The sequence below is a fragment of the Scardinius erythrophthalmus genome (genome assembly GCF_964197995.2).
Source record: "Scardinius erythrophthalmus genome assembly, chromosome: 15".
NCBI classification, from domain to species: domain Eukaryota; kingdom Metazoa; phylum Chordata; class Actinopteri; order Cypriniformes; family Leuciscidae; genus Scardinius; species Scardinius erythrophthalmus.
Genome location: NC_138235.1, coordinates 33,252,413 through 33,396,591, shown reverse-complemented (window position 1 = coordinate 33,396,591; position 144,179 = coordinate 33,252,413). Strand labels below are relative to the sequence as shown.

Here is a 144,179-nt window from a genome sequence, read left to right as displayed (position 1 = left end):
GAACGCAGCACTAAGATCAAGTAAAACTAATATTGAGATACAGCCTTGGTCAGAAGCTAAAAGTAAATCATTTGTGATTTTAACGAGCGCAGTTTCAGTGCTATGATGCGGCCTGAATCCAGACTGAAACTTTTCATAGGTGTCATTTTCTTGTAAGAAAGAGCCCAGTTGAGCGGACACAACTTTTTCTAGTATTTTAGACATAAAAGGTAGATTTGAAATGGGTCTATAATTTACTAGATTATTCGGATCTAATTGTGGTTTCTTAATGAGAGGTTTTATAACTGCCAATTTAAATGTTCTTGGAACATGACCTAAAGATAAAGACGAGTTAATAATATTGAGGAGAGGCTCTTCCACTACAGGTAACACTTCTTTCAATAGTTTAGTTGGTATGGGATCTAATAAACATGTTGTTGTTTTAGAGGAAATGATACATTTATTTAACTCTTTTTGTTCTATAGTTGAAAAGCACTGTAATTGTTCTTGCGGCGTGATAATTGAGGCTGAATTATAAGGCGCGATTGAGGATTGAACGTTTACAATTGTGGTTCTGATGTTTTCTATTTTCTCAGTGAAGAACTTCATGAAATCATTACTACTAAACTGTAATGGAATACTTTGTTCAGGAGACATCTGTTTATTTGTTAGTCTCGCCACGGTGTTAAATAAGAACTTAGGATTGTTATGGTTGTTTTCTATTAGTTTGCGTAGATGCTCAGCCCTGGCCGCTTTTAGGGCCTTTTTATAACGTGACATACTGTCTTTCCATGCGATTCTAAAGACCTCTAAGTTGGTTTGTTTCCATTTACGCTCTAAATTACGGGTTTCTCTCTTTAGAACACGCGTAGTACTGTTGTACCATGGTGCTTTACTTTTCTCTCTGACCTTTTTTAATCTAATGGGCGCAACAATATCCAATGATCCAGAGAGAATGGTGCTCATAGTGCTAGTTAATTCCTCAAGTTCATCTGTTTGTTTGGGTTCACTGAGCAGCTGAGACAGATCCGATAAGCTGTTTGAAAAATTATCTATGGTGGATGGAAGGATTGTTCTGCCTAATCGATAACGCGGCGCAGCATGATATATTACAGGAGTACGTAATATGCAAGTTACCATGTAATGGTCAGTGACATCGTCACTTTGTGGAATGATATCTATATCGGTTGGATCGGTTCCATGTGATATAATTAAATCGAGTGTATGATTAAATCGATGAGTCGGTCCGGTAATGTTTTGCTTGACCCCAAAGGAGTTTAATAAATCAGTAAACGCAGCCCCTAACGCATCATTTTGATTATCTACATGGATATTAAAGTCTCCAACAATTAATGCTTTATCGAAGTTAACTAATAGGTCTGAGAGAAAATCTGCAAACTCTTTTAGGAAATCAGCGTAAGGCCCAGGCGGTCTATATACGGTAGCCAAGGCTAGAGATAATAGGGATGTTTTTCTATCATCTAAGAGCGTAACATTTAGTACAAGTACTTCAAATGAAATAAACTTATAACCCGTTTTCTGAGTAACATTGAGAAAATCTCTATAGATTGTTGCAACACCGCCGCCACGACCATTCAGACGGGGCTCGTGCTTATAGGAGTATCCTGATGGAGTAGACTCATTTAAACCGAAATAATCATTTGGTTTAAGCCAGGTTTCAGTAAGGCAAAGTACATCGAAGCTATTATCTGTGACTATTTCATTTACAATAACTGCCTTAGGTGTGAGTGATCTAATGTTTAAAAGACCTAGCTTTAAAAATTGTTTTTGATTACCAATAGCAACATTTTCTGGTTTAATAACAATTAGATTTTTTCTAGATCCTGCAGTAGATTTATGATTTGATCTCACTAAACGAGGAATAGACACAGTTTCTATGCAATGTTCTACACTATTTATATCAGTTAAATTGGTGCAGCAGAGACTATGATTTGGACTTTTGTTTACTAGTCAAAAGGTATTTAACATTTTGGAGATGTTATCTGACAGAAGATCCGATCCGAATCTGTTTGGGTGTAAGCCATCAGCACGGTAAAGCCTAGGACGCTCCCAAAACAGATTCCAATTATTTACAAAGAGAAGTTTCTGCTCATTGCACCATGACATTAACCATTCATTAAGCGCAAATAATCTACTAAACTTTTCATGACCTAGTCGGTACGTGGGAAGCGGTCCTGACACAATAATCGTTATATCAGGCGATGTGCTGCGTACCGTATCGATCAGATTCCTGAAGTCTTTCTTCAAAACTTCCGTCTGGCGCAGTCTGATGTCGGCCCCTCCCGCGTGCAGGACAACGGTTCCGACGCGCTCGTTCAGAATCTCGGGAACGTGAGCAGCGACTTCGGAAACACGAGCACCAGGAAAGCAGTGACTATGCACCTTACTTTTATTTAACGTAACGTGTACGTGTCGAACGATGGAATCGCCGATGATCACAGCATCGCGTTCTGTTTCGCGAAGAGGGGAGAAGCGGTTTTGTGTGGATATCTCGAAAACCGGGAGGGTCGGAGAGAGTTTTCTTGGTCTAGACCTGACTCGCGACTTCCGCTGCGGAAAAATCCAGGCTTCGTGATGGCATGTTGGAGCCGGAGTGAACGAGACCATGGCTGATCGCGACCTCGACGTTCGGGACCGATGTTGAGGAACGCACGGAGTAGATGAGGTCGGAGTCAGCGGGTTAGTAACATTAATCTCTGATATGTGTACCTCGGCGCGCGATGTTTCGAGAGCCAAACGCCGGTCTATCAGCTCGGCTTTTCTTACTAAAAGGTCGTGGATCTGTTTCTCAACAGCTTCCAGCTCAGACTGCACCGCGTGCAGCTCAAATGTGTCCTCACCTGCACCAAAAGGTAGACTACTTACATTTGATATATTCGCCATTTTAACAGATGGACAGTAAGTTAAGTTAGCAACGACGCTACCAGTGGTGCTATCAATATTAATACTAATTTATGGCTTAAGTCTTGGATATAATCCGTCTTTTCAGTGGTACGGGTGTAGAGTAGACGCACGATAGGTGAAAAATGTTTGTTTGTAACTTAAATGAGTGCGGAGAAGACGCGTTCAGCCGTGATCCACGGACGTAACCTATAAGAGTATCCAGCGTTGGATCACAAGGCTTGAGACGCGTCTGCTCAACAATCCGCGTTATAACTATGAGGTGAGGAAAAGTAGAAAATGTTCGTTGTAAGTGAGTTTAAAGAGAAATCAAGAATTATAAATCAATCGATGGAGCTCCAAAGACAACAACGCGCTCAGACGCGACGCATGCGCATTCGAAAACCGTCTTTTCGAATTGATCACTTTAATAGAATGTGACGTGACTTTTGATTCAAACTAAGCGCTTGTGAATGAATCAGTAAATACATTGACAAAAAAATTGACAGTTTTTGGGTAAAATGTCCTTTTCATACAGTTTTAAACACTTTTTTGTAGCATGAATAACTATATTTTTACATTTCGCCCATACAAAACTCAAAGTGCAATGGCATTGCTATGCAGTTGCTATAGAGATCTGGGTGGTTGCTAGGTGGTTCCTTACTGACCCCAAGATGGAAAAAAAATCCCAATTCTCTATGATATTCTGGTTTCTAGATATTTTGGGTCCGTCCTTCAGTGTAGTATGTATGCAAAGTTTTTACCAATTTGATCATCTGTCCACTGAAAATTAAGCCTCATCACTTAGGGTACGTTTACGCGACAACGATGTGCTAAAAACAGAAACGTTTTTCCTTTACATTTTTCAACGTTGTCAAAACAATCCTCGTTCACACAGATCCACGAAAACAACTAAAAACGCTATATTATTCATGCCAGGCCAGTAGATACGCATGCGCATGACATTACCGTTTTCACAAATTCTCGTTTTTGTAGTTTACACGGAGACGTTAACGGTATCATTTTCCAAAACTTTTTGTTCGCGTTTTCAGGCCCCCAAAACGCTAGCCTGGAAATCCAGACCTAAATCTAAAAGATTAATGGTCTGGCGTCGACTAATGAAAATCGGCCAGCTCGAGGGGCGGCACCAAGCATGCATTTGAAAATCTCACTGCACGCAATTGGATAACACTACGACCAATCACAACAAGTTATCGCTTAGCTACCAGCGGAGCTAACTGATAGATTAGACTCTTACCGTATCCGGTCGGCAAAACAGCAAAAACGCCCTTCTTGCAAAGGAACAATTCAAGTGCCGTCTTCTGTAACCTCTTTTAGATAAAAAGTCTAAATCTTTCATTGTAGCGGCCAAAGCCGTTCCAAACAAATGGTGTTCATCCATAGCCATCTTGCAATGTTTACTAATGACTTCGACGTCACAGCGCTGTCGTCATCTCGCCTCTGGCCCGCCTATATCATAGAGGTGTCAAAATTAATCGTTTCTACGATGCATCGCGATGCAGACGAGGACGATTCGGTTTCGGTTCAGTAATAGACCATAACCGATTATAATGTACTGACGCTTTTCTGACGTCATTTGTTGCGTACGTGCTTTGTCGCGGTAGCATACAATGGCAGAGGGAGGCGAGACGCGAGTGCGAGAAAATAAAAAATGCTCCAACTACTTTAAAGCCGACATCTGGGCACATTTCGGCTTTTATGAACAACCTGGTAAGCACGACCTGCAGAACACACGCGCTGTGTGCACTCATGTCACGCACAAATAGAATATGCAGGAGGTAATACCACTAACTTGATAAACCACGTTAGCCGTTTTCACCCCGAGCTGTTAACGCCTGGCAGAGTCTGACTGCTTTAGAGTAAGCGGATGAGCTCCAACGTCACCCGAATCCGCAGCCAAAAACAAATCATCCACCCGCCCAATAATTTTCTCTTATTTAAGTAGCCTATACGCACCCGATGGTCAAATTAAAATTATTCTGTGTTACGCGTGATTATAAATGGATGATCGTCACCTTCAACAGCGGATTCGGCGACGGTTGATGCGCGCATCTTTAATGGTAACATACACTGATTAATGAGCGCTGCTTTTAAATGAACATTTCTTTAAAACAATATTTATTTGACAGATTTCCTTTTCTTAATGGCATAAACAAGCTTTACTCCATAGACTGTAAAAAAAGCTTTACTCCCTTGAAACTTGAACTGGAATGTCACTGTTTCTGTCACTGCGACTTCCCGAACAGGCGAGCACACGCACACACATGCGCGCACACATCACTTTTGAAGTAAAATTTTAAATTGAGGATGCGGTGCATCCCGATGCATCGTGATATCGAATTGAACTGAATCGATGACATGATAATCGTAATCGAACCGAACCGTGAGACCACTGTCGGTTCACACCCCTACTATATCAGATAACCTGATGTGATTGGTGCAGCTCAGATAGAGGGGCATATTTAATGAGCATCATTACTCAACACCAGAGTAACTCGCTGAGCAAATTCAACTTGTGCTCTCGCGAGAACTCTGGATTACCAAGGTACCAAAACGCTGTTGTCGTGTAAATAAACGGCCAAAACGCATTAAAAAGTTTTACGTTTTTAGTTGAAAATGATTAATTTTCCCTTAATTAACATGCAAATGGCAAAGAAGATTCAAACAGACGACACAAACACGAATTAAGCTATAATTTAGTGATGACCTCTTGCATTTAGTAACTTTTAGAAAACCTGACTACCACTGGACAAACCAAATGTAGCAAAGAGAAACACAATCTGGTAAATAAATACCACTTGACACTTCAGATAATAAGATTAGTCTAAGTAGAAGGATTTGCCAGTGTTTGGGTCAAAGAATTAGTGGATGCAAGAGTAACCAACTTAAAACACAGTCTTATACTGTGATGCAATGAACATTTTCAGGAAGCATATCAAGCTAAGAGCCTTAAAGGGCAGTCGGTTGACATCATGCATCCAAAATGAGGGAGGAAAAACACACCAGGTAGAACCATGTTAAGATAAAATGACTAATCAAACTTGAGTGAGCCAGAAGCTCCTTCTCAGACAAGCCTTAAATACCAGATGCTTGGAGATTAAACCCATGTATTTCAGGGAGGCTTGAGTGGTCTGGTACACTGAGGGTAACTTGCAGTCCCCGCTGAGCTAAGAAGCCTCTGGCGTACAGCACACTTTAGTTTGGGTTTCTATAAATAACCATTCAGACTGGAAGGCTAATCTTTTCGAGATTGCAGAGGTCAATATAATCAAGCAGGAAAATGTTTGGAAACAGCAAATAACGTCTATGCATGTCAGTTTATTGAAAGTAGTAGTATAGAATGGCCAAACCATCCAAAAACTCAAATAAAGTTCAAATAAAGTCCAATAAAAGCAACAAAACATCTCTAAATTAATGTTTTTTTTATTCTATTGGACTTTTCGCTATGTCAAGCAATACTATTAAGCTATTACTTTTAGGGTTAGGAATCTGACTTATTATTTTGGTGGATGATAAAATTGTTGAAAAAAGCCCTACAGATTTAGGCAACATTGAAGGAGTAAGCGGAGCCAGGATCTAGGGACCAGGATATCTGAAATATTTTGGCCAAGACCAGTAAGCCACAATGAACCTTTCTATCAGAAATGCAAAGAGGCCACCTAACTTGTCTGATTCACAACCAATTAAACATTAAAATTCCCAAATATGCAAATGATCTAAAATGATTATTATAATAAACTCAACTGGTAATTTAAATGATGTAAACAGATAAGGGATTTGCTGTAACTCCACCGGACGAATACATCATACACAAACACACACAGGACCAGTTGTAATTGCTTAACATTTCGGCACACAAACCCCAATCAATACTTACTAAACTATGATCAGAGAGTGCATATGCTACATTAGTCGCATATATAATATGTCATTTCTTAAATCATTAAAGTTTAATGTCAGACCATGACTGTTGGCTGACTTGTTTATGGGATTTGAAGCATCAACATCAATCATTTGTTCAACTTAAAAAGTTATGCCGAAACATGAATATGCAAGAGCGCCAAGACAGACCAATCGAAGTCATTCATCTGTCAAGTCATAAAGAGCTAACATTTTTCTTGAAATTTCAAAAACAGTTTGTGTTTACATTTCATAAAAGTCAGAGGAGAACACAAACTTACTGAGACGCAGCCGGATGCCAAGCCAACTTCTGGGAGGCGATTTGTGAAGACCTGGATGCATAATCCACTTGTTGGGTACCATGATGTGTGCCTTTACTCTACGTCCTTTGTGTTGAGGTAGAAGTCCACACTGAAACAGCTGGTGGGGGGGGGGGGTTCACCAGCGGTCACATACGACTCCTGCCATGATGATTGGAGAATGAACACAACTTTTACTGCCAGGGGCATAGATCCCAGATGGGACACATCACCCAAATTTGGGTAAGCATCTAGGCTAATTGTCAATATTACGACCAGATTTGTGAAGTGAAGTTGAAATACCCCTGGCAGTATTTATCTCTTTAATCAAACTAGGTTAACCTGAAGATATATACAATACAATTAATGTTAATTAATACTTTGTATGGAAATTAGCAACAGTTTGCAGTTCATGCTGTTGCATCTGATCGCACAGCAAAGTAAAATATAAATATATATACTGTATACAAATATAAATATATAATTCTAGTTTGGGTCTCTCTGGATATATTCAATTATTCAGAAAGACATTAAATATATGAGCATACAATTTGTGAATTAAATGTAATGCTGATATTTTTTTGTCTGGTTTAAAGTTAAAAATGTTAACATAGTGTGACTGTCCAGAAATTGTAAAGTCTACAATTAAAAAAAGTCTGAAATACTGACTAAAACAAATGTTGTTTTATATTAAGTAAAGATTAAGTTGTCAATCATATTTTAAAAGGTGTTAAAAAGTATACTTTCATATAAGAGTACTTTTAACAACGCTTTTAACACGTGTTACAACATTTCAGTCATTAAATCTTTTGTAGAAAATTGTATAAAATGGTTTTAAAATGTTTGAAATTCACATCTACATTTAATTGAAACCAACATAAATTATATTTCTAAAAACTTGACAAATGTTTTGAACTAGATTTTAAAAAGTAGTTTCTCTTTTTCATAAATCCTTGTGACTGGTCCACAATATATGCACTGCATGCACATAATAAATGCAGACCCAGGTTTGCATACAGGCCAGATTTGGCTGCATCTCCTTTGATCTCCAGTATTATGTTGCATTGTAATTTCAATGGCTCGGTAAGCGTGCACGCTGTTTACTTATGCATCTCAGCGATTAATACATGGACTACTACATGATTAATTCACCAATAAGATACAGTGATCGCATTCGATTCAGTGGATTATTGACTCACTCTTCACTAACCTGTTGCATTGTGAAGCTTCATGATCGACCCTCAGAGAGAAAATAAGCTCGTCCATTCAGCAGCAGCAGGACTTCAAATTCACTCCAATGTCGCTTTCATTCCCACAGAAAGGTGTCGAGTCTACCTCACCAGCTCTGTCTTGAGTATATCCATGCTTGGTGAGACAGGACTGGTGATTATCCGCGTGAAAGTTTCTCGCTGCTTTGTCTGGGGCTGTTCCCTCTACTCTGTTTCTGCCATGGAAAGCGTTTCCCATTCATTCAAATCACCTTTAGTCAAGAGATGTCTGCAGTGCCTGGATCCCGCCGCTAGAGGCGCCAAAGAGAGATAGTTCATTTCACCTCAATGGATTTGTCTGGCTCTTATTCGTTTTTTACTCACTTTTTAGTTTCTTACTGAAATATTCTATGTCCCGATGTGAACCTGGATATACTATTTTGACATATTGTTTACAAAATGATGACTTTTTGTGGATGTTGGAATCAAGGTTCAGTGTATGTTTATAAATTCATCTGCACTCTTGTCTGAAAACTTGTGAATATTTGGCTCCACCTGCTGGTCATCATCAGAATCAGAATGAGCTTTATTTGCCAAGTATAATACACACACACACACACACACACACACACACACACACACACACACACACACACACAAGGAATTGGTCTTTGTGACAAGTTACACTTTGTGCTCCTTTGTGACAGGAGCTTCCATTGCAGAAGAAAGTACAGACATAGTGCAGACATACATACGAATTACACAGTAGACATGAAATATAACAATAATATAAGAAACAAATTTTTTAATAATTTAATATATACAGTATACATATAGAGACATATATATAGTTGTTTTAATGAATGTACAAATATGTTATTTACAGGTCAACAGTTTATGATGTAATTTACAGATGTACAATTTTAGATGTTATGTACAAATTATACAGTAATGGTAGACCATATAGAGTTATGAGAGTTTAATTGGTCAGGCTGAATATAGCCGGGGGGGGGGGGGGGGTTCTTTTGGCTGGCTGGTCTGATTTTTTTTGTTGTTTGTTTAGCTTTCTTAGCCCTTTTTCTCACTCTGGAGGTGTAAAGATCTTGGAGAATGGGGAGCCAATATCCATATAAAACCAATAATCTTCTCAGCCGTCCTGTCTGTCTGTTGTAGTCTCCTGATGTCTGATTTAGTGGCTGAACCAAAACAGACAGTTATAGATGAGCACAGGACAGATTCGATGATGGCCGAGTAGAACTGTTTCAGCAGCTTCAGTTCCTGAGAGATGGTGGTGCCCAGGAACCTGAATGACTCCCCTGCTGCCACAGCGCTGTCTGTGATGCTGAGTGGGAATAATGCTGGGTTTTTTAGACCACTATCATCTCCACTGTTTTAAGTGTGTTCAGCTCCAGCTTGTTATTGCCACACTAGACAGCCAGCTGTTCAACCTCCAGTCTGTAAGCAGACTCATCACCATTTTGGATGGGGTGATGATTGTTGTGTCATCTGCATATTTCAGGAGCTTGACAGAGGGGTCTTTTGAAGTGCAGTCATTTGTTTCACAGGAGAAGAACAGTATAGGGAGAGGACACAACCCTGAGGAGCGCCAGTGATGATCGTGAGAGTCCTGGATGGGAGTTTTCAGTCTCAAAGACCCTGTCTGTCAGGAAGCTGATGATCCACTGAGAGATTGGGATTGGCACGGAGAACTGGTCAGTTTGTCTGAGAAGATAAGGCATGATGGTATTGAAGGCCGAACTGAAGTCCACAAATAAGATTCTTTCGTGAGTCCCAGGTCTATTGAGGTGTTGTAGGATATAATGAAGTCAGAACTGTTTGCTCTGTATGAAACTGCAGGGGTCCTGTAAGGGTCCAGCGATGTCCTTCAGGTATCCCAGTCCAAACGACTTCATGACCACAGACGAGAGAGCGACAGGTCTGTTTTCATACAGAGAAACACAAGTTTCATTTGTTCAAGGCTTTGTATTTATTAATGAAATGTTGTTGTTTTTTTACATTAAATACGCAACATACTCAGTGTCTTAGTATTATTTGTAACAACATGAACATTAAGGAAATAATACGATCAAATACAGTCAAATGGGAAACACTTTACAACATGTTACACATTATTAATATATATTTAAAATAATAAAAAAGTTGTAGTATCGTTGAAGTAACAAACTACAGTGTTTGTATCCATTAACATTAATCTTTGCATACTCTGTGTTATTAAGTATTATTTGTAAGTAACAACATGTACGTGAAAAAAAATTCTATCAGTCAGTCAAGTGGGAAACACTTAATTACAACATTACACATTTTTTAATATTTTTTTTTAAATAAAAACGATGTAGTTGTACTAGGCTATATCCTTTGTATGCATTCATTACCATTAGGCTGAGTTTGATCAATAAAATGTTGTTTTGAAATGTTGCTCATTGTAGGCTACATCATGACATCTTAGGCGATGCATATTGTATGAACCGAAACGTGACTTTAAAAAAAAAGTATTTCAGTTAAATATTTTTTACTTAGATCCGATCAAAATCAATGTGAAAACAGCTTATATTTAACTAAATAAAATTACGTGTTATGGGTAGCGCAACTCTGACTGTTTAAGCCCCGCCCCTCACTTCCGGTCCTGAAACTGCTGGTGCTGCGGGCCTGCAACTGGATATATCGCAGCTTTTGACAGAGTGCTCCACTTCGCCCTCTGGTGGTCAATAAAAATTCTTACACCAACTGTGTAAATGAATTCCATCCATTTTCCAAAGTGCTTGTCCTATGTAGGGTTGTGGTGAGGCTGGAGTCTTTCCCAGCATCTCAGGTCAAAAACACACTGGACAGATGGACGGGCCATGACAGGGATGACACACACACACACACACACACACACACACACACACATTTACACTCACACCTACGGGCAAACTTCCATTCTCTAATTCACCTGTCCTGTATGTCTTTGGATTGAGAGGTAAACTGGAGCACAGAGTAAACCAACACTGAGAAAACATACGAACTGCACAGAAAGGCCTCCTGACACAGCTGGCACTCCAATACTTGGATTATACATGTTCTGATGTTTGCTTGTTTGTTTGTTTGTTTGTTTGTTTGTTTGTTTGTTTGTTTGTTTGCGTAATTATTGCTTCATGAATTTGTTTAGTTTTTTATTTCTAAGTTTTATTTTTTGCAAGTAAATTACTATGTAAAGATACAGAAAAAATATTGCTGCATTTCTCATTCATTCTTTTTGCTGTAATACAGTCCGTAAAATGAAAATATGTGATTCTTATCCTGTAATGAAATACTGATTTATGTTGAAAATCATTCAAACTTCAAAGATCAAAGTTTATCATTTATGAAATGCTCCCTGTTGTATGTTTTTTTTTAGGTTAGTGTGTTATGAATGACACGTGTTTTCTGAATGAGAATTTTTGCCAGAGTTATGGTGAAACAAGCTTGTTTTTAGGTATGAGTGTTTTGTTGGTCTTAGTGAGTTTTGAAAATGTGTCCTGGATAATGAACACTGATTGTTAGCAATAAAAAAAAACCCTGTAATTTCATTGTAAATATTCTGCTAAGATTTTATATTTCAATATTATTCCTACAGAAATGCACAGAGTTTGCAATTGTTCTGATTTGAATGTGCTTTTATCATTTTTGAAAGCAGTGTGTTAACATTCGAAAAATGTGCTGCAAATATAATGTGATATGTTCTTTTATTAATTGTCAGGGTCTGTTTTGTTTGTTCCATGAATGGCTCAGCTAAACAGGCCAATAAGAGACTATTAATTACCTTTATTCATTTTGATTTTACCGTCTAATTAAAACATCTATCAGAGATCAGGTAAAACCTACAGACACTAGTTCATTGGTTCTTCTCGGTGACTGATAAGATCATCACCCCCAGCGGTGAACCATTGAAATTTTTAAGTGTTTCGAAACGTTTCAAAACAGTTATGACATAATGAAGCCTCGTTTACTGAAATCACGTGACTCTGGCAGTTTGATACACGCTCCGAACCATTGATTCGTAACAAAAGAGATTGTAGATTGACTGACTTTTTTTCTTCAATATGTTGGCGCCCAGCAACCCAGATCTGCGACCTGGAAGGTCACAACGTGCCTAAATTCAGGGTCCGAGTGTCAGCTGCACAATCGATAGGGATATGCTTCAGTCTGTATATGTGTGGAAAATTACTATGTTTATCTATTTCTTAGCCAATCAGAATCATTCAACCTGAAGCAAGGACATATAGCTTAGATTTTGGTGAAGGGTAGGCCTATAACTGCTGTGATCTTTGTAACTGTAAGCGGGGCGGCCTACAAACTTTTTGTGAGTCTTGAAGCTGACTTCTGCTGATGAAACTACAAACTATCTTCAGTAAAAATTTCTTTAATTTATTATAATTCTGACTCTTGTCTTAAATTGACTGCACTTCTGACTCCGGGTCTTAATTAGTCATATCTGGTCCTTGGGTCTTTAACTGTAGATCCCTAAAACCGTGAATTTTCTTAATTTAATAAAATTATGGTTTAAACCATGCATCTTGTAAGCCTGTCTAAATCGGTCCAATGGCGGCATCCGATAGAACGGATGTCTCTGCGCGTTACTGTCTTTCCGCGTGGCAAAGTAATTTAATTCCATTTAAGCTTTTATCTGACTCCATTTTATCACAACCTCGAATTTTGGTTAGATTGCCAATTGGTTATTGGTCAATTATATAATCGTTTAGCAGCACATTTGATTATTCTTTTCAAGTCTTTATATTTTACCCGTTCATATTAGGAAGCTATGTCGCTCAGAGTTCCTTCCGCCTTCTGTTTAACGCAGGTCTCACGATCGCAAGCTCATCAGTTTTAGTCACCAAACAGAGGTAATTGCTATATACCTGAGATTGGTCGCATTCAGGCTTACACAATCAAAGATACTTTGGTATAGGCCCCATGATTGCATACACTTGAATTTAACGTAACGTTTACTTCAGGCAGAGGTATGGCCATTACTACAGATATAAGTCGACCAATATTACTTCTCTATAATAGCTTTGGATTGGCCATGCCGTGGTTTCCCACGTTCACTTATCTAAAGTAACATTAAATTAAAACAGAGGTAAGACACCCAAATTTAGGTTGGTCAAGCAGCATTTTTGCTGTTCTAAACGGTAATTCACTTCTTGTCTTTGCGAACCACGTACACTTGAATTAGTGCCAAATATTAGTCGTCACTAATCTGACGCCAAACTTGCGGTAACATACAAATCCGTTTAATCGCCTTAGGAAATAAAATCAAATGTAACAATTTATTATGTCAGGTAAATGTCATGCCAATTTCATAATCAGTTCAATGATAATAAATACAAAACATCAAATACTCTGGAAAAAAAAAGAGAAACCTGACAGACATTAAAAAAATACATGACATGAGTGTCTTACATACACTCTGCATCACAGGCTAATTTCAGTTACAAAATTTCCCTGAGCCTCTCGCTGCATTTCTTTACGTACTCAGACTCAGACAGACACATGTTTCCATGTGAGGCCATTTGCCTGGAAGACACACCCTCCTCTGTGCAAGTTATCTCTAAACTCTTAAAAACTTTATTACCTTTTGTTTTACTTATTTGGGAATGAGACATTTGTACCAGTCACACTGAGACATTTCAAATGATACCAAACATGTATAATACTGTATGATAATTATTCACATTAAACCATAGATTTTTGGATGAATATCTGGTGATCTCACCCAAATTTAAGACAACTAAACTAAGATAAGACAGAGGTACAGTACATGTCATGTTATCAGTAATGAAGCACAGAGAACATCTATTGCTCCATATCTTGACTCTTTATTTCTAAAAACCAGTAATCAGGTCAAGAATGTTATTAAATTAGCAATGTTACTAAAGCATATTGTCACCTCAGAAACATCTCCAAAGTACACGATATTCTCTCCCTTTCTGACAATGAGAAACTTTTTCATGCATTTGTTACATCTAGTCTTGAACATTGTTCAGAGTTCAGAATGCTGCTGCACAAATAGTAACTCGATCTAAAATGAAAAATCACTTTACTCCAACACTCAGATCCCTTCACTGGCTAATTTGTTGAATAAACTAGATGTACCGCATCGCGGTACAAAATATGACCGCCGCTCAGGCCTGCATTGGCTTTCCACAAAAATAAATGACGTGGAGTAATTTGGCTGTATTGCGTGTTTATGTATATACCTAAAAAAAGTAATAGTATGTGCATGTCTGTTTGTGTGTGTATGTGTGTGTGTTTGTGTATGTGTGTGTCTGTGTGTGTGTGTGTGTGTGTCTGTGCGTGTATGTATGTGTGCGTACATGTGTGCGCGTGTGTGTTTGTGTGTGTGTGTCTGTGCATGTGGATTTGTATGTGTGTGTATGGGTGTGTGTCTGTGCGTGTGGATGTCAGTGTGTGTGCATGCTTGCGTTTGTTTGTATTCCTGCATGTGTGTGTGTGACAGTATCATCCTAAACCAGCAACCCTTCGCTCAACAGCACCATCTACAGGCCGATGAGTGTATACAGTCACTAAATGTGCATACAAATGAATTTATTTTATACCCCCCCATGGATGAAATTCTACAAAACTTAGCAGAGGATACCCCCAGAGGATGTCAAGTTAATCATACACATGAAATATGGTGCAGTTCTGAACATCTCCACTGAAGATAGGGGCGATTAAAGCAGAATAATATTGCATTTTCATTTTTTTATGGGAAGGGCGCAAATCACAAATGAGTGATTATGGGCTAGGTTGATATGGGCCCTTAAGAGCAACATACCATAAAAATTTCTTCATCCTCGGTGCCACGGTTCAGGTAGTTATTTAGGAAAAACTGCATTTTTTGGGGGTTTGGGGGGGCTCAGCGTGGGGGGGGAGTGGCCCCCGGGGACCAAACGAAATTTTTCTTTAGAAGTCTAGTGGGGCTACATGCCCACCAAATTTCATGTTCCCCGGTGCTTCGGTGTCCCTGGTATCGTTGACGAAAAATTTACGGGGGCCCCAGCGCGGGGGGGGAAGTGGCCCCCTGGGGACCAAACGAAATTTTTCCGTAAAAGTCTAGTAGACCAACATACCATAAAAATTTCTTCATCCTCGGTGCCACGGTTCAGGTAGTTATTTAGGAAAAACTGCATTTTGGGGGGTTTGGGGGGGGCCCAGCGCGCGGGGGGGGGGGGGGGGGGGGGATGGGGGGGAGTGGCCCCCGGGGACCAAACGAAATTTTTCCTTAGAAGTCTAGTGGGGCTACATGCCCACCAAATTTCATGTTCCCTGGTGCTTCGGTGTCCCTGGTATCGTTGACGAAAAATTCAGTAAGGTGAAAAAAAACTACATTTTATTAAATAAATACAAACAAAAAATGCTAAAAAACTTTTCTACAGATACTAACTCTATAAAAACACAGCAAACACGACTCAAAATTTAATCATTCTGTCAAAACGTTATCACTAGTTTTCTATCCAGCATGAACATATAGTCAATCATAGCACAATGACTTTCAAAATACTAACAGTTGATGGCATTACGAAAACTGCATTACTTGTCATGTATCAGTTCTACCTGCAGACATTATGAAATCCATTGTTTTTTTTTGTTTTTTTTTAATCATTCAGTTTTCTTTTACTGTAAGCGGAAGTCAGAATTGTGAGATAAAAGTAACAATTACAGTATCTTTTTTATTTTTTATTCCATGGCAGAATAAGCTTCCATAGGTTCCATGTAAGGTGGAAAAACATAAAGATGCACAATCCAGCACACATTCTTCCTCCTCTTACATTCCTCTTCTTCTCCCTTGTCCTGATCCAACTACTCCTTTCCGTCCTTCATCTATTTATCTTCTTCACACACATTATTTTTTCTCACTCTGCTTCTCTGAGTTGTTCGGCATCCACACTGAAAACCAATTCAAAGAGTCCCTATTTTACTGTGTCCAAGTAATGGAAAGAACTTCAACACCTGACAATGCCTCAGACTGAGACTGAATCCAGCTATTTCTCAATATTTCAGTGATCTGTTATCTAAAAATGCTTATCTGTTGTTTCAATATTTGAAATATATTTCTTGAGTACTATTGAGCTGCTGATGTTGCAGAAGTAGAGGCTTTTTAAGGTTTGGAACGTTAGGTCTTAATTTCTGACATGCTGTGTTTAAGCATTTGTAAATAAGACCAGAAAGATCCATGATTTTGCTATGGGGTAATCTGGAAAAGAAAATTTAAGCATTTTAAAAACATGTTAATTCATTTCATATTGTGTGAAAACAACATGAATTGTGTTAATGGTATGGTCACAACAGACAGATGTTGTGCTAATTGTGTTTAGAGTTTTTAAAATGTGACTAAAGATTGTAAAAGTATGACAAAAGTATTTAAGCAATTGAAAAAAAAAACTGTATAAAAAACAATAAAAGGAAACATGGTCACAGACATGATACCTTTTTGCCCCTTCAGACTGGAACAAACCATTTAAAGCCACACTAGGGCTGTTTCTCAATTCCAAGAACGCAGAGAACGGACTTGTGTTCTCGTGGAGACCGGTCTTGCCAAGCTTCCTTGGAAGAACGAACTCGGAACCGGCCGCAATGACTTCTGGGACACCAGGCGAGTACTAGCTCAAGTCTGCATTCGATGCATCCTCGGTATCAAGAACACATCCGGGTTCTTTCATCCGTCCTCTGTACTTGCGTTCTTGAGAATTGGGTCTGAACTTCGACGGTTATGATGACGTAAAACGAGAACACAAGGACGCAAGATCGCTGAAGAACGCATATTGAGAAACATATAGGTAGGAATTCCGTTTTGGTCAAACAACGACCCCTAGAGTCGCTGTGGACTACTTGTATTTAACGTTACTGTCGTAAATACCACTCACGCAGAGCAGTCTCTTCACTCACGGCCTGATCCCCTCCCCCCTGTATTGATACTTTGCACGTGACGTCAGTTGTACTGGCTGGCGGGCAAGAAGTCATTCTCTAGCAACAAAAACCAGTAAACTAATCAAGGATCTTGCCAGGACGTTGCCAGTTTTAATATACAAAATTTGGTGTTTTGAGGTGTACACGACATTTTGTCTATCAAGTAATGCTGTGGACGGTAAAACGTGTGACAGACAGTTACACAAGTTCGATTGGGGAATAAACACAACGCGTTTCAAATCGTCGGACATCGAGCTATAGCCTCCGAAGATGTCTAAGTTACTAATTCATCAACAAGAACGCCAGGTGCTTTTTAGCTCACACCAACGAGTGAAAGCTTCTCCGAGTGATATACAATATAAGCATACTTACAAGTCCAACAGCATGTGAGGACGTGTTGGGGGAAGTGAGGTAGCCTATGCCGTAAAGCAGTCGAATTTTGTAGTTCTTTTGGTGCGCGGGTGTTACTACCCGAACCCCGAAGTTTAAAAGTACGATTAAAAACTATACAGACCCCGTCAGGCTATGGCAGACATGTCATTCAACCTATTGTAAGTCGATGTACCATCACAAGAGTCTTGGAAATATATTATGAGGGTTGAAAAGTTACCTAGTGCTGCTTTAAAAGGTGAGAGGTGTAAGATCATTAAACCAGTCTTAAATACAATCAAATGTCAAATCTAACAAATGTTTGATCTTTTTGAATTACAACCACTGCCATGTCGGTCAGGGATGATAAATTAGGCCTGAAAATATATTTGACACATGACAACCTGTCAATCATGAGTGACATGGGGGGCATAAATCAATTCAAAGGGTACACAACGTTTATGTTAGTACTACTTGCATATAGTTCCAGTTTGGATCTAGCCTATTATGAAGACTTCAGATGCCCAACACCTATGAAGAGACTGTACCAACTCCTGCGACGAGTGTGATGACTCAAACTCTGAATCAACATGCACCAATGTTATATTTCTAAATGTCATAATCATTTGTTAACAAACAAGTATCCATTACTTCAGTGAGCTCATTGTTTCTGCATAAAATTATTTTATTGTATAAATTAATACATTTTTAGCTAACTGTGACTTTTTTGGATATGTACATTTCTGAAATGCTTAACTTAGTTAACTTAACTTCGATCACAAATTGTAAAGTGGACTCATGCACTTTCTGTAAAGCTGCTTTGAAATGATGTGTATTGTGAAAAGCAGTATACAAATAAACGTGAATTAAATTGAATTTAATATTATTTTTCTTTTTTGTAAGGGAAGGTGGGAAATCTAACCTAATGGAGTCATGAGTTTGTTTTTGTTAAACTAATGGAGATAAGTGTGTTTTATTCTTGTAAGAACAAAAAGAAACTGAATGTTGTTAATTATTGATCAGTCGCCTTGCTTTATACGGCTGTGGGTTGTGTACTGCACTTTATCTGTCAGCTTTCCTTCCTAAATGAAAGAGTTCACTAAGGAGGCCATAAGTAGATTTGATTTCATGATGAAAGTGTTGCATCTTTTAATAGTTTTGTTTCTGGTGTCTAATATAACATCAGAAGACTTGAGTTGTTCAGATGTGCTCTGGGTGACTGTGGGTCTGTTTGCGACAATACCTCCTGTGTTAATCTTTGTGTTTGAACTGGATCCTTTATTGCATTTTGATTCTAAACGTGAGTAAAATCTCAAACTAATTTATTGTATTTATGCAACTATTCAGTGATAGTCATATTTTTTAATTGCTTACCTGTATGTAACCTACTCTTAAATTTTATTACTATATCTCATATGCTATTTTCATTATATTACAGAAGAGAAATACATGTGTGCATTCACACACACACAAAAACAAAACAAACAAAAAAACATACAGGATGTACACACATAATAGAAATAAGATAATAAAATGAAATACAACATAAAGGAAATAGTGAACAAATGTGTTTTAAGATAATTTTTTAAAGCGCAAAGGAAGATTGCTCATAGGTTGTCAGGAAATATTTTCCGCTTGGGCCCAAAATGACTAAAGACCGACTAACCTATTAGTTAGGTTATGTTTTTGTTTTTGAAAAAACCAACAAAGTTACCATTGGATGTTCTGAGCGATCTTTCTGGAGTACAGAATAATTTATACAACAAATTAGCCAGTGAAGGGATCTGAGTGTTGGAGTAATGTGATTTCTCATTTTAGATCGAGTTACTATTTGTGCAGCAGCATTCTGAACTCTGAACAATGTTCAAGACTAGATGTAACAAATGCATGAAAACATTTCTCATTATCAGAAAGGGAGAGAATATCATGTACTTTGGAGATGTTTCTGAGGTGACAATATGCTTTTTTAGTAACATTGATAATATGTTTTTTTATTTATTTTTTTAAGTTGAGGTCACTGTCGAAAGCATGATTCCTAAGTTCTTGACCTGATTACTGGCTTTTAGAAATTAACAGTCAAGATATGGAGCAATAGATGTTCTCTGTCCTTCATTACTGATAACATGTACTGTACCTCTGTCTTATCTTTGTTTAGCTGTATAAAGTTCTGTGACATCCACAATTTTATGTCCCCTATCGATACGGTTCACTCCTACTGCGTTGCTAGACGCATTGGTAAAACTCCTTTTTCTCCGATTTACTGAAGCTTATAGAATCTAGAAACCCTCTCTATATAATGCAGAAACTAGGAACTTAGATTAATCTCCTTCATCGACGAACATCTTCTCCTCATTGAACTCCGAGACTGAAAAAGCCTTTTGCCGTCGAAGAGCCTTGCAGCGTATCAGGCTTACTCAGCGTGCCGACGACCTACCAGCTGACTGATCGGCGCTCTGCAAGCAAGCGGATTGACATGCTATAAGCAAGCTGATTTAGCGATCTCCCCCTGCAGCTATCCAGCGATTCTAAAAGCGCAAATACGAGCACTTTCTTTTCAGAGAGCATGTGGCTTTGTTGCAAATATCATGCCAGTGAGCCCTGGAGTGGACCCCAGATGGTTCACATGATCTAGAGCATCTTCCGGAAGGCAGAGGTCGACCTCTTTGCCTAAGAAGACAACACTCACTGCCCAATATATTTCTCAAAGATAGGGACGCGCTGGCCCACAAATGGCCCAGACTTCTCCTATACGCTGCTCCCTCAGGTCATCAGACGGATCAGGGAAACACAGTCCTTCTGGTGGCTTTCTTCTGGAGAAACCAGTCATGGTTCCCAGAGTAAACGCAGCTGCTTTCAGCAGCCCTGTGGCCAATTCTCCTGTGGAAGGACTTCCTTTCCCAAGTGAAGGGAATGATCTGGCACCCCCAACCAGAGTTGTGGGCCCTTCACTTCTGGTCCCTTGATGGGAGCCTGTGGACCTCTCCACGAGGGTCCTAAACACCATTTCTGAGGCTAGAGCCACGTCCACTAAATGCCTCTACTCCCTTAAGTGGTCTATCTTCTCCAGCTGGTGCACAGCCCGGAGTGAACATTTCACTGGTACTGTCTTTCCTTCAGGAGCTGCTGGACAAGGGTCGAACACCGTCCACGCTCAAGGTCTATGTGGCAGCCATAGCAGCATTCCAGGCTCCTGTGGCTGGAGAGTCCGTAGGCAGGAACAACCTGGTTGTTCCCTTTCTGAAGGGGTCTAGAAGGCTAAAACCGCCTCGCCCCCTGTCTATGGTCCTCAGGGCCCTCAAGGACCCTACCGTCAAACCGCTCCAGTCGGCCAAACTGCGGCCCCTTTCACTAAAGATCACCCTCCTTCTAGCTTAGCATCAGTCAAGCGAGTGGGTGACTCTCTGTGAGTGCTTCTTGCCTTGAATTTTGGCCTAACGACTGCAAAGCCTTCCTCAAACCAAGACAAGGCTATGTACCTAAAGTGCTCTCTATGCCATAAAACAAAATCTATCCATGATTAAATTACACAATAACACAATACAACGATGTAGCTAATGAATTAAAGGGGTGGTTAAATATGATTTCACTTTTCTGACTTTAGTTAGTGTGTAATGTATAGCTGTTTGAGCATAAACAACATTTGCAAAGTTTCAACGCTCAAAGTTCAAAGGGAATGGAGATATTTTCTTTTACAGAAATCGCTTTTTAAGGATTACAACAAACGACTGATAGGGACTACACAAACTCCCGGGTTAGTTTATATAAACCCTACCCCCGGGAACACCGAACAAAGGGGGTGAGTCCATGAGAAGAGGAAGAGTTGTTGTAGCTGTCGCATCCGTCTTTTCATATTTATTGCAATACAGTGCGTAACACAAATGCAATAGCATGTCACTCTATAGGCATCATACAACAGTTGCCAGATGAGCGATTTTATAGATTATCATGACAGAATATGCAAATCAAAGACTTGAAGATAGTTAACTTCACATCAGCTACATAAATTCATCAACTAACCATTCAGAAACGTCTATTCTACATGTTGTCCATTCTTCTTGAGTCTCTCCATCATACTCTGGTTTAACTATAAAAGGCAGAACAGTTTCTGACATTTTAGTGAGTGTCTGTCTGAGGTAATCAGAGCTACCTGCCCATAGACAAAAGAAATATATTTGAAATATATTTTCAGAGTATATATTTTTGTTATATTTCAGAATATATTTCAATGTATTTTTTTCTGTATGGGTCCCCAAAAGTGTCACAAATATATGTGGCATATATTCCAAATACATTGAAATATATTCTGAAATATAACAAAAATATATGATGTTAAGTGTGAAATATATTTATTGGGCCAATTTCAAATATTTGCATATATTCTAAAATATACTCTGAAAATATATTTCAAATATATTTCTTTTGTGTATGGGTGCTAAGGACAAGAGCTGTTGTTGCTCCGCCCTCTGTGCCGGGAGCAGCAGCTCATTTGCATGTAAAGGGACACACACAAAACGATGCATTTTTGCTCACATTTATTTTTATTTTTTTTAAATATAATAGAAGAGAAAGTGTTAGTATTACTGGATCAAGTGCTGCCAAAAAAGATGCGTTTTCAGACGTTTCTTGAAAATAGCTACGGACTCTGCAGCACTGGTTGAGTTAGGCAGATCACCAGCAGGAAACAGTCAAGGTAAAGGTCCGAGGAAGAGATTTTGTGCCTCTTTGAGATGGCACCACAAGACGACGTTCACTTGTAGAGCGCAAGTTTCTGGATGGCACATAAGTCTGAAGTAATGAGTTTAGGTAAAAGGGAGCAGAGCCAGTGGTTGTTCTGTAGGCAAACGTCAGTGACTTGAATTTGATGTGAGCGGCAACTGGCAACCAGTGCAATTTTGTGAGGAGAGGAGTGACATGTGCTCTCTTCGGCTCGTTAAAGACCACACTAGCTGCAGCATTTTGGGTCAGTTGCAGAAGGAAAGGGAGGGCCTGATCCTCCTAATGTTGTACAAGGCAAATCTGCAGGACTGGGCAGTTATAGCAATGTGGTCTGTGAAGTTCAATTGATCATCAATTACAACTCCAAGGTTCCTGGCTGACTTTGATGGACTTATGGATGACGAGCCTAGCTGAATGGTGAAGTTGTGATGAAGTGTTGGGTTGGCCGGGACCACAACCAGCTCTGTCTTCTCAAGGTTTAGTTGAAGGTGGTGGTCCTTCATCCAGCCAGAAATGTCTGTCAGGCTGGCTGAGATGCGAGCAGCTACCGTCGGATCATCAGGCTGGAATGAGAGGTAGAGTGAGAGGTAGAGTTGTGTGTCTTCAGCATAGCAGTAAGAGGAAAAGACATGTTTCTGAATCACAGATCCTAGTGATGTCATGATGGAGAAGATAAGTGGTCCAAGCACTGAGCCCTGAGACACCCCAGTAGCTAGAAGTTGGGTCTTAGACACCTCACCCCTCCACGACACCCTAAAGGACCTACCTGAGAGGTAAGACTTGAACCATTGGAGTGCGGTTCCCAAGATGCCCTTCATCTTTATGATTGACAGGAGGATCTGGTGGTTAACTGTGTCAAAGGCAGCAGACAGATCCAGCAGGATGAGAACTGAGGATTTGGAAGCTGCTCTTGCCAGTCTCAGAGCTTCAATTACTGAGAGCAGGGCAGTCTCAGTTGAGTGTCTGCTTTTGAAACCAGATTGATTGTTGTCCAGGAGGTTGTTCTGTGTAAGAAAGGAAGAGATCTGGTTGAAAACAACTTGTTCAAGTGTTTTGAATGGAAGAAGGGAAGAAGGGATACTGGTCTGTAATTTTCCAGATGTGCTGGATTTAGAGTGGGTTTCTTAAGCAGTGGGGTTACCCGAGCCTGCTTAAATGCTGTAGGAAAGGTACCAGTGTGAAGAGAGGTGTTGATGATGTGCGTGAGTGCGGGTACAACTGAGGAAGAAATGGCTTGGAGTAGATTAGTGGGAATAGGATCAAGCGGACAGGTAGTAGGTGTCATGATCAATGAGGCGGAAGCAAGAATACAAGTAAACTCTTTTATTAAGAAGTTGAACAGTTCGAGGATCTCTGGAAGGCTGGTGACGCAGGGACTAGATGGTCAGCAATCCGGTAGACGAAGTGACGTGATGATGAAGTAGGTGAATGGTGAAGTATCCAGACAACGAACGTAAGCCAGGTGAACACGGAACAGGAACAAGAGCACGAAACTGAAACGCTGACTGGAACAGGACCAAACACACACGGAGGACATCAAACAACAATCTGACAAAGAGAGAAGAGTGCAATGAGTATTTAAAGGTGAGGGAATAGGCTGCAGCTGGTGATGAGATTGAGATCAGCTGGATCGCTGATCAGTCTGGAATGAGCGGAACGCCCACTCGCACACACCCACACAAACATAACAACAACTACACGAGACAAGAAGAAAACAGTGAATTCATGAACCGTGACAGTAGGGCGATTGAAAAGGAGGAGTTTGGAGACTTCTGCCTCTGAAAGCAGAGAGAAGGAGGGGAGAATGTGTGTGTTAGCTGGTAAGATGTGTGTGTCTGATTTTGTGGATTGGTAAATTGGCCGCTGATGGTGGTAGTTTTATTTATGAAGAATGTGGCAAAATCGTCAGCTGTTAGGGTTGATGGAGGAGGAGGAGGAGGGTTGAGAAGAGAGGAGAAGGTTTTGAAAAGCATGCGAGAGTCTAAAGAATTGTTAATTTTGTTGTGATAGTAAGTCATTTTAGCAGTAGAGATATTAGCAGAGAAGGAAGAGAGGAGGGATTGTATAGGATCTTTAGGATCAGTAGGATCTTTCGATTTGCGGCACTTCCTCTCTGCACCCCTGAGTTTAGAACGATGTTCGCGGAGAACATCAGATAACCAGGGGGCAGAGGGTGTGGCGCGGGCTGGCCTGGAGGAAAGGGGGCAGAAGTTGTCCAAGAAGGATGTTAAAGTGGAGAAAAGAGTATCAGTTGCACTGTTAATTATCTAGTGTTGAGAGCTGATCAGGTGGAGGAAGTGTGGATGAGACCAAAGAGGATAGGCGAGAGGGTGAGAGTGAGCGTAGGTTTCGCCGAAAGGTGACCTGAGGAGGAGTGTGTGTTGTGTTTTGAGGCAGGCTGAGGTTGAGAGTGAGGAGGAAGTGATCTGAGGTGTGCAGTGGAGTGACCAGTGTATGGTCAGTGGAGCAGTAGCACGTGTAAATAAGGTCCTATAAGGTATATAAGGTATATATATATAATAAGGTAAATAAGGATTTGTGAGTAGCTGCAGTTTCTCCTAATTAGATTTTAATTAGCGCGTCCACCATGTTAAAATACTCTGCTTTTAAAACAATACAGGTTTGGTCACTGGTGTTTCACAAGCAGGTAAGTTATATTTGTTGTACTGTGTAACCCGATCTTAAATAAAGATTTAAAATCAAACATATGTGTAATGTGGTTATTTATAACAATGAATGAACAATGTTAGCGGCTAATGTTACACATTGTACATGTCCACTACACATAACAAGCAAATACCCTAATATATCTTAAACACATTATACACAATACATTCAAACATTCACAAACATTGCACAAGTCCGAGTATGCATGATATCAGTGTTAGTAAACAGACCGTGTTAATGCTGCGACAATACATGTGTGTTAGATATGTACGTGCATACAGTTCATTCATGATCACGGGGTTGCGCCGTGACAGGTCACATAGCAAAGACTTTTTCACTGGATAGTGGATGTGATTGTGCTAGCTTATGCTTCGAAGGGCCTACAGTGCCCCATCGGAGTTAAAGCACACTACACCAGAGGCATGGCCTCTTCCTGAGCATGGTCCAGCGGAGTCCATTGGCGACATCTGTGCAGCAGCTGGCTGGTCCTCGCCGTCCACCTTCGCCAGATTTTATAACTTGGACGTCCTTGCTCTGTAAGCACGGGTCCTATCTCTGTAGCTGGGCTTTGACCTATACATGATGCTCAATGTGCTAGAACCCTTCCTTGTGGCACAAACATACAGTATGAGTCTCTTAGTATTGGACGGTTACCTTGCCCTACCTAGCCTTGGTGCTTTCTGGGCCCTTATTCAAGCGTTTGGGGCCAAGGCCTTATAACGATTGTCGTTCCGCAGTTATAAGCATGGGGATATGGGACTGGGTTCCCAATACGTCTTGCGACGCAGTATGAGTGAACCGTATCAATAGGAAACGTATTTGGTTGCGATAGTAACCTCGGTTTCCTGAGATAGCAGGAACGAGTAACTTGCCATGCTGCCATGCTACAGGACTTGGCGTTCGTCACTTCAATCGAATTGACCTGAGTTCCCATGGCAGAATGCTCGCATTATACATAGAGGGGTAGCCCTGCCTATATTGGCGGGCTTTAACGCAATAGGTTTGTGATAGCTTCACTGCTCTGCCATTGGTTCGCTAAACTCCTCGGCACAACCATTGGCTCATGCAGTTACACTGAGTGATTCTATAAACTTCAGTAAATCTGAGAAAAGTTCTGCAGTACTCGTTCCCGTTGTCTAAGGGAACCGAGTATGATCTCTATGCAGTCCAGCAGGGTGGAAATTGAATTGTGGGCATCTAGTGCAAGTGAAAGATAGAGTTGCATGTCATCTGCATACTGGTGAAAATAAATATTGTACTGATTGATTACACCAGCTAAAGGAAGCATGTATAGGTTGGCTTAGTTTTTTCTGTGGCTCTAGGCAGGGTTTTTTGGGCCGATTCAGTATGTAGAATCGACGTCGGGCTGTCGGTGAGAAAGAGCTCTGATTGGCTGTTTAGCATTGTGAACAAATCGAAAGTGATGAAAGCGAGCAAAGAATTCAAGACAGTACAGACGTAATCTTATCAGAGCATTCGAATGCACAAATATTTTCATAATAAAATGACCTGACTGGAAAGAAGAAAGTGACCAGAGTGACTGATAGCCTATTCAAAATGGTAAGCAATTGCTGCTTTGTTTACGGTTTGTATTTGTGCAGTCCTAGTTTCGGTTTCCCTTTTTGAATCATGAAAATAGGATATTGATATCTGCTGATATAGACAGATATTTACTTACACGCAGACGCAGAACGCACATGCTACAGTAGTTGACACTCAACTTTAGTCCTTTTGGTGTGTTCAAGCACAGTTTTTTGTACTATATATTATTTCTCCTCATTGTAATTGTCTTGTCACATTTACATCTTTCAGGTTTGGAGGCAGATTTAAGAAAATCTCTATATGGGCAGCACATTGTGTCTGATGTTGTATTAAAAGCTGTATCGTCATTTATGACTGACGGAAACCCAAACAAACCGTTGGTCCTCTCTTTCCATGGGACTACAGGAGTTGGAAAAAACCATGTTGCAAAAATTATCGCAAGAAGCATTTACAAAAAAGGGGACCAGTGCGAGCATGTACACACATTTATATCTGAGCATCATTTCCCACACAGAGAACGTTCACACATCTACAGTGTAAGTGAATAATACATATTTCATGTTAAATAATCCATATTTAGTTAGTTAGCGAATAGGTAGCCTATAGCTGTTGCAAGTGTTTTGTCAACAGATTTTTGTGCCAGAGCAGGTCAGTTTGGCGAGCAAGGCCACAATACTTCCCTGTGGAGTCGAGCATTACCATGGCGTGATCAAGCTAGTTGAAGCAGAAGCTTTGTGAACATCATATCTCAGTTATGAAAGCTCAATAACATACCATAACTTCCACTGCAAAACGTTATTTTATTAATCAGTATTTTTGTCTTAAGTTCTAGAAAATACATTAATGGGATTGGTTTTTAGAAATTATATCTTGAATTTTTACTTGAAGGTTTACTTGTCTTATCCCAAATGGCTTTACCTTGTTCTAAAGCATAAATCTAATGTTTTACAGAACAAATCAAACTTATGGGTGAACTATTCCTTTAAGCAGTTTTGTATTCAAAATAAACAAAAGACAAATGTTTTACTATTAGCATAGTTAGTTCTTTCCACCTGGCCATTTCACATTTTGTCATTTTGAGCGGGGCCAAAGTAATTCAGGAGAGTGAACTCATTTTACTGATTCTTTGAAACAACAACAGTTTCACCCAAAACCATACTGTATGTTACTATATGTTACTATACTAAAAAAACATCAATCGTATTCTTAAAAAATGATGCAAATAAAAAAATGGCATGTTCTTAAATCCATTTGCATTTTCTGTATATTCAGGAAAATCTAAAGAAATTGATTCTTGATGAAGTATATCGGTTTCCTCGCTCCATGTTCATATTTGATGAAATGGATAAGATGCATCCTCGGCTGATCAACACCTTAAAACCTTTTCTGGACTACAATGCCCGTGTAGACGGAGTGTCATTCCACAATGCAATCTTCATTTTTCTCAGGTAAAAAAATAATTGTCAGATTCAAGCTGAGTGGTAATTATACCTCTCTTCCAAAAGATCGACCCAACTAATGAGAAACTGTTTATAGTAATGCAGGCGGGAATGTGATTGTCGACATGGCGCTGGATTTCTGGAGAGAAGGCAAAAAACGGGAAGAGATCAGGATGAACAGCAATGAACTGGAGACTAAAATCTCTCTGAAAAGCTTCAATGATGAGGGTATTGAAAGAGCATTGAAATTTATTTTCCAATATATATTTTAATATATATATTTTTTTTTAAATCAAAAATGACTAAAGTAAATTTTAAAGTATATTTACAAAAATGTTTTTGATAAGTTTTATGTCAAAGGTAAATAAAAAAGCATTATATTCCTTATATTTCTTATATTATTAAATTTGATTTCCATTAAACCTGCACATATGTATATGCATATGGTTACATTCCTCTATTACATATATGACATTTTATTTACCTCTACATTTTACAGGTGGATTTCAGCACTCCAGTCTCATAGGGCATCATCTGGTTGATCACTTCATTCCTTTCCTACCTCTGGAGAAGAAGCATGTGCGCAAGTGTGTCCTGGCTGAGATGGCACATCTGAAAATACCCCGATCTTATGATCTGGCAGACAGAGTGATCAGAGACATGCCTTTCTTCCCCAAAGAAGAGAGAATCTTTGCTGTTAAAGGCTGCAAGTCTGTCAGACAGAAGTTGGTGCTGTATGTTGATGAATAGATGAAAGACTTTAGCAGCACCTTTGTTTTTTATTAATGTTGCTGTTTCAGGTGGACGATTACGCAAACTTTGTTGTATTATTTTAACGTTATCACTGTGAAGCTGCTTTGATACAATCTGTATTGTAAAAAGCGCTATATAAATAAAGGTGACTTGACTGTTTCTTTAATGCACATACTGTAGTTGAAAAGCAATGAGGTATTGACTTTTCACCATAGTTTTTGCTTATTTCAGTGTTGATGATGTTGTGCCTTGTTAGTCAGAAGTATTTAATACTCTGCTTTTCAGTGTAACACTGTGAATTAAACATTTTCAGCTATTTGATTGTGTCCAGTCTATTTAGCTTTCGGGTCAACATTCTTTGGTCTGGACAGATAGACTAGTAAGTAAGTAAAGCTTTATTTATATAGCACCTTTTAAAAACAGTGTTTACAAAGTGCTTTACAGAAGAAAACACGTGTGCATTAAAAAAAATAATAATAATTTGTACACATAATAAAAAGAAATACAATAATAAAGTAAAAAATAAAATCAACAAATAAGTCTTGAGATATTTTTTAGTCGATTTCAATTCTAAATGATGTAGGCAGCCAGTGAAGGGATCTGAGTGTTGGAGTAATGTGATTTCTCATTTTAGAGCGAACTCATTGTGTTTAATAGAACTCTTTGGTAACCCAGAAAAAAACGCTATTGCAATAGCCAAGACTAGATGTAACAAATGCATGAACAAGTTTCTCATTGTTAGAAGGGGAGAGAATATCACATACTTTGGAGATGTTTCTGAGGTGACAATCAAGTTCTTGACCTGATTACTGGCTTTTAGTAATAAAGAGACAATAGGCTATATGAAGCAATAAATATTCTCCATGCATCATTACCGATAACAACCTCTGTCTTATCTTTGTTTAGCTGTAGAAAGGTCTGTGACATCCACAATTTTATGATCTCTATGCAGTCCAGCAGGGTGTAAACTGAATTGTGGGTATCTGGTGCAAGTAAAAGGTAGAGTTGCATGTTATCTGCATACTGGTGAAAGGAAATATTGTACTGATTATAGGTTAAATAACAGAGGACCCAAAATTTAACCTTGAGGAACACCACAAGACATGACGTAACACCTGGAGGTACCCAGGGTAAAGTAATATTCCCTGCTGCTTAAGGAGGATCTGAACCAGTCTAAGACAGGCCCTGATAGACCAACTAATTTCTGTAGTCATTCAACCATTTTCAGGCCACATGTAACACATGTATGCATGGTTTCATATTGTTTAAATATTGCATTTTAAGTCTGGCATATGAAAACATATTAATACATTTAACTAATTAATACCCAGATAGCAAGGTGACACTGGTACAATGTCAGGGTTTTTTCCTGGTTCTTCGGTTGTGGCAGACCAACATGGCACACAGAACAACGAACATACAAACATACAATGAATATGCTCTCACCTAAAGGATTATTAGGAACACCATACTAATACTGTGTTTGACCCCCTTTCGCCTTCAGAACTGCCTTAATTCTACGTGGCATTGATTCAACAAGGTGCTGAAAGCATTCTTTAGAAATGTTGGCCCATATTGATAGGATAGCATCTTGCAGTTGATGGAGATTTGTGGGATGCACATCCAGGGCACGAAGCTCCCGTTCCACCACATACCAAAGATGCTCTATTGGGTTGAGATCTGGTGACTGTGGGGGCCATTTTAGTACAGTGAACTCATTGTCATGTTCAAGAAACCAATTTGAAATGATTCAAGCTTTGTGACATGGTGCATTATCCTGCTGGAAGTAGCCATCAAGGATGGGTACATGGTGGTCATAAAGGGATGGACATGGTCAGAAACAATGCTCAGGTAGGCTGTGGCATTTATAACGATGCCCAATTGGCACTAAGGGGCCCAAAGTGTGCCAAGAAAACATCCCCCACACCAAGGCATGATGGATCCATGTTCTCATTCTGTTTACGCCAAATTCTGACTCTACCATCTGAATGTCTCAACAGAAATCGAGACTCATCAGACCAGGCAACATTTTTCCAGTCTTCAACTGTCCAATTCTGGTGAGCTCGTGCAAATTGTAGCCTCTTTTTCCTATTTGTAGTGGAGATGAGTGGTACCCCGTGGGGTCTTCTGCTGTTGTAGCCCATCCGCCTCAAGGTTGTGCGTGTTGTGGCTTCACAAATGCTTTGCTGCATACCTCGGTTGTAACGAGTGGTTATTTCAGTCAAAGTTGCTCTTCTATCAGCTTGAATCAGTCGGCCCATTCTCCTCTGACCTCTAGCATCAACAAGGCATTTTCGCCCACAGGACTGCCGCATACTGGATGTTTTTACCTTTTCACACCATTCTTTGTAAACCCTAGAAATGGTTGTGCGTGAAAATCCCAGTAACTGAGCAGATTGTGAAATACTCAGACCGGCCCGTCTGGCACCAACAACCATGCCACGCTCAAAATTGCTTAAATCACCTTTCTTTCCCATTCTGACATTCAGTTTGGAGTTCAGGAGATTGTCTTGACCAGGACCACACCCCTAAATGCATTGAAGTAACTGCCATGTGATTGGTTGATTAGATAATTGCATTAATGAGAAATTGAACAGGTGTTCCTAATAATCCTTTAGGTGAGTGTATATATTTTAAATATATATTTTTTAAAAATAGCAAAAGAAAAAAAGAGTTTTAAAGTATATGAATAAACTGCGAGCCCAGTACTGATAAATCCATAATAAATGCAAAGACACAGTTTGAAATATTAACTTATCCTATTTATTCATTTATTCATGAAATAAAAAAATCAGGACCAATCATAAAACAAAGTGCTTAGAACTGTTATATATTTTTAAAAAATCTGTAAATTTTATATATTTTAAAATAAATCTGTAAATTTATAGTTAAAAAAGTCAGTGAGTGACTGATTTGAAAAGTTAGCAATAAACAAAGTTTCAAAAATAAAGTTGTACGTTTGAAGGAGTAGCCTATTTCTGTGGCAAAAATACTCCTTCCGGTTTGTCACAAGTTTCGGAAAGTTTTTTTCTTATACGGGTCCTAAGGGCATTTCTCCTGGAATAGCGCGCGCGCACCCGTAGACCAGAGCGAGAGAGCGAAAGCAGTATGCTCATCAAAGAGCTGTGCTTGGCTTTAGGGAAGTATTTGCCGGATTTGCAGATCGTCTAATGCTTAAGGATGGAGCAGTCCCAACGATAAAGGTTCACGGTCGTGCGTTGGAACTGCAGGCGGTGAGTAAAACTGCTTCAAATGTCTGTGTGTTGTTAGCTATCGGCGCGTAAGCACAGCAAGTAAACAGTGAACAGCGCTCGTGATTCTTTAGCTCCGCCCACACAGCACGCCTCCAGCCGCTCGTTTTTTCCGGAAAGACTCGGTACAGCCTATCTTTCTTTTATAAATATAATAAAACTAAAGACTTTTTGGAGATATGAAGGATGCAGTACTACTTTAAAGGTACTCAAGATTAACATGAGATTGACTGAAACTGAGTGTTTCACCCCCCCCCCCTTAATCATATGTATTTACTCGTTAATTCATCTGACTCCATAATTGAAAGGTTTTAATAATATCTGTGCCTCACTAAAAGTGAGCAAATGTTTGACTATTCCTTTTAACCATTAAATGAACAATGTCAAAATCAGTTGGAATAATCACATTGTAGTAATTTAATATTTCAGATATCAGAGATCAATTCCACAATCAATTAAAATATCTAGAACATGGTTATATATTGGTTACACCAAATAGTCTTACCCAGTTTGACCTGAGAGAGAGAGAGAGAGAGAGAGAGAGAGAGAGAGAGAGAGAGAGAGAGAGAGAGAGAGAGAGAGAGAGAGAGAGAGAGAGAGAGAGAGAGAGAGAGAGAGAGAGGGACAGAGAGAGGGAGAGGGAGAGAGAAAGACCACCTACTCCATGCGTACCCAGCCAAGAAGCCCAGAGAGCCGGAGCACACCTTCCTTTATCCCCTTGACCAGGTGACATGGGGGATGGGGGAGACCACCCTCAAAATGGCTTCTTATTCAACAAAAGGGGGGTGACATTATCTGGACCAGTTTTCTCTAAACTTCTATAAACCTTACTTCCTTTTATTTGATCTATCTGGATATGAGATATATATACCACTCACTTTGAGACATTTGAAATGACACCAAAAACATAACAGTGAAGGATAAACATTCACATTAAACCATGTTCTTGTGTGAGTTCTTCATTGTTTCTGAGAGGAAGTGAACCTCACTTCCTGTATGGGGGAGATAGAATATTAATTAGCTAGCAGGGCCCTTTGACTCAGACCCCAACCAGTATTTTCAGTCTTACAACGCAATATAAGTCTACAGGTGTGGGAGGGTGGTCGCCCTGGAGGCTAACGATGGGTGGCTTAGGCAAGAGAGGAAGCCTCAGGGCGGTACCTGTACTCAAATTAAAGGCGCAGTATGCCATCTCCCAGAATTGTTGTTGAACATTGTTGATATTTGAAATCAACCCAAACAAACCCACCCCTCTCTTCATTGTTCTGCCTCCAAAACTCACAAACACTTTACAGCCCACACCTAACCACCTCAATCTGAGCTGGACTCGACCCCAATCTAACAAGGACATTAAACACAGCATTCACTAGCGTCACTAGCTGGCCTCCATTACACACACAATGCAAGAGTGGATGTCTATTTATCATAGCAGAAGTGAAGTAAAATATTGCTTCATGAAAAATAACGCAAAGATGATGAACGAACGACAAAGAAGCACAAGAAATTAACATAACAGTACACAATAGTAAATACAAGCAAGAGTTGGTTGTTAGTCACCAGCAGCAGACAAACAATGACACTCAAAACTGTCCTGTAACTATGGCTAACATTACAAAAACAGCATTTCTTGGTTCTGTGAAACCGCAAAACCAATGTTACTCACGTATGGAGCAGAATCAATGTCTCGGCATCCATTTTCAGGCCTTCCCTCTTAAGTCTCTCCAGGGCTAAAAAAGCTTTTCTAATTTTAACGCGGGTCCTAAAGCTATTGCTTACTGCACCTTAAAGGTTCCTGGTGGCCCTTCTTCACAAATCATGAGATCTAGCAGTTTTATTAATAGAATTTAAAATATTTCAAAACATGCATTTCATTCAGATAAAATGTATGCAATATGTCACCTTTAACCTGCGGCAGCAGTTTAAAAGTAGCCCAATTACGCAACTTGCTCTATTGGTTCACGTATGTGCATTACACAGAGTTACACTAGTTTGCTGTTGTGGAGACATGACCAGAGCAACAGGTAGAAGACACACCTCACAGAAAATATGAAAGATTTATTGTCTCCAAAACGTTGCTTGCATTTTACAGACAAAAACAACAAAACAAAAAGAACATAAAAGAGGTGCACTCGCTCTGACCCAACGGTAGTGATGTTATTCGTATTCACAGAGTCACATGATCGAGGACAAATGAAGCCTCACTCTCTGTCACGTGCGCGATTCGCTTTGCATGTCGGAATGTTCGAACCGCAACATTTTTAAATACCCAGTTATACAAGTAATATGAAGAATATTATTTCAGGATTATTTCAGTAGAAATATATACAGTATATTACAATCTAACAATGTATAATTGGTTTTAATGAATGTAAAGTTATTACAAGTGTGTTATGATGTAATTTACAGATGTACAATTTTAGATGTTATGGTAGGCAATGTACAGTAAAGAGAGTTTAATTGTTCAGGCTGAATATAGCCTGCAGGAAAAGCTGTTCTAGTGGCTGGCTGTTCTGTAGCGCCGGCCAGAGGGCAACAGTTCAGAGAGAGTGGGCTGGGTGTGAGGGGTCCAAAGTGATTTTCTTAGCCCTTTTTCTCACTCTGGAGGAGTAAAGATCTTGGAGGGTAGGCAGGGGGGAACCAATAATCTTCTCAGCCGTCCTGTCTGTCTGTTGTAGTCTCCTGATGTCTGATTTAGTGGCTGAACCAAAACAGACAGTTATAGATGAGCACAGGACAGATTCGATGATGGCCGAGTAGAACTGTTTCAGCAGCTTCAGTTCCTGAGAGATGGTGGTGCCCAGGAACCTGAATGACTCCCCTGCTGCCACAGCGCTGTCTGTGATGCTGAGTGGGAATAATGCTGGGTTTAGTCCACTATCATCTCCACTGTTTTGAGCGTGTTCAGCTCCAGCTTGTTATTGCCACACTAGACAGCCAGCTGTTCAACCTCCAGTCTGTAAGCAGACTCATCGCCATTTTGGATGGGGTGATGATTGTTGTGTCATCTGCATATTTCAGGAGCTTGACAGAGGGGTCTTTTGAAGTGCAGTCATTTGTTTCACAGGAGAAGAACAGTATAGGGAGAGGACACAACCCTGAGGAGCGCCAGTGATGATCGTGAGAGTCCTGGATGGGAGTTTTCAGTCTCAAAGACCCTGTCTGTCAGGAAGCTGATGATCCACTGAGAGATTGGGATTGGCACGGAGAACTGGTCAGTTTGTCTGAGAAGATAAGGCATGATGGTATTGAAGGCCGAACTGAAGTCCACAAATAAGATTCTTTCGTGAGTCCCAGGTCTACTGAGATGTTGTAGGATATAATGCATCATCCACAGACAATTTATTTTTATTATGAGCTGTTTGAATACGTTTTAAACCTATTGTTTTATAAATATTTTTTAAATATCCTATTTGTTTTCATACAGAGAAACACAAGTTTCACTTGTTCAAGGCTTTGTATTTATTAATGACATTTTTTTTATTTGACATTAAATATGTCACATACTCAGTCTTACACATTTATTAAAATATCAAAATCCATATGAAAACAGCTTGTATTTAACAATAGAAAATGACTTGTTATGGGTAGCGCAACTCTGACTGTTTAAAGTCCGCGTGAAATCAAAATTGACCCTATTTACTTTGTTAGCGCATATTACTAGTCTTGTGGTGAACAATTAATCCGTACAAGTAAATAAAAAAGATTTTTTTTTTTTTTTATCTTTAATCAAAATCTGAAAAGTTACTTCCGGTCTGGAATGGAGTCTTTTTCTGATGACGTAGGTTTGACGGCTTGGGTTGAAAACGCTTAAGCACTCCCCTCAAACCGCTAGTCTGCTATGAGCGAGAGATGGAGAGGAGGAGCGCTAGAGTTAAACCCTGCCCTCTGTTCAATATTCCGTTTCACTTGGAAATACGTCATAACACTGGATTAAAGTCGTTTGCAACTTCCGGTTCACGGGGACTTTAAGCCCCGCCCCTCACTTCCGGTTCTGTGGCTGCGTCCTGCAACTGGATATATGAGATATATCCCAGCTTTTGACAGAGTGCTCCACTTCGCCCTCTGGTGGTCAATAACAATTCTTACACCAACTGTGTCAATGAAATCCATCCATTTTACAAAGTGCTTGTCCTATGTAGGGTTGTGGTGAAGCTGGAGTCTTTCCCAGCGTCTCGGGTCAAAAACACACTGGACAGATGGATGGGCCATGACAGGGATGACACACACACACCTATGTGTAAACTTCCATTCTCTAATTCACCTGTCATATATGTCTTTGGATTGTGAGGTAAACTGGAACACAGAGTAAACCAACACGGAGAAAACATACAAACTGCACAGAAAGGCCTCCTGACACAGCTGGCACTCCAATAGGCCTACTACACAACAGAGATTTGACTAGCCTAGAACAGTCAAAAATCTAACTTTTTTTGGTATAAAAAAATTAAACAAGCAAGAACAGCCAGGGTAAGAAAAAGTAACGCAAAAGTAACAACACATGACTTTTAATAAAAAGTAAATCAAGTAACGAACCAGTTACTTTTTTAAGGGAGTGATGCAATATTGTAAAACATTACTTTTAAAAGTAACTTTCTACAACACTGATGCAAGTACTTTATTTTTGGAATTCAATTTTTGGAGCATCTAATAAGTTACTTCATATGACATGTTTACAAAATAATGTGTATTTAACAGTGTATTTACCCCAGATATTTATAAATTCATCTGCACTCTCATCTGAATACTTGAATATTTGTCTCCACCTGCTGGGCATCATGTGTACATTCAAATGACAGTTCTAGCTCCACACGTGTAGGTCCATTTGGATGACTGTTTGTTTAAGCTGGTAGTGTACTGTATGTATACTGGTGAATTGTAATGAAAAAAATGTTCATTTGAATTCCTATTGCAGCCCGTGGCAGCTACCTGACGTTGATGGTTTGGAAGGAACTTGTGACATAAACCAACGTTTAAACATGGGTAAATCATGAATAAATGTTGAGAAAATTGTATATAACACACAAAGAACAATTGGATATTTTACATTGTAAACAGCATAATTCTCAACTATATCTGGTCTCTAATTCAATAATTTTGAACGAGATAGCTTTTAATCTAAGGTGGGAAATCCAACCTAATGGAGATCAGTGTATTTTTATTTTAATTGTTATAGGCCAGTTGCCTTGCATGATAATAATGTGGGCGTGCACTATACACTTTTTCATCTGGCAGGTTTCCTTCCAAAACTAAAGGCGGCATAAGTAGAATTGCTTTCAAGATGAAAGTGTTGCATCTTTTAATAGTTTTGTTTCTGGTGTCTGATATAACATCGGCAGCCTTTAGTTGTTTAGATGTGCTCTGGGTGACTGTGGGTCTGCTTGTGACATTACCTGTGTTAAACTTTGTGTTTGAACTGGACCCTTTATTGCCCTTTGATCCTAAAGGTGAGCAAAATCTCAAACTAATGTATCGTGTTGATGCGACTTTTCAGTAATAGTCGTATTTTTAATTGCTTACCTGTAGGTAACCTACTCCTAAATTGTATTATGATATCTCAAATGCTATTTCCATAACATATTGAGTTCAAAAGTATTTGGGAGGGGAAGGGGGGATATTTATATTGCACATTTTAAAAACAGTGTTTACAGAGTGCTTTGAAGAAGAGAAATACATGTGTGCATTCACAGAAAAGAGAAAAAGAAAAACATAGATGAATAATAGAAATACGTTGAGCATAGCATTTGTGATTGTGAGGTGTGTGTTTGTCGTGATTGTGAGCATAGCATTTGTGATTGTGAGGTGTGTGTTTGTCGTGATTGTGAGCATAGCATTTGTGATTGTGAGGTGTGTGTTAGTCGTGATTGTGAGCATAGCGTTTGTGATTGTGAGGTGTGTGTTAGTCGTGATTGTGAGCATAGCGTTTGTGATTGTGAGGTGTGTGTTAGTCGTGATTGTGAGCCAGGGCTGCCAACTTTTGAGTTTAGCTTGGAGTGTGGGGGGGTATGTAAAAACATATATTGCATTACAATAAGTGTAATTGTGATTGTCAAAACATTTGGTCACTAAATAGAATTTTATGAAGTTTAGTGACAACATGTTACAATGTTTGTATTATTGCTTGACAAAAATTTCAAGATTTCAATTCCATTCTTGTGATTTGATTCCGATTTTGATTCAATATTGACTATTTGGATACATGTTTATTTTAAATTTTATTTAAAAAAAATCTCACCTAATGCTGTAAACATAGATGGCCCAATCTGGTATTATTAAAGGTTAAAAATAACAAATTAAATTAAATATAATGTGCACTATAATATAGTATGTAATATATAATATGTAATATGTAATATAGTGCTCAGCTATTTTTTCTATTCAATCAGGCCCGGCGCCACGAGGGGGCAAAAGGGGGCATTGCCCCCTTAGATCTGATTTGTGCCCCCTCAGTTTCATTTTTGTATTCATGGTTACAAATGAAATGTTTAACCTTTTGAGCGGTACAGTCCCATATATGGGATGTTTTATTTCAGTGCCCCTGAGAGTACGGTCCCACATATGGGATTTAGAATGTTCAGTGACGACATAACTGCCAGATTCAAACTGTGCTTTCGCGCGTTGGCTGGCGCTGAGCCAGAGTCGGACGTCATATATCACAACTATGCAGTGTTTTCAACCTCACAATGTTTATTTTAGGTTTCAGAAATTTAAATACACATTAAGCACTAGTAAAACAATACATTTGGAGTTTGTAAAATACACACTGATGTCTGTGGAAGCAGCAATAACAATCTATTCAAATATAATTTGCCGACGTGTGTTATTCATATCAGACAAACACAGTGGAAGTAACTATAAAGTAGTTTACTCTATTCTTCTATTCCACTTTCTTGCATGTATTTCGGGAGAAATTGATGACTCACAGGATTCTCTGAACTGCGGTGCAAAGAAACAGCCATCTCACGTTATAGATCAAGATCAAGATAATTTATAAAGGTTTTTAAATGACCAAACACACTCACAAACACATTTTTGAGAATTGGAATATCAGATAGTTGATGACATGGTAAGCAAGTTTGTGAATATTTTGAATAAACAAGGGAAAAGGAAATAAAAGCGATACATCCGCGGTGTGTCACGTGACAAATATGACGCGTTGCCATGGAAACATTAAGGGGGAACGTTCTAAATTCTAAAATAACAGTCGCCTTGAAAAAACTCACCAGGGGCGTCACTAGGCCCTTTTTAGGGGGGCTTCAGCCCCCCTAAACTTCTGCCCAGCCCCCCTAAAAAATATTTAATTAATACATTTTTGATCGCTTCAGTCCCCTTTAAAAAAACTCATTTGAAACGGCGGCAAGCTGCGTCAAGTTTCGGCTCCTCCCCTTATCTGGGTCTGCTTGGATTTAGCGCATTTTTCAATCTGCAGGGGCGCCGAGCAGAGCGAACATCAGAGAGTACAAGGTGTGTCGTGAGTGCATTTATTGATAGATTGCTATGATATTACATCTGCATCGGTGCAGTTCTTTGTCATAAATGCATTGCAGTTTACATAATGTAATGTTACTGGAGCATTGGGAGCAACACAGGACGGTTCGGTTTCTCATACCAATACGATTCGCTGCGTTCACCTTCAGCCCTTATCACAGTGTGATAGTTGTTTTTTTATTCCTACAAAAATGAAGCAATTAACACCCATGAAAACATACTTTAGAAAACGATCATGATTTATTTTAATTTACTTTTTAAACTTTAAAACATATTATTTTGTATTTCGGCATTACATTATGCAGCCATGCACAGAAATGATTAAAGACACACATCATTGTCTGAAAGCACTAGATGGCCCAGAGAGAGAAACATCATGTGGAGTTATTTTGTTTTGTATTAATAAATATAGTTTTGTATTAAGTAATAATGAATCAGGATAATTGTATCATGATACATATATTAGAGTAAGAGTAGAGTAAAGGGATTTGTGATTTTCTTTTAAGTACTTGATTTATAGAAGTGGCAAATTGATAATTCATGTTGTTATTTTTAATAAATATAAATAAATATAGAACAGATTAATCATATTGCCAATAGACAATTACATTAATACACATTTAGCTGGTTATAGTTAAATGATTTGAAATTAAATCGATTTTCACGGGGTGACTTGATGAATAACCAACCGTATTGTTGATTTATAAAGGCTAAAAAGCTTAAAAAATAAAATAATTTATATTTCATTGTAGATGGACTTAGTTACCTAGCTTTCCTGGTAGCTTTGTCTGAGAAAATGATTCATAAATCAACCTATCAGTTGACCCTATGTTTACTTTCTTCACTGACAGACAAAAATGAAAAGCCTAAATCAGTCAAAGCTCAGCTTTAGGAGGGCAAAAAGACAGAGCAAGAGAAAAACAAAGAGAAAAAGAGTGTGATGCTGATGAGGTGAGAAAAAACAGCTGCCCACACATGGTTTTAAAGCTATTGTCATCCAATTTTTTTGGCCTTCAAAACATCTTAAAATGCACATATGTAGATCAGAGAAATCAAAATTTTCTCGGGGGAGCATGCCCCCGAACCCCCCTAAATACCAAAACCGTGCCATATGCATGTTACTGAATGAATGAATGAAACTACTTAAAGGTCCCATGACATGCTATTTTTTGTAGGCTTTAATATAGGCCTTAGTGGTCCCTAGTACTGTATCTGAAATCTCTTTTCAAAAATTCAGTCTCAGTGCAGAATTATAGCCACTATAAGCCAGTCCCAGAATGAGCTTCCTTCAGACAGGCCGTTTCGGTGTCTGTAGCTTTAAATACTAATAAGGAGGAGAAAGGCGGCGCAAGGTGGAGGGTGGGTGTGGCCTTGACCATCTGCGGCAACGGTAGACCATGCATGTTTACATTGGATATATTGCAATGGCACGGAGACACGCAGTCGTTCAAGCATTTCAGTTTGACCCAGAATCTGATCCGGATGGAGAAGCAACAACTCAGCGGTTCCAGCAGGACATTTCCGAATGGTTAGTTTAAAATATTATGTCTGGATACGGTACTTTATTCGGATGGTTTACAGTTATTATCATGTAGCTAACGCTAACCTACTGTTGCCTTTTCATGAGAGATCTGTAACATCTGTAATTTATCTTATTACAATTACATCATCAAGCTCTGCGATCTTGAAATGCGGATATCGCGCGCGCCGTATAACCAACAGGAAAACGGTTATCCAAATAACAAAGAAGTGTACAACACTCGCGTTACAGTGTGTGTATTCACACACATAAACTGCATGGCTGCATAGCTAATGTGACAGCCACATTCTACGTGTAACAGTCTAGGCAAACATAAACAGTAAAGCAACACACTTATATATCATTAGTTGACTTACTGTTCCGAGGTGTGTAGCTGAGCCAAAGAGAGTGATCCAGACTTTAGTTTCAGACGTTCAGCAAGCCCAGCTCTGTATTAACCCTTCGGTGTTCATTTGTACATCCAATTATTGAGCAAGTGTTATGCTTCGCTCGCTCAAAAGCCATGATATCTCTCGTGGACAAACTAAAATCGCGCGCGCGTGTTCCTACTTCCTTCCTAGCTCATTTTCTCATGGGCGAGAAATATTCTCTGGGCGGGCAAAGCAGAGACAGGGGAGGTAACATTCCTCCTTATAACGTCACAAGGAGGAGATTCAAGATCAGCGCGATTGAGCTTCCATTTTCTCAAAGGCAGAGAAAGATAGCAAAAGCTCGATTTACACCGATTGAAATTTCTAGAAACTTGGGGACCATATACAGGCTAGGGGAACTCATATTAATGTTAAAAAACCTCAGAAAGTGAAAATTTCATGTCATGGGACCTTTAATAATGAGCATTAGACCATAAACTAACTTTTTTTTTTTTTTTTTTTTTTACATCATACCCTCATTGGGGGCTGAGCCCCCCTAAAATGAAAATCCTAGAATCGCCCCTGAAACTCACTATGGGGAGTCAGTTAGAATATTAAAATTAAGCGTGAAAGGGTTAATATATGCATAATAAATGACGCTGGCTTATCTTTTTTTTCTAAGCAAGTTATCAGTGTGTATTGTTTATTGATGGTATAAAGTTAAGCTCCCTTAACAATTTCACATGCCCCCTCAGTCATTTCATTCTGCAGCCGGGCCTGTATTCAATTAACATGCTATGGTCATTAAATGGCTTTCGTGAGGTAAAATGTAACGTTATGTGACATAATTGTTCTCCTGTTGTTATATTGACCTCTTTCCGTGGTTGAAAAACACTATTGGTTGATATTACAGTAGGCCTATGTATACTTTCGGTAAGTTGTACTGCATCTTTAAAAAAAAAAGTAACAGATGATCGGTTCACGTGCACTTGAACTGAGGCGCTCAGCGATCTATCACGTCACATTTACAATCGAGCCAAAGGTATTTTTGTCTGAATTTCGTAATAAAATTGTCGGAATCTAAGAGGAAGAGCTGAGAATTAGTTTAATATTAAAAGTACCACTTTGCTCTGCAATTTTTCTGTGCGTGAGAAAATGGATGTGTGGCGTGAGAGCGTGTGAAAAGTGTCAACTCTGGCAGCCCTGGTGAGCATAGCGTTTGTGATTGGTGTGTGTTAGTCATGATTGTGAGCAGCGCAGGCGTGGAGTCACTGACCAGGTTTGAGCAGATCGCAGGTTTACAGAGGAGTGCTTTAGTAGGCTAATGACAAGCTGTGCCAACATGCTTAGACCGGAGTAGGCTTGTGTGAAGATATGCAGGTACAAAACGCTAATTCTCCTTTCCCTGACTCACTGGAGCGCGTCAAGAAGCAACAGGACACAATACTGCCCGTTTACTGCCTTCTGTCCAGATTATCTGTCTCTGGAACAACCACTTCCTAGGTTCACTATTCTCACACTTTGTATTTGCTGTTCTCTTTATTAGTTCACGCCTCTTTTATGACGTTAATGAAAACGAAAGTAAACTTCCATGTTAGCGGCTCTCCTGCAGTTTCACTCACCTTAATTCATCATTTCCCCTCCTACTTTCTTCAGAAACGAAACGGGAAAACTGAAAGAGACCAGAGTGATTAGTTTCCACAATGAAAGCACAGCATTTTTTTATTATATTTCTGGTATCTAATATAAAATTAGCGTCATGTTATCTGGGTCTGCTTAACATGTTTTCTAAACAGGATGGTTTGCTGACTTTTGACCCTAAATGTGAGTAAAACAGAAAAATAACGTAGGACTATTGCATGTAATTTTCTGATTAAGATGTTTTGTTGATTGTTTTTCAAAAGATACGGTGATTCCTAATGTCACAAACTTAATTTCGCAACTTTAATAACTTCCCAGCAATGTAAAAAAAAAAACGTTTTTTGTGTGTGGCATGTGTTGTATTTTTATATTTCTTAAGAATTAAGTTTCTGAAATTCAGCTTTTTTTTTTAAATGTTAACATTACTCTCATATACTACCAAGTCTAGTTTTTCATGAGAAATTTGTCCACTTAAGACCAACATAGTCTGAACTGGACTATAAGTTAGTACAGTTTTAGTCCCCCATTATAAGTTATGGTATACATTATAGTATACATTTTTAGTAGGACATAAATTATCATTGCAAACTACAAAAACATTTTTGACCACACATCTTTACATCTTTCAGGTTTGGACGCAGATTTAAATAAATCTCTCTTTGGGCAGCACATGGTGTCTGATGTTGTATTAAAAGCTGTATCGTCATTTATGACTGACAGCAAACCAAACAAACCGCTGGTTCTGTCTTTCCATGGGACTTCAGGAGTTGGAAAAAATCATGTTGCTAAAATCATCGCAAGAAATGTGTATGAAAAAGGAGAAAACAGTAAACATGTTCACACATTTACATCTCAGCATCATTTCCCACACAAAGTAAAGTCAGACCTCTATAGCGTAAGTAATAATGTATATTCCAATAAGATCAGTTTAATTCAACAGGTAGGCCTTGTGACTAAGATAAATCTTAACTGTGGTAGGCTATTTGTAGCATTTAACTAATCATCTTAACTGGGATTTGTATGTTTTGTATATCCAGGCACAGCTAAAGCAGTGGATTCATGGAAATGTATCAAGTTTTCCCCGTTCAATGTTCATATTTGATGAAATGGACAAGATGAATCCTCAGTTGATTGAAACCTTAAAACCTTTTCTAGACTACAATGCCCGTGTTGACGGAGTGTCATTTCACAATGCAATTTTCATTTTTCTCAGGTAAAAACTGTAACTGTTAGATTCAAGCAGAGTTAAAAACCTCTACTCTACCAAAACTCTCCCAACTAATGAGAAGCTGTGTTTATTAGTAATGCAGGTGGGAGTTTGATTGTCGACATGGCGCTGGATTTCTGGAGAGAAGGCAAAAAACGGGAAGAGATCAGGATGAACAGCAAAGAACTTGAGACTAAAATTGCTCAAAGCATCTTCAATGAAGAGGGTATTGAAAGAGCATTGAAATATATTTTCTGATCTATATATTTATGTATAAATATTATAATTTTTTTACATTTGATTTCTCTGGTTACATTCTTGTATGTATTACATATGTAAAATTTGTTCCTCTATATTTTACAGGTGGGTTTAAGCACTCCAGTCTCATAGATCATCATCTGGTTGATCACTATATTCCTTTCCTACCTCTGGAGAAGAAACATGTGCGCAAGTGTGTCCTGGCCGAGATTTCCCATCTAAAAATACGCAGATTTCATGATATGGCATTTGGAGTGGTGAGAGAAATGCCCTTCTTCCCCAAAGAAGAGAGAGTCTTTGCTGTTAAAGGCTGCAAGTCTGTCAGACAGAAACTGGCCATTTATACTGATGAATAGATGAAAGCAGCACTTTCTTTTCACAATTGTAGGTCAGAGCAAATATGGGCAGAACTCTTTACTGCCCTATACTACTTCAAAAAGCCTTTTAAATGTACATGTGAATTAAATGTTGCACAATGGCTTTCATCATCACAGTATTCTAATGCCTATCTAGTGCAAGGGATTTCATCAATATGCTGATTGAGGACTGTTGGGACACTCCAGGCACAGGATGGTTCTGTCGGGAGAGGCAGTGTCATTTTCACCTCAATGACACGTCTGTACCATTTGCTTCACAGGACATATCGGCTTTCAACTACATACTGTTTATTTACTAGTGTGTTCTAATATGCAACTAGTATAATGTTCTAATATGTAAATATGTTTGGTCTCATCTGACAGCTTATAAACTGAAATTAATGGTGGTGAACTTAATAGAGATATTAAAGTATCCTAATGTACTATTGGTTAAACATGCATTGAAGAGAATGTCAATGTTCATCTCGTTTATAATGAACAACGCGTTATGGTTATTGTGTTATTACAAAATGTGTACGCAGGTGTTAAAGTTAACATGGTAATACTACACTAAGCTTACTTTTGTAGATGGTTTATAACGGTGTCTCTAACTGATTAAGAAGTAATGTCAAAAAAACTGTTATAACTGCATGAAGATGAATGGTCACACAAAAATCGTAGGTGTCCTTCAACTACTGCTAGAAACATTCCTGCCATGACCTCATGTCAGTGCTTCAGCCCTGACAGTTGTACCTAATACTGCATAGATAACATTACGCATCACTGACAAAGCCTACATTTACCGAAAAAATTTTTTTCATGACTATTAGCTGTAACTAATACTGTAATCAATCTGTCAATGAACTAACGTATTCATCAGTAAACACATAGCGTTCGTACCTCACCCTGCCAGTACACACAAAGTGACATTACGTTAACCAACCATTCAAAACGTCCTGTTCGAGCCTTAAAGGTGGTATCAGTGATTTCAGGCCCAAAAATATCTATATTTTTTTCCTAACGATCCGCTAGCTGCCTGCCCCATTAGCATGCTGTCAAAAAAACACGTCTCTGTAGGCAGCCTAGGCTCTGAGATCTGCACACAAAAACAAATGGTTTAGCCAAACAATCAAAACCAAAACAAATAGTGTTCCAACCAATCACCGACAGGGGGAGGGTGTTGTGAGGTTTTGCGCTCGTGCACGGCTGCACGCAAAGTCAGAGCTGAAGAAAAATCTGGCTCAAAACCTCACAACACCCTCCCCCTGTCGGTGATTGGTTGGAACACTATTTGTTTTGGTTTTGATTGTTTGGCTAAACCATTTGTTTTTGTGTGCAGATCTCGGAGCCTAGGCTGCCTACAGAGACGCGTTTTTTGACGGCATGCTTATGGGCCGGGCAGTTAGCGGATCGTTAGGAAAGATTAGATGAATGTGATAAAAATATTTCTGGGCCTGAAATCACTGATACCACCTTTAATTGTCGAACTTCTTAAGGGCCGTCATTTTGTTCCGGGTCCGACTCCGGTGCAAATTGATACGGTTGCACAGTGTCCTCAGAGGCTCCCGCTGCCATTCTTCAAAATATATATGGCGTTGTCAAGGCAACACTCCATGTGTGTTGTGTCAGGTCAAAACGCCCACAGAACAGAGGGGCGGGGTGAGCAAAGCTCATTATCATTTAAAGACACATGCACTTAAACGGCGTGCTGAAAACAGAGCTGTTTTTGACCAGGTAAAATGAGTGTTTTCTTACAATACTAATGATAATTTTTAATTAAAGTATATTACAAACTTTTAATTTAGACCCTAAAGAATCATATTAGCTTGTACAAAAATGGCATTAAATGACCCCTTTAAACATGTAACTTAATAAATAACTTTGCTTGCTTTAAGAATGTTGAGAATCTTTCCTTTTATCACTGATAACTTTCATAAACGTTCAGGTTAAATCCTACGTTTTCCTATCAGTTCTAAGAAAGACCTTTACCTTTAAAGAATAAGAGGTTAAAGAATAACAACAACTTTAATGGAGTCAGACAAATATTTGAATTACACATGTCATCCTTCAACTGCCTTTTGGACTGTCAATGAATTCCATCCATTTTCCAAAGTGCTTGTCCTATGTAGGGTTGTGGTGAGGCTGGAGTCTTTCCCAGCGTCTCGGGTCAAAAACACACTGGACAGATGGACGGGCCATGACAGGGATGACACACACACACACACACACACACACACACACACACACACACACACACATTTACACTTACACATTCGGGCAAACTTCCATTCTCTAATTCACCTGTCCTGTATGTCTTTGGATTGTGAGGTAAACTGGAGCACAGAGTAAACCAACACGGAGAAAACATACGAACTGCACAGAAAGGCCTCCTGACACAGCTGGCACTCCAATACACACTGGATTATACATGTTCTGATGTTTGCTTGTTTGTTTGCGCAATTATTGCTTTGGGAATGTGTTTTGTTTTTTATTTCTAATTTTTATATTTGCAGGTAAATTACTATATAAATATATAGAAAATAAAAAATGCTGCATTTCTTATTCATTCTTTGCGCTGCAATACAGTCTGTGAAAGGAAAATATGTTATTCTTATCCAATAATGAAATACTGATTTTAGTTGAGAATCATTCAAACTTCAAAGATCAAAGTTTATCATTTATGAAATGCTCCCGGTTGTATGTTTTTTTAGGTCAGTGTGTTATGAATGACACGTGTTTTCTGAATGAGAATTGTTGCCAGTGTTATGGTGAAACAAGCTTGTTTTGAGGTATGAAGTGTTTTGTTGGTCTTAGTGAGTTTTGGAAGTGAGATTAACTGTTTGGCCAAGATTCACGTTGGTAATGCAGACGGAAGAGTTTTGAAAATGTGGCTTGAGTAATGAACACTGATTGTTAGCAATAAAAAAACCTGTAATTTCATTGTAAATATTCAGCTAAGATTTTATATTTCAATATAATTCCTCCAGAAATGCACAGAGTTTGCAATCTGAATGTGCTTTTATCAATTTTGAAAGCAGTGTGTTAGCATTCGTGATAGCAAAAATTTAAATATAGTGTGAGGTATGAATTAAATTCAATTAACATTTATTTGTATAGCGCTTTTCACAACACATATCGTTTCAAAACAGCTTTTCAGAAAATACATGTCAACATTACAATTACAACATGCATCAATTGCATGTAATGAATGAATGTAATTACATTATTACAACATGAATGACAAAAGTGTTCATGGATTTTGAAAAATGTGGTCATTGAATGCATTTTGTGTGAAAAATTGTTCAGACTTCTGTTTCACTGAATGTGTGAAGAGTTTTGAACATGTGGCTTCAGTATTGACCGATGCTTGTAACCAATTAAAAAAAAAAAAAAAAAAAAAACTGTAACACATTATTAGCTAACTGCGTGATTTTAATTTCTGAAATTAATTACAGCCACCTCTGATAACAGAGCACTCTAAATTGTAATCTAGAGACATGCATTTTCTGTAAAGCTGCTTTGAAATATGTATTGTTTACCAGGAAGCCGAATGTTTACTGAAGGAGTAGCCTATATAGTTTGACTCTTCTTAATTCGTCAGTTCCCCTCCGAGTTCCTTTACAAAAATGAAACCAAGACTGAAAGAGTCCTGAGTGATTAGCTTCCACAATGTTAGCGCAAAATCTTTTAATCGTTTTATTTGTGTTGTCTAATATAACATTAGCGTCAGGTTTCCTGGATGTGCTTGCGGCTGTCGGCTCTTACCTGGTTAACGTGTATTTGGAACGGGACGGTTTGCTCCCTTTTGACACTAAACGTGAGTATACCCGGAACATAACAGGCCTATAGAAGAGTTAAGTTTACGCTTCAGATGTTTTGTTGTTTATTTCCAAAATATATGCTACGGTGATTTCGAATGTCACAAACTTAATTTTGCAAACTTTAATAACTTTCCAGCAATGTGTAGGCTAAAGTTTTTTGGGGGTCTTGAAAGAGTATGATATTTTTTTTATCCCGCGTAATAGCCTACATGTGGTATTTTTTTATTTTTTTATTTTTTTTTGTGCATGGTTAAAATGTTATAGTCCAGCCATTTTATTAAAAAAGGTTGAACAAATTGCAACAGAAGCAAACTCAACTGATTTTGTATCCTCAATATGTCCTGAGTAAAAAAAATAAATAAAAAAAAGCCCAGAGGAATCCCATTAGGGGAAAGTTTCGAAAGCCTATTCATTCTTTTTCTTACGTGAATAGGATACAAATTTTAACCTTTAGATATCACCATGAAAATTACTGAGTTGATTATTTACATCAAGACAAACAAAAAATGTATTACAAGTTTTTTGAAATTGTTTCTACGAGGTGGCTTATTCGTACGAATTCATACGACCTGGCTCGTACGAATTAGTACGTTTTTTGCAAAATCGTACATATTTTACGAATTGGCCAATTCGTGTGAATTCATACGAATGACCTACCCCTGACCCCACCCCTAAACCTACCCATCACGTGGGTTTAGACAAATCGTACAAATTCGTACGAGCTAGGTCGTATGAATTAGTACGAATTAGCCAACCTTTTATCATTCGTACGAATTCGTACGAATTGGTCGTGAGATAGCGTTGGCTAAATGTCTTGTTGAATCTTGTTGACACATAACAGTAAAATACTTAATGTTAAGGTCTGAATGGAACTCATTTAGGCTACCCATGAGCATTAATACATAGAGGCAGGAAGAAGTACTTTAGAAACCAGCCTTTAAATTGGGTTTGGGGCTGGGTCCGTGGGACTGTTTCGGGGACGAGTCTGTGGGAAGAACAGGAGACAATGGTAAGGAGAATGCAGAATACAAAAGGTAGGTAAAATAAAAAGTGAATCCCCAGAAACAGTCCCATGGACCCAGCCCCAAACCCCATCTCTACAATAATAATTAATAAAGGCTGGTTTCTAAAGTACTTCTTCCTGCCTCTATGTATTAATGCTCATGGGTAGCCTAAATGGGTTCCATTCAGACCTTAACATTAAGTATTTTACTGTTATGTGTCAACAAGATATTTTCACCTGGCTAGACCCAATGTTTAGATCTGTTGTGGTATTTATGCAAATTAGCACATACGTAATTAGATTATGCACCGTTTGTCCATGTTAACAAACAATTAAAAAAAACTTGTAATACATTTTTTGTTTGTCTTGATGTACGTAATCAGCTCAGTAATTTTCATGGTGATATCTAAAGGTTAAAATTTTTACTCTATTCACGTAAGAAAAAGAATGAATAGGCTATATTTGGGTCTTTTTAATGGGATTCTTCGGGGCTTTTTTTTCCTTACTCAGGACATATTGAGGATACAAAATCAGTTGAGTTTGCTTCTGTTGCAATTTGTTCAAGGTTGACCCCCATTTTGGCTTAAAATGACTGGACTATTGGTAGAATGTTACCACGTCCCCCTTGCCACATGTTAGGGACCTCATACGTTTACCTGGTAGCCTACGTCTTAAATTTGTATGATGTTTCAGTGCTTTTTGAACGAAAGGGAGAGATATGTAAATTAGTCTATTTGAGACTCAAGTGTTCTGTTTTTATATTTCTTAAGAATTCACTTTCTGAAATTCAGCATTTATTATTCTAAATGTTATAACATTACTTTCATTTACTAGTTCTTCCATGAGAAATTTGCAACATTATTGCAGGTGTGGTACTGTGTAACAAAATGCAACCCTGTAAAAATGTTTTGTGCTTGCTCAGTTATTTATAGTTATAATAAGCCTATAAATTATAAGCTAAATTATAAATTTTTAGTATAAATTATCATTGCAAACTACAAACTAACAATATTTTTGACCACACATCTTTACATCTTTCAGGTTTGGACGCAGATTTAAATAAATCTCTCTTTGGGCAGCACATCGTGTCTGATGTTGTATTAAAAGCTGTATCGTCATTTATGACTGACAGAAACCCAAACAAACCGCTGGTTCTGTCTTTCCATGGGACTTCAGGAGTTGGGAAAAATCATGTTGCTAAAATCATCGCAAGAAACATTTACAAAAAAGGGGAAACCAGCAAACATGTTCATGTGTTTGTATCTGAGCTCCATTTCCCACACAGAGAACATTCACACATCTACAGTGTAGGTAAAAAATACATATTTCATGTTACATAATCCATAGTTAGTTAGCGAATAGCCTAGCTGTTGCAAGTGTTTTGTCAACAGATTTCTGTGCCAGAGCAGGTCAATTTGGTGAGCAAGGCCACAATACTTCCCTGTGGAGTCGTGCATTACCACACTAAAAAAAAAAATGCTGGGTGGTTTCAACTCATATTTGGCTCAAATATTTGGGTTTCAAATTTAATTAAAAAATGTGTCTATATTTGATCCAAACATGGGTGCATGGTTAGATCAAGATATAGTTGAAGCTGAAGCTGCGTGCACATCATGTCATTAACATTAAAGCTCAATAACATACCATAACTTCCACTGCAAAATATTATTTTATTAATCAGTATTTTTGTCTTAAGTTCTAGCAAGATACATTAATGAGATTGTTTTTAGGAATTATATCTTGAATTAGGTTTATTTGTCTAATTCCAAATTGCTTTACCTTATTTTAAGCATAAATCTAATGTTTTACAGTGCAAAGTACAACTTATGAGTGAACTATTCCTTTAAGCAGTTTTGTATCTAAAATAAACAAAAGACAAAAAAAATTACTTTTAACATATTTAGTTCTGTTCAGCCATGTTTGACATTTTGTCATTATGAGTGTGGCCAAATTAATTTAGAAGAGTGAGCTCCTTTTACTGATCCTTCAATTATCCTCCTGGGACCCAGGAATAGACTTTTGTCCACTGTAGTGGACATTATATTTTAGTGAATTTCTCTGACACCATGCATGTCACATGTCACAGTGCACATTCAGGACTTTTCAGAGATATCAGATGTTTATAGATACCAACTTATCCTTGGTCTTTAAAAATGCCTGACATTAATTTAGTGATCAAATGTACCACTCTTATGGAAATATGATAATATATTGTAATTATAATTTAAATCGGACTACTTTTCAATTTGTATTTCATAAACCAACATCTCAGGAAAACGATATGGGGTTTAAAATCAAAAAATGACTTTCTGTTACAGAAAAGGAGGTTGATTTCATTCATGTCCACTGTAGAGGACATCAGGACTTAAAGGAGAACTCCGGTCAATTTTAACATTGAGCTCATTTTTTGTACATTTGGAGTGCTGTCAGTACAGAGAACAACGACAAAAATCGGTGTTGCCTACACCGTGTTATCCTCTTTTTAAAATTTGCACCCTGTTGACTTCAATGGGGCAAGTTTTAAACCTGCTTTTAGCCTCTTAACATCCTTGATGTGTCATTACAAGTGCACAGCTAATGTGAGTGATTCCTTCAGAGTGATCACGGTGAATCTGACTGCAGTAGATGTGAAAGATATGAATAAAAATGATGTTTATTCAGCCAGCGCTCATACCTGTATTTTCTTCCTGTTTTCGGTCGAAGTCCAAAGTAATCGATTGTCGAGTTCACGCGCGTGATCATAGGTAACTAAACCTATGCGTGTGAACTCGACAATCGATTACTATGGACTTCGACTGAAAACAGGATGTAAATACAGGTATGTGCGCTGGATGAATATCTTTTATTAAAGATTAATATTAATATCTTTCACATCTACTGCAGTCAGATTCACCCGTGTTCACTGAAGGAATCACTCACATTAGCTGTGCACTTGTAATGACACATCAAGGATGTTAAGAGGCTAAAAGCAGGTTTAAAACTTGCCCCATTGAAGTCAACAGGGTGCAAATTTTAAAAAGAGGATAACACGGTGTAGGCAACACCGATTTTTGTCGTTGTTCTCTGTATTGACAGCACTCCAAATGTACAAAAAAATTTGCTCAATGTTAAAATTGACCGGAGTTCTCCTTTAAATCCTGTTTATCAGGCATTTTGGGAGACACAAGTGAATATGGAAATAAATTATACATCAATATTCCTATGAAATATTATATATTAAAATGTTGCTAATTATATGTTTATATGAGATTATAGTTGAAATACGCGATGCCTGAACCACATTTGTGTGGCTATAATGTTTAAGATTTCTTTAAATGAAAACAAAAAGAGGCAGTAAGTGTTACTATACTAAAAACATAGTAAATCATATTCTTTAAAAAATATACAAAAATTGCATGTTCTTAAAAGCATTTGCATTTGTATATTCTGTATATCCTTATAACCCTCATCTGTATATTCAGGAAAAAATAAAGAAATTGATTCTTCATGAAGTATATTGGTTTCCCCGCTCCATGTTCATATTTGATGAAATGGATAAGATGCATCCACAGCTGATTGACACCTTAAAACCTTTTCTGGACTACAATGCCCGTGTAGACAGAGTGTCGTTTCACAATGCAATCTTCATCTTTCTCAGGTAAAAAATGAAATTGTTTGATTCAAGTTGAGTGCTAATTAAATACCTCTACTCTCCCAAAAGATCGACCCAACTAATGAGAAGCTGTGTTTGTAGTAATGCAGGTGGGAATGTGATTGTCGAGACGGCGCTGGATTTCTGGAAAGAAGGCAAAAAACGGGAAGAGATCAGGATGAACAGCAATGACCTGGAGACTAAAATCTCTCAAAACATCTTAAATGATAAGAACAGTGTGTATTGAAAGAATATTGAAATATATTTTCCAATGTACATTTAAAAAAATGGCAAAAGTATATTTTAAAGTATATTTATATAAAAGTTTTATATGGAAATGGTAAATAAAAAAAAGTTAATTAAATTCATTAATTTTTGTAATTATTGCATTTGATTTCCCTTAAACCTGCACATATATTGTTACATTCTTGTATTACATAAATGAAATTTGTTTCTCTTTTTTACAGGTGGATTTCAGCACTCCAGTCTCATAGATCATCATCTGGTTGATCACTTCATTCCTTTCCTACCTCTGGAGCTGAAGCATGTGCGTCAGTGCGTCATGGCTGAGATGGTCCATCTGAACATGACTGAAGACATTGATCTGGCAGATAAAGTGGCTAGAGACATGCCCTTCTTTCCTGAAAAAGAGAAAATCTTTTCAGTTAAAGGCTGCAAGTCTGTTAGACAGAAACTGTTTCTCTATTCTGATGAATAGATAAAATAATTTTGCAATTTCTTTAATGCACATAGTTGAACATCAATGAGGTGTTACTGACATCAATGAGGTACTGACTTTAGGTTTTGCTCATTAATATCCCAGTTTTGGTGATGATGTGCATTGCATAGTGTAAGAAAAAATGATGTGGACGCCGAAGATCTCAAAAATGAAGTTTATTACAGCATAGCAGGTGTACACAAAGCACCTTGGGTTCACCGGCGTCAGAATGAACCCAGAACATCCTAATCTTAAACCTTTTATCCTGTTACAGTTTACCACTCTTAAAGTAAATAAAGTTGCTCTTGTTGTAACTTTTGTGGTTTGTATGTTAATGAAGTTGAGACACCCCATTGTGTCCCACACCAATTCCCATTCTACAATTGTTGATGACCATATGCTCAGGATGTAATCAACCCAAATGGTGAATAAACAATATCACTTCACTTCCTTCATCTCTATGATAATTAAAGGGCACCTGTTATGCAAAATTCACTTTTACATGATGTTTGAACATAATTGTGTGTTGGCAGTGTGTGTACACAACCACCCTATAATGATAAAAATCCACCCAGTGTTTTTTTTTTAAATCTCCATAAATCATAAGCACTGTCTCAGAACCAGCTGTTCTCAGATTCGGGGCAATGTGACGTCACTTTGCACAGGCCCCTCCCATGACCACTGATGGGCAGTAACGCGCTAGAAGTAACGCGTCACTGTAATCCGATTACTTTTTTCAAGTAACGAGTAAAGTAAGAGATTACAATTGCAAAAACAGTAATTAGATTACTGTTACTTCCCCGTAAGCAGGCTGCGTTACTGCGTTATACTGCGAGACTGTCTCGCGACGTGAGCCGTGACTCGTGAGTGACAATGACATGAGCGTCGCGAAGTCAGTGGTAAACACTATGGCAAGCGATCACGTTCAAAAGTCTTTAAACGAAACGTGTGAATTTTGACACGTCAACACGCACCGTTTGTCCGTGTTCAGACGTCATGTTTATTCAAGAACGATAATGGTAAACTGGTATGCACGTGCAAAAGTCAGACGTTATATTTGTTCATGAGGGATAATGCATTGGTGCGATGTGAGTGATGGCAGTCAGTCTTATGTCATGATTTGTCATGCCTTTTTAAGTTGTTCGTTTAACATTCTTTCCCAAGGTAGAAAAGTCAACAGCTTAAACGATGGCTCTTAGAATGGGTCTTTTATTTTAGCAAACTGCCAAAAAACCTTTTCAGACTGTCTGCAGCTGAACCAAGAAAAGCTTAAGATTGCATGGAGCTGATAAGCATGAATGGCAGAAGAAAAAGACTGCAATTAAAAAAACAAAACAAGAGAAAATTATTTGAATGCAAGCAATAAAAAACTACACACACCAGCTGTGGAATAAAAGAAAAGAAATGCATGATCAACTAGATTAAGGCAAACTCCTGTCTTAATGTAAACCCTGTCCACCACCCCCGAAGGTTTCACACTTCTCGCGTGTGTTTGGTTGTGAAACGTAGTTTGCGGACCAGACAGAAGTTGTCAGCGATTTTTTCTTTTGTAAAGTCATGTGAAACCTCCTGTCACCGATCCATCGTGCAGAGTGTGAACACATAAGCAACTGAATGTTACCCCAGATAGTCGTGCAGTGTGAAAAGAACAGAGACCCGACTACTTTGAAAATCATGCAGTGTGTCACAAATCGTGCAGGGAGGGTGCCACCACGAGGAATAGGCAAGGGGACTTTTCTTGAGGTATTTGAGTCTAGATCTCAACACCACGATGGACATGTTCCCGCAGTGAGAACATGTCTCATCCATGAACGCAGCCTCAGAGTGCTTAATGCCCAGGCACGTAAGGCAATGACTGTGACCATCAGTTGACGCCAAGAAACGACGGCATCCAGAAACATCACTAGATTCCTTTCCTACCCCTGGAGCAGAAGCATGTGCGCAAGTGTGTCCTGGCTGAGATTGCCCATCTAAAAATACACCAATTTCATGATATGGTATTTGGAGTGGTGAGAGAAATGACTTCTTTCCCAAAAAAGAGAGAGTCTTTGCTGTTAAAGGCTGCAAGTCAGTCAGACAGAAACTGGTCATCTATACTGATAAATAGATGAAAGCGGCACTTTTTTCACAATCATCAGCTTTGTGATTGCATCAGCATGACAACGCATTTCTATAATGGCTCCAGACTAACTTTTCCACTGGTTGCACTGGTGCTACCAACTTTCTCAGTTGGTCGCACCAGCACGTGATTTGGTCACACCTTTTTTTTTTCTTTTTTTGCTACAACGTGGTATTAATCAATGAATGCTGATGAATATGTCTAAATCTGCGTACCCTAGTTTTGCACTGATGTAAAAAGACTAACAGTCACACGAGACCTCATGCTGGCAAAATATTTAATCTTTTAACTGAAAACCATTTTAAAAAAAACGAGGAAAAAACACCACATATGTTTTTAATGTTTCATTATATTTTATTAGTGCTGTCGATTGATTAAAAAATGTACTAATTAATCACAATTTTTTTATTAATCACACCGAACATTAAAGTTTTTACTATATATTTTTATATTGTAATAATTTCACATTTAATCTCCAAATTAATGTAGAAACAACATAAAGACAGTATATTTTATAAATATTTGATCTAATAGGTAGGAAATATATCTTTAATGGACATATCATGAGAATCACATTCAGGTCGACAAACAAAACCTCCTTGAGAGTCATATTCATAATCAGAGAGAGAATAATTTTCGTCAGATACATCATTCATTGCACTACCGTCATTGCTGAGACACAACTCTCTCTTTCTTGTACCCAAGCAAACAGGCTCCTCATACCTACTTGAACTAGGCCCTGCAATCACAATGGCCCTCATTTATCAATCTTGCGTAGAAACGGGCGTATATATTGGCGTAAGATTATGCTTACACTCCTCTCATCGCCTGATTTATGAAGCTGTGCGTACCTTTGAAATTCTGGTGTACGCAATACCTGCCCTTGATAAATGCCGCGGCTGAAAACGATCGTCATTAGAATAACACGCCCCTATATATTCAAGTCTCCGCTTCCCCCACGCCCTCATTTTACGCCATGGACACACGGAAGACGGCAAAGAAGAGAAACTTCTTTGAGAAAGAGAAAGCGAAACCAGGGAAGTGGAAAGAAACAAAATTGATTTCTAGATTTTTATTATTAATGACGCTTATTGTTATTTGGAAGAAGAATGTCGTTATTATTATTTGTATTATTATTATTATTTAAAAGAAGAAGAATGGCATTTTTATGTCTGAATGTCTGAATTATTTTTTTGGTCATTGAAAGCCTTTCATTACTAAACCCAGTCCGTGCATACCTGCCGGGCCTAACCCTGGCCTAACCATCGTTTCAAAGAATAGTACAACGGCGAGCGCGTCGAGTATAAACGCCTCGTCCGTTTGGGGAGGTGCGCGCGCAGTCTGCGGAGCCAGGCTAAAGTATAAACAAAACGTCAGGTAAAGCGCACAGGCTCGCAACTTAAGGAATACATATGCCTACAATTCAAATGTTTTGGTAAAGTCACACAAACTTGACTTGACAAATTAAACATTGAAGTCCATGTTGCACAAAAATAAACACTTAAGTTTATAATTACTATGTTGCTGTTTTTTTACAGTGGGTCATAATATATTATATCTTTTAGTTTGTCAGTGCGTTTTGTGGTGTTAGGAATTGTTTTTTTGCGCATTCCCGCACTCAAAACGTGCGTACACCACCTCCTGAGCTGGCGTAGGATTTGAGCGTGCCGTACGCCAACGTCCATATTGATAAATCTCAAAGTCAACGTGGTTTTGGGTGTACGCCAGGTGTACGCTGGAAATTTGGTGTACGCACTTTTGATAAATGAGGGCCAATATCTTGCTGCTCATCTGCATTGATGTTTTGTACAGTATTGGGAGTATTTTCATTTAGCTAACGTTCATTCACATTGGTATCTGTATTAATAACAACATGCTCATGTACTTTCATAGCGGATGGCGCCGAACCAGAATCGCTTGCTTCAGATGAACTTGCTTGTTCCTCTTGAGCAGTGTCACATGTCCCTCTCCTGAGACACTAGGCCTATCCTCTGGTGCACGATCTCTTTGTGGGCATGCAAACTTTTCGTGACCTAAATCGGCACATTCGAAGCACCTTAAGCCACCAGTTGTTGCATACACCATATCAATTCTCACTTCGTGTCGTACTCAGAATGAAACATCCAGCGTGTTCTCGGGGGAGTCTAGAAACATAAACACCTGTCTTCTGAAAGATTTGAAGTGCTTCAGAGACGGGTGTTTACAGCCAAGAGTAATTGTTTTGAAACCACTGGCAAATTTGCCAAAACCGTATAATTTTTGGTAAATTTATTTGATCGAACATCGAATAAAGCAGTGAAGTAGTAATTAGGTGCCATGTTTGTTACAGCAGCATCTTTGAGATCTTGAATAGATTAATCAGCATCAGTTATTACTCTTCCACCTACGCATGACGTCATTTAAGAGCAGCTTTCTGAACCGATATGAGAGCAACAGAGCTAGCAGGAGAAGCCCAAAAGGGAAAAACTCCCGTCAGACTCCTCTACACGATCGATCCTGCCCTACCAGCTCAGCAGCCGCGGGACCCTAACCGGTGAGGTGCAGACACTCGACTCTCATTTCTCAAGAGAGAGTCATCTAACAGTCTTACATGCCCATACAAACAAAGCGGCTCCTAAAGAGAAAAAAGCTGAAAGACAACAGCTCAGGCAGACCTTAAATGCACAATTCTCAAATCAATTCTTAATCAAATAAAAACAAAGAAATTGATAGGTTACAGGGGAAGATACATAAAAAGTCACAGGACTACGCTTTTTGTTTTGAGCCATCACAACAGTTTTCAATAAAAATGTTAGCAATCATCCATGGTGAGAGAAATAGTCCAAATAGGGTGCCAATATCTGATGAAATAGCCTACTGTAAGTCTAGAAGAATGTAATATTCATGTCAAACCTTTCAACCTTTCAACCTTTCACAAGGTTATGCCATTTTTTTTATTGAAGTTGGAGTTTTCTCATTGATCAAGAACATCAGTCTCTTATGATATTTATTCAAAATACTACCAGCAGGAAGACCTAGAATAAATGAACAAGGATCAACATCTACTGTACTGTATATTCATCCCAGAATATTGCCAATGTGGTCTGCAATTTTCTTTCAAAACAACTGAATTCTGTGACAAGACCAGATACAATTATTATTACCAACTGATGTTTTGCATTTTGAGCAGTATGTGGAAATTTTAATTTCTGATATAAGGAGTGACATGGCCAGAGGAAAACTGTTTGAACTGGAGAATATTTTCTGTGTCTCCTGGGAAGGTTAAACTCAATGTATAAATTAAAAATGTTTGTCTTTTAGCAATATTTTCTCAATTTCAGTAGAGTGGTATTTTGCCAATAAAGTTCCTTAGCTGTAAATACCTGAAGAATGTCTTGACAGATACAATTTTGCAGACAACTGTTCAAAAGACAAAGGGGGGGGGAACACTCAAATATATCTTTTAGCCGGACACTAAAGAATCAGTTCCAGGAGACTTTATTTTATTATTACATTTACCTTCCTCATTGTGATCATGTGTTCTGCTGCCTGGAAATAAGTAAATAATTTACTTATTTCCAGGCAGCAGAACACATGATCACAATGAGGAAGGTTTGGTATAACTCCCTGTGATGATGGTGTACGTGATTAGATCCAGCTTACGGTAAACTGAAGAGCTGAATCACACAATGAACACAGAAGTGAATGCACAGCATGAAAAACAAAGTGATTTTCATACACAATGTGAACACAATTAGCCTATAATTTAAGAGGCTCACCCGAGCTGCTGAGTTTTTAGCCATTTTCAAGAAATTGCTGAATACAGATCTGTACTGTGCAGGACTAACTGGGACTGGCCACAGCACTTGTATATTGCTGCCCTGTTGTTGGTTTGAATGCTTCTATTGCTCTTGTCATTTGTAAGTTGATTTGGATAAAAGCATCTGCTAATGTAATAAATGTAAATAGCCTAATGTAGGAAATGAAAGAGCTCATAAAGTAAAATAGGTATATTATTATTATCACCCAGTTCAATGTAAGAAGCACGTAAAGAATTTCTGTAGTGGTCATGGTTTACAGGAGCGAGTCGATGTCAACATACTGAAAACTGGAAAAACAAGAATAGCGCGTTTTCTTCTGTAAATTAGATTTGTAAGGTGTATGCCATTGCAGCGTGTAGCCTATGTAAAAGACTATAAAAAGGTTCAAATGAAATAGATGTTTGCTGAAGGCGTGCAATTTACGTCTCTTAATCTGTCAGTTCTCCCTCCGAGATAGCCTACTTTCTAAAAACCGAAACCGAAACCGTAAACTTAGACGGAAAGAGATCTGGATGATTCGCTTTCACAATGAAAGCGCGCCTTTTGTTAGTTGTATTGCTTGTGTCTAATATTACATTGTCTTCGGGTTTTCTGGATGTGATCGCGGCTGCTGCATCTTATGTCGTTTACACATTTTTTAAACCGGACGGTTTGCTGCCTTTTGACCCTAAAGGTGAGTAGGCTAAAACAAAATAATGACGTAGGCTATTATTTGATATATGATTCAAACAGCGTTAAATGTTTCCTTTGTTGGATGTGTCGAATAACTTCCATTCCCAACAAGCACAACTATTGTAATTTGTTTTTCGTGAAAGGGTTGTGGTAGTGGTACAGTTCTTTTCCTATACACTGTAAAAAAAAACTGTAAATTTACAGGAAACGGTCTGTATTTTTTAACAGAATTTTGTCGTTTTGTCATTATACAGTGAATACCTGTTATTTTACAGATATTTGTTGTAATTTAAAGGTCCACTATTAAATTTACAGGTAATTGCTTTTATTTTGGTTTTACATTAATTTTACGTTTTTAAAAGGAAATTCTCTGTAATTTTATAGGGTTATGTGTAATTTTACATAAAAAATTAAGTAATATTTTACAGATTATTTCTGTGGAATTAGAAAACAAAGAAAATAAGGTATAACTGCAGAAATCAGCAGTCACTAAACATGTTTTCCTTAAAGATTATTAAGCATGTGGGGGTTAAAGTGAGTTTTAAGATTTGTACACACATTAGGCAAGCCTATTTAATTATTTATAGTCTTTTAATTTTGTCTTGCAAATAGATGTTCATTTTGATCATCATTTGTAGGCTATTTGCCCGAAAATTTCATTTAGGCCTATATTTTATGTCTTTTATGAATCGTTTTTCCAAATCTGCGTGGCTTTGTGTGCGTTTGTATGTATGTGTGTGTGTGTGTGTGTGTGTGTGTGTGTGCCCGCGCGCGCGCGCAGATTCAAATTATCCGCCATTACGTTTCGTTGCTGCTAGTCCCGCCCACAACAGTTAGCTACAGATCTGTCTCTGTCGTCGATCTGTGTCAAGGGCAAGCGGGAGATTTGAAGTTTCAGTCTACGCTCGTGAAGTAGTCGTGGATTGTGATCACAGTGGTTCAAAGCTATAATCGTATTCGACAGAAGCAACCACCCGTGAGCAGGAGCGCTGAACACATATTAGTTGTTTGTAGTCTGTCAGTCAGTCCAGAAATAATGCGCCCTTTTTCAGTGAGCCTGGTTCGTCGTCACAGCGGACCTCATCCCGACCGATCAACGGCTGAGGTAAGAGTCTCATACTACATGTGTGTACGATATTTTATATTACATTTGTGTTAAGTGGTTAGACAGTTTCCATGCTAACGTTAGCATTCTTAAATGATGTTCAGTTATAACTGGGTCAGGGCAAAACACTGAAAATGCAGCATGCGTTTTTAATTATCGATCTGTGTTAAGAAAGATCAGTTGAACCCAACCCACATCTCTACTTATTAACTTAAAGACCTAAAACAATCTTTAGTAGACTTGTTATTCATATTAAAGTCCATAATTGTGTATAAAATCTTCGTTATGATAGTCAGTAACATTAAATCAATAAATGGCGGGATATTTTGAAACACTGTCTGGAAGCTGAAAACTTTTCTCTTAAAAAAATACTTTATTTTATTATAATAAAATTGTAGTAAACACGTTTTTAGCTGATTTTTTACCATTGTAATAGCCACAGTTTTACTAAAAATAGGCCTACCGTGTTTCTTTTGTTTATTTCGTAATAGTTAACATGACTAACTTTATTAAGACCGTTAAGAAATCAAAATACTGTAACTTAAGGTACTTGTTGATGATACAGGAAAGCCTAGAACAGGAATATCAGAATATGAATACAACATGATGAACCCCTAGGACCTAGGTGTGCAGCTAGGTCACAGTAAATCATATTCATTTAACTTTACTTTCTATAAATGTAACTTAGCTAAAATCACATGGCAGCTCAAAATATTACTGTTAGCCTTTCCAGCTCAGCTTCAAGATCATAGTCATTTGAGTTTTTGCATTGTCCCAATGGAACATATTCTGACATGTGTAAATCTAATACTGAGTTTTAAAATAACTTTATTTGTGTGTGTGTGTGTGTGTGTGTGTGTGTGTGTGTGTGTGTGTGTGTGTGTGTGTGATTTCAGGTCACGTGGAAAGCAGATGATCATGGCAAACAAGGTATGGGAAGAATTCATTAAAACATAAAAATCATAACGGTTCTGATTCCATATGTTCATAACAGTCTTCTGATTCCATATGATTGCACTAAAAGTATGCACAAGGTTTGGATTTGCTACAGCAAGATTACGATTGTGTTAGATTCCACCCATCTTTCTTTATTTTTTTATTATTTTTTTAACTACCCACTAAGCAAAATTATGTCCGAAAGACTTCTTTTCAATGTCTTTGTTACAAAAATCAGACGTTGAAATGCCGTCCACTGAGGAGCCAGAATGAAAGTTATGACGTCTTTTTTTGACGTGTTCTGCACGTCCGATATAGACGTTCATCGAACCTTCGTACAAGGTTAAAACTAGTTCAGATGTGGCCATTGTGGACATATTTCAACATCATTTATGGTCTAATTACTTTGTTATGTCTAATTAGACATAATTACTTTGACTATTGCTGTCAGATGATCTTAGTGAGAATTAACAGAGGTTTAGATGTTGATATTAGTTTAATTTGAAGTGTCACCATTGTGGCGATCCGTGTTTGCTTTAGTTGGGCTCTTGGTCCCCGTTCCTTTTATTTGAGCTTTTCTTTGGCTGCTGTAACAGTGTGTTTGTGTAACACAATTGTTGTGGCAGGGAAAGCCTAGAAAAAGTATGAGGTGTTATCAGTTCAATGTTGATGATGACATAATTATCACAAAATGAGCCTTTAATATTGTGTTTAAAGTTTTGTGTTTATATTTGCCGTTAATAACCACCAACCTTTTGGAACTGCATTATTGGTGAAGGTGTATTTATTTGAAGGTGTGTAAAAAGCATGTGCACATTATGTTTTGAGCAAGAGTATCATACAGTCACACACAGACATCAAGATTTTGGATATGAATCACAACAACGGTGACAACCAAAAAAAGCTTGGGAATTAAGGATGAGTTTTGTACTATGAAAGCTACCCATCATGCATTGCAGCATGAAGCTTTTTTTTAATTGTCACCATTGTTGGAAATCATATGCACAATCTTGATGTCTGTGTGTGACTGTATGATACTCTTGCTCAAAACATCATGTGCACATGCTTTTTATACACCTTCAAATAAATACACCTTCACCAATAATGCAGTTCCACAAGGTTGTTGGTTATTAATGGCAAATATAAACACAAAACTTTAAACACAATATTAAAGGCCCATTTTTGTGATAATTATGTCATCATCAACATTGAACTGATAACACCTCAAACTTTTTCTAGGCTTTCTCTGCCACAACAATTGTGTTACACAAACACACTGTTACAGCAGCCAAAGAAAAGTTAAAGTAAAAGGAACGGGGACCAAGAGCCCAACTAAAGCAAACACGGATCGCCACAATGGTGACACTTCAAATTAAACGAATATCAACATCTAAACCTCTGTTAATTCTCACTAAGATCATCTGACAGCAATAGTCAAAGTAATTATGTCTAAATGAGACCATAAATGATGTTGAAATATGTCCACAATGGCCACATTTTAACTAGTTTTAACCTTGTACGAAGGTTCGATGAACGTCTATATCGGACGTGCAGAACACGTCAAAAAAAGACTTCATAACTTTCATTCTGGCTCCTCAGTGGACGGCATTTCAACCTTTGATTTTTGTAACAAAGACATTGAAAAGACGTCTTTCGGACATCATTTTGCTTAGTGGGGCTCTGTCATTTAGAAACATGACTTTTCCTATCACTACTATCTTAATGACACATATCTTTTAATCCAGCTAGATGATCTGACGGTTGCTGCTCGCATCTCAGCCTACCTGATGGAAAATTCTTGCTGGATGAATGACCTTCACCTTTAAATCAGCCTTGCCAAGACAGAACTGCTTATGGTTCAGCTTTCAGCCAAAACATACTTGCTGTGATCCTGCTGATTTGCCTTATCATTAGGAGGATCAGGCCCTTCCTATCGGAGCTACACAACTCTCTTGTTCTATCCAGACTGGGCTATTGTAATGCTCTCCTGGCAGCTCTTCCAGTGTCAGTCAAACCTCTCCAACTGATCCAGATGCTGCAGCAAGAGTTGTCTTTAAAGGTAGCCCTATGCCTAAACTCACTACTTTAGATCTGTGTGTCTCCAGAAGCATGTGCTCTGCAAGTGAACGGCGCCTTGTGGTGCCATCATCCCAAAGAGACACAAAACCACTTTCACTGACATTTACCTGGACTGTTTCCTGGTGGTGGAATGACCGGCGCAACGCAACACATTTTCAAGAAACTGCTAAAGATCCATCTTTTTCATAAACACTTCACCCAATAATACTTAATCTTTGTTACAAAAAAAAAAAAAAAAAACACCTTTCTATGTGTACTGTACTAGACTTACTGGGACTTGTCACTGCACTTGTTGCTTTTTATTATCTTTAATTATTATCTTAATTGGTTAGTCACTTTGGATAAAATGTAATTGTAAATGTTAAAATAAGTTATACTGTAAAGGTATACGGTAATTGCTTTTTATTGTGGATATTTTTACATGTTCTAAATTATATACTAAGCTTCTATTTCCTATCAATCACTTATCTTGATGTTTAGTGTTTGTTCAATTACTAATACTTTAAATATGCAGGTAATTTGTACTCATACATTTAGTTAATTTAAAAGAAATTGACTGTACATTTGCTATTATTAAGAACGTAATTAGAGATGTTGTGAAATTGGATCTGTACAAATAAAAAATAAAACTGTAAATTTACAAACATTTGTATTTGAATTTATGTACTTGTGTGCATTTTTTATACATAATTTCATTGTTATTTTACACATAAAAACTATATTAAAAGAAAATTACTGTAGATAGACAGCATTATTATATAATATAATTTTATAAAACCTTAAATTTACAGTATTTAATTGTTTTAAAGGTGTATATGACTTTTTAAAACATTAAAAATCCCAGTAATTACATAAGATTTAATGTAATATTAAAGATATAATCTGTTATTTAATTATGGAAAATTACTGTATTTTAACGTGATTGTTTTTTGCCGTTATTTTACGGTAATTTTCTGGCGCCCCAGCTGCCGGAATAATACCGTTTTTTTACAGGTTTTTTTTTTACAGTGTAGGCTACTTTGTCTGACGTTTTTGATAACACATTACCATGCCATTACATTCAACCTGGTGCCATAACGTTGTCAAATAGTTTTTATCTCATACATTTTCATTCAAAGTAGGCTAAGTGTTTCCCAATAAAAACAGCATTAATGAAAAGGAGAGGGATAGAAATTAAATGAGACTCCAGTGTTGTTTCTTTATAAAAATATCCCTTTGTGAATTACAATAGCCTACTTTTTTTTTATTTTGAATGTTTTTATAAAACCAGGATTTTTTGACCAGGAAACCTGTATGAGCTTGTTTGACTTTTCTTCAGCCTGCTACAGTCTGCTTAAAAACGGTTTTATTTTTCTATAGTACTTTTTTTAAACGTATTTTGGGTGTGATTTCATTGTACTGAGACAAAAATGCAACTTTTTATTTATTTATTTATTTATTTTTATTTTTTTGCTTTCTGTTTTATTTGTAGTTCATTTTCAAAAGGGAACTTGCACTGCATCTTGAGACACTAGTCTGGGGAACACCTCAACGTGACTGGTATCAAGTAAAGAAAATCAGTTAAATAAAATGTCTGAGAAGTGTTTCAAGCAGTGTGCCGACCCATGTCCGAGATTTCTAACACATGACTTGGGCATTCATTGTCTAGGCGAAGAGCACGCACACTCAGTTCTTGAGGGAGCTGTTTGCGTGCACTGCGAGCGTTTTCCTTTAAGGATGCTCCACTTTAGTCTGTCTATCTTCTCGAGGGAAGAGGGACAAGCATCTGTGCCCGGCGGCTCGAGTCCCTCTCATGCTGAGGTGGAGAGAAGACTGTTGTGGGGATCACAGATGGAGCTAGCTGAAGAGTTTGAGAGAGGAGTTAATCTCTCACGTGCTTCGGCTGCTGATGAGAGCGCTCTGTTGGACGAGGATACGTCCAATGCATCCTCTGGTTCAGCGGACAGTACTCTACATTTACATTTACATTTATTCATTTAGCTGACGCTTTTATCCAAAGCGACTTACAATTGCTATACATGTCAGAGGTCGCACGCCTCTGGAGCAACTAGGGGTTAAGTGTCTTGCTCAGGGTGTCTCACAGTGGATTCGAACCCGGGTCTCTCACACCAAAGGCATGTGTCTTATCCACTGCGCCATCACCACCCTACTGGCACCATGCCAGGAAGAGCAGCAGATGGTTGTTGAGGGCAAAGAAGACTAGTCGTCCTGTATGATGAGCTGTCGGGGGTTATGGAGTGCCCTTCAGACAGGCTCAAACTGTCATGGGAGCGTGCTAGGGAAGAGACCACTCGTTGCAGGTTAGACGAGTTAGGTTTCTTCTGGCCATAACCCTCCAGCTCCTGTGAGCCTTCCTTTCCATCCCGACCTCCACACTGAGATCAAGGCATGGAAGAACCCGCATCCACCGACATAGGCATGCAAACTATGCAAATGTTGAGGGGGTGTGTGAGAATGGATACGCGGTGATGCCCCCGATCGCCGAGATGTTCGCGAACTGTCTCACAGATGGGAGGGCATTGACTCTAAAAGCTCCGGCCCTGCCTACAAAGCCGCTTAAGAACACTTCGCCCTTGAACAGCAGGGCGTAAGCAGCAGCAGGTCAGGCTGCACACAATGGCAGTGCTTCAAGCCAGGCAGTGCTTCTTACCAAGCTGACTTGCTAAAAGACAAAGATCATAGATCATAGATCTCTGTCCCCTGATGCGGTATCCAAACTGCGCCGAACCACGGACCTAGCTCTCCACGCCACCAAGCAGACCGCCGCCGCGGTTGGTAGATCGATGGCGAGATGGTGGCAACAGAGAGACACCTGTGGGTGAACTTGATGGACATCAGGGAGAAAGAGAAGGGCTTTCTCCTGCTCGGCGGCATTTAAATAACATACTCCGCGCCAATCTGAGTCTGCACCCATGCAGCCAGGGGGCCCTGGCCCGTCTCAGTTTGAGAACCGACAGGGCTGGAGGGTTAGCGTCACCTCCCGGACCACTCCTCCTCCGAGGAGCAGGTCACAGAGAAGGCGTGACCTCTAAAAAAAAGAAGCAGGATTTGAGGGATGTGATGTGCATTTCCTCTTGGTAGTGAGTGCATCCTTTCAGGCTGTAAGGGCCTGAACCCTCATGGACATTAAGGCCTCCGCTCTTTGAAATTACAAGTTGAGCTTTGCAGGTCGCTTCACCACTGTAAAAAAATGTAAAACTATAGCGACCTCAGCTCCCTATAGAAAGAAATAAGGGTTTTATGTTTGATCTTGTTTTGGGATATTTTATAAACTGCACTTGGGTTCTGCAACTTGCCTCCAGTACTCCATGACATGTTCTCTAGGCGCCCCTTATATACTTCCTGGTCAAACTAGTATGATGTAATAGTCTGCCGCTAGCCAATACGATTGCCATGATTAGACAGTTGCTTCAGATACCAGTCAAAGCGTTCCCCAGTAGCGTCTCAGGACGCAGTGTCTCGTTCCCTGTTCTCAGGGAACAAAGGTTACAGTCGCAACCCGAGACATTATAGCACAGATGATCATTACAAGCTACAAACAGTCTTTGACTTCACATATCTTCACATCTTTCAGGTTTGGAAAAAGATATAAGAGACTCTCTCTTTGGGCAGCACATTGCGTCTGATGTTATACTAAAAGCTGTAACATCATTTATGACTGACAGCAAACCAAACAAACCACTGGTTCTGTCTTTCCATGGGACTACAGGAGTTGGAAAAAACCATGTTGCTAAAATCATCGCAAGAAACATTTATGAACAAGGGGAAAACAGCAAACATGTTCACACATATATATCTGAGCATCATTTCCCACACAAAGAAAAGTCAGACTTGTACAGTGTAAGTAAAAATGGTGGTACTTTTAGCCTTGGCCTCTAGCAAGATTGGCCTCTAGCTTTAAGATGTAAGATGGCCCACAAGACTCTCAGACTCTTAGAAGATTTGGGTCATTTACAGAGCAATTATTTCTTTCAATTTATATAGTAATGAAGTTGCATTTCATTTCTATTAAAGGAATAATCACCCAAAAATTAAAATTAGCTAAAAATGTATTCTCCCCCAGGCCATCCCAGATGTAGATGATTTAGTTTTTTCATTGGAACAGATATTGAGAAATTTATAATTACATCACTTGCTCACCAATGGATCCTCTGCAGTGAACGGGTGCTGTCAGAATGAGAGTTCAAACAGCTGATATAAACATTACAATAATCCACAAGTAATCAACATGATTACAGTCCATCAATTGACATCTTGTGAAGCGAAAAGCTGCGTGTTTATAATAAACAAATCCATAATTAAGATGTTTTAACTTTAAACTGTTGCTTCTGGCCAAAATACGAGTCCATTATCCATTATACTGCTTCCTGCAGTGACAAAAGTAACATCCCCTGTTGTCCTCCTTTGGATTGTAAACAGCACTTGGTCTGTGCATATTTTCTGATTCAGATGAGATTTCTTTTCACTTTTTCACAGAAAGCTATATTATAGATAGAGGACTCAAAATGTTTAGCCGGAAGCAATGGTTTGAAGTTAAAAACATCTTAATGATTAATTTGTTTATTATAAACACATAGATTTTGGCTTTATAAGACATAAAATTGATGGACTGGAGTGTGTGGATTATTGTGATGTTTTTATCAGCTGTTAACTTTCATCTCTGCCATTCACTGCAGAGGATCCATTGGTAAAAAGTGATGCAATGCCAAATTTCTCCAAATCTATTCCGATGAAGAAACAAACTCACTGGATGGCCTAAAGGTACAGTATAGTCAATTGTAAGCTCAATTTCATTTTTGGGTGAACTATTCCTTTAAACTGACAGCATTTTAGCCCATTTTTTAAACATAGTGAAAAAAAATTAAATAAAACTAGGCCTATAATATGAAAGTAAAAATAATGCACATTTTGTGAGAGTGTTATGCATATCAGAAGTAATTTCTCTAACTGGGATTTGCATGTTCTGTTTATTCAGGCACAGCTAAAGCAGTGGATTTCTAAAAGTGTATCAAATTTTCCCCGCTCCATGTTCATATTTGATGAAATGGACAAAATGCAGCCAAAGTTGATTGACGTCATAAAACCTTTTCTGAACTCCAATGTCCGTGTAGACGGAGTGTCATTCCACAATGCAATCTTCATTTTCCTTAGGTAAAGCTCTCAAATCAGTGGGCTGTTTTTGGGTTTTATACAAATGCAGTTGTAGGCAACATATTAGCTATATAAAATTCAAACAGAGTGGTAATTAAATACCCATACCTTCTCAAAAGATTGGCATAACTGATGAGAAACTGTGTTTATTCTTAGTAATGCAGGTGGGAATGCCATTGCTGAAGTGGTTCTGGATTCCTGGAGAGAAGGCATATGTCGGGAAGAGCTATGGATGAACAGCAAGGAAATGGAGACTAAAATCTTTCGAAACATTTTCAATGATAAAAACTGTATGTATTGAAGGTTCATTGAAGTATTCAGTCAAAATATATATACATATATTTCAAAAGCTTATGTAGATTTTAAAATATATTCACATTTTCAAGTTTTAGCTACTTATATTTCCTAATATATTATTTGGTGATATTTATGCATTTTCTAAATATATTTATTTTGTCCCTGATTAATGTGTTTTTCGATTGTTGCTTCCATGATTGCATTTGCTTTTACCCAAACCTCAATATGTGGTTGCATTTACTCCCCACAATTAACTTTTTTACATTTTCAATGTGCATGTCTACAGGTGGATTTCTGCACTCTATCATAAATCAGAATCTGGTTGATCACTTCATTCCTTTCCTACCTCTAATGTTGAAGCATGTGCGTCAGTGCATCATGGCTGAGATGGTCCATCTGAACATGGCCCAAGACTTTAATCTGGCAGATAAAGTGGCCAGAGACATGCCCTTCTTTCCTGAAAGAGAGAAAATCTTTTCAGTTAAAGGCTGCAGGTCTGTCAGACAGAAGTTGGTGCTGTATAGATGAACAATTTTAGCAGCACTGGTTGTCCAATTTATTGTCTTAACTTTTAAACACACAGTTGAACAGCAATGAAGTATGATCTTTCCTTTGTTTTAGTCTTGGTGAGTTACATTGCTATCTAGAGTATTGAAATCTATATTCAAATGTTTATTTCCTTGTGTCAGTGTGATTGACGTATGCCGACCTGAGAATAATTTTTCCTGATAATATTTTTGACAATCAAGTTATGTGTGTTTTCAAGACATTGCATCAAGACATAGCGTCTTGTTTCTCATCAAAGGGAACCTGAGACGTTGGCTTTCGAAGTGGAACAACAACACTGTGGAACTACAGGAACCACAGCTCTCGACCTGTTGTTAGAAGCATAGTTTCTTGTGAAATGACATGTGGACTTACGTAGATCATGTTCTTGAGCACAATAAGCAAGCTAACATTCAGTACATTCTATATCTTTCATTGTATTCAAATATAAATTGTATATTTTAGTGTCTCAACAATCAGCGCTGTTTTTGAAGAGTGCGTAAAGTGCGCAAGGGAACAATGGTATGATGTATGAGGGAACCCGCAATGAATCAAACGTCAAATGAAGCAAAATAATAAAATAGCAAAAAAACAGTGAAGTAGTAATTAGGTGCCATGTTTGTTATAGCAGCATCTCGGAGATCTTGAATAGATTAATCAGGATCAGTTATTACTGTTCCACCTGCGTATGACATCTTTCAAGAGCAGCTTTCTGAACTGATATGAGAGCAACAGAGCTAGCAGGAGAGGCCCAAAAGGGAAAAACTCCCGTCAGACTCGATCGATCCTGCCCTGCCGCCTCAGCAGCCACGGGACACTCGAGTCGACTCTCATCTCTCTGCCCATATCCAATTAAATACGTTTAGAAGAATGTAATGTAGCCTATGTACAGTACATGTCAAAAAATCTATTTAGATGAGTTCTTTCACAAGTTTATGCGATTTATTTTGATTGAAGGGGTTTTCTCATTGATCCAGAACATCAAAATGTTCTTTCTTACCGCAAAAGTTAAAATACTGAAAAATCTCTTATGATATTTATTCAAAATACCAGCGGCCAGGCCTAGAATAAATGAACAAGGATCAACATCTACTGCAGATTCATCCCAGAATATTGCCAATGTGGTCTGCAATTTTCTTCCAAAACAACTGAATTCTGTGTGACAAGACCAGATACAATAAATATTATTACCAACTGATGTTTTTCATTTTTAGGGGGAAAGTTTTGGGTCAATTTTATTTCTCATATTAGGGTGACATGTAGCTGATGTACTATTTTTGTTGCGAATCATCAGAGTCAGTCAGGTCCATTTTGCAACAAGTTTTATTTAAGAGAATGGTCGACAGGCAAAGGTCAGGCACAGGCAAGGTCAATAGGGCAGAGCAGGCACAAACGTAGTGGAAAACAGGCAAGGGTAGCCTACAGAGGCTGGCAGCAAGCGAGACAGAATCCAGATACAAGGCAGTGGGTCAAATGAGCAGGCAACGTGAAGATCAGTACAGAATGGGTCAAACACAGGGAGGCAAAATGCGGGAGAAACGCTCAGAATTGCTCACAGCAGTAAAACAAGACTTCGCACTGGTTGCAATGCGAGTGTGGTGCTGGTAGGGAACGAGATGCAGACGAGCGTGCGTGCGTGTGTGATCAGTGATTGCAGGTGGAAGCGGTATCAGTCCAGGAATGCTGTATCATGGGAATTGGAGTTCGTATCGGAAAGTCAGTATTCGGGCGAGGGCGCCCTCTGGCGGCCAGAGAGGGAGGTCATGGAGTCTGTGATCATAGTGACAATTTTGAATTGAATAGCATGTGCTCTGTTACACACTGATATTCTCTAGCATGATCCCAGACTCAATCCCACTGGAGATATTTACTGAAAAATAATTTCCCCACATCCGTCGAAGATTTTCTGTCTCCTTGGAAGGTCAAACTCAATGTAACATACATTTTTGTCTTGTCTTTTAGCAATATTTCGGTATTTTTACCTGTGTTGAAAATTTTAAGATTTATCAGTATACAAAGTGGTCTTTTTGGCAATAAAGTTACTTAGCTGTAAATACCTGAAGAAATTATGTTTTGACAGATCAATTTTTGCAGACAATTGTTCGAAAGACAGAAGTGGGGAATACTCAATTATATTTTTCTGCCTCACACTTCCTAAAGAATTCAAGAGGTTAAACCCAGAGTCATCAGTTCCAGGAGTCTTTATTTTATAATTACATTTATTTATTTGCAGGCAGCAGAACACATGATCACAATGAGGAAGGTTTGTTTTGTGATTAGATCCAACTACATAGTAAACTCATGAAGAGTTTAATCACATAATGAATACAGAAGTGAATACAGAAGTGAAATGAAAAACAAAGCAATGTTTCATACACATGTATTTCATAGCTATATATAATATATAAAATATACAATATAATTTAAGAGGCTCAACCCGAGCTGCTGAGTCTAGCCATTTTCAAGAAATTGATAATTCTGAATAGGCATCTTTTTAGGCAACACTTGACCCATTAATACTAACACTTACTATTCTATATCTATTTAAAAATAATAATGAATAAATTGCCATGTGTTCAGTGCTGGACTAACTGGTCACAGCACTTGTAGTAGGCCTATTGCTGCCCTGTTGTTGGTTACTTTGAATGCTTCTATTGCTCTTCTGATTTGTAAGTTGATTTGCATAAAAGCATCTGCTAAATGTAATAAATGTAAACGTACCCTAATGTAAATGTAAGAGCTCATAAAGTGAAATAGGCCTATTATTATTATTATTATTATCATCACCCAGTTCAATGTAAGAAGCGTAAATAATTTATGTGGTGGTCATGGTTACAGCGAGTGATGTCAACAACATACTGAAAACTGGAAAAACAAGAATAGCGCGTTTTCTTCCTCGTGGTCTGTAAATTAGATTTGTAAGGCGTATGCCATTGCAGCGTGTAGCCTATGTAAAAGACTATAAAAAGGTTCAAATGAAATAGATGTTTGCTGAAGGCGTGCAATTTACGTCTCTAATCCGTCAGTTCTCCCTCCGAGTTAGGCTACTTTCTAAAAAACGAAACCGTAAACTTAGACGGAAAGAGATCTGGATGATTCGCTTTCACAATGAAAGCGCGCCTTTTGTTAGTTTTATTGCTGGTGTCTAATATTACATTGTCTTCGGGTTTTCTGGATGTGTTCGCGGCTGCTGTGTCTTATGTCGTTAACACATTTATTGAACGGGACGGTTTGCTGCCTTTTGACCCTAAAGGTGAGTAGCCTAAATAAACTGCAAAATAATGTAGATATCGTATTTTTTGACGATATATGGTTCAAACTGCGTTAAATATTTCCTTTGTTGAATGTGTCGGATAACTTCCATTCCCTAAAAGCACAAAAATATTACGTTGTAAGCCTAATTTGTTTTTGTTGTAGTTCTTTTCCTATGTAGACTAGCCTTTGCATGTCGGGTTTAAACGTAATTCTTTATTCCTAAACTTTGGTTATGATGTTGTTGATAACACATTACCATGTCTGTCATTACATTCAACCTGGTGCCACATTATGAAGGACTAAAAATGACAGAACGAAAAATAAATAAATAAATAAAAGTAGAAATAAATAAATAAATAAATGCAGAAATAATAGCCTAGTAAAAATAAATACATTTTGGTAATATAAATGGCTATTTCTGTATTTTTACATGTATTTATTTATTTATGCATTTCTATATGTATTTATTTACGTATTTATACATTTATGTATTTATTTATTTATATATGTATTTATTTATACATTTATTTATTCCTACATTTATTTATTTCTGTATTTCCACATTTATTTATTTCTGTATTTCCACATTTATTTATTTCTGTATTTCCACATTTATTTTTCCCTGCGCATGTATGCTAATTGACCAATTGCTAACCACGCCCCCTCCACTCACTCAGTCAACATTCGGTAACGGGCGCTATGGCAGCTGTCACAGTAGGAGACATTTCACAGGAGGCAATTGATGATTTTTTGGAGACAGAAAGATTATATATCATCTCGATGTCACCAAAAGGGCCTTAAGTACATCGGAGGGTTATATTAATAATTTTATTGTTGAGAAGGTCGATCAGCTTCAGCTCCAGATCAAAGATTTACATTTCACAGTGTAAACGTTACTATAGTTTGATGCTATTTCGCTTCAAACGCTCGCTTTATACGCGCGTCCTATTCGCTTTGGATTCAAAATGTTCAAGCGTCGAACTAGACGCGGATACGCGCGAATTTGACGCTCTATTCGCGTTTGGTGGGAGCGCAGAATAATGAACAGGCTGCGATGTCAAGATTTCATTGCTGGAATGTGTGTGTGTGTGTGTGTGTGTGTGTGTGTGTCAGAGAGCGGGCGCCGGGGCGCGATGAACAGTGGAAACATAAAAACATACTCCATTTTGTTCATACAGGACATAATTAAAACTGCAAAGTGTTAAGCCTACTTATATTTGTGTAAAACACAACATTGTGCTTTTGTCAAACTGTAAACTCTTGTCAAACTGTAACCTACAACTGTCACCCAACCAAAATCACACACACACGCTGTTTTAAAGCCAAAATGACAAGAAAAAAACATAAAAACGAATGAAAACCAAACTGATAACCGCAACGCATTGCAATGGACGAGGAAGCAGAGAACGTCCAAGTGTATTGGGTTAGCTATGCGTACTGTGATTGGCTCATCGCGTTTGGGGGCGTGGCTTAGCCATTGGTCAATTAGCATACATGCGCAGGGAAAAATAAATGTAGAAATGTGGAAATACAGAAATAAATAAATGTAGAAATGTGGAAATACAGAAATAAATAAATGTAGGAATAAATAAATGTATAAATAAATACATATATAGATAAATAAATAAATAAATATATAAATACATAAATATATAAATAAATGTATAAATACATAAATAAATACATATAGAAATGCATAAATAAATAAATAAATACATGTAAAAATACAGAAATAGCCATTGATATTACCAAAATGTATTTATTTTTACTATTATTTCTGCATTTATTTATTTATTTCTACTTTTATTTATTTATTTATTTATTTTTCGTTCTGTCATTTTTAGTCCTTCATACCACATAACGTTGTCAAATAGTTTTTACCACATACATTTTCTTTCCAAGTAAAGCGTTACCAATAAAAATAACATTAATGAAAGAAAGGGAGAGGGATATAGGCTACCTAAATTAAATGACCCTTCATTATGTTTCTTCATAAAAATTCCCTTTCTGAATTACAACATTTTTTTTTTATTCTAAATGTTAGGCTATTATAAAATGAATACACAATTTTTATACCATTTTAGAAGTAGTTATAAGATAATTTCTCATGTGGTAGAAATTACAGAAAACGTGTTATGTCAGATTTTTTTGGTGTGCTGCTCTGGTTTTTCGAGAGAAATTTGACCAGGAAACGTCTCGGTTACTGCCTAACCTCGGTTCCCTGAGATAACGAGAACTACGAGTATGCGTCTGCTAAACGCTATGGGGAAACTCCTCTTTCTCCGATTTCTGATGCCTTTTATATGATTTTATTCAATAGCCTAAAGGCGGGCATACACTGTGCGATGTCTGTGCGATTTCAGTAAGGAACCTACTCACACTGAACGAGTAGATCGCATGCGATGTAAAGCCAAAGCTCTGGATTTATGTGCTCACACTGTACGGTCCGAACGTCGAGCTGCGACTTGATTGAACTTTAAACTTTTATCCAAGTTAGTACTTCTATGATAATTTTAACTATTACATCACAGAAATAATGATACTATGAGGTTGAAAAGACTGTTTGTGAAGGTGTTTCATGACAACTCTCTCCGGGTCAGCGGCAGTGCCAACACAGCTTTGAATGTTACGATATGATTTTGTCAAAGTTTAATAGACAGACGAATTAAAAGATTGGGTGGGTGTTTGAATCGAGATCACAGTCTTTTAAAGATGAATCGTGCAGCTCTATTTTCTTATCTCTTTTCAGTGCTTTCAGTCTCACGTCTCTTCCACACATCCACTTGGGATATTATGTCACTCAACACTCATAGATAACGACACATTTCATCCTTTGTTGGAACGAAAGTGGCTAACTTCTGTCAACCTCATCTACAAGCAAGGACAAAAATAAAGCAACTGAATTTGAATTAATATCGATTCTGGAATAAAAAAATCAATTTGAGAAAAAATCGTGATAGCTAGGTGAATCGATTGTTTCTCCCAGCCATATAACTTATTGGCGGAGCAGTGGGAACTGCATGAATCTATGGCGATGCGTTGTGTCTGCGTGAGCCAATCGGGGAGCATCCCGCCGAACCAAGGTGAAAACCCATCAGAAGGGGCGAGGCATCTGACTATAAGAGCAGCTGGTCTCGCCATTAGGTTAAAGGAACACGCTCTTTTTGGGACTTTAGCTTATTCACAGTATCCCCCAGAGTTAGATAAGTCCATACATACCTTTTTCATTTCTGTGCGTTCTGTAAGTGTTATTTGACGCACCCACCGCTAGCCTAGCTTAGCACAAAGACTGGATGTAAATGGATAAGGTAGCATACTAATCCCAATAAGTGACAAAATAATGCAAACATTTTCCTATTTACATGTTGTGAACTGTATAGTCACAGCGTGTACAAATAACAAGGCTATATGAGACAGAGACCATTTTTAATCGTATAAATACTGGGAACTATATTCTCACTAGGCGTAGGAGCACAGCTACTTGGGCGGAGTGATTAGCGCAGCACACGAGACGCCCTGTTGATGGTTCCGTAAACAAAACAAACGTGACTAACTAGCTAGTAGCAAACGTGACTCGTGATCATGGCTGACTTTGAGGAATTGTCAGAGGAATTTTACTGGGTATCAAACCAAGATCCAGAACCATATAGTTTGAGCTAGAATACACAGACGAGGAGTTACAAACTTTGGAAGCTGTAAGACAAGATACAGCGAACACCCATGATTGTAAACTATAAATTTACTATCTAGTAATTGCTGACTCTATTACTCCAACTCTGAGCGAACTCTCTGCTCCTCACAACAGGGCGTCTTGTGTGCTGCGCTAATCACTCCGCCCAAGTAGCCACTCCGCCCAAGTAGCTGTGCTCCTACGCCTAGTGAGAATATAGTTCCCAGTATTTATACGATTAAAAATGGTCTCTGTCATATAGCCTTGTTATTTGTACACGCTGTGACTATACAGATCACAACATGTAAATAGGAAAATGTTTGCATTATTTTGTCACTTATTGGGATTAGTATGCTACCTTATCCATTTACATCCAGTCTTTGTGCTAAGCTAGGCTAGCGGTGGGTGCGTCAAATAACACTTACAGAACGCACAGAAATGAAAAAGGTATGTATGGACTTATCTAACTCTGGGGGATACTGTGAATAAGCTAAAGTCCCAAAAAGTCGGAGTGTTCCTTTAATTCGACTGAAGCGATGAACACCAAGTTGTGTATTGCCATAGCACGGCTGTCTACGCAATACTCATTCCTGTTATCTCAGGGAACCAAGGTTACTTTAGTAACCGAGACGTACCCTTTCAAAACATTTACTCATATTGCATCTGCTAGACGCTATGGGGAACTAATCCAATCACGCCGTGCTATGTTTAAGCAGAACAACATCTTCTAAGGCCCTAGCCTAAGGCGCTTGGATGAGGGACTTGTGGGCAACAGGGCTAAGAGAGGGCAGAATTACGCCTGACCAGAAAAGGGCTTGGACTGTAGTCGGAGCCTCCAGAGAGGTAATAGTGGATTAAGCTCACTCAGAGATCAACTCCAACTAGACAGAGAGGATTCGTGCCTGCAGTGCAGGGACTTCAAAGTTGTAAAATCTGGTGTAGGTGGACTGCGAGGACCACCCGGCCGCCGCACAGATGTCACCAATAGATACACCACTGGACCACACCCACGGAGAGGCCATGCCAGATGGGGCATTGAAGGCCCATAGAAGTGTAAGCCAATGCGATGGCGTCCACTATCCAGCGGGACAATCTCTGCTTTGTGACCGGAAGCCCTTTGGAGCGGCCACCGAAGCATACGAAGAGCTGCTCTGACTGCCTAAACTGGGCAGAGCGTTCTGTATAAACTCTTAAGGCCCGGACAGGGCAGGGTAAGTGTAATTGTCGAGAGGCAGAGGTTGAGGTTGAGCCTCCTTGCCCTTTTCAAGAAGCGAACAACCAGGTTGCTTCTACCCAGCGACTGGCCGGCCACATAGAATGCTGCTATGGCCACCACATAGACTTTGAGCGTTGAGGGGGTGCGACCCACATCCATTAGCACCTGTTGGAAGGAAAGAATTTGCGGTACTTCACATGAATAGGGTCTTGGTTCCAGACTGAACACCAGTAGGGGAAAACAGACCACTTAAGGGCATAGAAGCGTGGACGGGGCTCTAGCCTCAGAGATAGTATTCAGGAATTTCGCTAGGAGGTCCATAAGTCTCCGTTGAGGGGCCATACCTGGAGGGCCCACAGCTCGGTTGGGGATGCCAGATTGTCCTGTTTGCCTGGGAAAGGTCTTTCCTCAGGGGAATTGGCCATGGGGCTGCTGCTAGATGCTGAATCAATTCGAGTTCCTCGATTGGAACAAGGTTCCAGTAATCGAAAAGGATCGAGCAAGGTTGAGTCTGCCAGAGAAGGCCACCAGAGGGATGGCGCGTCTGTCCTCGCTGATTCGTTTGATGACCTGAGGGAGTAGCGCGACCCTCGTGTAAATGGGGAGGCTGGGCCATTCGTGGGCCAGCGCATCCCTGCTCTTTTTAAAGAATATTGGGGTTGCCCTCTGCCTTGCCAAAGATACTCCAAATCGTTTGAACCATCTGGGGATGGAGGGTCTATTCCCCTGGGAACACGTTGTCCCGGGACAGCATGTCTGCTCCCTGGATCTGTCAGCCCGACACATGCACCGCTCTCAGCGAGCGCAGGCGTCTGGCTAGCTTGTACAGAGGCCTCGACCTGAGTCCACCTTGGTAGTTTATGTAGGACATCACCGCCATATTGACCGACCGGACTAAGACAATGGTGCGCTGTCATTTTCATGCAGTTGATATGCAGACGTTTTTCCATGCCCGACCAGGAGCTAGAAGTCAGTCTGCCCTCGCACAGAGCTCCCCAACCCGTATTGAAAGCATCTGTTGTAATCACCTTCCTCCTCAAGACCAACCTCATGCTCACTCCAGACCGGTCTCGGCTGGGTTCTATCCAAGGGACCAGGGCTCTGACACAGCCGTGGTCCACCTTGACACAAAGGCAAGCTGATCGCCAAGCGTGAGTAGGGGCCTGTAGTTTCAGCCAGTAATGCAGGGGCGCAATGTGCAGCAAGCCCAGCAGAAGTACTGATGACTCAGGGGCCATTAGGCCTAGCATCCGCTGAAAGGTTCAGAGAGGGGAAAAGGCCCCAACTCTGAACAATATTGTGTGCCGCTGGATGGTCTGAGTGTAGCTGCCTGGTTTAAGAAAGGTTGAACTCGTTTACTGATGATTCCCACACACTTTATTTGAATGTCCGTCATCACAGATTCGATCACCGTTGGACACCATGACTCGTTGAGAATCAACGTAAAAGCTTGTACAAAAGAAAACAAAATACCAAAATGAATAAACCTTGAAATAAACATACATCAAAACCAAATAAGATTAAAGACTTAAATATACATAAACAACAAAGCAACAACCAACAATTAATCTTGATACAAAGAAAATAAATCAAAACAAAATAACAGGAAGTCTACAACCGTACCTTGTTCTCCATTTAAACCAGGAGCTAAATCCTTTTAAACTCCTTGCAAACCGTAAACCTTTGACACCACAACCATGTACGTTTGGGTCTCGTTCCATACTGAAATGTTTGGACATAAAATGTTTTGGACATAATCCGCATATGCGCATTATATCCGCTCACGCGGGCGAACGTCAAAATAAAAGACCTCTGTTACCATAACACAAATGAAACCCAATATAAAAAAAAATAGATACCATACAAAAATAAATAATAAATCAATTTAAGGACTATATTATTTACATTTCAAAACAGACAATATAACAGTCATTAACACTGAGCGTCCTCGGTTGCTAGCCCTGCCTACATCTTGGCTGAGTCAAGAACTGCCCCCAGGAAAGAGAATCCCTGGCTGTAAGACAGTGAGCTCTTGGCTTGGTTGATCATGAATCCCTGGCATTCCAAAGGGCTGAGGAGCACAGATCTGTATGAATTAAATTCTGCCTCTGACTGGGCTAAGACAAGCCAGTCGTCGAGGTAATTCAGGATGCGCATCCCCTTCTGTCTCAGGGGGGAGAGTGCTGCATCCATATACTTTGTGAAAGTGCGTGGTGAATAACCTCAGTTGATTGTCCCCAAAATTCAGCTCAACACTCCCATGCCCAAGTCAAGTGGCAATAGCTTAAGTATTACAGGCTGCGTCTCGCACTGAGGTGGAAGAACAGCAGATTAAATGGGTAGCGTTTGGCTGAGCGGAGGTGTGGCTTGTAGCTCTGCTTCGGAGCCTGGGTAGCTGCTGAACAGTGGAACGCAGGCGCAGTGAGGAGATTTTTGCTCTCACAGGGGGAGCGTCTATCTTGTTTGAAATATTAAAGGCTGCGTCTCGCGCTGAGGTGGGAGAACAGCACCTGTTACAGTATTGAAATGAGTAGCGTTTAACCGGCCGGAGATGTGCCTTGCGGCTCCGCTTCGTTGTCTTGGTTGCTGCTGAGCCACGGAACGCAAGCGCAGTGAGGCAAAACTCGGCAAGCAGCACTGGGGAATCCTCTCACTGTTATGGCTGTGCAGCAGCACTGAGTTATTGAATAAAAGGCTTCAGTAATCGGAGAAAAGGGAGTTTTCCCCATAGCAGATGCAATATGAGTAAACGTTTCGAAAGGGAACCTGCATGAGCTGGTTTGACTTTTCTTCAGCTGGCTACAGCAGCTTAATTTGCTATTGTATTTTGTACTGAGACAAAAATGCTTCTTTCTTTTGAAATGCTTTTTTGCTTTCCGTGTTATTTTTTAGTTATCTGTTTATAGCACAAATGATAATTGCAAGCTACAAACAATCTTTGACTTAACATTTCTGCACATCTTTCAGGTTTGGAGAAAGATTTAAGAGACTCTCTCTTTGGGCAGCACATTGCGTCTGATGTTGTACTAAAATCTGTAACATCATTTATGACTGACAGCAAACCAAACAAACCGCTGGTTCTCTCTTTCCATGGGACTACAGGAGTTGGAAAAAATCATGTTGCTAAAATCATCGCAAGAAACATATATGAAAAAGGGGAAAACAGCAAACATGTTCACATGTATATATCTGAGCATCATTTCCCACACAAAGAAAAGTCAGACTTGTACAGCGTAAGTAAATAAATGGTAGTCCTTTTAGCCTTGGCCTAAGACTCTAGCAATCACATTTACAATAAATGATTGCTTCTATATGGTCAGGCTCTGTCTACCTTTAAGATGTAAGATGACCCACAAGACTCTCAGACTCAGAGTTGGCCAGATAGTTGTGGATTTGGGTCATTTACAGTTTCAGTATTTTCATTTTAAACAGTAATGAAATTGTGTTTCTGTTTAACGGACACCATTTTTCGCCCAGTATTCATTACTACACTGACAATTTAGTAAATTGTATAATTAAAATTATAATATGAAAGTAAAAATAATGTACATATTTGTAAAATGGTCGTGGGAATATTGCACATATCAGAAGTAATTTCTCTACTGGGATTTGCATTTTCTTATTATTCAGGCACAGCTAAAGGAGTGGATTTCTAAAAGTGTATCAAGTTTTCCCCGCTCCATGTTCATATTTGATGAAATGGACAAGATGCAGCCAAAGCTGATTGACACCATAAAGGCCTTTCTGGACTACAATGCCCGTGTAGACGGAGTGTCATTCCACAATGCACTCTTCATTTTTCTCAGGTAAAGCTCTCAAATCATGGGTTTGTTTTTAAGATTTCCACAAATGCAGCTGTAGCCAACATATTAGTGGCAGTTAAATAGCTGTACTCTCCCAAAACATTGCCCTAATAAGCTGTTTTTATTCTTAGTAATGCAGGTGGGAATGTGATTGCTGAAGTGGCTCTGGATTCCTGGAGAGAAGGCAAAGATCGAGAAGAGCTATGGATGAACAGCAAGGAAATGGAGACTAAAATCTTTCGAAACATTTTTAATGATAAAAACAGTATGTATTGAAAGATCATTTAAGTATTCTGCAAAATATTTATATTTTCAATGTATTTCAAATGAAGAAATTTTTTGAAAAGTGAAAATAATTGAAGGGTATTTAATACTTCGCTGTCTTCGCAGTGATCGGATGGGCTGGCAAATTGACGCTTGCAGCTCATATTGTAAGCCCAAAGTATATAGAATATGCGTACATCCAAATACGTATAACCTTTTAAAATACAATCCATATAAATGTATAAAACAATATAATTGTGGCTCCCTTCCTGGACCTTCGAGGACACCTTTACTGATCAGCAGGTTCAACATGGTTAGAGTTAAGGATGGGATGGGCTTAGGGACTTGGACAAGTAAGGTTCCAATAAGGCAGAATCCATTTATGATTTTAATAAATATAATCATACTGAATTAGGGATGCATGCACCAATACCAATACTTTCATTTTTAGTAGGGTACAACGGTTCTAAATATGCACCGGGGTAAAAGGCGCTTTTTATTTTATTTTGTGCTACTGCTAACCCTTTGGCACAAAAACTTGCAGCAGCCTTTTCCAAAACATCTGCTTTTCAAGATGCACGTGGAAATTTGGCTGATCCTTGACGCAATCGTGGGCAACAGCGCAGAGTGGATTCTGTGCTTATTTGATTTAATATTTGATGTTTTTTTTAATGTTGTAGATTTAAGTAGCAAACGAGTATCGCTAAAATTATTGAATATATTTTGTTAATGGTTTTCAAAGTTGTTCAAGCTAATTAAAGCAACAGTTTTTCAATAACGGAAGATTATGTAAAAGTATGGTAATGGGGTAAAAGGCACAATACGACTTTTCCAATTGTTGATTTTCTTTGCTAGTGCCATATCCGACCAAGCTACAAAGTTTTAAGCGATGTCTGTGAAAAAGGGATGTGATCGACAAGCCCACGCGTCTGTGCCGCTGCGCGCTTAATCCAGTCTCTTATCAGCTCACGCACAACAACTATAGCGTGAATATTTAATTTGTTGAATATTTAATAAGATACATTTACTCCCATTTACATTTAGGTTGCATTTAGACATCAAATAACTCCTTTCATTTTAATGTGTATGTCTACAGGTGGATTTCAGCACTCCAGTCTCATAGATCATCATCTGGTTGATCACTATATTCCTTTCCTACCTCTGGAGCTGAAGCATGTGCGTCAGTGCATCATGGCTGAGATGGTCCATCTGAACATGACTGAAGACATTGATCTGGCAGAGAAAGTGGCCAGAGACATGCCCTTCTTTCCTGAAAAAGAGAAAATATTTTCTGTTAAAGGCTGCAAGTCTGTCAGACAGAAGTTGGTCCTACAAATGGATGAATAGATTAAAGACTTTAGCAGCACTTGTTCCAATTAACTTTTAAACATACAGTTGTACTGCAATGAAGTATGACCTTACATCTCTGTTTAATTCAACTAATTAATATTTCTGTGACAAGTGACATTGCTATCTGGACTGGAGTCTGAATTGGAGTCTCTGTATTAAAATGTTAAAGACCTATGTCCAGTCTGTTTAGTCGGGTTTGAAAGAAACGTGTTTACCTTTGCATCTGATACCATCAGTGTGTTTTTGTAATGGCATGGTAATACCACGTTAAATGTCTGAGAGAGAGAGAGAGAGAGAGAGAGAGAGAGAGAGAGAGAGAGAGAGAGAGAGAGAGAGTGTGTGAGTATGTGCCGCTATGAATCTCTGCTAATATTAATGCGCATGTGTCATGGTTTATGAACGCGTCACTCAGATGGATGGATGGATGAACTTCTCTCACCATTCGTAGTGGTACTGTATATTCATAATCCATTCATGTTTTAATAGTCTTCTCTCGTTTTGATGTCATATTCGTGATAAATGCATGAGCTAGCTAACAGGCTAGCTGGATAATGCACATTCGTCAGAGGTCGTTCTAACGGCATGTCCTTTTATTATCGCCCTCACACCGCGTTTAATTGGTTATTTTCTTCTACCTTTTATTGCGCTTTAGGTCGCGTTTTTATGTAACGTTAATGGTCTAAACGTGACTATAGCATGTGTCACTGACATGACATCCATTAGAAACTTCTGTATATTGCATGAAAGCTTACAGTATTTGAAATGGACACCTTTTATTTTAATACGCATGTTATTTTGTATGTTTATTTGGGATGTGACAGACGAAGGCAGTTCGTCAATGAAGACTGAAATTAAATGAAAAACAGACCAATAATCATGAATATATTTTTTATTCATAGATCTATTCAGTTTTATACTAATATTATTTATACTATTAAAATATTGATTAATACCGAGTAATAGCTTTCAGTTGTATATTTTCAGGTTGGCCTATTTTAGGTTTAGTAATTCTGTTTATTTCATTAATTTTTAAGTTTCTATTTAACTTTTATTTTAGTTGTAGTAATTTCAGTACTTCTATTTAAACTTGTTTTTTTTCAGTCATTTGTCAATTAAGGCAACATTTTAAATTTACGTTTTTCATAATTTTATATTATTTTTAGCTTTATTTCAAATACCAAAAATGATTGCTCTAGTTTTAGTTAACAATAACAATGCAATGGATATATTTAATTCCTTCATTATTGTAGGCCTACACATTTATTTATAAATTTACCCTTCACATTTTGTTGTAGACTATTTATTCAAATTCACAAATAAATATTTAATGTTTAGATGTTTATCTATTTGCCCCTCATTTGTTGTTGTTTATTAGAAATATTTTATTTGTGCAATTGTCTTTATTTTACATTTTATAATTAAATACCTATTTACTTTATAATATTTCATACTTCAGTATTATAATAACCTTCATAATGTCATTATTGTGATAGTCTCTGGGCAGCAGAACACATGGTCATGATGAGGATGGTGGTGGTATTGCTCTCTGTCATGATGGTCTATGTGCTCCTGATGGACGCTGTGGTGGAAAGCACTGCAGAATTTGATCCATATAAGGTTCTTGGAGTCACCAGAAGCGCAAGCCAAGCGGAAATCAAGAAAGTGTACAAACGCCTGGCCAAAGAATGGTGAGAGTGCTATTTTTTGTAGATTGTAATACTTATACAGTAATTTAATAATGTCTAAATAAGAATGGTACAACATGGTCCTCTTCATTTCTACTGTCAGGCATCCTGATAAAAACAAAAATCCTGAAGCAGAAGACATGTTCATCAAGATAACAAAGTCTTATGAGGTACTGCAGCTTATATAGACTCCGAACAGATTACATGTTGTCAGAAGTAAGGCTGACGTTAACTTCATGTTACTCCATAGATCTTAACAAATGAGGAGAAGAGAGCCAGCTACAATCGCTATGGACAAACAGACAACACTCATCCGTATGGTCGCGGCCATTACGGTTTCCACCACTTTCATGACAACTTCTACTTTGACGAGTCTTTCTTCCACTTTCCCTTCAACAATAAGGGTGGCCGGGACTTTGCTGACAGCAAGTACACGTTGCATTTCAACCAGTATGTCAATGAAATTGTGCCTGACAGCTTCAGGAGGCCTTACTTGATCAAGATTACCTCAGACTGGTGCTTTAGCTGCATCCATATCGAGCCAATCTGGAAAGAAACAGTGCAGGAATTGGAAACTCTGGGTGAGAGGTTGTCAATTTTCTAGAAATGAGTTACTAGAGTTAAAATGAGTTTAAGTTGACTTCCTTCAAGTACTTTTTTTCCTCATTTCTAGGGATTGGAATCGGTGTGGTCGATGTTGGTTACGAACGGCGTTTATCAAATCACCTGGGCGCACATCAGACTCCGTCCATTCTAGGTGTTGTCAATGGAAAAGTGTCTTTCTTTCATTACGCTGTTGTTAAGGGCCACCTGATGCAGTTCGTAGAGGATTTGCTGCCACAGAGACTAGTCGAAAAGGTTAGTGAACACCCTTATTCACTCCCAATGTCTGCATCTTCTTCTGGTCTTAAACATCTCCTTCATGGATGTCTGTAGGTCACAGACAAGAACAACCAAGAGTTTCTGAAGAGCTGGCATGAGCTGAACAAGCCACACGTTCTCCTGTTTGACCAAGTGCCTTCGGTTCCTCTGCTTTATAAGGTAAAGTTGATTAGTAACCTCGAGAATTGCCAATACTCCTTCCAGTACCCCAATGACTGATCGTTTCCATTATTTTTCAATAGCTAACAGCGTTTGCCTATAAGGATTACGTGCAGTTTGGATATGTGGATCAAGGTCTTTCTGAGACTGCTGACCTGCTCAGAAAATTCAATATTAACACTTACGCTCCAACCATGCTTGTCTTCAAAGAGGATGGGGAGAAGCCTGCAGACATTATACAGGTAGACCTGTTCCTTTAACTTCTGTAGGTCATATTGATTGAATGAAGTTTGTTACTGGCATAAATCAACACATATAGTTGATGGATTCACCTGTTTATGTTGAGATTAAGTTGTGCTATTTGGAACATTCTTTAGTTTATTTTGTATCAAACTATTTTTATTTGAAAGGTCCTGGGTTGGGTTGCACCAGCCATTCGGAAGTTCTCACTGAAATTGGAGCAAGTCCACACTAGAGGCTTAGTAACTACTAGCTAGTTTGTAACTTACTTTATTAGACTGCACCATTTGTTCTTAGGTAGTGGGTCGTAAGCTCTCCGTAAAGTAACGCATAGTCGCATTATATGATGTTTACCCTCAATAATCCAATAGCAGCCTTCAAATACATTGTTATAATTGTTCCTACATGATTGTTTAAGAAATGAGAAGCTACACACTCCATCAATTAGGGTTAGAAGAACTGTTGCCAAACATATAACATGCCAGAAACAAAACAATCACTGCAATAATGATCCAATCATAGACTCTTAAAGGAGAACTCCGGTCAATTTTAACATTGAGCTCATTTTTTTGTAAATTTGGAGTGCTGTCAATACAGAGAACAACGACAAAAATCGGTGTTGCCTACACCGTGTTATCCTCTTTTTAAAATTTGCACCCTGTTGACTTAAATGGGGCAAGTTTTAAACCTGCTTTTAGCCTCTTAACATCCTTGATGTGACATTGCAAGTGCCCAGCTAATGTGAGTGATTCCTTCAGAGTGAACACGAGTGGATCTGACTGCAGTAGATGTGAAAGATATTAATAAAAATGATGTTATTTCAGCCAGCGCACATACCTGTATTTACATCCTGTTTTTGGTCAAAGTCCATAGTAATCGATTGTCGAGTTCACGCGCATAGGTTTAGTTACCTATGATCACGCGCGTGAACTCGACAATCAATTACTATGGACTTTGACCAAAAACAGGATGTAAATACAGGTATGTGCGCTGGCTGAAATAACATCATTTTTATTAATATCTTTCACATCTACTGCAGTCAGATTCACCCGTGATCACTCTGAAGGAATCACTCACATTGGCTGTGCACTTGTAATGACACATCAAGGATGTTAAGAGGCTAAAAGCAGGTTTAGTACTTGTTAATGTTAAAATTGACCGGAGTTCTCCTTTAAGCGTTTGCCTATTTAAATCCAAACAGCGACTTTTTTTGGCCGGGCAGTGTATTTAGTTTATACGTCGAGTTGCGTTTCAACTAAGTTTAAAGGTGCAACGCAAATATATTTAGTAGTGCGTAAGTTGTAACTTAGTGCCCCTTCATGTCAAAACTAGCCTACTGGTGCAACCGGCCCTGGATCCTGGTCCTAGAAGGTTGTTGGCCCTCAATCAACATCCTTGTTAGCCCTGAAACAACATTCACAAACTAATTAGGTTAGGGCTTCAGCAACATCTTGCTTCCCTCTGATTTTAGAGATTCTTAATGGTTAATATTAGGTTTATATGCATACTTTGTTCCAGGACCAACAAACGATGCCTTGCTTGGAAAAATGGTGGTCATATGAGATGTTTGAGAAGACATAAATGTGTTTACCTCTGACTTTCAGTTGACTATCTTCTCCCTCAGGCTAAAGGGATGAAGAAGCAGATAATAGATGAGTTCATCTCCAACAACAGGTTCCTAATGGCCCCTCGTCTGGTAAACCAGAAGCTATTTGATGAGCTTTGCCCAGTTAAACAGTTCCATCGACGCAGGAAGTAAGATGGCTGTGTAAAAATCAGTATTTAATCTGGTGCAACATGTCTTTTCCAAAGGTCTGCGATGTGTTTTCCACAGATATTGCGTTCTACTCATCACTGGTGAGGAAGAGTCCTTCGCCACAGGAAATGAAGCGTTCCTTTCACTAGCCTCTACGAACACTAATGATGTATTGCGGTTTGCTTACGTCTACCAGCGACGGCAGCAGCCTCTATGTGATGTTCTTCTACAGAACAAAGACGGCACACCACCACAGGTAGACCCTATCTTCTCCATGCAGTTTAAGGGGCTTTCACACTGGAGGAACGTTTTTATAGTTCCTATAACTATTGGAGGAAGTACCCGATTTTTGGCAGGAACTGGGGATGATTTTAGTTATAAGGGGGTGGTGTGGCGCAATGTATAAGACACATGCCTTTGGTGTGAGAGACCCGGGTTCGAATCCACTGTGAGGTACCAATGTGTCCCTGAGCAAGACACTTAACCCCTAGTTGCTCCAGAGGCGTGCGACCTCTGACATATATAGCAATTGTAAGTCGCTTTGGATAAAAGCGTCAGCTAAATGAATAAATGTAAATGTAAGTTATAGGAACTGCTTTTGGGGGAACTAAACTTCTATACTTCAGAGTAGGGTCTAAATCAGCTTATTTATACACTGTTTACTTTCTTTGTTTAACAGTTCTATCTAATAACATATTAGATAGGACTGTTAAACTGATCATAAACTAATGAAGACGGAGAATGGTAGCGCTGTGTGCTCAGGGTCTGGCTAGCCTGTTCTCTTCGCCATCAAAATAAAAGTCTGCCGCGCCGTCACAATTAAAGTCCCGCACAACAACATGATTTTACATGATTGATAAAGTTTCACCTGTTTCCATTCAGATTAAGTTGTGTTATTTGGAGCAATAGTTTGGTTAATTTTGTATGTACTGTAATCAATTTTATGTTTTTGATACTTTTCACAAAACTTTTATGGCCCCCTGAATATTTTGTTGCATGAATATCTGAACATGCACATATCAAAATAAATGCTTCATGCATTCTTTTTTTTATCAACACTTGAATGAGGGTAAGTTTCATAAAAAAAAGCAACATTTTGAACAAAAGGCTGAGAAAATCGTGTTTTTTTACAAAGACTACAATGTGCATAAGCAATGCTTTGATCGCTTGTTCCTGCGCCTTTTTGTCTGTGTTTTGAGCCGTAGATTCAGGACTCTTTCAGAAGAAGTGTAATAGCGCCCCCTACCGTATAACAGGGAAAACACGGAAAGCTGGAAAATTCCGTCTATGGCAGTGAAAGAGTTAATTTTGTAATAAAGTTCAGAACTATTTTACACTGAAATCTTTACATTTTACATAGAAAGTTTTCATTGATATGATTAATTAAAATGACAAATCGGTTAATTGGTTATTGGTTTTCCAATCAAAGTCATCAATATTGGCAAAATCCACAATTGTCCACTGACCACAGAAGTCAGCAGCTTAGATTGTGTGTGTGTTAAGCAGGTGGTGATTCTGGAGAGGCGTAATGAAGCTGGTAAGATCCTGTATAAGCCAATCTTGGGAGGATGGAACGGCAGTAAGGAAGACAAACACAAGCTCCTGGAGGAACTCGAAAGACTGCAGAAGGATCCCTCCATCCTCAACTATGACGCCATTCTGCCAGAGCTCAACAATGAGTTTGCCTCGGTGAGTCTCTCAGGGTTTGCTTTTCATGGAGCGTCTTTAATTGAGAAATTAGCACTGACCTACATGCATGTGTCAGTAGAGATCCACGTCCAAATAGTGTTATCAGTCAAGTGTCCTACAATAGTTTAACTTTTGGACATTTATTTATTTTCAGATGTTTTTAATAAGATGGATTTACACGGCATATGACTACTTGTCTGAAATTATTGATGATCTTCTTCACAATAACTGGTAAGAGAATAAAACACCTTTGACCCTTCGCTAAGCTCCTCCCTCTTTGGTTACGATTACTAACTCAGATAAACTTTACGAAATATCCCTTAGTGGCAGATGCCAACTCATCTTTCAGTAATATTTGAATATTTAATGTTCTATATCAAAGTTAATTTTCTTTCTTTTGCAGGCGTGAGATGATGCCCCTTATGTCTTTATTATTCTCTGCACTTTTTATTTTATTTGGGACAGTAGTTATTCAAGCTTTTAGGTGAGATTTATTGCTTTCTTAATTTTGATGTGTCTTGGGAAATGCAGAGACATTCAACATCGCTGTTTCCATTTTCAGTGACTCAAGTGAGGAAAAACAGCCCAAAGCAAAATCAAATGAGACTGCTAAGACAGAGAACGGTTCACCAAACTCCTCCAACACATCCAGGTTCTCTCGTATATCTTGTTTGAATAAATCATTCCACAGAACTTAATCTATTTTAATAATGCAACATTTCTAAGTATCATATTTTTTATTGGATGACAATAAAGATTTTATTATCAATATTGTTCAATTTTGGATATTTAATTATAATTAAGCTCATTTCCCTTATTTTTACATTTACATTATATAATTTATTCATATGTATATGATTATAACCGTACATTGTAACCTTTAGCAGATTTGAAAATTAATATCCATTTCTTACTGTACTCTATAATGTTGTGATGCTTAAAATCACTTAAAACAATATATTTGTCACTTTGTCACTTATCTAAATGACTAAAAAAAGATAGTAAAAGAAATATAAAATTTGAATATCAGCCAATACAGCAATATAGCATTTAAAACAATTGATTTTTATTTTTGTAGTCATTACATTTTCCCTGAATAAAATTTGCATACTAAAATAAGTATAGAATTTTAATAACAGCCATAACACAAACATAATTATCAACTTATAGTCCAGAATTTTTATATAGATGATTTCCTACTTTACTTGATCATATCACTTCTCATTTTATTTTTCACTTTACTTTTTTTCCAGCAGTCGTCCACCAAAGAAGAACTTCGTGGAGGTGACAGAGTTAACCGACATCACATACACCAGTAACCTGGTGAAGTTGAGGCCGGGTCACATCAATGTAGTTCTGGTACTTACTGATGCCACGAAGAACATCCTGCTCAGCAAGTTTGCCAAGGAAGTTTATTCATTCACAGGGTGAGCCCTCAATACAGTGCTATGCATAAGTTTAGACACCCATGCTAAAGTTGACTAAAAAGAGGAATAAAAAATCATCTTTTGGAAATTGAACTTAATGCCCTAATAAAATTTTTTTGGAAAAATCCAACCTTTAAGGACACCAATTTTCTTTGTGAATGAATAATGTATCGTAAATAAATAAATGTTCTTCCTTAAAATACAGGGTGCATAAGTTTGGACACCCCTATGTTAAATTCCCATAGAGGCAGGCAGATTTTTATTTTTAAAGGCCAGTTACTTCATGGATCCAGGATACTATGCATCCTGATAAAGTTCCCTGGAGTTCATGGAGTACTTTCCATAAGATCATCTCTCAATGCAAATCAAACCAGCTATTAGGCTAACTGAAACAAAACCATGCCAGTCTCTAGGTATGGTGAAGGCTATGTGATGATGTGGGGCTATTTTAATTCCAAAGGCCAAGGGAACTTTATCAGGATGCATAGTATCCTGGATCCATGAAGTAACTGGCCTTTAAAAATGAAAATCTCATAGGGGTGTCCAGACTTATGCACCCTGTATTTTAAGGAAGAACATTTATTTATTTACGATACATTATTCATTCACAAAGAAAATTGGTGTCCTTAAAGGTTGGATTTTTCCTAATTTTTTTAATTAAGGCATTAAGTTCAATTTCCAAAAGATGATTTTTATTCCTCTTTTTAGTCAACTTTAGCATGGGTGTCTAAACTTATGCATAGCACTGTACATGCCATACTTTTGCAGTTACATTGTCTAAAAAAAGAACCGCTTATACTATGGTTACCACACCTCAAAACATTGTTCAGATGATGTATTTCAAGACATTTGTCAGGTTTTTGTCCTTAAAACGCTGTGTGTTTAGGGCAAATTTCTTCTCATTCTACGCTCCCGTTGTTAATTACAAAACGTCCTTTTAGAGCTAGTAATGGAGGCTTGAGCCATTGATAGCAGAGACTAATGCAGTTATTAGAGAGAGAGAGAGAGAGAGAGAGAGAGAGAGAGAGAGAGAGAGAGATTAAGTGAATGTGAATTACCTGAGTCTGCGTCTCTCAACAGTCTTTGGCAGCAGCGTCTCTACTACTATCGAAACTGTAAGTTTATCTGCTTCAAGAACAGCGCCGTAATTATGACCTCTCTAGTAAGTGTCAAATAGCTTTTAAGTAGCTAAACTATTTTACTGATGAAATCTTGATGAAACTGACAACACGTTTCTGTGCGAGTGTGTGTGAGTATATGCTTTCCTTTCAATACATAATAAATGTAAATAATGTGTCGTTTTTATTCTATTGTTTACTATATTTATTCGCTTATTAAAGCATGATCGGTTTAAGAATGTACATTTAAACGCTCTCAATGTTTCCTTTTCCTCGCAGGAGTTTGACGCTACACTTCTCCTTCCTGAATGTGGATAAACACGGTGAATGGATGACTGCTGTGCTGGAGTACGCTCAGGACGCCGTGCAGATCGACACGGACGAGGACGAGGTGTCCGGCCGCAAAGCAGATTACACGGGGTACGTTCTAGCCCTCAATGGCCATAAGAAATACCTGTGTCTTTTCAAGCCAGTCTACACAGGTGAAGACTTGGATAGCAAGCCGGAAGAGGAAGGAGGAGGATCCCGATCCAGGAAGGGCATCACACGCTCCAGATCCACAACTCTTCAGATCCACCACAAACTGGATCGACTCGGGCTCTGGATGGAGCGACTGATGGAAGGGACTCTGCCCCGGTACTACGTCCCAGCCTGGCCCGGTCTGGATAAGATCACTGTCAATAAATAAAGCCTCATGGAAGCTAGCATGCTTTTGCTAGAGCTAATAACCCAGCTGCACCAAAGGCCTCAGCGAAACCAGACTTGATGCTGCTCAGAGCGCAGATGATCGTGAGACGATTATACGTAAGAGTTTGCAGAAGTTACATTAGTTTAGCAGTGTGGAGGAACGGAAGTACTTGAATCGACACGGATGCTGTTTCTGATTTATTGGACATATTTACTTTAGCTGCTCTAATGGAGGGCTTTACGGTCAGTTTGGGTCTTCTGTATTTATTTCAAAGGTTGTTGGTTGAGAGCCAAAATATTGATACAGCTATCCTAGCTTTCAATTTGTGACATTTCATTTCCACAAGCAACACTGCAACATGCTGCTAGTTTAAAATAGCTAACAAAAAGTAGCATAACAAACATGAACACTGTAGACTTTTTAGTCATAACTGTTTACTCATGACAATGCTGTGAATTTTTATGTTTTACAATTTTAAGAGACACTTTCCCTTTTAATTTAACCCCTTTAATCAAGAAAGTAACATTTTGCTTACATTTTACTGTAAGATTATTCTATACATTAAAGGGATAGTTCACTTTGAAATAAAATTTTGGTATGTTTTAGCTTACCTCAAAGGCATCCAAGATGTAGGTGTCTTTTTTTCCGCAGTAGTTTCAATTTTGATATTTTTTGGTCAAACCGTTCTTGTCTGTCAGTCGTATAATGCAGGTCTATGGTCACTGTCTCAAAGAGCATGCACAGAGTCCAAATTAAAACAATTCCCCATCGTCCAAATTAAACAATTCCCCATCGTAAGTACACATTGATGGCCTAAGACACGAAACGAGCGGTTTGTGAGAAAACGAACAGTATTTATATCGTTCTTAGCTCTTATACACAGCCACATCCAAGTGATCTGAGGGCGCGCGCTTCCTGCTGTGTGACGTGTGCGCAGACTGGTGCTATATACACTAAATCTCGCCTTAAAGACATTCGTTCCAATGAACTGCCGTAGCCAAGGCGACATCTAGTGTACTGTATATATATCTATGTACCAGTCTGCGCACACGTCACACAGCAGGAAGCGCCCGCGCCCTCAGATCACTTGGACGTGGCTGTGTTACAAGAGGTATAAACGATATAAATACTGTTCGTTTTCTCACACAAAAACCGCTCGTTTCGTGTCTTAGGCCATCATTGTGTACTTACGATGGGGAATTGTTTAATTTGGACGATGGGGAATTGTTTTAATTTGGACTCTCTTTGAGACAGTGACCATAGACCTGCATTATATGACTGAAAGACAAGAACGGTTTGACCTAAAAATTTCAAAATTGAAACTACTGCGGAAAAAAAGACACCTACATCTTGGATGCCCTTGAGGTAAGCTAAAACATACCAAAATTTTATTTCAAAGTGAACTATCCCTTTAACTTTAGTTAATGCAATAAATGAAATAACAAACAAACAAATACTTAAACAGCATTTATTAATCATGGATAATGTACATTTTTACAGCACATATATGAACATTTTTATCATGTGAAAATAGTGATTCATTATTATTATTATTATTATTATCTTGATGCCTAATCCATCAACTAAGTAACTAATTGCATTAACTAATGTTAACCTTCCAAGTGTTAACATTTTTTTTTTTACTTGCAATTCCTTACCAAAGATTAATTTTAGGGCAAAATAAAATTAAAATAAAATACTTGGGTGACTTCGAGAGATTTCATTTCTATTTGTTAGAATTCAAATTGGCCAAAAGTGCCATTTTAAACATTTTAAATAATTTGAACATTACAAAAAATATAGCTTTTACAAATTTTAGTCTTTTATTTTGTTTACATAAACATTCAACAAATGAAATACTGTACTGTAAGTACTGCAGCTCTTTGTCAAATGCCGATACTTGTGCTAGAAACTTTAACACAAACTGGCACGACTTTACAGCAATACCTGTAAAATATGAGCTGTGTTTCAGTCACAAGGTGTAAATAGTTACATAATTATATTTAATGTCTATGTAAAGATGTCATATGGGTTTGTGTCTTGAGAAGTTACCAGATGGATAGTGTAGGTAAAGCTCTTTATTGACCTTTACCAGTCACATTCAGCTATATAGTGCAGCTAACAAATGAGCAGGTAAAAATTAAAATGACTTGTGTTCTTTCATTAAAGATGTGCTGTGGCATGCAAAAAATATTCTCAACAGTACGTAGAGAAGAAATAATAATACACTTGATCGGAAGAATTTTGTACTATGCATTTCATGTTAGCTGTGGAAGGCCGTTTTAGTGGTAATGTATTTGTTTGATTATCTATCACATATGCACAGAAAGTTGTGGGTGCGTTAAATCCACTCCTGTATGAAGTCTTCCATTACTGACGCAATCTGAGTGAGAAGTAATATTACTTTATGTCATATGGTGTTCAATGAACATTCATTATACTTTATAATTAATAATGCGGTATTGGTGCCATTGTACTATATTAGCATTTTATTATATATGTTTTGCGATGCACTGGTAAATATCTTAAATTTAAGATAGTCAGCATTAAATCATGCCAAATTTTCATGGCTTACTGTATTAACTCTGTATGACTAAATGTATTTCATGTCTGTGGTGTAAAATATTGACACTGTATCATGTTATTATATAATCTGTTTTATTTATTAATCTATTAAAAATGGGTTTAAAACTATATCAAATAAACATGAAATGTTTTATTTCCATAATTTTTGTGAAAAGAAATCATTTAATTTCACCCCACAATTCATAAACATCAAGGGTTATTGTTATCATAAATTGTGATGGTACGACATTGTTTTGCTACTTCAAATAAAGGTATTTGTTGCTGAAAATAATTTGAATGCCCATTTTGTACATAAATCATACATTTTATGACAATGTGCAATTACCTGGGACATTTCACGAACATCTTAGAAAAATAAAGCAATCAATAGTATTTGACTTTCGGAAGGACACACAGCATCTCAAAAAGGAGGTTAGCACCAGTCAAAGCAGTGTTTCCTATGAAAAACAGACCAAACAGAATGAGAAATGAAAACGTTCTGCATTAATGAAATGAACTTCATCTTAAATGACTTATTTACCCAATGTAATACAGTACCTGTGGTGTCGTAAGGTGGAGAAACCTCAACCAAATCACAACCGACAAGATTAAGACCTCGACAACCTCGGATGATTTCCAGACCCTGAAAGCAAAATTTCAAAAGACATTCTTCTTCAAGCAAACCTACTGTTAATATGTGCAAAGTCTAAGAGCTGCTCAAACCTGAGTGTGGGATCTTGGCTACATCCCAATCACACATTACCAGTACTGACTGAATAGTGTGTCAGATTAGGGTTAGTATGTCCCAGTATGTTAAAAAATTGTGCTTAAAAGATTGCGGTATGCACTGTAGGATTTACTGGACCGGTGGATATTCAAAATATGTATCCATACATAAATATAAAAGTGTCCAGATCCATCCTAGATACTTGTTTGTCACAGATTATATATTTCTAGTGTACATTCTTTAGTCATATTTATATGCATACTTGTAAATGTATGATTGTCATCAAGTGAACCCAAAGACCTTCTTTAGCTGGTCTGGGGAGTTTGATTAGTTGCAGATCTCCAGGAGCAGGATTGAGCATCTCTGATGGACATACCTGAATGGGTGTGAGACCCGCAATCTCGGGCGTTCCTGTCCCGGGAGCGTATGCAGGGTCCAGACTGTCTATGTCAAAGCTGAGATAGACAGGTCCGGTTCCCATCTGTGAGCGAACCTCCTCCATGAGAGGGACAAGAGATTTGTGCCAGCACTCCACAGCCTCGACTACGCGGAAACCCTGGAAAGAGCAAAAAAGTCAATTAAAATACATTTAAATTTATATATAAATATGTATATATACGTATATGTATCTTTCTAGATCAAGGGGTTTAAAAAATAATATGCTTAATTAAAAAAATATTTTAATATAATAGTTAATTAATACATTAAATAAATAATAATAATTAATATAACATTATATATATATATATATATATACACACACACAATTAAATATTCATACAATTTTATATATATATATATATAAATTAAGTTAATTAATCAATTAAATAAATAAGTAAATACATTAAATATTATAGATATAAATAATAATATAATAAAAAATAAATAATAAATGAATTAATTGAATATTATATATATATAATATATATTAATATAATAATAATAATAAATCAGTTCATTTAATATTATATAAAATACGAGTAATATTATATATAATATATAAAATAATAATATTATATATATATATATATATGATAATGAATTAACTAATACAATAATAGTAACTAATAATAATAAATCAATTAATTTAAATATATGAGTATATTATTATAATATAAAATAATACTATTACAATATGCCCATATATATATATATATATATATATATATATATATATTATATTATATTATATTATATTATATATATATTTAGTGTATGTATATAAAAGCCTGATACCTGTGCTCGGCTCCACTCATAATTATCTGGAGAATAACTCGGCCCTCTAAGCCCGATCTGGACGACCCTCTTGCAGTCCAGGAGACCCTCATCCACACAGCGCCTGAAAGGGGTCCCGTGGCCAATCTTTTCACCCAGAATCATGTCACTAGTGTCCGCATGGGCATCCACATGTATTAGGCCCACTGGACCATGCCTGAACAGCAGAAACAGCAATATTTCAGACTAAATGTAAGCAAGTAATGTAAACTCTGAGGGAGGCCTGCTGAGTGTGCACCAACCTCTCAGCAACTGCCTGAAGAATCGGGTATGCAATTGTGTGATCACCTCCTGGAAATACAAGACAAGTTGAAAAGGGGAAGTAACACACATATTTAGAGTAGATTCAACACTGATCTGAGTATTCCTGCATATTGAAACTGTTCTCTCACCCAGTGTAAGTGGGATGCACCCTGTGGCCACAATTTTACGGTATCCCTCACGTATTCTTTTGCATGTGTCCTTCAGGTCATAAAGATTGACGTTAATGTCACCGATGTCTGCCACTCTAAGTGATTCGTACGGGGCCGCTCTTGTCCAGCCGTTGAATGGCCTTAACATAGAAGATTCTGCCCTGATGTGCCTCGGACCAAATCTGTAGAGTAAAAGAGACTCATTTTTGTTCACTGGATATTAGGTTTATATGGAAAATAAATAATGAACATTCCCTCCACGTCACAAATGATGTATTATGTTTAATGGCATTCTGTGGTGAAAAGGCAATTTAATTTTTTTTTTTTTTTTATAAAATAACTCACTAATTTCATAGCTAGCATTTTATGTATCATACATACTTTTAAATGATATTTTCACACGTTCTGCATTATTTTACAGCTTGATTGGAAATATTATCTTTATAAATTACATATATGTGTGTGTGTGCATGTCTGTGTAAATATACTGTGTATACATACAGTATGTACAAGTAGGCTATATAATATACACACACACACACAAATGTTTGTTTTTAAATAGATCAGTGGTGCTTGCTTGCCTTATGATCATTTACAATTATACAACCCAAAAACGGTCATATAAGCTGCTGGGACCAAGATGGGTCTTGTGCATGTTGCCCACTTTGGTCCCACCAAGTATCAAGTGCAATCATGAAATTTATCTGGGCAATTAACATGGGGCCATTATGGAACCCGCGGACAATCCTACATGGGGCCCATTTTTCAGCCCATTTCGTACCCATATGTATGGAATGATTTTCCGGACATTTTTCAAAAGGAATTGCAAATTGTATTTGCAATTGCGTTTTCAAATTGTGCACGCATAAAATGTGACATAATCCAAACGCAAATGCAAATCGCGCATTACCGTTTGCATTTTCGTTTAAGCGAACGCACAGTGACTGCCAAATTTAAAATGGAAATGCAAAGTCCGTTTGCAACTGTGTTTCCCATATCTTACGAGTCTTGACCCTGTCATATTTAAATTAGGGCTGTCAAAGTTAGCGCGTTAATAACGTGTTAACGCAAAATCATATTAACGGCACTAATTTTTTTAACGCGCGATTAACGCAGCGCGTATTTTCTGTTTGACCCGTGACCCAACCCCTAGTTGGAGAAATGAAGATATACAGTGTTGCTAACTTAGCGACATTGCAGACCCCTTTAGCGATTTTTTTCCCTTCAACAAAGCGCCCAAACCTTATTTCGTTTCTGAGAATCTCCCGGTACCGCCGGTACTGCTCTCCCAGCACGCGCGCGCGCCTCTCTCTCTCTCTCTCTCGCTCTCTCTCTCGCGCTCTCTCTCTCTCTCTCTCTCTCTCTCCCTCTCTCTCTCTCTCTCTCTCTCTCTCTCTCTCTCTCTCTCTCTCTCTCTCTCTCTCTCTCTGCGTCTCGCGCGGAGGAGCAGCTCTTTAATTCACAGATATTATGTTGCTTCTCTAATTTTACAAGTAGGCCTATAGCCGAAATCAGAGCACAGATATTGTCTTTATCTTATGTGTATTTGATTTCACCAGACGACGGCTCGATTATCAGAATTTTTGTGCAGATTAACTTAACATCTTAGAAGGGAGAGCTGGTTATGTCTTAATGGGTCGCGTTTCAGTCACCTTTTCAAATCCATTCCGTTGACAACAGAAACAGTAAAATATACCAATGAAAACATTTTTATTGAGAATTTAGCTTCATCAAAATGGGCACAGAGAGAGACAAACTAATATGTAGCCTACATTTAGCATTTTCAGAAGAGCTGCCCTGTCATGCAAAAATCTAAACATGTTTGTGTTAGTAAATTGCTCAGGGCAAAGAAAGAGAAGTAATGGTAACCTGGCATTTTTTTTTGTTCTTTCTACATGTCTAATAGAAATGAACAAGTTCTTTGAAAAACATCTATGACCTTTGAAACATGTCTCCTCCTTATGCTCTATATTGACTATGGTTTCAATAATAAACATACATTTGCATAAAGCATCTATTTATCCATGCCCACGTTGATTAGAGTATTACAAACTTGAAAAGTATTAATTTAAGGTACATTTAACAAATAAAAAACGTGCGATTAAATGCGATTAATCGCGAGTTAACTCATGACAATCATGCGATTAATCGCGATTAAAAATTTTAATCGATTGACAGCCCTAATTTAAATAGCAATTTCAATTACCACGTCTGCTTTTTCACTTTCTCAGCGTCGCGTATGTAGCCAGCCAAAACTCAAATGAAATCGCAATTCCCTTAGTATTTCCATTTCCGATGCCTTACACGCAAACCTGTCAATCAGCGTCAAGGGTGGGATTATGCTATGGCGCGTGTTCGTGTTGGGACGTGACGTCACTCACAGTCGACGGTTAAGAGGTGATGCCCTGAACAGACAGACGCCGATTTATTTTAAACAATGGAGGTAGTTGGTGAAATTGTGGAGGACCTTATGATGCTCGCGCAGCAAGTTGATGACAGTACATCCTCTACAGATGTCCTCTTACTCAGAAGCCATTTCATTTTGGATAAGTTAAATGTTTTCGTGGCCTTGACCAACAGCAACATCAGTAATGTTGTCTTCGCCAACCTCAGTGAAGTAGCTAATAATAGGCTTTTTGTGAAGGACAGGACAACTAAAGAACCTGGACGTCCTTTACTGGACATACCACAAGAGATGAGTGTCGGTGCTAGGTCTCACCCCTTCAAATAAGTTCTCAATTTGCGAAATTCAATAAAAATGCTGTCTGTTGCAGTTAAACCTGTGTGTGTGTGTGTGTGTGTGTGTGTGTGTGTGTGTGTGTGTGTGTGTGTGTGTGTGTGTGTGTGTGTCACTAGCGGCGCAGGATTTTGATTGTAGGTGGGCCTCCAGAAAACTGGATGGGCCAGTTAAAATAAGCCAAGAACAAAAACGGGTTCCCCTTCATCTCCGTTTCAGTGCTTTTCTGCGGCACCGAGGACAGCGACTAACTATACCTGAATTTAATGCGTAGTTAGCATAGGTTTAAAAAAAAAAACTGTTTTTTTTTTGCTGCTTTTTTAAGACAATTACAGTTTAATATAATTTATTGTTTAATAAAATTATAGGCCTATTATTTTTTTAGTTTATTAACAGCAACAACAGCTGTAAAGATGAAGTTGACGATCGTCATCTCCATATAGTGAACGCGCCTAGAGAGAAATGCACATCATGGATTACATAATCAGAGAGTAGCCTTTTTCTTTTCATTTTAAATTGTTAAAAATACATTTTGGGCTTTCTTAAGATATATTTCATGTCTGTGAGACATACATTGAGTTTCGTTAAGTTAGGATGAGATGCGCTCCTGTTCACGAGCAATGCAATGACCGCGCGGGCGCCTCAATGATTTTATTGTCTGCTATATTTCCTTTTTAATTTATTAAATCCAGGCAATAAAAAAATTATTGGTTGATAAAAAAAATATTAAAATTAAGATACAATTTATACAAAACGAAATTCACTTAAAAAGGCTTTCTACAAAACAAAAAGTGGTCAAAATCATGTCTGACCCACATCTCTCGATATATTGCGCATCCTATCTTACTCGTGCGGTTCACTTTTCATAATCAACATAGATGAAAAAAAAACATTATAATATTTTAACAAATATGAAACTAAATGAGCTTATTTAATGGCTACAACATGTATAGTATACAGACTCTCTATTTGTACAAATTGCTGCACATTCATTTTATTCTGAATTTTGCACGCATAAGTTGAAAGGCATTTGTTTGCATGCATAGTAAAACATATCTGCAACATTTATCAAGTTCACTGATAATTATGTCACTAATTATTATTATCACTAATTATTATTATTATCACTTAATGAATAATGTAACAAGGACAAAGCATGTAAACTGCGTTGTTTAGAATTGAATGGATCGCAAATAGATCCGAATGAAGAAACGTACAAAACCATAGTAGAAATGGATGGGCCCGGACCTAAAATGTAGCGCCGCGGCTGGTGTATGTGTGTGTGTGTGTGTGAGAGAGAGAGAGAATGTTTGTTCCACTTTACATTTATGGTGTAGTCTATTTGTTTAGATTTATGTGGGATTTAATCATTTTAAATTAATCTCAACTGTGAAATGGACAAAAACAAAATTATACATAGGCTACTTTCAGACCAATTAAATCAAACCCAGGTTTTTTTGTGTGTTTAGACAAATAATGTAACAAAAGTCACAAAATTCCATGACACTGAGATAAGGGAGATATGTTTTTTTGAATGGGGGGAAAATATCAAATGAGATCCAAACAGAACCCAAAGACAACATGAGGGTTTAAGAAATATTCATTTTAAACTAAACCAAAACCAAATCTTTATCTCAGTGTCATGGAATTTTGTGACTTTTGTTACATTACCTACATCTGTAGAGGATGTAGCCTACTGTCATCAACTTGCTGCGCGAGCATCATAAGGTCCTCCACAATTTCACCAACTACCTCCATTGTTTAAAATAAATCGGCGTCTGTCTGTTCAGGGCATCACCTCTTAACCGTCGACTGTGAGTGACGTCACGTCCCAACACGAACACGCCCCATAGCATAATCCCACCCTTGACGCTGATTGACAGGTTTCTGTGTAAGGCATCGGAAATGGAAATACTAAGGGAATTGCGATTTCATTTGAGTTTTGGCCGGCTACATACGCGACGCTGAGAAAGTGAAAAAGCAGACTTGGTAATTGAAATTGCTATTTAAATATGACAGGGTCAAGACTTGTTAGATATGGGGAACACAGTTGCAAATGGACTTTGTATTTCCATTTTAAATTTGGCAGTCACTGTGCGTTCGCTTAAACGAAAATGCAAACGGTAATGCGCGATTTGCATTTGCGTTTGGATTATGTCACATTTTATGCGTCCACAATTTGAAAACGCAATTGCAAATACAATTTGCAATTCCTTTTGAATAATGTCCGGAATATCATTCCATACATATGAGCCCCACATACAAATGTTGGCTGGGATAGAGACAGAGCGTATTTAGGCCACGCCCACGCCAATATATTAAACTGACATTTGGATATTTGACTCACCAGTGACCGAATGTTTAACTTACTGCAGACGCAGTGTATTTTTAGTGCATACTGAGTGTCAGGATCCCCCAGTTTACCCATTCGTTCCAGCCTGTATCCACTTTTATGTCCTCAAACGCTTGTTTTTTGGGGTCGACAGTTTATGAAAACTTATTTCTGGGTTTCTTAGCTTGTTTGCTGTACACCTTGTCACATAGCAGCTTTTAGGCATTATTCTGTCTTTTGTTAGAAGCAAGAAATGACAAGGAGGCAGCCTCTCGCAATGCAAAGTCAATGGAGACCGTTGGACTGTTTTCCCCCTGGGTGGGCGTGGTCTTCAGATTATGACGCGTTGCGCTCTGTCTCTATGGATTTTAGCGACACTCATGAATATGGATTAATGTACAGTACCTTGCACCGGGACGGTTGGATGTTCCGGTGTCGATAGGAACCCCGACAAACGCCGCGTCCAGCCCGTCCGCTGTTTCCTGAAACGGTAGTTTGCACATAGTCGCGATCCCGCTGACTCTCGCCACAAACTCCGCGCTCGGTGGGACATTGAAACCTTTCCCGGACATTCGACGTGTGCAAGACACACTGCTCTGATTCCCGTCAACGTTTCCCCATTTAACGACTCTCTGAGAAGCACACGTTTTAAAAACTTGAGAGCCACCAAAGATTACTCGAGTTTTAGTAGCAATTTTGATTGAAGAAAACATGTTTAGCGTCGCATATGAAACGAACTCGTGCAGAAATTGGCGAAAAATGCCATGCAACAACTCAGCTGTGCAAACAACTGAGTTTAGTAGACCGTTTGAAGGTTAAGGTTTTGCAAATATGTAAATGAAGAGTTGTATCTGTCAGTATTAGCTCAGGGAATTCAGATTGAACTTTAGCCTCTGGTGTGATAGGGGGCTGGGTCTCTCTCTCTCTCTCTGTGTGTGTTGTCGCAATTAAATACTGCCATACTATTCCTTCCTACTAGGAATGCAGTATGTAGTAGCCTTTGCATACTTAATTCCCAGGAGGACTGGAGCAGTATGCCCATGCTTCTTGGGAAATGCCGTTGCCATTTTATCCAAAAGTAATGCAAATATTACAATGATAATATAATGCAGTGTATGTACACATGCTTTTAAAAACTCATCAAATATAACCAATAAATCACCAAACTGTTTTATTACCACATTGCAAAAGACAAGAGTACATATTTCCATACTATTCAAACTCTTCTTTTTGGCTTCTTTCCAGGATATACATTATAAAGTCAGCAAGTCACTCTACTTACTTTTAATGCACAATGCCTGGTCTTATTGTACAATTTATCTGAACATGTTATTTAAAAGACTGTCATAGTGAACTTATCAAAGCATAAAACACTTGCCTTTCCTTTTCAAATCATATCACTAATCCCAAACATTTTTTCAAGCTCTCCAATCAACTCCATTCTGGTAAACAACACCAAAGTTTCGTGACACAACCAGTCATCAAGGAAAATTCACATTGAATATCCTGTCAGAAATGCATCAACTTTTTAAATGTATTCTGCATTTATTTGCCTGATTTCTCATAAGCAATATCCTGAATGGTGTGATACACTGTGTATAATAATGCATTATTAATTATGCATGAGTTTGTACCTGGTTTGAGTCAGTGTGGTTATTATGCTGATATGTTTATTCTAAAGTGTTCTAAACTGCATAAAGTATTCTTCTATATAGCGAAAAGTGCAAATGCATAAATTGTCATAATTTCAAAATGTCAGTGATAGACATAAAAGTTAAAGTGCTTTCACAGTCTACAGAAAGAAATTAAAGGAACAGCTTGGATAAATGATCACTCACTTTGTAATCAGCTGTGCTTGTTTCTACAGTAAACACACACACACTATAGTTCAGGGTAGTGCATGAGGGGAGATTGCCACTGCTCTTGTCCATTCATGAGGAAGCTGACAGCGGTGCGGACGTCCTCCAGGTCTATGTTGGCGAGGAAGGATCTCTGGAGTTCAGTTTCCACAGAGCTTCCGCTGGGTCCACGACTCTTCAGGAGAACCACAGCAGACTGACACAGCAGCCAGTCCATCATCTTATCCATTCTGGCCCGATCCAAACTGGCCAAGACACGCTTTCCCCACAGGCTGATGTGAAGAACGTTAGCGGCCACACGTGCACTGGGGCGCTGGAAACGAGTGAAGAAAATATAAATATTACTTAAATGTGGAACAGAAATCAGGTAATGAACAGGTTCTAGGTCAGAGTTCTTAGTCAAGTCTGAAGTGATGATGAGTTTCTATGGGTACATCCAGGGGCGTAGCAACCGGGGGGGACGGGGGGGACACGTCCCCCTCACTTTTAGAAACCGGTGATTCTGTCCCCCGCATTTTTTTTTTTTCGGACAAATGCCCTGATTAAAACAATTTTTAATATAAAAATAAAAAATAACCAGGCAATCACCGAAAACGTGTGTGGATGGATGGATGGATGCGTGTGGAGGAATGGATGATTCTGTTTTATTTCATTTGATGTAAGTGGCGATTGATAGCCTATAGTTGATAATAATACAGGCCTAATGTGCGCTGTCGAGGCTCGTGAAGTTATAACATTTTAGAAACAATATAGCCTAGTTAAGAAACAATATATAGCTAGGCTACACACGACCAGCTGTTTTCCTGAATGCCATCAAGATTGAAACCGTGACTGGTTTCATAACAGTTCAATAAACAAACAGTTAAAATTAACTTACAATAATTTTACTTGATGTACTCAAAAATGTACTCACTTACATTTTAGTCGCAATGACTGTTTTTGCTCTGTTTCATCAGCGAAAATAGTCCCAAACAAAGATCACAGCAGAACGCGCATCTCACAGCAACACTCGTTGCATTACTGAATGATTCAGCGTTTTGAACAAATCGGTTGAGTCAAAGATTCAATTACCCATTCATAAACTGCCTCATTCTGAATAAATCAGCCGTTTGAACGAATCGTTTGAATGAATGACTCAATGACTCGCTCATTAAGACGGTCGCCTGCCGCCTCCTACTGGCGGTTTAGTTTCATAAAGTATCATTCTTTTCAACAATCCTTATTTGTATATTCAAAAATATTTAAAATAATCTAATTTAATACAGTTATATTTTTTCAATGTAAATTATTTAATTTGATTGGTAATTGAATATATTGATCAAATTTAAGAATTTAAAATGAAAGATGGAGCATAAAATTAGGGGGAAAATGCCTTTATAAAAGGTACAAAAAAAATTGTGTTTTCAAACAGTGATGTAATGAAACATTGACAATTTAAGTTTGAAGGGAGTAAAGCCTCTGTTTAGGCTATAAGGAAATGTAATTTTGCCAAAAGAAGAACTTTTATTTTAAATAAATGTTCATTTTAAATCAGCCTACTTCAGTGTGATATGTTACCATAATTTGAATAATTTGATACCAGAATTTGAATAATTGTAATGTGATGATCAGATGCAGATATCTAAATCAGAGAATATCATCGGGCGGTTTGCGGGTGGATTATTTATTTTTAACAGTGGATTCGGGTGACTCAAAGTGCACCAGATTAATGAATTTATCTTTAAAATGTACAAAATTTTCTTCCGGGGGGGCATGCCCCCGGACCCCCCTAGAGGTACCAAGCTCCACCAACAAAAATAATGTGGGAAACATATTAGGGTATATGATGATCTACAAAAAAATACACATTTAATTATCTTATTATTAAACATTATTAGGATTTTACCACCTCCGCCTCGTTTTGAGCCAGGAAAATGAACATCACCTTTGGGTCACGTCCTATGGTCACATACAGCTTTTGTCCCCCCCACTTTTATAATGGCTGCTACGCCCCTGGGTACATCTCAAACTACCATTTTATTACCGATATTGATACAGTCAAATAACTGATACGCAGAAATTATTTTAATTATGCTTTATTTGTGCTTTTTGAAACCAAAAACTACATGATCATAATATTATAACAATAAAAAATTACTATTTATAGTTATAATAATAAAATATTTTATATCAATTTAAAAAATGTGTCTTTTGAAAAGGTTAAAAACTTTCAAAACACAGGTCATATTTCAAAATAATATTGCTTAAATTAATTATACACTGGTCAAAATTATATTTGCTTAAAATTAACATTTAGGACCATTAAGTTTTTCTCCAATGAACATGAACCCCTCTGAAATCATCTGTATGTGTGTGTGTGTGTGTGTGTGTGTGTGTGTGTGTGTGTGTGTGTGTGTGTGTGTGTGTGTGTGTGTGTGTGTGTGTGTGTGTGTATATATATATATATATATATTTTTTTTTTTTTTTTTTTTTTGCCATGTTTTGTAAAACTTAAAAAAAAAGATTATTAAAAAGCAGATATTTTTCTTTGGCCATTATATGTGGTACTGTTTAGTGGTGAGGGTTATACCTTGCGAGTGTTTCTGTGGAGCAGGAGCTTCACTACTAGCTGAACATCAGCAGGAACAGCAGCAGGAAGTGGAGGGAGTTGTCTTTCCTGATAACTGCGGCTCTCCAGCCCCTGTGAGCCGTAGAAGGGGTTTGGCTGACCGAAGAGCTCATAGGCAATCGCCCCTACGGCCCACACATCTGCTTTACTGTAATCAATCGTCACCCCTGGACCTGGGACTGCTGTGGCCACCTAGAAGATCAAGTAAAGTTAGCATAATTACATATCATGTATTTTTGATCAAATAAATGCAGCCCTGGTCTAACATCTTAGCTGACACGTCATGTTTCAAGAGTAATTCCTGAAGATTCTCACCTCAGGTGCCATCAGACAGGAGTTTCCCCCTCTGTTGATCCACCAGCTGTTGAAGGGCAGTTTGAGGCCAAAATCCTCAGCCAGACAGCATCCAAAGTCAGTGATCACCAGTCTGGGACACCCGGCTTTACAATAAATAAAAACACGTAACAGCATGATTGAAGCATTTACCTAACGCTGGCACAATACTGTAAGTCTACACTGGAGACTCTTACTGCTGTCATATTCCAGGAGCACGTTGTCTGATTTGAGGTCTCTGTGAGCGATGCCCTGTCTGCACAGGTGGTCCACCCCTTCCAGCAGCTGCAGCAACATGAGAGAGGCCTGCATCTGGTCTGGCTCACACACCTTCAGGTACTGCCGCAGGGTGTATGGGTAACTACAGCACAGGCGCATCAAGAGATTTATCAGATAAAACAATGACAACAACCACCATTCATCAGAAAATGAGTCTAAAAGGCCTGCAAAAACTTTTTTTTTATATTTATATATATATAAATAAATATCATATATAAATATAATATAAATAAATAACATTTGAAAATACATAAATATTATAAATAATAATAATATAAAATATAATAATTATTTCATGTATTTATTATTTTATAATAAATTCTATAATAAATAAATATAATAATTATGATAAATTTATTTGTATGTATTTATTTAGATGTGTTATTTTTATAATAAATATAATTATTACTGCTATCTTTCATTATTATTTCATTTATAATTTTTATAAATATTTTATGAAAATAAATATAACTATTAATAATTGTATTCATCATTATTATTATCAGTTATAATGTTTTATTACTTATTTTACTTATTTTCATAATAATTGTATAATATTTACATATAATTATTACTACTATTCTTATTGGTTATTTCTTGTTTTATTTATTATAATTTTCATAATAATATTTTTTTATTAATTATTATTAATGATAACTGTTTTATTATTTGTATTCTATTTATTTACCACAATTTCATAATAAATATATTTTTATAATAAATAAATGAAATCATATTTATTGCTATTCTAATTCATTATTATTACTTTTTATTTTTATTTTATCAGCAGAGTGCTTCCTCACTTCTTCATGACCAGGAACAATGTTCGATTCCTGCCCAAACCCAGTGGATTGAGTCGGGCAGGCAGGACATCAGGGTACTCCTCCTGAGCTCCAGGCAGCAGCGGGACCTCCCCGGTGAAGGCCCGGTACACTGTGATCACGTTGGGATGAGCGGTCAGCCGTTTAGGCACTGTTCCAAAGTGCCTGTAAAAATAGCAAAGCCACTGGCAATGATTCAGTGTATTTTAAGGCCATGTTGTACTGCTAAAGTTCACATACAAACTCACCCATCCAAAGCAATCTCTTCTTGCTCTTTGGATAAAGCACGTGGACATGCAGGAACCAACTCCATAGACATAGAGCGAAGGATGGCGTCACTTGATGAACTAGCCTACAGGACAGTATCAAATGTTCAGTCTGCCATTAGAAAAACCTGTTGATGTATTCTGGAATACTCTATATGTATTTTACACAAAATGCAAAAGAATTTCTCCTTTCCAAAACAGAATTAATAATGCTAAAATGCTGTAACTTCTCACCCCAATGTTCCACATCATTTTCATAGCTAAAGGAAAGCTGGGTGTTGCAGGGAACGGCCCTGATTTCTCATTGCCAGTATCCTTCTGGTTCAGGTCCACCAGTGAACACTTCTCTCTCTCCGCAGGGATCGCGAACGGAGCCGCTGCCTCATACACGGCTGCACTGCAACCTTTCCCGATCTGTTTCCCAGTGACATAGTCCTCCAACTTGTACCCTGAGGTAAAGGGCTTCAGCGGGCTCTGGAAGTTCTTCTTAGTGAACACGGCCTACATTGTGAGAAAAAATTGTAAATAAAAATGTAGGCTAATTGCAGTTGAAACACACTTGCAATGTTTTTGTAGCAGGATCATTTTTCCAGATTAAAAATAAAATAAAAATAGAATGGATAAGTTGTATTCCCTAAGAAATGCATGCACTTGCAGACGAATTATAATTATAATGGATTACAGATGTAATTGATGTAAAATATGTCATTTGCATATATTTATAATACTCTCTGCATACCATTTGCATATGTACTTGTGGTTAAACCTATTTAATTACTTAACTGACTAGGTTAAATTAAATTTAGAAGTACATTTACAATTATATCCATTTATCCAAAGCGACTTACAAAAGAGGAACAAATGCAATTCATCAAAGAGCAAACATTTTTTGTAATTTACAAAGCCAGGTTTATTAGACAGCTAGATTAGGAAGCAAGCTAGAAGAGAATCATTTTTTTTGTTTCTGTGTGTTTGCCAGAAGTAACTAGTAATCTGACGCAATAAATAATTGTATCAATAATGGCATGTAAAAACCTGAAATTACTATGGTAGTTTTTAGTACTTTTCTAAGTAGTTTATGACAACCAATGACCAGTTTAGTTTAATAACTTGTCATTTCCTTTTCTATTTTACCAATTGCATTTAATTATGTGTAACAAGGAATATGAAATGTAATATTATATTAACCCTCTGGAACAGTTCGATCATTTTTTCGGTCATCTATTGGAAACTTTCAGTAAATTTCACACAGTTTTAGAGTAAAACGTACTCAAGTTCACTTTTTAAAACTTTTTTCACCTCAGCAATAATCTGCCAAGTGACATATTTAAAAGGGGACCAAACTTCAGGCTGTGCTCCAAAGCGTCTGCATTCAAAGATTTTTTTTTTTTTTTTTTCAGTTCATGCATTCCCTGGGAATCAAACCCATAACCATGTTCTACTGTTTGAGCAACAGGAATGCTCAATATCATCATCATCATCATCATCATTTGATGTTCAACTGTAGTCATTGTTGTGTTCTTCTGGGATGCTGTGGTCACCTGTATCTTCTGACACACAGCAACGCTTGTCCTGTCCTCCTCCAACTGCTGTTCAATCAGGGTTAACCCCACCCCAAAAGCCAGGAAAACAGCCCTGTTCCTGGGTGAGCCAACCCCAATCACTCTCCTAACAGCGCCGGACTGGAGCTGGGCGGCCAGCCCGCTGAGAGACAGGCGGAAGAAGCGGTACCGGCCAGGCAAGAAGGTCTGCGGCTGAACGGTGCGGGTCGGCCGGGACACACGCAGTCGCTCACCGCGGAACTTCGCTGCCACACGGCCGGCTGGTTTGAAGAGACCCAGCTGGAAAACTGACCTCGCCAGCTCCAACCCCCGACCGAGAGCATGTTTCACTGACATTTTGAGCCAAATAAACAACTAAATTTCGCGTTGACAGAAACAACAATTAGGCCCCCTTTACTTCTCCCTGCATTATTTCTCAAGGACGGTGTTTATGTATTGCTGATTGGTCGGCGACCAATTTTCAAAATAAAAGTCATAAGGCACGTATTTCACAATAAAAGTCCAGGTGGCATGTATTTAAAATAAAAGTACAAATAATCTTGACGCAGCGAGTCAATTATTTACCACACAACTATTTATTATTAGTTTACACATTTACTTTATGTTTTCATTGCGAAATAATAGAACCATACATCTATTCAATACATTACAAATATATCTATCCTACACATTTGCTTTGTAACATGGCATCATAATTTCAGCTTTGTTTCTTAACCCCTTCCTCATCACCCCCAATTTTGGCAAGTGCTGCATACATGAAATGCCCAAAATAAAAAGGTTACTGCTCATAAGTAATTCTGAATAGAAACATAACACACATACATTTAGAAAGCCAACCCTTGAGAGTTTATAGTTCAAGACTCAAAATTAACCAGACTGTTATTAATATTGAGATATATAAGCTCAAACATATTTTGAACTAAAATAATCTGGGATCACCAGTGATCCCTGCCAGGTAAGGGGTTTTAAAGTCCTCAGTCTAATGGTTTTGCTCTCAGGTCTTCAGGGCCAAATGAACATGGCAGGAGCTCCTCCAGTGTCATCAGTTTGTAAGATCCATCAGATTTTGCAAGATAAACGTCCCACTGTGTGCCAAACTGCAAAAAACAAATCCAGTCTGTTAACTGACAGTGTTAATGAAAGGTGAAAAATTATTTGTGCATTACTCTATTGCAATATTCTAATGCAATTAGGGAGTGTTTTTTGTTCTAAGCCACACCAAAATTACACAATTTCTTTTATTTCTAAATGTGCAGTTTGTCATTGTTGACTCAAGTTTCGGTCATGTTCTGACTGATGACTTGCTTTTGCATGCCACAGAGAAACTACAAGTTTTTATGTCTTTGTCAATTCTAATAATAATAATTACAATGACAATTATCAATGATTTTATTTTCTAACACTTTTTTTTAATTGTGTCCCTGTTACACGTTACATGTACACTGTAAAATAATAATAATAATAATAATAATATGAACAATAAGTTGACAACAATGTTTTTACATTGCAATAACTCATCAAAATAAGCTAAATCAATTTTTTTCAACTTTTTAAAAGTTAAACAAGACATTTAAGTCAGTTTAATGTAATTAAAGTTGAAATTACTTAAACACACAAGTTGATTGAACTTAAAATTTATGCTACTTTTTTTAGCGTAGTTACTGTAGTAATAACTATAAATTATGCATCATTACATGCAACTAAACCCCTAAACCATACCCCAATAAGTACATGTATTTTATTATTACGCAGTACTTTAATGCATAATTACACTGTAACAGACACCACTGTAATCTTTAATTTTTAGAAGAACTAACCTCTCTCATGACCTGTCTGCATCCTCCACATGGAGAAATAAACCGGTCTTCAAGGTCACTGCACAAAACACAATGTACACCAGCAATATAACTCAACAGTATGTACGAATACTTCAGCCAATACATATATCTCAAAATACCTGGCAATTGCGATGGCTTTGAAGGTGGTATGTCCCTCAGACACAGCTTTAGAGATAGCAGTTCTCTCAGCACACAATCCAGCAGGGTAACATGCGTTCTCTACATTACAACCTGTTAACAGAACATCACCATATACTGATGAACCATGAAAAAACAGAGATGTAATCTTGATTTATATACATACATATGTCTCATATTGCCTGTCTGGTTTCCTTTTGGAGCATCCATTAACCATTATCCATTGGAGCAAATTAACTAACTGTAATATTTTAATACATTAACAAATTTTTTTATGTTATGTATGTATTTGTAAAGATTTTAAATGGTATACATGTATTTGTAGCTTTCAATATACAACACTTATCTTTTAGAAGTGTATAAGAGTGTCCCACCTGTGAACACGCTTCCATTGCTTGTTAAGACAGCTGCTCCAACCCTGAACTTGCTGTAGGGACAGTACGCCAGATTTCTGGCTTCCAGAGATTTCTGAACAAGCTCTTGTAGGCTCTGGCTATTCATACCTCTGCTGACTGGAGACTCTGTTTCAAAAGACAGGCACTGCATGGCTTCAAGTCACAAGTTAATGTGTTTGTGAATGTGTATGTGTGTGTGTGTGTGTGTGTGTGTGTGTGTGTGTGTGTGTGTGTGTGTGTGTGTGTGTGTGTGTGTGTGTGTGTGTGTGTGCGTGCGTGCGTGCGTGCGTGCGTGCGTGCGTGCGTGTGTGTGTGTGTGTGTGTTTGAGAGAGAGAGAGACAGAGAGAGAGAGAGAGAGAGAGAGAGAGAGAGAGAGAGAGACTGTTAAAGGAGGAAATTAGTGATGCAATGACTCTTTGTGAGGAGTAATTCTGAGAACATTGTCTGTGGACATTGAACATTGCAAAATTCCCATTTACTTTAGTCATATATACATTCTGCCCTGTGGGGATATAGGCAGTGTGGTGGATTTTTAATAGATAAAATAGAAAACTGTATATCAAACTAATCATGTCTCTAACATCTAACCTTACTTCCTTTTTCAGGCCTAACATGATAACACTTTGAAACACCATGTACTAAAACGTTCTGTCCTGTTTTTGAATGTTGTATGTTGTGTTGCCATACCCCTTTTACTTTGGTTGTGTGAGTGTAAAAAGAACACATTTGGGAACTGAAACTAGACAGATGACTAAATTTGAACCTTGTGATTAACAACGAAGTAATCATTAAAACAAAGTTGGCTTTACCTAGTCACAGAAGGGTTTGCATATGAAGAACCAATCAAATTCATATCATTTTGCCATACCTCCCTATTCTATAAAAACTGTTGTATTCATGTTAGCTGGTGGGATTCTCAATGGAATTTGTAAGAGATCCTCAGGCCTTGCTTCTTCTTGGGGGAGATTCTCTGAGAACTGCTCGAGAGATCCTCCGGCCATGATTAATGCATTTAAAGGACATTTGCTAAGGTCTGTTTGTCGATTATTCCTACGCAGGAAGAAAGCTAGTTAGGGAGGCAAGTTAGTTAGGTAGACTATATATTAAACATCGATTGGAGACGTTAGGGATCTTCAATTGGAGACGGCCCCAGTAGACTATTTATTAAGCGTCGATTTTTCGGCCCAGGGAGAACGTCGATTGGAGACGTCCTCGGTAGACTTAGGTCAGATGAGATAGGACTTAGTTAGGCTTAGGGAAAAATCTACGACAGCAGATTTTCACAAACAGGACTGCATTGCACCGTTCTAACAATCATTAGACAGAGCACGCTTAACATCATAAATAACACATTTTTCACTTACCTTAATGAGATGTAAGCATTTATTCTCATACTAGAAAATATTTAATTGAGTTAAAGCTTAGCTTTGTAAGTAACCAGACGTACGAGTAAAGATGATCCTTTTTACTCAGTCCAGAGTTCAGACACTCATGAGGAAATTACTGCAATAAAGACACAAGTAAGAGCTTGTTGTAAACTTTATGTATTTAAAAATGTGACAGTGCCAGTCTCATCAATCTTGTTGACAGCTGGATTTCTTCCAGATGCATCATGGGATGCTTTTTAAATTGTACTGATACAAGTTGCTACAAGTTTTTTAAAGAAATTCATACATAGTCACAGTTTATATTTGCCTACATAAATTCAAGCATTTAAAGGAATAGTTCACTTAAAAATCTGTCATCATTTACTCACCCTCAAGTCGTTCCAAACCTGTATGAGTTTCTTTCTTCTGCTGAGCACAAAAGAAGATGTTTTGAAGAATGTTGGCAATCAAACAGTTAATGGACCCCATTTACTTTATAGTAGGAAACAAGTAATAAAAACTCGGTGAGTGTTTCAGCGCAATTTTCTCACCTCATGGGATCACAACACTAAGAGATAGTAAATCTTTTCCTGGATTTTTTTTGTGCGTTCCCGAGATTAGACCTTCCTTAACATAATGCCGAAAACCAGTGAGTAAATGATAACAGAATTTTCATTTTTAAGTGAACTATTAAGCAAAAGCTTTTAGATCAAAAGAGAAACAAATTCAGTCAGTTGTGTAACTTTAAAACATAGCAATGTAAATGAAAAAGGGCCATAACATACTGTAAAAGAGAAAATAAAGTTATTTTAAGCATTTGATGCTTTTAAAAAGTCCAAAATATGCATGCTACTCTATAAACCTCTGGATTCTGGATGGAATCATGTGAATGGATCAGTACTTGAAGTAGGATTTATTGTTAAATGACATCCTTTTTCCTAATTCTGATTTAAGGAAAGTCTTCCCTCATTCAGCTGAACATGTGTTTTAGCTCTCAGAGGAGATGATCCAGTCGATCCAGCGGTTGTAGTTCCTGACTTTTGTGTAGACACCGGGATAGTACGGAAGAGCACAGCCGATTCCCCATGAAACAATGCCTTCTAAATTCCCATCACAAATGAGTGGGCCACCAGAATCTCCCTGTGAAAGACGCAATAAGAGATTATTGTATTACTGAACAATGCAACGGAAACATTTTCGCATGGTCTCACATTTTTGGATCCCACTGCATGTTTGTTATTCTATAGTTTAAGAGTTTAAGTTTTTTCTTTTTTTTTTCTTTGTTACTTGCAAAGCTATAGATGATAGTATCTACTGTGTACCTACAGTAAGTTCACACAGTCATCACACCTGGATTTTAACATAAAGAGTCTGAACATAAAGCCCTGTAAAAGCTGTGCCATATCAGAGTACATCTATCATTTCCCTGAATTGTCAGCAGTTGACCGCACCCTTATTCCCAGAATGCCCTTTTTCAAAGAAAACCCATTGGCGGGACCCTTGGGGGGGATTGTGTGCTATCATAAATTAGGGAAACTGCAGATTTCCGTGACAAAGCAGGTGTGTGAGGGGTCAAACTAAAGTCAGGAAGAGCTCAGAACAGATTTGAACAACCCTGGCTTAAAGTGTCGCTAAAATTGTGTAATTTTCATTGCACCAAATCAGGGTTATTAACTGAAACTAAAACTAAAATCATTGGGGAAAAAATGTTGTTGTTGCTTGAAATAAATCTAAAAATTAAAATTAAAAAAAAGCTGAAACTTTCAGCTAGTTGTGTAATTTCTCATTTTCATCTAAAACTGAAATAAAAATGAATAAAAGCTATATAGACTTTATATATATATATATATATATATATAAAAAAAACTAAAATAAAAAATAAAATAAAATAAAAACTAGTATCTCTCAATGATACTAAAATAACACTGCACCAAAGAGAATTGCCAAAGTAATGTTTGCTTAAAAAATTGTTAATATTATTATTATTATTATTTTCTCAAGACACTAATTATGCTAAAGTTATTGAGAAAACAAGAAATCAACTTTTTTACTTTTGTGTAATAGTCCATGGCCTATAGAGTCAAATTCTGCAAGGAAAAACCTCATTTATTTTCTCCCCAACAGACACTGTGGGCTATGAGGTTGTTATTCGATTGTATTTGCCATCAACCTGCATTACTTCAGTCTATCTTTTATTTATTTGTTTAAAGGTCCCATGACATGGATTATTTTATTATTTTATCATTTTTCCTGGGGTGCCCTTGTAATGTTAGTATGTTTTTAAGATCAAAAATTGTAATTTAGAAATAAAAGGCATTTTTCCTAGCCTGATTTTAGCCTCTGATTTGAACGCTCTGTTTGAAGGGGCGTGTCTGCTGTGAGACTTCAGTGTAAACGCCCACTGCTGTGATTGGCTGCTGTGAGACTTCAGTGTAAACGCCCACTGCTGTGATTGGCTGACATGCTTGCATATGAAATAGCTATCATTACATGTGGAACTCTCTCAAATATTTTTACTATTAGAGCTATTATACGTTTTTACTATTACAGCTATCGAGGTTAACGAATCGTGAGAAGTTTAAGTATTTAGATCTATTCCCATCACATAAAAGGTTTCAGTGATGAGGATTGAGCAGATGACAGTCTGTTGATCGCGTGAATGAAGATCTTATCATTGCAAAGCAGTTTCTGCACTCTCACTAATGATTTCACCAATGCAAACATGAGGTAAGAACAGTAAGAGCTTCGTTGTGCAGCGTCGTCATTGATTTCATAATGAGTTTTGGCAAGTGTCCAGATAAACAGCTTGGGCGATTGGAAAGGGATTGTTCTTTGATTGCTTTCTGTATATATATTAATCACAGTTTATGTAAGATTATTTTAATCCTACCAAGAGAAACGACGTGAAGTTGATATTTTAGTCACTGGCTTGATTTACTGATGCATAAACAGTATTGAACAATTTTGAGAGAAAGATTATCTGTCTGAACTTGAACAATTACACATCAGAAATTCACATAACCCACAGGTTCTTCAGAGGCTCGGATGAAGGAACTAAAAAAATACGTTTGTGTTCATTTGTACATCCAAACACTGAGCAACTGATGTCTCTCGAGGAAAAACCATTATTGCGCTGGCGCAGCTCATTTTCTCATGGGCGGGCCAAATTCTCTTTGCGGGCAAAGAAGAGAAAGGGGAGGTGACATTTCCCCTTATGACAACATAAGGGGAAGATTTCTAGATTCGCCCGTCTGAGCTTTCATTTTCTCAAAAATACCCAGGGCTTGGTTTACACCTATCAAAATGTCTAGCCACTGGGGGACCATAGGCAGGCTAGGGAAACTCATATTAATGTTAAAAAACCTCATAAAGTGAAATTTTCATGTCATGGGACCTTTAAAAGCGGAATTCCTGGTGAACAACTACATTACCCTTGATTCAGCAGAGAAATCTCCACCAATCAGAGAGTCAAAACAAGCAAATCACGCCAAATGAACTTTTTAGCATCCGCCCACTCCAATGAAGCATGCTAATGATGTAAATTCCCTACACTTTTTTCAGATATAAAAGTGGACTGGTACTGTTGCACTCTATTGCATTTGCCGTCACTGGTGTTGTGTAAATGAGATTTGCACTCATTAGCACTGAAAGCTGTGATTACCTGGCAGGAGTCTTTCCCCCCGAAGCGCGAGCCTGCGCAGATCATGTTGTCATTGACTCGGAAGTAGTAGTAGTATTGGCAGTTGGGGATGATCTCCACATCCACCGCACGCAGAATCGGTGACAGATAGAAGCTGTAGAGTCGTGTCACTCCCCATCCGCTCACGGTGCAGCTGATTCCTCCGACTAAATCGGGTGTGTCTATGGTTGGCAGTGGGGCCGGCTGAACATTAGCGTTAATCTGAGCTGGAACACTGAGCTGAGGAAAAATAAATAAGATGTCCTCATGTCAGGTGGGTAATTTCTGCATAAATTGCAAATATAATGACAGTTTCCAAACAGGTTTCCCTAAAAACATTCTCTCCATCTGTCATTGGGCAAACAAACAAATAGTCCCGCCCCAGAGCTCACGTCATTGGTTCTGGTAGAGCCAGAAGCTGCTCAATAAAAACGAGCAATGTTTTCAAAAACTCTTCTGTGTTTGGAGACTTGAACTGGTCTAGATCTTGGCAAACAGTGTATAAATATAAGCTAAATACTGATTATTCTTGTGATTTCTGTATAGGTGACAAGGAAACCATTTTTGTTTTGTTTTTCATTGCATACAAAAATATTCTGGATTGATGTGGAATCTTTCATTACGAATATATTTAACATTGCTGAGTGGATTTGACAATGATACACTTCAATGACTATGGAATTAATAAATATAAGGAATATATTGTACAAAGTTTCCCATTCATAAAATGAAATGGTCTGAATCAAAATAATTTTCACTTTAATAGGCAATTAGAGCCTACAACATTAAGCATGTATAATATTGTTGCATAAAGATTAGATATAGAGCATGTGTGTGTGTGTATTCTATTTTATTATTATTATTGTATTGTATTGTACTCTGGCACTGGTTTATTATATCTTTGTCTTTTTTTGACTTTTGAATGAATATCTAAACTAATAAAATTGCAGCTTTCATATTCAAGTAAACTTTGTGTAAAAAATTGTATTTGCTGTGATTAAATTGCATTATAATTAGTGCTGTCAAATTGATTAATTGCATCTTACATAAAAGTTTTAGTTTACATTATATATATGTGTGTGTGTGTGTGTGTGTGTGTGTGTGTGTGTGTGTGTGTGTGTGTGTGTGTGTGTGTGTGTGTGTGTGTGTGTGTGTGTGTGTGTGTGTGTGAGTGTGTATGTGTGCCTGTGTATAGACAGTTTACACACACACACTCACAGACATATATATAATAATATATATATACACACACATATATTATGTAAACAAAGACTTATGATAGATGCGATTAATCACGATTAATCAATTTGACAGCACTGATTATAATATGAGGTTGTTAAAAATACAGGTATCAATCATTGCAGATTAAACAGGGATATTGGAGAAATTATCAAACAAACAAAAAATAATTTCTGTGGCAGCAGTCCTCTTGAGTCAGTATTTGTAAATGAGACAAAGTTTCAGTATCAGTAGTTTCTTGTATTTGTTACTATGTTTCTTACCTTAATGAGCATGATGTCATTGTTAAAAGTTTTTGGATTGTAGGCAAAATGACTGTAGACTCTTGAGGCGTTAAATACTTGCTCAAATCCCTCTTCTACAGCGAGACTGTGCTCACTCAGCACCACCTGAATCACACTGGCCCTGTTGATCCAAATATAGTAAAAGAAAGGTCTCATTTTTGCATGAAATAAATTGTTGTTTTAAAAGCGTTTGAGTAACTGTGTGTTGTCGTGCTGACGTGTTGCAGTACGTACGGTCTCCAGCAGTGAGCAGCAGTCACCACCCACTGCGGCTGAATGAGGGTTGCTCCACAGTAATGCTTCCTGTCAACCTGAAGAGACGCCTGGTACTTGATGGAGTAAGGCACGACCTCTTGACCCCCGATGATCCTTTGTGGTAATGTATCTAGTCAAGATAAAGAACATGGAGAAAATGTTATTCACATTTTGCTCTATATCCATAATTTTATAAGAATATTTATATTCTTCAACATTTATCATGTTAAAATGCGTTCTGCTATTTCTGTTACGCAATCAGAAAACCATCGACCCACATACCATGTTACCACTCGATTTTAGTTAATTATTATACATATTTATATGTGATTATTAATGTGCATTTAAAAAAAAATCATGACTTCATATTGAATGCTACATACTGAAATTTCTAATGCGGATCAGACTTAGATTCATTTCACTTAAAAGTGTGCATACAATGGCATGGAGTCAAATAACTGCTATTTAATGAGGAATTGAATTGCTTACCTCTGACCGTTACAGCGAGCACAAGAAATACCCACAATAACTGAGCCATTCTTTCAGCACTGTAACGAGAAAAAAGCATCCGAAACACAAGTAAAAATTGTGAAAGCCTGTAATAAATGAAAGCGCGTCTCTCAATGCTTAGAATGAAACGGTCTTCGTGTCTGCTTGCATCCTTCAAAACTCTACAATAGCAACCTGATACAGTTCAAGAGTGCAGAACAAATATCTGATCACGAGATCATGTCACTTTTTTTACAAATGATTACTGTATTACAAGATGTTCTAATGCCAATTACACATACGTGAAGGAAATTGAAATAAGACTCACCAGTGATAATTCCTCACCTCTCAAGCCTTGAATGACCTCCAACTGCTGATTTCTGTTCTATTAGAGCTTTTATAATGACACCATATCCATGTGAAACAACAAATTGTGCGTTTATCCCACAGTATAAGAGACCCTGACCTAGTACCTGACAAAGATGTCCCTCAGTGTCATGCATATCTGATTCAACGCTCTTTATGATCACTTATTGTGTGCTTGTGTTGTGGAACAACACCCTGTTCAGTCATTTCAATGGCAGCGTTAAATAGAAGTGCTGTGGGTGTTGTCAATCAGAAAGAGTTTCAAAATATTGCAAGCTTGAGTTACATGGTCGGAATCGGAAAGAGTTGTTTTTCATCATTTTTCTCAGAAATTACATGTGACTGTCTTTAGCACTCTGATTGTACGCCATCCCTGTAAATACATTTTCGATAACGTTAAGATTTTCAAAAGTGGAGCCTGAAATTGTTCAACATTACAAATGATTTGGAGCTAAGACCTGTCAAGTTTTAAAGGGATAGTTCAACCAAAGTTTTAAAGGGATAATTTTGATGATAATTTACCCTCAAGTTGTTGTCATTTCTACACAAAACAAGATATTTTGAAAAATGTTGGTAACCAAACAGTTGATAGCCATTGACTTCCATAGTATGAAAAAAAAAAAAAAAAAATACTATGGAAGTCAATGGCCACTGTCAACTGTTTGGTTACTAACTTTAAAATATCTTCTTTTGTGTTCAACAGAAGAAAGAAACTCGTACAGGTTTGGAACAACATGAGGGTGAGTAAATGATGACAGAATTTACATTTTTGGGTGAATATCCCTTTAAGTCTAATGAAGAACATGAGATGCACAGGCTTGATCGAAGTGCTGTGTATTTATTAAACAATGTAAAGTCAGGTAATCCAATACTAGCAAACTCAAAGAATCAGCAGGGCAGAAACAACACCAAATACAAACAGAACAAACTGAGGGACTTAAATACACAAGGATAATGAACTAAACGTGAACAGGTGGTAGTCCTTAATCAATAACCATAGTAACAAAGAAAGGCTGCATCCGAAATTGCATACGTCCCTACTCTATAGTATGTGACAAAAGAATGCTCATAAAAGAGTGGGTGAAAAGTATCTAGATGACTTACTACTTCCGGCGAGATTCTGAAGTGTGCAGACGATGGACGCTTTACTATCCCATGAGGCCACGGGATTTATGAATGGCAGTGAAGCGACTGACGCTGGTAGGTCACATGATAATGACAACATGGCGAATTTAGTGCGCCCGTATTACATTGATACGACAAACACTCATACTATACAGAATGTACTTTTTAGCGGTCGTGAAGCAATTACTTGTTCAAAAAAAACCTTCTCAAGAGAGTATAAGATTTCGGACGCAGCCATTGAGCGGGAAAATGATACAAAGGAAACAGGAAACAATGATAAGCATACTAGACGTCCTAGAAGCTGAAATCAAAACACATCAAAGAAAGTATAATGTGACAAGATTCACATCATATCACATCAAGAATCTTTATTATTTGATAATAGATCTTTATCAAATGTGCTATAAAAGCAGCAGTTGTTCAAGTAAATGTTTATATTTTAATAAGCAATGTGGTTATTGAGGAAATGATGATTTTATCAGTTAATGGTACTGAGAAGTCATGCCTAGTTTTGATATTATACCTTGATTGAAACTGAGTAACTATGGATGGTTGCTATTTGTGACATTAAATATGGTTCTCAGATTTAAATGAACTGAATCAGTTCCTCTCTGACATTAAATGAATGCATTATATTCTGGTAAATGTGCACATAATAAACACATTATTCCCAGATATATATTTATACCTGTATATGCATATACAGCGTAGCATATCACATAGCCAGACAGACTATACAGACTATTTAACTTGTTCTTTTAGTTTGTTTTGTCTGATAACGTGCTTTTCCCTGCAAACACATCCCACTTCACACCATCTTATTGTGTTCAATCCTTCATCCCCCAACTCACACCCACTCAGACTGTGGGAGTTTTATCAAAACAACGGTTGCTGTCTACAGAACTGCTTTAAGACTCTCTCTTGGGAAGAGTTTGACATTATAGGAGCTTTACCGAACATGAAGATAAAATCAGGTCCTCTCAGGAGTGTCTCAATACTGTCTGATTTGGTTCATTTGATACATCAGTATTGAAACTTTGTTTATAGAACTATGCACAGTTTTTTTTACAGTAAATATTGTAATTTGTTTTAGTCAGTGTGCAATGCAATGCTTTTTAAAATATATAAAATAGGCAATCAGCTGTAGTTTGATAATTCCAGTGGACATTTATTCCACATAATTATGCAGAATTTTATGGTTTGGAAATATTTTGAAAATGAATAGAACTTATTGAATAGAAATAAAAATGAAATCGGAAATGATTAAACCACATCTACAACTAAACTAAACTAAAATCAAATCAAATCGAAAACAACCAGCTAAAAGTGTTCAAGAGTTGGTTCCTGAAAATGATCAAATTATCATTTGGTATCAGATGACACTTGTTTGGATTTTTTGACATTTTGACAACTTTCAGCCTATCGTAAAAGATTCTCGCAATTTTAACAAAACCTCATCTACAGCTAAACTAAACTAAACTAAACTAAACTAAACTAAACTAAACTAAACTAAACTAAACTTAACTTAACTTAACTTAACTTAACTTAACTTAACTTAACTTAACTTAACTTAACTTAACTTAACTTAACTAAACTTAACTAAACTAGGTCATCAGCTGTAGTTTGATCATTCCAGTGAATGTCATCTACTGTTATTCCACATAATTATGTAGAATATTATGTTTTGGAATAATTTTGCACATAAAATAAAATAAAATGAAATAAAATAAAATAAAATGGGACATCAGCTGTAATTTGATTATTCCAGTGAAAGTCATCTACTGTTATTCCACAAGATTATGTCGAATTTTATGTTTTGGAATAATTTTGCATATTAAATTAATTAATTAATTAATTAAATACAACTGGTCATCTTCAGCTTTAGTTGTCTGTCATCTAAAGCTATTCTACATAATTCATTCTTTCCCAAAGTGCTAAAAGCTATAAATATTTATTATGTGGTTAACACAACTATGGAATCTATAAGATAAAATAGTTTTGTTGATCTTGCCAACACTCCCACCATGTGGAGATCTCAGCAGAGCTGTGACATCACTGCCACGCTAATTATCATGACAACTGTATGGCTGGATGATCCCATTAAGAGGTCAAATATTAATGAAGGGCAAACCGAAGATTAATAACTCTCTATTAAACCATGACAGGATCCTGAAGGGTTCTGAGCAGAGAATCTAACACACATGTCACGATGATGAGGAGGGTGAGGAAGGGGGCTAATAGGTCTGTTGTGGTCGCACTAACAGAGCAGAACAAGAGATCAAGCGTAAAAACTTCAGCGGTCAGCACCCGGGGGGAAGCAGACATGAGGAAAAAGAGAGAGAGCGACAATAAGTGAGACGTAGATTGTGCTGTGTCAGATTCAGAAGAGATCATTAGCTAACACTGGCCACAGAGATCACACCGAGAACAAGACGAGGACTATTTCATCCGCACCTTCATTTTTAATGATCCGAGCTCCAGATCTGGGGCAATCCCACAATTCCCCAGCAGACAGCGCTTATTAGGGTTTTTTTTTTCTGCTGGTCTAATTGGTCAAGTTGTTCAAATTCGTACTTTGCCTGTTCATATTTTTATTGGTCCCACTTTTTTTTTTCAATGTTTTGTTGTGTGAATTCTTTTTTATATAGAATGTAAAAAATATATAAATATAAATATATTTATGTATAAAAATAACTATCTATCTATCTATCTATCTATCTATCTATCTATCTATCTATCTATCTATCTATCTATCTATCTATCTATCTATCTATCTATCTATCTATATATATATATTTACACATATATATTGTTTTACTTGCCTTAAACATAACTCCAAGACCGCTTTCAATTTCTAAAATAAAATAACCAGTGAAAATATTGCAAAAAATGGATCAGGAGTTAGTTCCGGAAAATGATCAAATGATCATTTGTTATGAGTTGACACTTGTTTTGTTGTTTACATTTTGACAATTTCAGCCTATCGGAAATTATTCTCGCAATTTTAACAAAACCTCATCTACAACTTGAATAGAAAAGAATAGAAAGAAATTATAAAAAATATAAGAAAATTGAACAGAAAAAAAAATTAACCAGTTAAAATTGCAAAAATGGCTCAGAATTTAGTCCCGAAAAATAAACAAAATATGATTTGGTATCAGATGACACTTGTTTCGATTTTTTTACATTTTGACCATTTTAAGCCTATCAGAAATCATTCTCGAAATTTCAACAAAACCTCATCTACAACAAGAGAAAAGTTTAGAAAGAGATTTAAAATAAAATAAAATAAATAACAATTTTAAAGTAATTGCACAAATGGCTAAAATGTAGTACCGAAAAGCAAACTTTTTTGACATTTAAATCAATGACATCAGTTTAAATGTGACTCGAGTGTGTAGATACTTTCTGGGTCCACTAAACGCTTCTGCATGTGTACTATAAATCAAAAAGGCATATACAAGAAATAACAACAGACGGTAAAGTAAATCTGACAGTTTTTTCAAACATTTAATCTGTGATATGACGCAAATAGCATGTGACGTAGGCAATTGTACTGATCCTAAATCAGACCCAAAACAAAAGATCACAGGTTTGGCTTCAATTATATATTGTTCCCCTTCTCAGACGACATTGTGACCATGGGGACGGAAATAGGAACTAGGAAACCCGAGAATGCGGTGGTAATCCTTCCCCAGGTGTGGAATCAGAGTACCTGAAGCAAAGCTGGTCTCAGTCTGGTCTGCTCCTGTGCATGCGTCTGTCTCTGCGTCTACCGTCTCCATCAGTATGAACCTGCCGCTGCTTCTGCTGTGTGTCCTCCTGGAGCTCCTCGTGGTGAGCTGTGAGTAAAAGATTTACACTTCAATCATACAAAATCCGTTCAGTGCATTAACAGCGGCATTGTGGAGCAGTCGTATTGAGCAAAATGAAGTTTTTTACTTTGAAAAGAGACTGTGGATCTTCTTATAGAGATGTTTGGGCGACTTGTTGTTCATTTAGATTTTTGAAACTTTCGTTTTAAAATGCCAATGAAAAATGTACTTTGTCTTTTTACTATTTGAATAAGTTTTATAATTTAGAATATTATAACTAGTGCCTGGCAACGATTAATCGCATCCAAAATAAAAGTTTGTGTTTACATAATATATATGTGTGTGTACTGTGTATAATTATTTTTTTCTGTATAAATACACACACATATGCATGTATATATATATAAGAAAAAATGTATTAATATAAATGCAAATATTTCTTAAATATGTACATGCATATGTGTGTATTTATATATACAAAATAATTTCAAAAATGTATTATGTAAATACAAACCTTTATTTTGGATGTGATAAATCGTGATTAATCGTTGCTCAGCACTAATTATAACAGTTGTCAGGATCGAATTGTCAACTATAACATTTTTTTTAATTAATTAAATGGATGACATTGCAATCTTTAAGACTCAACATGTCAACTCACAAAGCATATTGTAATGGAGAGCAAATTTAATATTTTACTTAAGTCTCCTTATTCTTAGTTTCTCCAGAGAAAAAAAGATATATTTATTTCAAGTGTCTCCTTATGAGTTTCAGAGTCGGCATTAAAAAGATCTCAATATAATCGCAATTTGAGCTTCTTCAAGAATTTCTTCTCAGAGTTTTTTGTGTTTTAAATGTTACTGAGACAACATTGATGCTTAATAGAAATATAAGTCAAATATCTATTAAGTCTACTGAGCTACAAAATAAAAAAGGGAGATTTTTATGGATCTTTCCAGTGACGGCTTTTAATACTGTGTTGCTTTTTTTTGCATGTCTGGCTGAGGTTTTGTCAGCGCTATGATTTATTACAGAAATGAAATATGAGGACAAAGTTAAGTTTAGTTTCATTGATGGATGGGTCCTTCATCCTGACAGCCTGCACTGAGTGCATCTTCACTGAAGGAAATCCAAAGCAAATCGTTTTTCTTTTCAAACACAAAAAAGCCCTAAAATGCAATTACAAAGTTTAGAATGCACGTAAAAGATTAATTAATCCATCTGATGCTGGAATCCCTGCAAAGACCCGTGCACGCTGAATTATAAAAACATAATTTTAAAATCAGGTTTAAATCCCCAAACGCTGTCATTTAAATCCCCAAACATTGAACTACACTTTTTCGCCTAAAACAGCAAACAATGGACGTACATAACCTCTACATGTGCGGGGAATTCAATGCTTTGTGCTCTTTAACGTTTAGGATTTCCTCACGTTGAGAGCCTCATAAAGCAATCAGATAAAGGTCACGCTGCTGCCAATCCTCGTGAGCTCCAAGGTCATTCAGTCAAGGTTACATAATAGGTTCAATCCAGCGAGTGTGCGTTTCACACGGCCAGTCAATGTAGAATAACTTGAACCGCTGCACGTACAACTGCCTAATTGTTAGACTGTGACAATATGTCCAAGGGAAACCAGAGATGACTTCTAACATCTCAGACAGCAGGCTTCATTCAAATCAAACGTCTATTCGTGACGCACATGTCGGGAGAATACAGTCTTCTGTGGACAGATTTAGATGGGGGGGGGGGGGGGGGTCATTGTTTACTCCGCACTGTTAACAAAGGTGTAGATTCAGAGCGTCCCTCACGTGCGCACATGTCTGTTGTATGAAAAGAAAATCTAGACTAATGTCACAGAGATTGAAGATGCTGTCAACAAAATCACGTGTCTCCTGTTTTGTTTCACAGGTCAGGATCTGGTACAGGCCCGTATCGTGGGTGGATACGTCCCGGTGCCGTACTCCATCAAGTACATCGTGTCCATTCAGAGCGCTACGGGCCAGCACTTTTGTGGCGGGACCTTAATTAACAAATACTGGGTGCTGACCGCAGCACACTGCAATATAGGGTAAGATGAGCATCACTGGATACAGGACTAATGAGTTACACACCAGCATTTCAATAGGAGATATGAGTTTAGTCAGTGGGTTAGTCAATTAGATGGCACAACGAACAGAACCATTGCAACAGTTTGCCAGTTTTGGTAGATTGGTACCAAAATATGTTCTAAAAATGATTTGCTAAACATTATGGGAATGTTACTTTTGAATGTTCTTTATCTGGGGTGTGTTACACAACGATGTAACTCGCTGCTTCTACCATAGTATGATGCATTTAAAATGCATTTTTATTCAGCTGGATAAAAAGCCGTGTTGGTTTGTGTCTCCAGGGAGGCAAACATGAGAATCGTGGCTGGAGATTATTCTGTGGGACTATATGAGGGGACGGAGCAGTTTCGCAGGCCTCATGTTTTAATACCTCACCCACAGTACAACAAAGCCACAAATAACGCAGACATCATGCTCATTAAGGTGAGGCAGTGAATCAATGCTCCTGTGTTACACTGACTGACTCACTGTGAACCATTGATTCTTTTCATGCATACAAAATGAACACAACAATCTGGCATCAATTACATGAAGTGATGTATCTCTTAGTAATCAGTAATGTAACATGAGTGCATGCATTTTTTTTTTTACACATCTAAAGTTTTAGAATTAAAATTCGATACTTTAATATTAGATTCATTATTATACTATATCACTATAATACTATATACTATACTATTATACTATATCATTTTTAGTTTATTAACAGAATAGCATAAATGCTTCAGTTTTAGTATACTAGTAAAAATGGTAATACTTTTACCATTAAATAGGTTTCATTTCAAAGCATTAGTTAACTACATTTATTAATGTGAACTAGCATTGAACAACACTTCTACAGCATTTATTATTCTTATTTATTAATCAGAAGTTGTATTTAAAGGGCACCTATTATGCCCCTTTTTAGAAGATGTAATATTGGTCTTGGGTGTCCCCAGAATGCATTTGTGAAGTTTCAGCACAAAATACCCCACAGTTAATTTATTATAACCATTTGAAAATGTCATTTTTGGGGCCTGTTTTAAAAAGAGCTGTTTTGTGCGTACCACTTTAAATGTAAATGAGCTGAATATCCCCGCCCTGCTGCTGGACCTAGATGATGAAGAGAGTCTGGCACACAATAAACACGAATGAGAATGGACTAAACGTCTCGGAATGGTTATTTGATACATTTATGTACTTACAAAGTTTTAATCGCGTCCCCTTTGCCATTATGGATGTGCAACACACACACACACACAAACTGTGATAACGTTCGCGCAATTTTTTGAAACTACACATACACACACACACACTACTGTGATAACGTTTGCTAAGTACAAACGATTTATTTATTTATTTCTTAAGGGGAGGGAGATAGACGTTTATATAGCCTACTGTCTATGGAGATAGAGCAGACCTTAATTTATTTACATTTGTAAATGCTGCAAAAAAAATGCCTACGTGACATAAAACGTTGTTTGTTGAGACATCCTATGACGACGACAATAAATAGCTTTAGACACATTTGTTGTTGAACTGGCTGACATCGATTGAAATGACTATTTGCTCAAAAATCATAAAATACACTTACTTTTTCTGGAGGTGACGTTGGATCGCGAACTGTAGGCAACGATCCACACTTGAGGATTAACTTTGACCCTCGTTCACTATAAACACAACAGTCAGTCAGAAAATGAATCTCGTATTTAGGAAGTTTAAGTGGTGCCTTTTCTTCATAAATAAAATCCATCCGCTGCGTTTTCAGTGGCTCTGATGTCAGTGAAGACTAGTATGTCCATTCTTACATCCCACAACAGAACACCTACACTTCTTAGGAGACATTACTGGCTGTCGTTGAAACAATGGAGGATGCAGATCACCGAGGGCGGGGTCTATGCCAAAACCAGATGTCAATCAAATCACGTCGGTGGGGCTTAGCTCATTTCTACGTCACAGTGAGGGAAATCTAGAACAGGGTGTTCTGAGACAGTGCTTATGATTTATGGAGATAGTAAAAAAACTACTGGGTGGATTTTTATTATTCTAGGGTGGTTTTGCTCACACACTGCCAACACACATTTATGTTCAAACACCATGTAAAAGTGAATTTTGCATAATAGGTGCCCTTTAAGTAATTGATAATCCATTGCTAGTTGTGCATTAAACGATTTTATACCACGTTGAATTTTATACTATGTTCAAGTTGAATGCTTGAATCTGATTGGTTGACGAACGTTCTAAGGTCTGTGGTGATTTCCACTTACTTAGATCTAGCATTCTTTAAAGGGATAGTTCACCCAAAAATGAAAATTAGCCCATGATTTACTCACCCTCGAGTCATCCTAGGTGTATATGACATTCTTCTTTCAGACGAATACAACTGTTGTAATATAAAAAAATGTCCTGGCTCATCCAAGCTTTATAATGGCAGTGAATGGCTGTTTCTGTTTTGAAGTTCATAAAAGTGCATCTATCCATTATATAAGTGCATCTATCCATCATAAAAGTGCATCTATCCATTATATAAGTGCATCTATCCATCATAAAAGTGCATCTATCCATTATATAAGTGCATCTATCCATCATAAAAGTGCATCTATCCATCATAAAAGTGTTCCACACTGCTCCGGGGGGTTAATAAAGGCCTTTTGAAGCGAAGCGGTGCATTCGTGTAAGAAAAATATTCATATTTAACACGTTATAAAGTAAAATTCTAGCTTCAGGCCAAATGGCCATACACAGCAACTTGTGGCGTCGGAAGTAGTGTTGTGCGGCACGGGGTAGCGTAAATATCAGCAGTACGTCACCTTACTCGCATAAGTTGCGCTTAGACTTAAGAGGAATCCTTATTTTCGTTTGGCTGGAAGCTAGTTATTTAACTTTATAAAGTTAAAATATGAATATTTTTCTTATACAAACCCCCCGGAGCAGTGTAGAGCACTTTTATGATTAGCACTTTTAATATAACTCAGATTGTATTCGTCTGAAAGAAGAATGTCATATACACCTAGGATGGCTTGAGGGTGAGTAAATCATAGGATAACTTTCATTTTTGGGTGATCTATCCCTTTAAATCAGACACAGATAAAGTAGGGCGTAAGACTGCATTTGAATTTGATTACATTAAATCAATGAATTATAGCATTTATTTCAATTAATTATCGAGAGAGAGAGAGAGAGAGAGAGAGAGAGAGAGAGAGAGAGAGAGAGAGAGAGAGAGAGAAATGAGAGATTCGTGTGTGAATTACCTGCGTCTGTGCAGCGTCTCTCTCTGTGACTGTTTAATGACTTCAAAAACAAAATTTTGTCAAATTATGCAAACAGTATCTAAATAATAATTAATTTAAGGGTTAGTTCACCTCAAAATGAAAATTAACCCATAATTTACTCACCCTCAAGCCATCCTAGTTGTATATGACTTTCTTCTTTCAGCCTTTTTTCCCTTGTTTTTCATCCATCCATCATAAAAGTAATCCATACGACTCCAGAGGGTTAATAAAGGCCTTCTGAAGCGAAGTGATGCGTTTTTGTCAGAAAAAAAAAAAAAATCCATATTTATAAGTTTCTAAACTATAATCAGTGACTTCCGGTAACGGCCGTACACGAGTCTAGTGAGGGTTAGAAGCATGACGTATTGACGAACGCGGAAGTGCAGAGGATAGAGCAAAACAAAACACCGGTCATGAATTAGAAAGTCTAAAACGAGAGTTTTAAAGAGAAATGTCTGGTGAGTTTGTTGCCCAGCCCTGTTTGTTTGAACCACTAGAGGCGTTTACTCTCACCTAAGCTTACGCTACTCCTACATCATACGTTATAAGCCGGAACGCGACTCCCTTGTGAACGCGCAGGCAGATTTTACAGGAAGCTAGTGATTAGTTTATTAAGTTATAATTAGGGCCCAAGCCCTGAAAGGGCGGAGGCCCTATTGTTTTCGTAAGGATTATTTATTTTTTTTTTCTTCATTATTTTTTTTTTTGCCTTTTTGCCACTTTTGGGGCCCTTAACATGCTCAAAAACTCTTGAAATTTTGCACACACGTCAGAACCCGCGGCCATCAGGGCCGGGCTGAAGCTGGTACCGGGGCGTGGCAGGGGGGCTCGACAGCGCCCCCTGGAATGGGGTCCGAAAACTTGGTCCATAAATCAAACACGCTTGCATGTAATAATATGAAACTCAGTACACATATAGATCTCATCGGGCCGAACAACTTTCGTGCTCTAAGTTTTACAAAAGCCCAACAGGAAGTCGGTTATTATACGTTGTTTGGAAAACGCATACAATGGAATGTGAAATACTCCTCCTAGGGATTTCATCCGATCGCCACCAAACTCGGTGAGAATAAAGTCAAGACATTGAGGATGAATTCTTGCGAACGGATTTTTGATATCTCAAACGGTTTGGCCGTGGCGAGGAAACAAATTTATGGCGAATAATGGGACACAGGAAGTGTGTTATAACTTCTGCATACATTAACTGATCTTGATGAAACTTCAGCAGTGTGTTTGTTGTAAGAGGCCGATCACATGGATGTGACTATTGTGAGTCAAAGTTATAGCGCCACCAACTGGCAGCAGGAAGTGTGTCACTTTCAAAATTCTTTGAATTCACCCTCTTAATTTTACCCGATTTGCTTCAAACTTTATGTGTATAATGTAGACACACGGCAGATGTAGACCTGTGAAAGAATTATTGATATCTTAGATACTGTTGCCGTGGCAACGCATCAAACTTTAATATTCTTTTCGGATGCGTTTGAGACTCTTAGCATGCTTGAAATTGGATGAAACTCGACAGATACATCACATTTATTAGCCAGTAGACATGTGAAAAGTTTCAGAAACGGGCGTGGCAGGGGGGCTCAACAGCGCCCCCTTGAACGGGGTCTGAAAACTTGGTCCATATATCAAACACGCTTGCATGAATTAATATGAAACTCGGTACACATATAGATCTCATCGGGCCGAACAACTTTCCCTCTGTCAAGTTTCACGCCAGCCCAACAGGAAGTCGGCTATTATGGGTTGTTTGGAAAACGCTTGCTGTGGAATGTGAACTACTCCTCCTAGAAAATTCATCCCATCCCCACCAAACTCGGTGTGCATGAAGTCAAGACATTGAGGATGCTAAATTGCGGACGGATTTTTGATATCTCAAACGGTTTGGCCGTGGCAAGGAAACGAATTTATGGCGAATAAGGGACACAGGAAGTGTGTTATAACTTCAGCATACATTATCTGATCTTGATGAAACTTCAGCAGTGTGTTCGTTGTAAGAGGCCGAACACAAGGATGTGACTATTGTGAGTCAAAGTTATAGCGCCACCAACTGGCAGCAGGAAGTGTGTCACTTTCAAAATGCTTTGAAATCACCCTCTTATTTTTACCCGATTTGCTTCAAACTTTATGTGTATAATGTAAACACACGGCAGATGTAGACCTGTGAAAGGATTTTTGATATCTTTAATACTGTTGTCGTGGCAACGCATCAAACTTTAATATTGTTTTTTGATGCTTTTGAGACTCTTAACATACTTGAAATTGAATGAAACTCGACAGACACATCACACTTATTAGCCCGTAGACTTGTGCAAAGTTTCAGAAACGGGCGTGGTGAGGGGCTCAGTAGCGCCACCTTTAGTCATAAATGGGGGGGGTTAGTTTTATCAACAGCAACAAAACTTGGTATGTGTATTGTTCTCATCAAGACGGACAACTTTCTAATTTACATTAACGATCTCTGACCAACAGGAAAAGAGATATTTTGGTTTGAATGTGGATTTTCTGAAGAATTTTCTCTCCCTCTCTCTGTGTCTCTGTGTGTGTGAGGGGAGGGGGGGATTTGACTATTGCTTTTATATTGTTAATCAAGGTTTCAGGGGCTTTTGGGGTCCTTAACGTGCTCAAAAACTCTTGAAACTTTACACACAGGTCAGAACCCACGGCCATCAGTGCCGGGCTGAAGCTGGTACCCGGGCGTGGCAGGGGGCTCAACAGCGCCCCCTTGAACACGGTCTGAAAACTTGGTCCATATGTCAAACACACTTGCATGAATTAATATGAAACTCGGTACACATATAGATCTCATCGGGCCGAACAACTTCCGCAGTCTAAGTTATTAGCTCCGCCCAACAGGAAGTCAGCTATTATGGGTTGTTTGGAAAACGCTTGCTGTGGAATGTGAACTACTCCTCCTAGAGAATTCATCCAATCGCCACCAAACTCGGTGTGCATGAAGTCAAGACATTGAGGATGCTAAATTGCGGACGGATTTTTGATATCTCGAACGGTTTGGCCGTGGCGAGGAAACAAATTTATGGCGAGAAAAGAGAAACACGAAGTGTTATAACTTCTGCATACATTAACTGATCTTGATGAAACTTCAGCAGTGTGTTCATGGTAAGAGGCCGGTCAGATGGATGTAACTATTGTGAGTCAAAGTTATAGCGCCACCAACTGGTAGCAGGAAGTGTGTCACTTTCAAAATGCTTTTATCAAAAGTGGGGGGGTTACTTTTACCCACAGTTACAAAAATCAGTACGCATATTGGTCTCATCGAGCCGGACAACTTTCTAATTTACAGTCATTAGCTCCGAGCAACAGGAAGTCAGATATTTTGGTTTGAATGTGGATTTTTTGGATATGTCAGACTCTGAGTTTTTAGTTACTCCTCCTAAGTGGTTTATTTTATTCACACCAAACTTTTTCAACATGATAAAAAATACATTCAAGATTATATATATATATATATATATATATAAATATAGCTGCGAGCAGCGATGAAGGGCCAAAGCCGGCGGCACCGCCACCCCGGTGCCTTTAGGTAACTAAAGGCATCGGGGTTGCGGTGCCACCGGCTTGGGCCCGTAATCGCTGCTCGCAGCTATATTTATGGATTATTTTTCTTACAAAAACACATCATTTCGCTTCATGAATGGATTACTTTTATGATGGATGGATGCGCTTTTTTGGGATTAAAAAAACAAGGCACCATTCACTCCCATTATAAAGCTGTGAAGAGCCAGGATATTTTTTAATATAACTCTGTGTTTGGCTGAAAGAAGAAGGTCATAAACTAATACACCTAGGATGGCTTGAGGGTGAGTAAATTATGGGATATTTATATTTATGGGATATTTTTGTGTTAACAATCCCTTTACGATTCAATGCTAGCTATGAAATTAGCCTTAGCAAGACAAAAGAGTTGCCCCCCAAAAAAGTTCAAATGCCATTTCCGTCACATAATGCTATTAAACATGATTTGAGATGTGGTGGAAATGACACCAGTGAAAACATTTACTTATTAAATAATATAATGAACATGCACACTTAACTTCAGAGTATGATATTGCATGCTTTATGGATCCTGTTAATGATTTCTTTTCCTCACCTGTAGCTGCAGTCTCCCGTCTATCTGAACAGCTACGTGTCTCTTGCGCCGCTGCCTCGGCAGGACGCCCAGGTGTCCGTGGGTCGCGTGTGCAGGGTGTCCGGCTGGGGCTTCACCACTCCGACGGGAGGAATCCCTGCGACGCTGCAGACGGTGAAGCTGCCCATAGTGTCCACCGCAGTGTGTAACAGCACAGACTCCTTTAATGGAAACATCACGGAGAATATGATATGTGCAGGATACAGCGCAGGAGGAAAAGACGCGTGTAAGGTGAGACAAACCATTACTTCACATGCACTAAACTTAATGTGGATGGCACAGTTATCATGCACTGAACTTTGACCTTAAATGCTTTTGGAAATCTGGAATTTATGAATATGTGGTAATACATTTAAAAGTTATTTGGAATAAACCACTAACTATTAGCAACACTTTAGTGATTTACTGGATGTTGACTTTGTTGTCAGGAACAGGGCCATCTTGTATTCAGCCATTATTTGGATATCACATTGTTTTTGCCAATTATAAAACTATTTGTGAATTTAACTGCACTTCTGACTACTCCACTGACTGGGTCTAATTAAAGTTAAAATGTGTTGCCTTTTACTTCAGTTAGAAGATGCAAAAAACTGAAAAACAATCCAATTAAATAAACAGTTTAAAAGTTAAATGGAGCTCATTTAATTAGATAGCAACTTTCTAATAAGCCAGCACTGACAGTCTTGTGCAATTTAACAAAATATTAAATAAAGCGAAGCTCGACATTTTATCTGATCAGGTATGTGATAAATCTTATTCAGTCAGGTTAGAAATATCTGGTAGAAATGAAGGAATAAAGAAACAAATAAGTAAACAAATAAATGTATGCTCACCAAGGCTGCACTTATTTGATTAAAAATGTTCAGCATCATTACTTGTCACATGGTCCTTCAGAAATCATTCTAATATGCAGATTTAATGCTCAAGACACATTTCTTATTATTAACAATGTTTAAAACAGTTGTGCTGCTTAATATTTTTGTGGAAACCATGTTGCTTTTTTCAGGATTGCATGGAAAGGATAATTGATAAATATAAAGCATTTATTTGAAATAGAAATCTTTAGTAACCTAAATATCTTTACTGTCATTTTTGATCAATTTAATGCATCCTTGCTGAATAAAGGTATAAAAAAATTGGTATAAAAGGTATAAAAAATATATATACATTTATTTTATTTTTTTACCAACCCCAAACTTTTGAACGGTAGTGTAAATACATAAATCCATATATTTCAACCCCTCTATCTGCCTGGCTCCAATCTGGTACTTTTTATACTGTAATCCAAATCAATTCCTGATGGATGTAATTCAAGTTCCGTCCATTGTTTCTTGCTAAAAAGGAGCAGATTTGCTGGCTTTACAATGTGTCAAGTTCACCCAATGACACTGAAACAACAAGAAATTGAATTACATTTATAAGGCAATACGTGTCTCACATCGCTGTGAGCTTCACCTTCTAGTTCTAGTTTAACCTCTTTCACTCTTCTCGCACACCATCTGACCTCTCTGCAGGGGGATTCTGGAGGGCCGCTAGTGTGTGAGGGCCGCGTGTACGGCATCGTCTCCTGGGGAAATGGCTGTGCGGATGCCCAGTACCCTGGTGTCTACACGTCCGTCTCGAGGTTTCGCCAGTGGATCGATGGAACTATATTTGGCTTTTATGGAAGGTGCCTCAAGTATTAGACTTCAGTGTTACCCCAGCACTCCCCTAATCGACCTTGAAACAGCCTCAAAACATGCCATATTGTACATAAATAGTGTTGCTACTTCTATTTGAAAAGTTTGAGAACTTTGTTTTTTTAGATTAGTACACTGCTGTTCTGAAACAGCACATCTGTTCCTCAACGGCTGGTAGGCTTTTTTTAACGGTAGTTTGTGCAAACTGTTCCTTAAATGTGCCATAATGCTGCTTCTCTGCAAACGTCTTTGAAAACTAAAAATAGGAATATTAAAAAGGAATATTTTCCAAAAAAATTATAAAAAATTTTTTATGTTATACTTGTGAGAATGATCAATTCGACATTAAAATGAATGCAAACAGACTTTCATCTGGACTAAAATCAAACCAGTTTCATATTTTAATGTGCATTTTGTGAGTGCCTACAAAATTGTATTGTATTGTGTTTAAATTGTAATAATATTTCACAATTACTGTTTTTACTGTATTTTTGATCAAATAAATGCAACCTTTGTGAGCATATGATACTTCTTAAAAAATGTACATTAAAAATCTTCTTTAAAATATATATATGGTGCTGCTCAAAAGTTTACACACCCCCTGCAGGAAACGTGTATAATGTTAACAAAATAAGAGGGATCATAAAAAAAATGCATGCTATTTTTTATTTATTTTATCTTGTGGACTATAGGCTATGTATGTTTTATGCAAAATATCTTATTCAAGACAGTACTTGATAAAAAAAAAAAAACATGCATTTTGTATGATCCCTCGTAATTTGTTAAACTTATTCACATTTTCACAGATTCTGCAAGGGGTGTGTAAACTTTTGAGCAGCACTGTACATACACACACACGTACACATACACTCATGGGATATCATTTCCCATGATTTAGAATTGCTGAGAACTCTTTGGAAACACAAAAAAAGCAAAGAAAAAAAAGCCAAAGATTCGAGCAAAAGTACAGAGATATATTTAAGAGATCTCATCTTTGATTTTTTTTCTTCTATAGTCTAGTTCTAATAGTCTTCCCTATCATCTGTTCTCTTGTGTTGGTGTTTACCTCATGAATAGCTGAGGTTATTCATGAAAGTGATTCCAGGAAGGAGTGGCTGAAATCTGGACATATTAAACTACACCTGATAGGTCATCTGCGGCCATATCAGCACACCATAAATACTGCACGCCCTACTTTGACAAATCTCATATTACACAACTAGGGATGTGTCCTTCAGCTTAAGGGAGTGTCCTTCATCCAGTGATGGATTTGAGGCTCCAGCCTTAAGGATTACATAAAGAGACGTCTCTATTGTGAGATCCAAAACTTGAGCACATCACAGCGGACTTTGAAAACATATCGCATGACATATTCAGCCATAGTCTCGTACAAGGAGCATCTCAAAGGGAAAACTGATGTTTTTTGTGGTGCAGATTTTCACATTGTAGGATTTAGCACGGACTAACAATAGTCTCATGATCGCAACTCTCAGGAGAAGATGGCTTTGTTGTCAAATAGACAAAACATCATGAAACAGTGATATGCATCTGAAATAAGACCAGCCTTTTCGGTTTTTCCCCTAATCTAGTTTGAGACAAAATTAGAGCGTAGAGCTGAACTGTCAGGTGTAGTTTAGCATTTGAAGTGAACACTCAAATCACACATAAAATGTCTTAAGCATTAGATAAAATTATCAAATAATAATTATACAGTACATAATACTTGTGAGGATTTATGACAACAAACCACAAGAGGGCGATTAATCCACATCCATTAAAATAAAGTCATCTGGGATCTTTTGTTGTATAATATCCATACAGAATGTGCTGTTGTTTTTGGCAGAAATACAGAAGAACCTTGTTCTGCCGGACAGGGCAAAATATTCAGACTCCAGCTCAGCATGACATCGTAAGAGACCTCTTCCTGACTGATGCAGTGTTTCATTCATATCTCTGAAAATCAGACACAGTTACGAGGTAAGGTCCGGTTCACACAGAATAAGTTTTTGCTTTGGAAAACACAAGACGCGGGCAGAGGAATGGGGGAAAAATGCAAGGTCTCGAGACGCGTTTATTTAAAAGTTGAACTGATTTTAACAAAAGACGCGAGTGCAACGGTCAAACACGTAAGGCTAGTGCGTGTTTGCATAGAAAAATCATGGAAAAGTAGCCTAGTTGATTGGAAAAACTTGTTTCTGTGTGAAGGGCTTCTAAGGATGCATGCAAAAATTATAAACATGTAACACTGTAAAAGTTAAAGGGAGAGTTCGCCCAAAAATGTCATAATTTACTCACACCCAAGTTGTTCCAAACCTGTATGAGGTTCTTTCTTCTGTTGAACACAAAAGAAGATATTCTTTAAGGATGTTGGTAAGCAAACAGTTGACAGTGGCCATTGACTTCCCTTAGGATTATTTTTTTCCTACTATGGAAGTCAATGGCCACTGTCAACAGTTTGGTTGCTAACATTCTTAAAAATATCTTCTTTTGTGTTCAGCAGAGAAAAGAAGAAATGTGGCTTCAAGAGGGAGGGGAAGTCATATTGATTAAAGATTACGAGGGTGATAATGAATACTACAATATCCCACACACACTTAAAGACATAAAGTCACCATGAAATCAAACATCACTTCTCTGTTGACATAAAAAATGTTTGATGCTATGGCACCATTTATCCTCAGCTGTTTGGTTGGAGAATTTTATTGACAATTCAGTGGCAAAGCTAACAATAGCACTGCTCTGTTTTTCAAAATAGAACAACTGTATAGAAATAGATCTCGAATTTAACGTTGAAATATAGCATTAGATTAGAAAAGCTAATTGGTTCCAGGGCACACTTAAGGCGGGCGTACACGGTGCGAGTTCGGATCAGGATCGGACACTCGGGAGGTCGTGAGATATTGCACACGTTGCGAGTCAATTTAACTGATAATCGCGTCAATGCAGCTGGTACACGGCACGACTGTCCTGCACGAATTTTATCAGCAATCACGTGAGCTTTCGCGCTAAACACAGAGACCGTCAATATTGCATGCAGGCAAAGCTTCAGATAGAAAAAATGACAGAAATGTGTGTGCAAATGATTTGTTGTAAAGCAGAGAACAGTAGCCATTCAACATAAAAACTAGAGAGAGAGAGAATTATTATTTTTATTTTATTATTTTTATTTAATATTATTATTATTATGTTCTGTAGTACAATGTTCAAAATAATTTTCTATGCTGTGTTGATGCTTTGGCAATACAATTGTATTTTTGTCATGCCAATAAAGCTTTATTGAATTGAACAGAATTGAATTGAGAGAAGTGTGTGTGTGTGTGTGTGTGTGTGTGTGTGTGTGTGTGTGTGTGTATGAGAGTGTGAGAGAGGGAGAGAGACAGTGTATGCGCACGCTGTATGGTTGCTGCCACTGAGGTATAGCCCCACGTGGTTGTGTATAATTTGGAAATAGGGGACAGCTGGTGAAAATCGGGCCGACTCCCCGAATTTTTTAAACATGTTTAAAGATGATCGGAAGGTCGGGGAGGTGCTTATAACGTGCTCGGCTCGGCTCGTAATTCCTCTCACACGCTGCGAGCCGCGACCATGCGAGCATCACCGATTCCACTCGATTTCTCCCGAGTGAAAAAAATCATCTGCGAGCTCGTAAAAACAGCAAAAATCGCACCGTGTACGCCCGCCTTTAGGAACATTAATGCAGCTTCCATCGGGGTTCACTCGACCACACTGGCACGTGGACTACATTATGTTCCACTCTTTCAAATACTTGTTTCAATTAAATACTAACATTGCCACAAGGTTGAATTAGAACTGGAACAGCAAACACACACACAATATAGACATCGTGCACACAAGTGGATTCATAGTTTGCTATGTTTGACTTTGAAACCCTCTGGCTTTAGCAAAGCTATTGTGATGTATAGTGAATGCACAATCTCAAAGAAAGCATGGGTCAAGATGAGTGGTTTCAATAGCTTTTTGTTTTGTTTTTCTCATTGCTTGAAACTCTGACATCTGTGTCACAGAAGAACTCCTTCTACCTGTAGGTGCCCTTGTGAAAAAGAAGTGCGCCTTATTGTATTGAACGTGCACTGTGGTGTACTTCATATCTTAAAGTATATTTAAAAAACTGGACTTGCGCATTTTATTTGATATTAATTAAATAAAAGGCCACTTAGTTGATTTAATATTTTTTTTCGTGCTTTACTTATTTTGATGTGTTGATTAACAATACTAAAGCACATGTAAAGGACTTGCTTATAATTTTAACTGTAGTTTAAATTTAAATATTTCATTACAAATGTGCAATTACAGATATATTTAAATACATGACATACAAGTTTCGATATATATTACATATAGAATCTATCTATCTATCTATCTATCTATCTATCTATCTATCTATCTATCTATCTATCTATCTATCTATCTATCTATCTATCTATCTATCTATCTATCTATCTATCTATCTATCTATCTATCTCTGTCTGTGTATCTATCTGTCTTATATATCTTTCATTTCTATAATACGGTAAGTAGTATTTTTAAAAGTATGTAACTCTTTTCCAAAAGGGTATAAAGTGATAGTTTAACCAAAATAAATATGATTTACTCACCCTCGTTTTGTTCTGAACCCTTATGACTTTCTTGCTTCTGCAAAACACAAAGGAGAAATTTAGAATAAATAATTTTCCATGTTGTTTCCATGAAACTATAGCTTTAAAGCTTAAAAAAGGACACAAAAGCACCATAAAAAATGTTAAAACAACTTGCACAGTTATCTTCTGAAGCCATACGCTAGCTTTGTGTGAGAAACAGACCAACATTTCAATAGTTCAATCGCAAAATCTACCCGAAAGTTCAAAACAAATCGATGAATCAGTCTGAATAATTCATTCTGAATCAGACTGATCCAATTTTCAGTATTTCTATGTTTGCCATACAGGTTTGGAATGACATTATGCAGGGAAAAATGTGTCAATTTTTATTTCAGTTGAATTATCCCTTTAAATCTGTGGTTTTAAAAGGAAAATATAATGAAATATTTAAGCAGAAGAGCAGCTTTCCAACTAAATTTCATACCAGGTAAATGCAACACTCGCAGTCTACAGCTAATGAGTCCCATCAGTCAAAGCTGAGTATAACACTCTTTGCTCACAACGAATGATGCAATGATTGCTCAAACAGTTTCAGATGTACCCAGCCACTTAGTGTTTGAAAAACACATTTGAAAATGACGGCATCTATTTTTCACCTTCAACACGCAGAGAAGCTCAAATTGAGATGAATAGCTCTACTTCCCTGGTCTGGCACATTTAACAGCTTACCTGAGAGTCCTCGGACATGCGTTAAAACCTTTTGACTTTAGTAGAACAGTGAAACATTGGATGAAACTAAAGAAATCAAATGTCCTTGTCACAATCATGCACCCATTTGAGACACAATCAATCAACACAATTGCTTTTAGTCACTGTGTACTTCAACTGTGGTGCATAGCAAGCCTTTTCAGCTTGTCTGCAGCTTCAACCACTGCAGGTATATGCCAGTTGTCTTACTGAGACTTCTTGTAACAAAATATTGGTTTTAATCAGGCTATGGCAGTGCATTTACATGATGTATCTACAATTCTAATAATAACATTGTGCATGTGAACATATTGCAGTGGGCATGTCTCAGAGAGAAGTCCTTTCAGAAAGAAAGAGTCTTGTCTCCTTTGACGACATACTATGTTAGGAGTTTTGATTAAAGTGCTCTAGTTTCTATAGTTCCTCAGAGACCTGCACAGATAAATCAGCTTGGCTCCCTCCCCATAAAGACGAGACCGGAACTGAGTGGGTGAATGGAGAAAATGGGATATGAGTTAGACATAAAAAACGTTTCATTGCAATGCACTGCTGAAGTGGCCTGGTAGAAGACTTAATGGTTCGTAATTAACATTCTCCATCTTGTCCCCTGACTCACATCCCACAGTATTTTCAGTGGTGTTTCATAACAAAAGGTCGAAATGGTGATGAATTCCACATTGTTCACCGTCTTCGTCTGCACTTAAGTCTTGAGGACAGATGCACTTAGAAGTCTTTAAAGAGAGATGCAGAAAAGCAGGTGACCGTCGTTTTATTTCGCCCACTCACTGAAATTTCACCGTAGGTTACAGCTGACACATCGTTTCAGCTTTGAAGTGTGGTACGTCTGGTCAGTTGAATGTTCACTGAGCTGAATCATTTTTCCTCTGTATACAGCTAAAAGGTGCTTTTCATCAGTATTTTATAGCTGATGAACAAAAAAGCAGGAGATATTTCCGAT

General features: G+C 37.9%; 11 protein-coding genes and 1 long non-coding RNA gene across 15 annotated transcripts in view; 7 read left to right on the top strand and 5 right to left on the bottom strand.

Annotated features, from left to right (window-relative positions):
- The window catches only part of plekhg5b (pleckstrin homology domain containing, family G (with RhoGef domain) member 5b), a gene marked incomplete at both ends in the record, with an annotated part of 83,001 nt that extends 74,440 nt beyond the window's left edge, over nt 1-8,561 (bottom strand). Inside the window, 2 exons of one of the 2 annotated variants that reach the window (XM_081387352.1) lie at nt 7,083-7,262; nt 8,311-8,561. In XM_081387352.1, coding sequence (XP_081243478.1) covers nt 7,083-7,164 — 82 coding nt within the window. The remainder of the gene's footprint in view (nt 1-7,082; nt 7,263-8,310) is intronic. The other variant, XM_081387353.1, reaches the window with a different exon arrangement.
- A 16,890-nt stretch (nt 8,562-25,451) lies between these two features.
- LOC308703218 (torsin-1A-like) lies at nt 25,452-28,743 on the top strand (the record flags this gene model as incomplete). The annotated part of the gene is made up of 5 exons (XM_081386540.1): nt 25,452-25,548; nt 26,825-27,090; nt 27,827-28,002; nt 28,091-28,221; nt 28,493-28,743. 5 exons carry the CDS (start codon nt 25,452-25,454, stop codon nt 28,741-28,743), a joined length of 921 nt encoding a protein of 306 aa, XP_081242666.1.
- A 13,870-nt stretch (nt 28,744-42,613) lies between these two features.
- LOC308703217 (uncharacterized protein) lies at nt 42,614-54,452 on the top strand (the record flags this gene model as incomplete). Its single annotated transcript, XM_081386539.1, has 11 exons — nt 42,614-42,668; nt 43,643-43,908; nt 44,051-44,226; nt 44,316-44,446; nt 44,584-44,813; nt 46,964-46,970; nt 48,511-48,651; nt 50,700-50,965; nt 53,120-53,295; nt 53,392-53,525; nt 53,757-54,452. The coding sequence occupies 11 exons, from the start codon at nt 42,614-42,616 to the stop codon at nt 54,005-54,007; spliced, it is 1,833 nt and encodes a 610-aa protein (XP_081242665.1). The 3' UTR covers nt 54,008-54,452.
- Nucleotides 54,453-60,400: 5,948 nt separating this feature from the next.
- On the top strand, nt 60,401-72,772 carry LOC308702864 (torsin-1A-like). 2 transcript variants are annotated; one of them, XM_081385998.1, is made up of 5 exons: nt 60,401-60,599; nt 68,293-68,558; nt 69,694-69,869; nt 70,026-70,159; nt 70,453-72,772. In XM_081385998.1, exons 1-5 carry the CDS (start codon nt 60,455-60,457, stop codon nt 70,692-70,694), a joined length of 963 nt encoding a protein of 320 aa, XP_081242124.1. In that variant the 5' UTR covers nt 60,401-60,454; the 3' UTR covers nt 70,695-72,772. The 2 variants fall into 2 exon arrangements, with proteins under 2 accessions (XP_081242124.1, XP_081242125.1); XM_081385999.1 differs by lacking the exon at nt 68,293-68,558 and having other exon boundaries at nt 60,413-60,599; nt 70,453-72,771.
- On the top strand, nt 61,651-65,374 carry LOC308702865. The gene is made up of 3 exons (XR_014031659.1): nt 61,651-61,703; nt 62,600-62,633; nt 64,385-65,374. It is a non-coding gene; the product is annotated as an uncharacterized lncRNA (long non-coding RNA).
- An 893-nt stretch (nt 72,773-73,665) lies between the features above and the next one.
- LOC308702862 (torsin-1A-like) lies at nt 73,666-85,139 on the top strand. Its single transcript, XM_081385996.1, has 5 exons — nt 73,666-73,965; nt 81,821-82,086; nt 82,484-82,659; nt 82,788-82,921; nt 84,017-85,139. Exons 1-5 carry the CDS (start codon nt 73,821-73,823, stop codon nt 84,265-84,267), a joined length of 972 nt encoding a protein of 323 aa, XP_081242122.1. The 5' UTR covers nt 73,666-73,820; the 3' UTR covers nt 84,268-85,139.
- Nucleotides 85,140-85,773: 634 nt separating this feature from the next.
- Nucleotides 85,774-93,914, top strand: dnajc16 (DnaJ (Hsp40) homolog, subfamily C, member 16; the record flags this gene model as incomplete). Its single annotated transcript, XM_081385995.1, has 14 exons — nt 85,774-85,958; nt 86,059-86,125; nt 86,206-86,536; nt 86,629-86,813; nt 86,892-86,996; nt 87,080-87,238; nt 88,861-88,991; nt 89,071-89,248; nt 90,499-90,681; nt 90,836-90,912; nt 91,085-91,165; nt 91,244-91,333; nt 91,935-92,108; nt 93,506-93,914. The coding sequence occupies exons 1-14, from the start codon at nt 85,783-85,785 to the stop codon at nt 93,912-93,914; spliced, it is 2,346 nt and encodes a 781-aa protein (XP_081242121.1). The 5' UTR covers nt 85,774-85,782.
- Nucleotides 93,915-95,369: 1,455 nt separating this feature from the next.
- Nucleotides 95,370-104,896, bottom strand: agmat (agmatinase (putative)). Its single transcript, XM_081386357.1, has 7 exons — nt 104,369-104,896; nt 98,874-99,076; nt 98,724-98,772; nt 98,443-98,638; nt 97,583-97,762; nt 97,038-97,122; nt 95,370-96,937 (listed from the first exon to the last, which is right to left on the bottom strand). The coding sequence occupies exons 1-7, from the start codon at nt 104,674-104,676 to the stop codon at nt 96,864-96,866; spliced, it is 1,095 nt and encodes a 364-aa protein (XP_081242483.1). The 5' UTR covers nt 104,677-104,896; the 3' UTR covers nt 95,370-96,863.
- A 216-nt stretch (nt 104,897-105,112) lies between these two features.
- pink1 (PTEN induced kinase 1) lies at nt 105,113-112,153 on the bottom strand. The gene is made up of 8 exons (XM_081386693.1): nt 111,671-112,153; nt 110,364-110,630; nt 110,112-110,215; nt 109,846-110,028; nt 108,961-109,124; nt 108,746-108,870; nt 108,392-108,622; nt 105,113-106,135 (listed from the first exon to the last, which is right to left on the bottom strand). The coding sequence occupies exons 1-8, from the start codon at nt 112,025-112,027 to the stop codon at nt 105,845-105,847; spliced, it is 1,722 nt and encodes a 573-aa protein (XP_081242819.1). The 5' UTR covers nt 112,028-112,153; the 3' UTR covers nt 105,113-105,844.
- Nucleotides 112,154-112,253: 100 nt separating this feature from the next.
- Nucleotides 112,254-114,175, bottom strand: cdaa (cytidine deaminase a). The gene is made up of 4 exons (XM_081386341.1): nt 114,042-114,175; nt 113,649-113,760; nt 113,509-113,566; nt 112,254-112,788 (listed from the first exon to the last, which is right to left on the bottom strand). The coding sequence occupies exons 1-4, from the start codon at nt 114,166-114,168 to the stop codon at nt 112,666-112,668; spliced, it is 420 nt and encodes a 139-aa protein (XP_081242467.1). The 5' UTR covers nt 114,169-114,175; the 3' UTR covers nt 112,254-112,665.
- A 1,515-nt stretch (nt 114,176-115,690) lies between these two features.
- LOC308703079 (trypsin) lies at nt 115,691-121,818 on the bottom strand. 2 transcript variants are annotated; one of them, XM_081386347.1, is made up of 6 exons: nt 121,705-121,734; nt 121,377-121,435; nt 120,867-121,017; nt 120,612-120,753; nt 119,092-119,349; nt 115,691-116,570 (listed from the first exon to the last, which is right to left on the bottom strand). In XM_081386347.1, exons 2-6 carry the CDS (start codon nt 121,423-121,425, stop codon nt 116,418-116,420), a joined length of 753 nt encoding a protein of 250 aa, XP_081242473.1. In that variant the 5' UTR covers nt 121,426-121,435; nt 121,705-121,734; the 3' UTR covers nt 115,691-116,417. The 2 variants fall into 2 exon arrangements, with proteins under 2 accessions (XP_081242473.1, XP_081242472.1); XM_081386346.1 differs by having other exon boundaries at nt 121,377-121,818.
- A 4,813-nt stretch (nt 121,819-126,631) lies between these two features.
- Nucleotides 126,632-137,882, top strand: LOC308702852 (trypsin; the record flags this gene model as incomplete). The annotated part of the gene is made up of 5 exons (XM_081385979.1): nt 126,632-126,711; nt 128,591-128,750; nt 129,072-129,213; nt 136,165-136,428; nt 137,712-137,882. Exons 1-5 carry the CDS (start codon nt 126,657-126,659, stop codon nt 137,880-137,882), a joined length of 792 nt encoding a protein of 263 aa, XP_081242105.1. The 5' UTR covers nt 126,632-126,656.
- Nucleotides 137,883-144,179: the final 6,297 nt, after the last annotated feature.

Excerpts from the sequence above, each read along its gene's own strand:
- LOC308702862 (XM_081385996.1), top strand. The coding sequence starts at position 73,821 with ATGAAAGCGCGCCTTTTGTTAGTTTTATTGCTGGTGTCTAATATTACA. Across the intron at positions 73,966-81,820 it reads GCTGCCTTTTGACCCTAAAG|GTTTGGAGAAAGATTTAAGA; the intron begins GTGAGTAGCCTA and ends CACATCTTTCAG. Across the intron at positions 82,922-84,016 it reads CATTTTTAATGATAAAAACA|GTGGATTTCAGCACTCCAGT; the intron begins GTATGTATTGAA and ends GTATGTCTACAG.
- pink1 (XM_081386693.1), bottom strand. The coding sequence starts at position 112,027 with ATGTCAGTGAAACATGCTCTCGGTCGGGGGTTGGAGCTGGCGAGGTCA. Across the intron at positions 109,125-109,845 it reads TTGTTCCTGGTCATGAAGAA|TTACCCATACACCCTGCGGC; the intron begins GTGAGGAAGCAC and ends CCTGTGCTGTAG. Across the intron at positions 106,136-108,391 it reads TCCACAGAAACACTCGCAAG|CGCCCCAGTGCACGTGTGGC; the intron begins GTATAACCCTCA and ends ACTCGTTTCCAG.
- cdaa (XM_081386341.1), bottom strand. The coding sequence starts at position 114,168 with ATGAATAGCCAGAGCCTACAAGAGCTTGTTCAGAAATCTCTGGAAGCC. Across the intron at positions 113,761-114,041 it reads CAATGGAAGCGTGTTCACAG|GTTGTAATGTAGAGAACGCA; the intron begins GTGGGACACTCT and ends TTCTGTTAACAG. Across the intron at positions 113,567-113,648 it reads AAAGCCATCGCAATTGCCAG|TGACCTTGAAGACCGGTTTA; the intron begins GTATTTTGAGAT and ends TGTTTTGTGCAG.
- agmat (XM_081386357.1), bottom strand. The coding sequence starts at position 104,676 with ATGTTTTCTTCAATCAAAATTGCTACTAAAACTCGAGTAATCTTTGGT. Across the intron at positions 97,763-98,442 it reads ATGAGTGGAGCCGAGCACAG|GGTTTCCGCGTAGTCGAGGC; the intron begins GTATCAGGCTTT and ends TGCTCTTTCCAG. Across the intron at positions 96,938-97,037 it reads TCCACCTTACGACACCACAG|GAAACACTGCTTTGACTGGT; the intron begins GTACTGTATTAC and ends TGTTTTTCATAG.
- LOC308702864 (XM_081385998.1), top strand. The coding sequence starts at position 60,455 with ATGAAAGCGCGCCTTTTGTTAGTTGTATTGCTTGTGTCTAATATTACA. Across the intron at positions 68,559-69,693 it reads AAAAGTCAGACTTGTACAGT|GCACAGCTAAAGCAGTGGAT; the intron begins GTAAGTAAAAAT and ends CTGTTTATTCAG. Across the intron at positions 70,160-70,452 it reads CATTTTCAATGATAAAAACT|GTGGATTTCTGCACTCTATC; the intron begins GTATGTATTGAA and ends GCATGTCTACAG.
- LOC308703079 (XM_081386346.1), bottom strand. The coding sequence starts at position 121,455 with ATGCTTTTTTCTCGTTACAGTGCTGAAAGAATGGCTCAGTTATTGTGG. Across the intron at positions 119,350-120,611 it reads ATGACATCATGCTCATTAAG|CTCAGTGTTCCAGCTCAGAT; the intron begins GTAAGAAACATA and ends ATTTTTCCTCAG. Across the intron at positions 116,571-119,091 it reads GGGGGAAAGACTCCTGCCAG|GGAGATTCTGGTGGCCCACT; the intron begins GTAATCACAGCT and ends CGTCTTTCACAG.